The 144,179-nt window shown below is 42.6% G+C and overlaps 2 protein-coding genes across 5 annotated transcripts; one reads left to right on the top strand and one right to left on the bottom strand.

Moving 5' to 3' along the window:
- The first annotated feature begins 49,395 nt into the window (after window positions 1-49,395).
- Window positions 49,396-72,832, top strand: SLC5A9 (solute carrier family 5 member 9). Its single transcript, XM_049807753.1, has 14 exons — window positions 49,396-49,539; window positions 50,971-51,042; window positions 53,531-53,635; window positions 55,468-55,632; window positions 58,238-58,343; window positions 58,918-58,998; window positions 59,781-59,986; window positions 60,779-60,914; window positions 61,820-61,927; window positions 62,113-62,263; window positions 63,479-63,647; window positions 64,290-64,505; window positions 70,477-70,624; window positions 72,624-72,832. Exons 1-14 carry the CDS (start codon window positions 49,411-49,413, stop codon window positions 72,830-72,832), a joined length of 2,001 nt encoding a protein of 666 aa, XP_049663710.1. The 5' UTR covers window positions 49,396-49,410.
- A 3,725-nt stretch (window positions 72,833-76,557) lies between these two features.
- SPATA6 (spermatogenesis associated 6) lies at window positions 76,558-127,696 on the bottom strand. 4 transcript variants are annotated; one of them, XM_049808413.1, is made up of 14 exons: window positions 127,632-127,696; window positions 121,789-121,926; window positions 120,186-120,234; window positions 119,274-119,315; window positions 117,795-117,919; window positions 113,146-113,226; window positions 110,249-110,527; window positions 108,541-108,628; window positions 106,752-106,792; window positions 104,898-105,073; window positions 95,551-95,650; window positions 91,677-91,765; window positions 87,816-87,856; window positions 76,558-76,988 (listed from the first exon to the last, which is right to left on the bottom strand). In XM_049808413.1, exons 1-14 carry the CDS (start codon window positions 127,677-127,679, stop codon window positions 76,831-76,833), a joined length of 1,455 nt encoding a protein of 484 aa, XP_049664370.1. In that variant the 5' UTR covers window positions 127,680-127,696; the 3' UTR covers window positions 76,558-76,830. The 4 variants fall into 4 exon arrangements, 3 of the variants coding, with proteins under 3 accessions (XP_049664370.1, XP_049664371.1, XP_049664372.1); XM_049808414.1 differs by lacking the exon at window positions 113,146-113,226; XR_007507036.1 differs by lacking the exons at window positions 76,558-76,988; window positions 95,551-95,650 and having other exon boundaries at window positions 87,735-87,856.
- Between the last annotated feature and the right edge of the window lie 16,483 nt (window positions 127,697-144,179).

Here is a 144,179-nt window from a genome sequence, read left to right as displayed (position 1 = left end):
TTTATCATTGCGGTTTCCAGTTACATCTAGAAATGAAAGGAACTGATATTTCAGTCGACCTGCAGCTCAGATTACCTCAGGACAGGAGGTTTTGATGCAACAGGTACAGTGCACAAGGCTGCCAGATGAAAAGGGATATTCCCAGGGAGTATTGCTATTGATGCGATGAAACGGAACACAACATCCATGTCGTGGTTTAATCACAGCCAGCAACTAAGCACCACGCAGCCGCTCACTCACTCCCTGCCCACCCAGTGGGATGGGGGAGAAAATCAGGAAAAGAAGTAAAACTTCTTTTGGGTTGAGATAAGAACAGTTTAATAGAACAGAAAAGAAGAAACTAATAGTGATAATGATAACACTAATAAAATCACAACAGCAATAATGACAGGATTGGAATGTACAAATGATGCGCAGGGCAATTGCTCACCACCCGCCGACCGACACCCAGCCAGGCCCTGAGCGGCGATTCCCCCCGCCCCCACTCCCCCCAGTTCCTATACTAGATGTGACATCCCATGGTATGGAATACCCTGTTGGCCACTTTGGGTCAGCTGCCCTGGCTGTGTCCTGTGTCAACTTCTTGTGCCCCTCCAGCTTTCTCACTGGCTGGGCATGAGAAGCTGAAAAATCCTTGACTTAAAACTAATCACAACTTAGCAACAACTGAAAACATCAGTGTTATCAACATTCTTCGCATACTGAACTCAAAACATAACACCCTACAAGCTACTAGGAAGACAATTAACTCTATCCCAGCTGAAACCAGGACAATCCATGAGGCAGGACAGGATTCTTCAGAAAAAAAATTTAAGGGGCTGGGTTGGTTTGTTTGTTTTTTTCCCAAGGCCTGAGATGCTCTTTTTCAAGAGGATTTTTTTTAGTACAAACATGGAAGACTTCTGTTTATGAGAGTCATACCCAGAAAAGCAAAATGCTTAGCCAAAGGACTGCTTACCCTGTGACTGCCTGGTTTGTGCTTGAGTGCCCAATGCCTGCATGAACACTGCCGCAAAGGGTAGCAACTGCCCATAAGCTCACCGTAGCGTGCCCTGGGTGTACCAGTTGTCTGGCCTTTTTTGAACTACAGTAATTGGTGGAAAATTTGAACGAGTCAAAATTTTAGCTTTATTAAAAAATAAACAAAGGGCAGAATCTCCTTTGCTGTCAGCATGCCCTGCAGGGGGGTAGAGGGGCAAGAAAATGCAGAGATTGCCACAGTGACCCTTCTGTGCATGATCTCCTACACAACAAGGACAGAGACTTAAATCAAGTTTCTTCTGGATGGACCCCAGTCACTTGGGTTTGACTAAACCAGGTCCACTGGGATACTTTGCCCATAAGTCCATGTGTGCCCTTTTAATACACAGTGGCTCAATTTTGTTTTCTATTGCATTTCCTATTTCTGATCAGGGCCAGCAAGAGAGAGCGCTGGAGGAATAATCATCTGAAACGCTGCTGTTCTAATTTCAGTGCAAGGAAAAGCAGAAAAAAATTAGCTATAGAAGCTTTTTGTCAGGACACTTCTAGCTCAACTTTGCAAACTGAAGACCTTTCGGGGAGAGCCAGATAAGTCTCTGAAGCATGTATACCTTATCTGAAATAAAAGCGCACTCTGAACCTATCTGAGATGTGCCTGTGACTAGCTTTCAGAGGGGAATTTACAAGTCTGGAACAGTTTATAGCCAAGACAGCTTTCCAAGAAATAAATGTAGGAATAAATATTTACCTCCTTTCTCCAAATCTCCATACTAAGACTTGTGCTGAAATAATTATCTTCCCTTTTAAGTTGTATTTATTCAGAGATCTATATGGCATGAAAAAGCAGCCCAGATTTATATAATAGACACCTTGTGTTGTTGTGTACAGAGGAACACCATAAATGTTAGTCACCCCTGGCGTGTTAGGCCTGTCCCTTCATGGTGATTCTGGGGAGTATATTTAGGAATATAACAGATGTGGTAAAGTTTGTTGCTTATGATACTAGATCAGAGTAGTTTGGAGTTTTCTATTGCTGAAATGTTTGCTAATGACCCAGATGGAAATATTTTCATATAGTTAGGCACACTTGCCAGGCATCGTTTTTTTTCTCGACAATTTCAGATTTTCAAACAGTTGATTTTAATAAAATAAAAATCACTATTTTAACCTGACAAGTAAACTATGCCCCCCAATATTTTTCAAAGGCAACCAACTTCCTGAGAAGTTTCCTACATCCCAGTGATGTTTTGCTTATAGACCTCATTCTAACATTTTTTCATTAGAATTCTTCTTTGAAAATAGAAGAAAAATAAGAAAACAAAAAACAACAAAGAGGAGAGGAGAGGAGAGGAGAGGAGAGGAGAGGAGAGGAGAGGAGAGGAGAGGAGAGGAGAGGAGAGAGAGGAGAGGAGAGGAGAGGGGAAAGGAAAAGGGGGAAAGGGAAGGGAAGGGAAGGGAAGGGAAGGGAAGGGAAGGGAAGGGAAGGGAAGGGAAGGGAAGGGAAGGGAAGGGAAGGGAAGGGAAGGAAGGGAAGGGAAGGGAAGGGAAGGGAAGGGAAGGGAAGGGAAGGGAAGGGAAGGGAAGGGAAGGGAAGGGAAGGGAAGGGAAGGGAAGGGAAGGGAAGGGAAGGGAAGGGAAGGGAAGGGAAGGGAAGGGAAGGGAAGGGAAGGGAAGGGAAGGGAAGGGAAGGGAAGAAAGAAAAAAGAAAAGCCTTTCATGCCAATGATCAGCTTGAGCTGACTATTCTTACTTAATCTCTCCATATTTCAATGTAGAGCCCTGATGTCTATGGTTGGGTTGATGTTATGTCAGTAACTTCTGGTGGTCTGGTTCATGGCATGCTGTTGTTATTTACTAGGGCTATAACAGCAATGCCATACCACAAGTTTGAATTGTGCCAGCTGGTACATGTGCACCTGGAGAAAAATCATTCCAGCTACAAAGACAAAACCAAGAAGGTTGCAGAAAGAAGACAATGTGGTGGCGGCTACGTAAAAGAGAATCCAGTGGAAAATGACAAAGATGATGAGAAGGACTGAAAATAGAACTTCTGTGGAAAAGATTGACAGAACTTGGATTGTTTAGTCTAGAAAAAAAGACAATTGTGAGACAGTTGTGATAACAGTCTTCAAATATGTTAAAGACTGCCACAAAGAGGGAGGTAATGAACTCTTCTCGATATCCACTAGGGATAAGGCAAGAAGTAATGTGCTTAAATTGCAGTAGTGGTGGTTTGGGTTAGACAGCAGGAAAAGCTTTTTATGGGGAAGAAAAAAACCCACAGGGATAGATTGCCTGGGAAGGGTTTGGAATCTCTGCCACTGAAGGTCTTTAAAAGCAGGATGAGGGAAGATACGGTTGGTAATGTCTCTCAAGGTCTTTAGCTCTATAGCAGGCTTTATGATTTTCCCAGTTGAGAACTTAAGCACAGAAAATGGAAGCGACTTGCTGACAGCACAATGGGTAACCTAGAGCAAGAGTAGAAATCAAATATCCTGAGTTTATCAGCTTACTGAGCAAAAAGTAACAGTGCCAGGGAATAATACTAAGAATAAATAATTACCCAACTGTGTGATATCAAATAAAAGACAAATGGATATTGATCCAAATGTTTAAATTTTGAAGATTTAGGAAGTTTGCTCATGTGTGCTTTTAATGAAAATTGGCCAAACCCCCAAAATTTCCAGTCTGCAAAGAATTCCAATATTTTGAAATGTCTTTATTGAGAATCAACTTCAAGATAAAATGTTCCATTCCATGCTGAAACTTAATTTTAAGTATGAAAGGATGCACACATTAATGTACTGTAATAACTGATGTGTACTATATGTTCAAACAGCAAATCAGAACATTATCACTAACACATAACATTTTAGCATTTAAAGAACAAAAGGAAAGAAGTCAAAATGATTAGTTGTTATTCCTCTCATGCCAAAAATGTAGTTGTTAGTATCAGAATGCTTTGCTGAGCCAAGCTGGATTCAAATTTGCCTATTTCTAACATGAAAGTATGCAGTGATGTTTTTTGAGCAGCTCTGTTCATGTATTTTCCATTATTCCCATTTTCTTTCTCTGCTAGAACAAAATCAGAAGGGCCAGAAAAAAAACACAGGGAAAAGCTGCTCTAACTGGAAGCTGAGTTACCTGATATAACCCCAAAGGACCTGCTCCCTTCACATTTCCAATCAGCAAAATTACTGAGTTGTCATCTGTTTATTTTTGTATCAACATGTTCAACACAACGAAGTCAGCTCACCCCTCTGAAAAGGCAAAGAACTGTGCTGGTATCCACTAAACATTCACTTTTTAAAATGCATGCAGGAAACATGATAATATGAGCAGAAACATCTGCATGTGGATGGCTTGCTTATGTTTATCTGGGGGGGTTTCTTGTTGTCCAAGTCTGTAGTATCTTGTCCTTCACAGACCATCACAGAAAGCCTAATGCACTATAGGAGTAACATTTTATCTTAATGTCTTTTATCTGTCTGTCCACTTCAACCAGATGAGAGAGTAGGCCATTAAAAGCCTGATTTAAGAGCGATGCTTTGAGTCATGTACCAAGGAATGATAAATGCTGGGGTTAGTAAAAAAGATCCAGAGGTTCCCAATGTGTGTAGGGCCAAGCAGTCTAGTGCAGAGGGTAAGAGCAGGAGAGCCTGGGGACCAAAACTAGAGGTGTCCTGCCTGGATAGTGCCTGGAGAAATCCTTCACTGACTTTGCTCATGCAGTAGCTATTTTGCAAACGAATTGCATTGCTCAACCGGCACCTTCCCTAGCCATTAAATCCACTTCAGAATGGTTTCATTGTAAGTCATGTACCCCATGTGTGGCACAAAATGTACAACATGCACAAGTCTATGTTGCTATTATCACTTCAAGGGTCTGACTGGCATATTGTCAAACATTTTACAATGCAAAAGTTGCAAAATACCTTCTAATTAAACAAACTGTTCCTTCCATAATGCCAAAGAATTAAACAGGTTTTTAATCTAACATTGCATCTGGTTTAAAGGTCTGTTTTAAATATCAGTCTTCTGATCATCCCGTGGCAGCTGACAGCTGATGATGGGGCATTTCACCCATCTATACCACAGTGTCTGAAGAATTAATTTTTTTTCTACTTTTTTCTTGCCTCAGTGTATTCAAGAGAAGTTGTGCACAAAATCTTTTATCACCATGGCTAGGTTTGGGGAATCATCTCTGATACCAAAGATAGATTAAGGTTCCTCATTATTTCTGCAGAGCTTCCCCCAGGGATTAAGTCTGGGAGCAGGATTTGTTGAGTCATCCACTTGAACAAGGGCAGGCACCCATGACCATTTTAAGGACCAGATCAGGAAGTCCGAATATGAGCCTAGCAACTAGGCTAGGCTGGAAAAAAGCTGTCTGTGTCCAAGGTCATCCATTTCAATGTCCAAGGTGATCCATCTGAATTCCTAGGCCCTATCACATCACTGCTTGCAACATCTGGGCCAGACACCATCAGAGGGAAAGAGAAGAGTCACTGAAGCTCTCTGAAGAGCTGAGTGCCTCAAAAGTGATCCTGGATGAAAGCTGATTATGGCTTGTACCTGAACTATGAACAGAGCTGTTCAGCCAGGGCTCAGATGCATAGTGGTCAGTAAAATCTGAAGTCTGTTGACACTGGGACCACTTATGGCAAATTTCACAATAGCCAGTGGAGGAACTGAAACAAGTTGATGGAAACCAAAGGGTCAGGTTCAGCAGCATATTTATGCAGTGAAACTTCTCTTTGCTGTACTAAAGAGCTCCAGCAATGTCTTTGCAGTATATTGTTACTTTCTATTGTTACTTGTCTGTGTTTTCACAAGGATAATCACTCAGGTAGAGGTTTAAATCAATGTGGAAGGCAAGCCAGCACACCAAACCATAAAGGAAACAAGGGTTGGTATAACAGCTGGGCATGTAACTGGAAGAGACAATGCCTCTACAACCAGCCAGGCCCAGCTCTATTTATGCAGGTGTAAAAGGGCTCTTGCCATTGGAAATAGCATGCACTCATTGTATTACACGTTCTTTCCTCTGTCGGCATCCTGTTTAAACAGGCTGAGTGCAAAGGGGTGTCTGCTATTCATTTGCGGATGCCTTGTGATGATATGAAACATAATTGTATAATTTATGCCGAATAAACCAAGAAATGGCTGCTGTTCAAGGGAACTAGCAAGGCCCCAAAGTACTTGAAATATTGGAGCAGGCAGAAAAGATAACAAAGCCTGATCTTTTTGCTGCTCCTTTCGTTAGGGTTGCTCTTGTACTGGGGGAGAGGAAATGGTTAGCAAAAGAATGTGATTCAGATGTGCTTGAATATTGCTGGAAGTGAGAGAAGCACAATGGCCCTGCAAAAATATTGAGTAACTCCACCAAAGTCAATGTACTTGCCCTGGGAATGAATATTGGCCCCTGGACTCTTCTTTCTGTGCAGTGCAGCTCTTCAGATGTTTGTCAAATTGAATGTGCAATTGTTTGTTTGTTTAGAGCCAACAAAGCCAGGCTGCACATTATGGGCCTGCTGTGTTTGGCTTGTTCATGACTTCTCTGCCTGAAATAATTTTGTTTTTATTTAGCTGGAGGAGGGGGGAGGATTTTGGGGACTTTGTTTTATCTTGTAACGCATGATTCAAGCCTTGAATGTTAAATTTGGGGCTTGGCTCTGAGGCAGGTCAAAAGAGAATGACTTGGAATGAACTGCTGATGTGGAGCCTTGCTTTCTACGTAATGGCAGGATGTTTTCATGCTATGAAGCTATGAACAAGTCCTCTAGAATGACTACAGTTTTACCTTCCAAAGAGATTTTCTGGCTTAAAGTTAAGGCCTCCTGATTTTCACTTCCTGAGCAGAAATGCTATCACTACATCGAGGTAATAAACTCACAGGCTTCTGATGTCAGTATTCTGATTCAGTTTACAAGAAATTTTCAGCTGTGAGAAAATAGTCAGAAATGAACATGTGGAAAGCAATGTGTTTCAAACCGCACTTGATATGCCACAGTTCTCTCACTCTGGCTCAGTTCTTGTGAGACAAAACTTACTTTTTCTTATTGTTCAGCAGCTTCCTTTAGAAAACCTGGCTCATTCAGTGGTTTCCCATTAATCGATTTCAACATAGTCAGTGTTCAGTTTGTGTAACAACACAATGTTTGTTCAAGATGCAACTCTGAATTGAGCAGAACATAAGGTGTTTAAGAGAGGTGCACCCAGCATCTGCATTAGTGAAGGGCAAAGACAGATGTGTGAAAGTGCACCCAAAACCACTGTTTGCTAAGCTGGTTCACTAAGGTTCCAGTCTGGTCCCATTCTTCTGCTTGAAGTTGGGTTTGTTCAATATCTTCTGTGTGCGAAAGAGATTCTGAAGATATTCACTGGGTCAAAGTGAAACTTTAGTTTGCTGTCCTGAAATTCATGGGTTTTTTTCAGACAAAGATAAATGGCTGCTTTTTAAAGAGCTTCTTTGGTACTTTCTAGGAAATCTAAACCTCAGGCCCTTGTCCCAGTCAGTCTCCCTTTTCCTGAATGTGCAGCTCTGTAGCTGTGCACTGTAGGATTTTTCTGATTTACAAAGAAAAAAGTAACTTTTTTTTAGTATTTACATCCTGTAAGAGTTTAGATTTGGGGTTTTTTTTGTTTTGTTTTGTTTTGTTTTCTTTTTTTCTTTTTTTCTTTTTTTTTCTTTTCTCTCTTTGACCCTAGTGGAGGCTGAAATCCAAATGTCAAAATAATGGCATTTACCACAGGGACAGAGATGGCCTTTTCCAATCAGCTGTATTAATGAACCTCAGCAAAATGTGGTGTTACTTGGCAAAATAAAACCCCATGTCCTTGATCTGAGAAATATATACATATTGAGGCATAATCAAAAGCTGACATTTTCAGAACACCATAAAAAAGGCATTTGGACTGTTTAGCAATCATGAGAAATACTGACACTAAAAATGCCCCAAGTTTTTATTATGGAAATATGGTCACCCTAAATAATAATGTTCTTTTGGCCATTGTCTCAAAGGGACCTCAAAACAGTCATTGCTAAACCTCTCAACATCCCAAGGACGTGGAAAATTGTCTTGCTAGGGTGAAATCTGTTGCATTAGTGGCATTCCCAGACGTGCCCACAGTCACACAGTGTATTGAGGAAGGAGTCAGAGACCAGCATGAACACTATGGGTCTTTCTGTCCTGACTGGTGATATTGCGATCTAAACATTGTTTCTCTTCTTAAATTGGACAGTTCAGCTAAACTTAGGCTGAGTGACTGACCTTTGCAGGTTTGATCAGAACAGAGAACAAGACAGATCAGAATGACGTATTTCTTCAATTGCCATAGTGTAATTTAGGTCGGAAAGGAACTCTGGAGCTTCTGGCCCAAAACCCCTTTCAAAGGTTGCTCAGGGTGCTGTTGAAACAGGTGTTGAACAGCTCCAAGAATGGAGATTTCGAAGGCTCTTTGGCCCTTTTTCATTCTTTGTCTACTCTCATCATTACTTTTTCCTAATTCTTATCATACTAGAACTTCCCTTCTTGCAGCTTGTGCCAATTGCCTCTTGTCCTGTTGTTGTGCACCTCTGAAAAGACTCTGTCTCTTTCTTCCCTCTAGATCAACCATTAGGTAGTTGAAGACAGGAGAAAGATCCCCCAATAGCTTACTCTTCCTAAGATTGCACCAATCAAAATTCTTTTTTTTTTTTTTTTTTTTTTCTGGGAAAATATCACTAAACCCTTGCCCTGGTTTTATTTCTTTTCCCAGAAACCTAATGTCAGGTCTGCTGGGGAATGAATTCCAGCCTACGTGGACTGTTGGCCTTACCCACTATTGCATTCACGTATCCTTAGGAAGGACACGCATACTCTGACTCAAATCCTTGAATTTTTTTCTGCGAGCCACAAGGTTCCGATTGCAAGCAAGCAAGTACATTTACCTTCTAGTGGTTGTTTTAGATGTTCAAAATTTCCTAGTGTGTGAAAGCCAGTGCAATGCAGATGCTTTTAGGATCAGGTTCCTTGCAGATTAAATTGCTCTGACATCTGCAAAGTGATTCGCCTCTCAGTGTCTGTTTCAATTCCAATAAAATTTACAGTAGCCATATCTGACCACAAAGTGCTCCTATCAACTGTTGTGCAGTCCTCAAGCAAAACCCACATTTCCATATTTTTATTTTCACACAAAAGTATTCAGCACATGACAGAAGGTTATGGAACGGTATTATAAGATGTCAGAAAACAAATGCAACAGAAAGAGAGAGAAAACTCATGGCATGCTTTTTCTGTTACCAACGTCTTTCACTCTGCTGGTGAGATAAGCATTGTAAAGAGGTCTTCATTATAGCAGGTCTGTAGATATTCTGCCCTTTTCCATTTGTCTTTGTTACTCTCCAGCAGACTTAAGCACACAGGATTGGACTTGTGGAGCAGCTACGGGACAAGAAATCTGCCTGGGTGTCAGAACAGAAATTACTGACAACAGAGAGTTGGTATAAAGTGGGTGACTGGGCCCTTCACCCCTGAGAAACCTGGTCAAATGGACTGAAGCAAGGCACTGGAAAAGGGGGTGCATCTCAGGAGGGACCTTGATTATTGCTAGAGAAAGATGTCCAGGAATGTCGACTGAAGCTGGACAGCTGATCTCCAGCTCCTGATCCCCACTTACAGTACCAGCTTGCTCAGCTTATGTCTGCATTACCGTTCACATGACTTCTTGTGAGTGGAAGGGAAGAAGTTCTTGCTGTGGAGCTGGGCTTGTGAGTGAGCAGGACACCTGCATGCCATTCAGTTCAGGTTAGTATTAACCATGGAACTACACTAGCCATGACAATGCAGGAGGCGGGTGAAATTCTATGTACTTTGACACATGAAGCAGCAGACCACTTCCCATTTTTGACTCTGAAAATCTCTCAACTGAGGTGAACCCCGTCGGTCTTCTTCCTGCTACCTATCAACAGAGCGATGCTGTGGGACATGAAAGCCACCTTCCATCCTTGCTAAAAGTAGTCAATCTTAAATTGTCTGTGCTTCATGATAACTGAGACAAGGGAAAACCACCTCCCAAGCATTCAACTGCATATGGGCTGGGTCACTGATGGATGGGAGGCGTTTCCAAGGAAGGTCATGGTTAGTACAAGAGCAGGAGGTTGATCTGAGAGCAAAGTGGCAGAACAGCCCCAGGAGCTCTCAGAGCAGATGACAGAAGTGCCAGAGACAGCCGGGGAGAGTTAGTAGCATCATCCTGGGGAAGAAAAAGCAGAGGCTTTGCAGGCAGAAAGGGGCTCAGAGCCATGTGCAAAGAACCATCTCCCACTGCTTGTTTTCATCTGCTTGTTTTCATCTGTGCTTGGGAAAAGACAGCAATATGGTCATTCTTCATAAATAAATATACCTAGCACCCACTTCTTCGCCGGTGAAAATAACCCTGCAGACATTTTGCTACCTAGTCAGGTTTGAAAGGAACAGAAATATCACTGCTGAATTAAGCTCAGAAAGAAGTGGAGGGAAACCCAAATTATCCAAGTCTGGTCCAACTCTGTCTAGCACTTTTTTCTAAAGAAAAAAGATTTAATGCAAGTTTCTCTATTCTGCACCACCAAGAAAGTCAGGTGAGCATTTTGCTTCTTTAAATAATGCAAACCATAAAGCAGGCAAACACTTTTTCGCAAATACCTGCATCAGGCAATTAGCTGGTCCTTTCATTAAGCCATGACAAGGATGATGGTATGCTGTTGCCTCCCGCACTTTGACTTAGGATGAGAAAGCCCAGCGGCACCTTGTAAATCCCAACACTGCTGACAGCCAAAATCAGCACCAGCTCATTCCCCTGGGAAAAAGATTTGTGAGAAAGGTGCTGAGCTCTCCTTACCCATATGCTTTCTGTTCTCACTACATCTATTCCATCACCTGCTTTCTGTTCGTCTCTGTCACAAAATTCATGTGTGAGAGCCCAGAGCTGAGAAGGATTTTCTTTTTCCCTTCCCCGCTTCCCCCTCCCCCAAGAGAAGACACTTTTAAGTGTTTGAGCATTTCCTTAAAAAGGGCTTTTCTCCAAGTCCTGGCCTTCCCTTGCTGTCTATCCCTTTTGTTCTGTATGAATTATATAATGTCAAGTGTCCTCAGCAGCCATCCCTGCTCCAGTCCACCATTGCAATGTGCAAAGAGATGCACAGCAGAGAGAGAAAAGTGCAGAAAGAGAGAGAAAAGGTATTACCTGACATTAAAAGTTGCTGACCCTCTACAATTATTAATGCTGAGAGCAGATTTTTTTTTTTTTCATGTGGGAGGGCTGGGCAATTTTCACAAAATTACTGGGCTGTTTGGTGATCAGGCAGAAATTCAACTGCAATAACATGTTGCCCAGTTTCCTGCCCAATTACCGAGAGGTTTGGAGGTGAAGCCACAAAGTTTGACACCTTTGATCAAACCTTTCCTGCTATTTGCAGGAGTTTTCACCCTGAGCGTGATATGCCTCGTTATGGAGGTAACAACAATAACTTTCCTCCTCCAGTTTCAGGGCTGATGCCACAGAAAGCACCTGCTTATTGTTACTGGTGTTATGGAGAAATGCTGCACAGCAACACCCTCTCCCCAGGCTTAGTGGGATCAGTCATCAATGGAAATTATTTGGGACATTTGCCCTTTTTCTATTTTACCTGGTGCTATCATTTCTTATTTCTAGTTGGTAATTGCAAAGAAAATCCGGGTCTTTTTTTACAGAGGGGGGAAAAGAAGGACAGGGAAAGGCAGGGGCTTGCCCAGCACTACCCAGTAAACCAGTGACATATAGCCAGATCTCTTGAGACCTGGTTCAGTGGCACAGCTCAGAGGAAATGCTACCTGACAATAAATGTTTCATAAGCATGCATACATATATACGTGGATAACAAGGTAAAAGCTGCACATGATATTTCATAACAGTGCTGCAAATTGCTTCATGTATTTGCCAAAATATTTTCCAGAAGCAGCTCTGACTTTTGCTGTCCAATGGGCAACATGATCAAGCAACTCATACCCTTGTAACCATCTCCCTCTTGCTCTCCTTCTTCCTGCCACCTAAGTGGTCTTATCTCATCATTGAATGCTAAAAGTCAAATCCCAAATCTGAAGAGTTTTCATAGTGTTTCATGACAAGAGGTTTGTGGAGACTAGCATGCCTGAAACTAGTTCAACTCTACAAAATAAGGCTGAAATGCTGTGGAATATACTACAAAAATACAACCTTTTTACAGGTACTTCTGTTTGTTTAATCAGTGTAGCCTGGCCAGAATCTTCTATTCAAGGTGAAGGGGAAGGGAAAGGGGAAAGGGAAAGGGAAAGGGAAAGGGGAAATGGAAATGGAAAGGGAAAGGGAAAGGGAAGGGGAAGGGGAAGGGAAAGAGGAAAGGAAGGGAAGAAGGGAAGGGAAGGGAAGGGAAGGGAAGGGAAGGGAAGGGAAGGGAAGGGAAGGGAAGGGAAGGGAAGGGAAGGGAAGGGAAGGGAAGGGAAGGGAAGGGAAGGGAAGGGAAGGGAAGGGAAGGGAAGGGAAGGGAAGGGAAGGGAAGGGAAGGGAAGGGAAGGGAAGGGAAGGGAAGGGAAGAACGCTTGGCTGGTTGAAGTGGAGAAGTGCCGTGCTCCTGTTTAATCCATTAAACACTCAGACGTCTTGCAGGACTCGTGTTTCAGTTTTTTAGGTAAAGTTTACTGTTGCACTGAGACATCAGTGACAGAAGGCATCAGAGAGGGTGGGCTGCAAGGAAAGACAAAGTAGTTCAAAGTGCTCTGAGATGCTGAGGTGCCATGGAGAGGGGAGAGTAAGAGTTGACACACCAGACTCAGGCAACAGAAAGGCTGTAAATTGTTTTGAGTGCATTGGAGCAGAAATGATGTGCCAGTTGTTTTCAGTTTCCCAGATGTGAGAGGCTTCATGAATTAATTCAGCGAATGAGTGTGCTCTTGTGCTCTTGACCAAGTCATGCCCCTTCTCTGTTCCTGCCTTTGTTCAGCTACATCCTGAGCTTGTTGGGCTGGGGCTGCTTTTCAGTGTGTGCACATCCTCCACTTCACACACCAGGATCTTCCACAGAGTCCTGGTGAGAGAAAAAACAGCTTGTGTTAACAGGAAAATGGTCTGGGGAACAGCTGGGGTACAGCCCCAGGGGTAGCTGTGATGTCTAGTGAGGGATGCAACAACACACACCAACTCTTCCACTGCCTTCATTTCCTTGAAAAGGAGAGGAAAAAAAAGCGCCCCAAAATCTATGAGGCACAAACGTGTTATTTTTCCTTTTTGGAAAACAAACAGTCTTTTCAATTAGACTGATTTGTCCCTGAGACAATCAATCTGAGGTTTATAAAAGCAAACACTAGAGTAATTAGTTCTATCCAGGAAGAATATTAACTCTGTTTATCTTTGTGTAATTAATCACTGACCCTGCCAGCTCTACAAAATCTCCTTTGCACAGATGGGGCAGTGAAGGAGGTGAGCAGAGGGCAGGAGCGAGGAGACTAACATGTGATACACAACATGAGTGTGTCAGGATGCTGTAACATACATCTTCCCCCCACGCACCTAAACAAGTGGCCACGTAAATTCTGTGAAAGCGTATTCCAGCCACAGAGCCATGGGGCTGTGAAGGGCTGCTACTTGAAGAAACGATAAATAACATTTTTTAATATAATTATTTATATTAACCTTTTAGCTGTGGGGACATTCAGCTCTTCACTGTGGTTCATTTCCCTAATTGATAAAGCAGTTGCAGTGTTTTCCATGCAGCACTGCTATAACCAGGGCCCCAGCAGCCAGCAGGTGAACTGGCACTCAAATGCCTTCAGCCAGAGGAATCGCAGCATCTGGTCTGGCTGGATTGAACATTGCAAAGTGCCACCCCAGAGCTGGCTGTGTGTCAGTGGCTGGTGTTACAAGCTAGCTGTGGTTTACTCTGATCTCGAGTCTACAGGAATGAAGCAATGTTGAGTCTCTTCCTCTATCCCTGACCTCCAGTTTAACTTTGAAGAAATGTTTGGATTTATTCAACTGTTTTTCAACAGCATGAAACAAGATGAAGGTCTGTTTCCTTCTTCTCTTACACCTGGTATGATTGCACAGACCATCTCTCCTACGCTGCTGCAGTAAGATTTTTTTTTATTGATTCCACAGTAGCAGCTGAAAACACTAGAATGAGATAAAAGGTGACAAATATGAAATACGGTGTAAACATGTAACTAAGAGAAGTCAGGCAGAATGCAGCAGGTGTATGCAGCAGGCAGTTGGGAAGATTAGCAATAAGATGAACAGAACTGATGGGCATCTTGTCTTGTCAGGTTAAAGAAGACCAGTCTCAATTCCTGCCCACAGTGCCTTAGCACTTCTGTGTGTTCTGGATATAAAATCAGAAGAGGAGATGCAGGTCTCCGGACTCTTGACAGAGCCCAGGGTGATAGGGGACTTGCTTTGTCTGCCAAGATCTTGGTGATACTGCTCATGGCCGCTGGCTGACCCCATGCGTGTAAAATAGAGGTGCAAGGCTGGCTGGTGGGAGTGGGTGGGTCTTACTCCTCTACACCTCCAAAATGGTCTTACACAGGTTGGCTTGTACTGGCTTCGTTCACTATCCTTCGGATATCCTTTGGATTTACCAAAGGGCAGAAAGAGCTCATCCAAGAGGGCTAATTTCAAAAGAAATTTAGTCTGCTGGGCAAAACACAGTGTTAGCCACTGTTCCCATGAACGTGAAACATGTTTCAGCCTGTTTTCATGTCTATGAGGTCCTAGAGTTTGTCTTATCGGCCCTAGCAGAGGGGACTGCGTGTGTGTTCATGTGTGTCTCTCTGCATGCCCATGTGTGTGGAAGCAGGGGACATTTTTGGACTGATCCCAGTGCTTCTTCTGGTAAGATTTTGCTGTGACATGCGAAACACACTGTTTTGCATGCAGATCGTTGCTGCTGCTGGCAGCTTGCGAACAGCCCCAGGCCAAGCTTTTCCATTAAGGAAGAAAAAAGGTTCCCCCCCTTTTCTCACCCCCTTTACTGAGCTACCCTGCTATCTCAGCCACTCTTGGTTGCATCCAAAGAAGTTGAACTCCAGGTCAGAGGAAATCTGATCATCCTCTCCCACCTCCTACCCTGAGTTGCTGTTCATTAAGGTGAGGTATAGCTTTACCTTCACGGGACACTCCTTTTGCTCTTTATCAGCCCTGCTGAACACTAAGCAGGTCACATATGGCCTCTGTCAGCTACACTGCAAATCTTTTGTACCCTTTAATGAAAACATTGCCGGTGTTTTCCTTCTGTCGCTCTTGGAACCCAGCCGCATCTCGGTGATAAATGGTGCCTATTGATGAAGGAATGCTTCAGCCAGACCCATGATCTGCAAGGACACTGTGCCGATCTGAAACTCCAGCCAGGCGTTGTCTCCACCAGGGCAACAGGGGCTTCAGCCCCTCCCTGCAGGTGGGGCAATAAAACCCCCTCTGCCACTTCTTTTTCCACCAGGCATCGGGAAGGCTGAATTTCTATATTATCTTACATTGTTGTGATTGATAGCTACTAAATTATGAGATTGTCTATCATCAACTTCAAAACACAAGCTGAACATTATTTTTTTTCCAAAAATCTTCTAGAGGGCTTGTTTCAGTTTGAGAATGGGCTGTACTTCAAAGACTCAGTGAAAGAGTGAGAGTTTATGGAAATGCAGTGAAAGGCACTGCATCCATGTTATATACAATCAAAGACCGACAGGTGAAAGCAAGGGATGAGAAAGACTTAAGAACCAAGGGGCCAGTTTCTGTGCCTTCTTTCACATGAACCAACTGTTGTTCTGAGGAGACAAACCTGAGCTCCTCCTGCTGCTCCTTCTGAGCTCCTCCCTGGGTCAGACAGGTGGGGTATGAGTGCTATTCCTTGGTTTGGTAGTTTCTGTACAGTGTAGATACTGACCTGATCTGAGCTCACAGCTCTTCAGTGCTTTCCCATGGTCCATCCCTTGGGCCCATGAGGAGACATTGGTTCTCCCACAGTTCACCAGGACCTTGCTAGTGCCAGAGCGAGCATTTACTCCTGTGTCCTTCTTGTAGTGATATTCATGGTTGTGGAAGACTCAGACCTCTTGTTTGATCCAGCTTACAACCACCCTAACAAGGAGACATTTGCAATATATTTTTTTTCTTTTTTAGCCAGATCACCAAACAGATTTGACTCCCCATGCAGCTATGTGATCGCTGATAGCAAAACAAAAGGGGAAGCAGGTCTGTATGGCCAGGAGCTGGAGAAAGGCGAGTGCTCGTGGCTTTCTTCGATGATCTTAGATCACTTTAAAGCAGCCATTAATCCTCTCCCTTTAAAGAGCCATGATTTCAGTGTTGGATAATCTCAGGTCAAGCCTAAGTGGCTGTCAAGATGGGTGGTCATCACAATAAAATATAGGATATCAGGATGCAACTCAATTTAGCAAGTAATCTGCCAAAGTCAATGACCCTGTAATTAATGTCTTAAGAGAAGGAAAAGAAAATCTTTTCTTACAGGAAGGGAAAGACATTTTAATGTCTTCAGGGGGTTACACAACTGCGAAGTGTTGTCTAACAATGATAGCTGGGGAAAGGAATCTCTCTCAATTTCTGATTTCAATACTTCACTCACAGATGCACGAGATTTGAGAAGTCAGTAAGTGTTTCCTCCAAGTCAGCCTAACTATCATGTGTTCAAGCATATTTTTTCTATTCATTCTGAATGGGCTTCTCTGACCCTTACTGAGAATTTATCACAAGAGATCGGATAGAGATACATCATCAGCCCTTGGGTGGTTTTTTTTCTGTTTCCTTCTTTTGTTTCAAAAATACGATGACTTTTCCACAGCCACTGTGGCTGTAAATCGAAATTCCACTCGGACACTGCCTTAGACACCCAGCACTTCAGCGCTTGTGTCTGCAGCCTTCGATGTAAAGGGTTTCTAGGAGACTCAGGAAAAATGGTGAAATAATGCACCTGTGTTTCTCTTCAAAGCAAGGCAGCTGGATAGGGGTCATATTAACCTGATAGTCACATTTCTACCTTTGGTTTAAAACAGCTCTTGCGCTGCTAGAGGCACACTCAGCAGACTTTCTGCCTGGGCCATCCTCCATGTAATTTGAAAGCATTCACTGGTAGGGAAAAGCAGTTTCCTTAGCTTGAATGTGTCCTGCACAACTGGCTCCAGGCTCTTCCACGAAAGAGGCAGAGCTGCGTTGCAGTAGTCTGTGGATGACTACCAGGCCCAAGGGAAGGAGAGGAGGTGACAGGAGCAGGATGAGAGGGTGAGCAGGACACAGAAGCAGAGTGAAGTCCCTGGGGCTGTGAGTTGCTGCTCCTGCTGCCAAAAGGGGATTGAGAGGATGGAAAGAGGAAACAAGGATGAGCAAGGTGCTTGTCTTCTCCATGAACCTCCACTCCAGGGCAGCAGACCATTTCCATAGGAGCATCTGGTTATTCCCTCCTCAGCTGCAATTAGAGTTTCCTTGTACCTGATGCCACTGATGGGGCAGAGCACACACAAGGAGTTCGTACAACATACTCATTTCTCCCTTATGTCCCTTAGGTGGAAAACACCAGTTTTGGAGACACCTTCTTTTTTTTTAAGGTTCTTCACAAGACTGGGGAGGAACTTCCATGGTTCTTTGACCTCTCCTGCACACAACTGACACAGGGCTAGGTATGATTTGTTCACCAGTCCTTGAAACTTAGGTGCAGAAGTACAGTAGAGGTCTCCTTCAGGTGTCCCAGTTAGCTGATTACCAGCCTTATCACCTGCCCAGCATGTAAGCTCCGTAAATTATGGCAAGACTTACCAGCACTTTGGCAGTCCTGGCAATACACAACTGCAATAGTAGAAAATGTCCAGGAGCAGAGCTGGATATTTATTCAGTGCTGGCCTTTGAGTCCACAATGACACTGTGCAAAATGACGAGCTATTTCTCTTTGCTAGTGAAATTTGGAAGGTGAATAAAAAGGGGATTTATCAAGTGGTTTAAGGAGATTGGGAGTCCACATGAGGGGGAGGGAGCACACGCTTATGTGAGGAGCCATGGCTGTTCCCACAGAACAAAGAGATGAGAAAACCACTTCTTCCCCCAACCTGCTGTCCCATCACCCGTCTGCCTGTGCTTGAACTGCTGTGTGATTGAAATGAATCTGACCTTCAGAAAGAAGAAGCAAAATGTTACTTTTTTTTCCACACACAGCCTTTGGATAAATGCCTTGGTGGTCTGATACACCGGCACAAAGGAGCCATTAATGGCACGGGGAGTCCCAAGGAAGCGGTGATGCCACCTAGGAAGGCACTGTGGTCGTAACTCTCCCAGAGGCTTTTTGCTTTCTTTCCCACCTGCCCCAGATCAAAGGCCTCAAGGAAAATGGATTTTAGGAGGTGGCAGGGTTAGCTGTTGTGAGCGTATGCTTGTGTGTTTTACTGCCATATCCCAGCGGTTGTGCAGCTTCAGTGAAAACTGGAGCTCTATTATTAATTCTCTTGTATCAGTAGAAGGAAGCAGGGCAGTGGGGTCAAGTGAACTGAAAGAGGCCTTGCAAAGCAAGCAAAAGAAAGCATTGAGGGGAAAGTAGCACTATCAACTCTTGTGATGTGATAGCAACTTTCACCATCCTTGACCTCTTTCTGAAAAACTGTGCTTATCAGAGATAAATGACTGTGCTGGGAAAGCTGAGAAATTGGATTGGACAGCAATTCAAAAGGGTTTTTTAAAGCAGCGGGGGAAAAAGAGTAACTACATGTTTTATATGAAAAGTGCAGGTAGATTATAATGGCAGTTATATTTTTGAAACAAGAAATTAGACCTATGGTCATTAAAGATACTAAAATGAAATTATACAAAGTGATCACAGACTGAAATCGAACAGTCTAAGGATTCACAAAATAATCAGAGGTGATTGTGTATGTACGCTATCATAAGATATTATATATTATTTATATTAACTATTGTCTGTAGAATTATTTAGGTTTTGTCTTAGATATAACAAAGTGTGTTATCTAAGCTGAAGCGTACTCTTTTGTAGAACACATTGTTTAAGGCCATGTCCCTGACCATGAGACAGACAGATGAGTTCTGACAGGGACTGAAGCACACAGGTGGTGGCCAGTAATGCTCTGCTGCCTGTGGTGTGAAGCACATGGACCAATAGAGCTTCTGAGACACACCACCTTGTTTTCACCTTTAAATGCTAAAGAAAGGAGATGATGACTCAAAGTCATGATTGCAGTGGAGAAGAAGAAAGAAGTGCATCGTGACTTCAAACATGCCCAGAGCAGCCTTGCCTGGGGCCACCACCCCTTGCAGTGTAAGGAACATACATGCCTGTGGAAAGCAGCAAGGTGCTGTTTATTTTCTTTTCTGTTTTCCTACAAAAAAAGCCAAATACAGAGCTAGCACAGTTTGGATGCTGGTTTATATCCAATGAGATTCCCATCCCCTGGTCTTACTTGTGCAGTCATTTGAGCAAACGCTGAAATCTTCATTACAGAAGGTCACCTGTGCAAGTATTTTCCAACTGTGAAATGCTTCGTTCCCTACACAGGCTCTTAGGATTACTGTTAGACTCGCTGCTTTCTCTGGGGGAGGAAGGCAGAGAGGAAGCTATCTGTTTATCCAGGTTTCTGTGAAATTGCTATTAACCTGTGACACGATGCAAGGCTTGCTGGCTCTACCTGCTGGCTAGAGGGGAAACCACACTCCCCTCGCTAGGATGTCCTTAAAGCATTAACAAACCATTTCATGAGACAGTGGATTAGAGATAATGGAAGAAATCAAAAAGCAGCTGCTACCTGATCATTTTCGAGCTGTCAGGTATGCCAGCAGAGCAAGACTGATGGTCCAGAGCAGAGGGAATTGATAACATTTCTCTGCTTCCTGTCAGGCTCTCAATAACTGAGCAATGAGAAACATCAGTCCCATTGCAACAGTTTCATCTGTGTGAAGATTAAAGCTCAGACCATCATACGTCCCGCTGCAGTTTGGAGAATTGGGGATTGACTCCATTTCACCTCAATCTCATTCTGGTCTAGGGCACTGCAAAGCCAGGGGCTGCAAGGAAGGTTTTCATTACTGAATTTTAGCTCGATAGTCTGAGCTCTGATGGAAAAAATGAACAGCTACAAAAGCAAAAAGGGGCTTGTCTGTGGTTTAGCTGATCCTTTTTTATTTGGCGTATCGGCAGGAATGAAGTGAATGGCCTCTTCTCTCAGCTTTTTCTCCAAATAACGATTGCCTCCAAACAGTGACTCTTACGCAACCGGTATTACAATCTTGACATTGTAATCCTTTCCTGAACACATTTTCAAAGTCGACAGTAAAGAATAGGGTGTTTTTCCCTTCCTAACTGCCATCCCAGCCTGGCTCTTCATGTCAGCTTGAGCTCTCGTGCTCATATCTTGTCACAGACAATCCAAGGTATGACTCTCCAGGAGCCTTAGGGAGCTTGCATGCCAAACCCAGAGATGAAAATCAGTGGGTTTCCTGTGGAAAAAATGCTCAGAAATCTTATCAGCCCAATAATGTTCATTTCCAGACATGTCTAATCCTGAGGGACTTGCCACTGGATTTACATCTGGATTGTATAAGTTTCACTGAAACACCTGCATTAGGCTCCCTCTCCAGTCAGCGGAAAAGATCAGCAGGGTTGACAGAGTCCTCTTGGAGGTACTCTGCTGTGCCGGAGGCTATGGCAGGAGCACAGGGTGATGAGTCTCCTACCTTGGACACCACAACAAAGGACAGAAAATGACAAGGATACACTGGAGTCATAGCTAATAACTCTGAGTTATCAGACTGGAACCCAGCTCCAGTCTTTCCGGAGCAAACCCGCATAGTCTGGTTTTATCCCTCAGAGGAGTAACTGAGCATCACCGTGTGAAAGGCTTGTGTCTCTGGAGAAAGAAGAGGTCATTTTTAAAGCAGAACCACTCAGCAAGGGAAGAATTTTCCGCAACCCCTGCCCCGTATTTGCCAAACTTTGCTCCCACTGGGGTCAGGACTCAACAGTTAGATCACCCTAGGCAGCCTTTGAAAACTTCTGCTATTCAGGAGATGTACCTATGGGATTTGCCTAGCGCAGATCACAAAGTTTTTCTTTTTCTCTCTTACTTAATACATTAAACTTTTGTCCCATGCACACTGACAGCGACTTGGAGAGCTGATGTCCTCCCTGAGAGACGTGCTCTTCTCTCATAAGCAAGAAACTAAAGTGGGAGTGTTCAGCTGCGTGTTTATGGTTCCCTCTGGGTACAAACTGGATAGAGATATTGCAGCTATGCTGTCAAACTACAAAGAGTTTGGATCCCAAATTGCTTGCCCAAAATTTACTACCACCACCAAGCACAAGATGTACATCAAAACCTTACAGATTCAGAATGATCTGTCCACTGTTCTGGTGGAGCTAAACCATGACATGGTCCTTTTGTTGTTATGTAGGGTGAATTCTGAGCAATTTTCTACTGGGAGATAAAATCTTTCTGTGGATTTTCTAAAAGATGCTCCGAAGCTTGGCTTTTCGGCTTTGTGAAAGAGCAACGGAGATGACTAGGAATAGTTGTTGCCTCTTTAATACATGCCTGCCATACTGATTGCATGCTGCGTGGCCAGAAAAGTGGCAAAACACCCCTAGAATCTCTGAAAAATCTGATTATATGCATGAGGAAAAAAAATACCTTCCAAAAGCTGCTTTGGACAAAGTGATGTCAAAACACCCTAAATAAATACTATGTTCACAATAGTTCTATTAAAACAAGGATCCCATTGTGCCCGGTACTGTCACGACACAACACAAGCTAAGATTACCCTTACCCCAAAGAATTTATGTTATTAAGCTGAGAAAATAGGAAAATTCATTTTCTTCACTTTACAGGTGGAAAAGAGTAAGTGATTTGCCCAAGGTCACACAGGAAGTCTATAAAAGAGGCAGAAACATGACCCCGTTTTGCTGAGCTGTATTCTGGAGCCGTAACCACAAGGCCATTTCTCCTCTCCCAAAGCAGAAATTGGTTCTGGCTGCAACAATTTCTCAATGAGGGGATTTAACCATCGTTTGGGTCTCCGTCATGGGTGGGCGGAGCTGAGACAAACCTCACCATTAAGCTCATGATGGTATTCATAGAATTGACTGTGTAGATGTCCCCAATGCCCAGAAGAAATTCATTATGCAAATGACCTTCAAAATCAGCCCATCATTTCAAGTTGCTAATGCAAAACAACTTTCCTTAAACTGCATATCCAAAACATTTCCTCCAAGCAGCAGGCTTTAAAATATATATATGCACATATATATTTTTTATTTAATCAGTATTGTATTTCTCTGACAGATTGGTCCAGAATGCAGAGGGAAGGGAGAAGCCACTGGAATGTGTTCTAAATTAATAGTGAATTGTGACACAATCCAGAGCACTCATAATAATCAAGTTAGTATGTTTTACATTTTCTCTCAATGTGTTTTGCATTTTTGCTGCATTGGGAAGGAGGCTTTAGATATTGAAACAACATAATGTTAAACTTAAAAAATGACAATTCAAACACCGGGTGCTTTAAATAGCACATACCTTGATAGTCTAATTCTCTGTGCAATGTACACATGGCTTTGTTAGGGACCTCTCTAATAAATATAGATTATTTATGGTTAATGGATGAGTGCTATTATAGATTGAAAAAACTTCTGACTCCTGCCTGGCTAACCACTCAGCAATGTTTTTTTCACACATGGGCAGTAACAAAATTGTAGTAATGAAATGAATGAGCGTTTGCTTTTATTGTTCCTGACCTTTACCTGGGAATTCTCCCAAGGCATGGAGGATGTGTCTCCATGTTCCCTGCAATCGTGTTTAGTGGTACCAGAGAGATATTGTTTCTGCCTTTCCCAGCACCACATCCTGCTTCCTTCTGTTTTCTCTTCCCATCTATGTTAAACATTACCCTACATTCACCTTATGACCTCGAGGAAAGGCTGTTGCGAGGTTTTAGGCAGCAGGGTTATTCAGTGGGTCTGGTTTAAGAGTCAGGTTATTTGGCTTTCAATTCTTCAGTGAAAGGGTGAAATTTGTTTTCTGTTACTTCAGTCTTTTAAACAACAGGTACCTCATTTAAGGTCATTGCATATCTCTTCCATTCATCTCATCTATCTTGGACATGATAGATGAATCACAATTGAAGATGCCAGTTTCTCTCCATTCCTGCAATGGGATTCTCCATAAATGGTGTAGTCGAGGAAGCAAACTTCGAAATGACTACAATTAGGTTAGAGGAATCCTGTCATGAACTGTCCCATAATGAGAGAGAGACACACATCTTAGGCGTCATGGCTAGCATAACTGTGAAACTCAGCTCAACAACAGGCAATTTGGGCTGACTGAGGTAGGACACAGCCCAACCCAGGGTCCTTGGGCAGGAAACGGAGAGCAGTAGCCACGGTCTTAAGAGTAACAACCACAGTGTAGGGTTAGCACATGACTTTAGGTCACTTCTCCGCTTTGGTTTGAAAATTCCTGGTATTTGTCATCTTTCATGTATTCAGTTTGGAAGTTCTCCATGGCAGCAGGATCCTCCTTCTCGGGGTTTGTATGGTTACTTGGACCACAGAGTCACTTGGACTTTAGTAAGGGTGGATTCTCCTGTAAGAAAGTTCATGTCTTCTTTAGTCCACATTCATATATCCACAAGCGGGCAAGTGTAGCATAGGAGACAGAACAGTTTGCTTTCTAGTCTGATTATGCATCAAGAGGTACATAGTGTCTAATCAAGTCAGTCTGACTGTTGATTGACCTAAACAAGTCTTGTGAAGCTAATACCTACTTTCCCTCTCTTCTTTTGTACAGGTAAAACAGCATTGTACCTCACAACAACAGTGTCTTGAGAGCAACATGGCAAGTACATAAATTTTTATTTTATTTAGGCAAAACAACATTTAAAAGACTTCTAAGAGAGTTCCATCTTCTGTGCCATTCTGTAATATATATTTCACTTTCTAGGACTGATAAATAACAAGTGATTCCTGTTGGGCTGATGATTAATTGTACATTTTAATGGTAATACCAAAAGGCACTTTTTAGTTTTCTTCTTTGTATGTGTGTTGCTGGCTGGCTAATCAGGTTAGACGTGTCTAATCATTGGCAATAGGTATATTAATTATGTCTCCTATTATATTGATTTCTAAGTCAGAATTCAAGATCACCTTGATTGTCTAAATGACAGATGACTTAAGTCAATAAATGGTTCTTGGAGAAAGGAAGAAAATTGAAATAAATTGACACAGAAAAATGCCTCAATATGTGCATGACTTGGATTAAAAGAATTAAAAATCAGCTCATGTATGTCATCTTTACTTAATTTTTGAAAGACTATTTACATCCTGTGGTGATGGCTTTGATGCCTAAATGAGATTCTCAGAATGAGACTGACACAGTTAAGCTGGTCCATTATGTGCAATAAACAGTCTTTTTGTAAATTTGGGGTTTTTTTACTAGAACTGTGTAGTTTGAGGCTCCCCATCCCCATGCTGAGTGCTAGCCATGTCTACAGCCAGACGCAAACCTCAGTGCCAAAGAACTTCAAGCTAAACAGGGCAAGCTGGAAGGGCAAGAAGACTTGCCCAACGTCCTGTAGCAAGTCTCTGAAGGAGTAGAGAATCGAGCAGTTGAAGGTGGGTACCCATCTGATGATGGCCAACTAGTCAAACCAACACCCAAACAGGTTCACACCCTAATTAACATGCAACTCAAAGAGACTTGGAAGAGTATTTGAGACAACCCTATTTGTCAATGATGTGCCTTGTTAGATTAGCTCAAATAATTCAACACATTAACCGGGGGCGGGGAGTGAAAAATACAAGGTGATACAAGTTCTGACCACAATTCCCACCATCTTCTCTAGAGTGCTAAAAAAAAGAAAGAAAAAAAAAAGACTGATGCCACTACTTTCTTGTAGAAGAAAGAAGTCATTGTCTAAAGATCTTCCAGTCAAAGACTGGAACATTTGGGAGCCTCTTTTCCTAGGAACATCCTGAAATCAGTTTTCCTAATAAAGAAAGAAGAGTATGTCATTTATTCATCTAACCCACTGACCTGGGTTTTCCTAGACTCACTGTTCCTCTGCTCTTCACAAATCATCTTTCTTAGCAATTGACCAGCACCTCTGCTTAATGTGAAGGATAGCGTTGGTCTACCACAAATTAACCAAAGAGGACATAATACAGGGATTGTTATAAACATTCCATGTTTGTAACTCAAACTACTGCACACCTTCCAGATGCAGCTTTATCTGTGATGCACATCAAACAAACTCAACCTTCTTGAGTTGCAGTAAGCTGTTTTACGATCTGGATTTACTTAATCCTTTTTGGTTTGATTTTTTAAGAAGTCCAGCATATACAAAAAGCTCACATATCCATAGCCTAGTAGCAGGTTATTACCAAGAACAAAAAGTGGGTTATTGTGATGGGGAGAGAATTTTAAAAAGACACATATCCATAAAGAGCATCTTCATTAGCTTTGCCACTCACAGAAATGCTTGTTTGTTATTGAATACTCCCACAAATTCATTTCTTACTTGTATCTAGTCACCAGATGTTAATTTTTAAAAGTATCTGTTACCTTCAATCTGCTCATACCAACTATTCACTGATCTTTGCATGACTGGTTATTTATTTTGCACAGTATCCCTGTCTGTTTTCTTATTCCATTCCTAACGCTTTCTGACTTCATAATGGCATAATATGACTCATAAGAAGCAAATAATGAAGAGCAATTAACTATTGAAGTCCTAGCAACACAGTCATTACTTATGGTCTGGGCTTCATCGTCCATCAGTAAGTCTCCAGACACTTTCAGCAACCAAGTAATGTGATGCCACTCCTCAGAACAAATACATTTGCCACTTGTATTCACAAAATACTGTCTCCAAACCAAAATATTATGGTAGAATATTTTGGAACCTTTTTTTCAGCACTAACAGTGCTAGTGAAGTTGCAGGCGAATGAATGTGTTAGCAAAAGAGATAGCTGCAGATTTGTAAGTAGAAAGTGTGTGCCGCTGATACTGATGCTAGTCTAGGATATGTAGCATTGTAAGACTGATCCAAACTGTTTGATGTGACAAATGGTTTCTCTTGTTTGGTATGAACCACTGAAGGTTGAGAGAAGATACTATTGACTGATGTGAACCAAAATGATAACATTTTTGTCTGACGGAAGTGGAACACAAATCATGCAAGTTCTGCATCATGCCATATTATGGGTGTTATGTACTTTGTGGTCTAAGACCTCGTGAAGACCCAAGCTAGAAACATATCCAGTGATAACTACGTGTGGGAGAGAAAAACTATTTAAACCAGAGGACAATGTTGACATAGGAAAGAGGACATGAAGAATGGGATAAAATCTGGCTGTCAATATAAACTGTCCATGAATATGTTCAGGCTAAAAACTGGGAAGAAGGGAAATGCAGTCTTGTAACACTCTATAATAAGAAGAGGGAGCACAAAAAGCAAACATCAGAAAAAAAGACCTGTGGTAAGTTTTGATGGAACTTGATGAAGTTGTGTTTTATATGTACATCTAGGAGGCCCTTCGAGACCTATGTCATCTCTCAAAGGAGTACTCCACCAACATGAAAAAGAAGTTAATAATGTGATACTAACCTTTACTTAGAGAAATTTGGGGAACAGAGAAAGCCAATCCCAGTTTATGGTGCTGTGCTTTTGGTATCTGTCATTGTTACATTAAAATCATGGTCTACTTTCTGTTAGAGCATATGTATTAAAGCTATCTTGATGCAAAAACAGTCCCAGCAGCAGATCTGGACAGTGGCAAGTTACTCCTGTGTATGTAAAATGTGGCTGGAAAAATGTATGTACACTTTGTTACATGTCATGGAAGTTTATTTCTTTTCTTTCTTCTTTAAATCAATCATTTGACTGCCCTCAAATATCAGCCTTTAGACGCAGGAGGCATTTATGCAAGCAGGCTATTACTGTATCCACCCAGACCTCCACGCTGATTGTGCAGATTATATAAACCTTTTGGTTACATTAGCACCTGAATATGATTTATGAGGGCAGACGGGAGATGGTGATTGACCCACTTTCATGAAAGCAGCCGGTTTGCTGTGAAACAGCTTCCGGCATAAATCATTTTAGACATGCTTTTACACCAGGACTAAATAAACACTCACTTACCCCTGGTACCTGCTAATATGTTAACAAGTAATGTCCTCAAACAGCCTCATTATTTGATTACATCCGAGATTGGGGACTTTGTGCTGTTGCTTTCTCTGCCTGCCAGGATCTCACGAGCCCAAACACATTAGCTCACTTGAATGCAGAGAGAAAGTGGGAGTTTATCAGCCTCCATTATCAACCCAGCATAACAAAATAAAGCATAAGGGCATTTATGATCTCATGACTGAGGCATTATAACACAAATGTCTTAATCCCTGCAGTTCTCAACAGTGCTGTTGCCATGTCTTTGGGTCAGTAACATGGTGCAGGATTAATTAAGAAAGACAAATACAGTGGAAACAAGGGAAGCTGGAGGGGTGCCTGCATCCCATTCCTGCCTGCACTTGTGACCAGTGTGCTCTTGGCCTGTGGAATATATGCTCTGTTGCTGCAATGTGCACAACGTGCCCCTCTTCAGCGACAGTTACCGAAGTGGACCATGGCTGTGGGTGATCCTTCATCCCTGAAGAGAGGAAGGTAATCACCCAACATGAAGGAGAAGCAGACACGCACACACAGACAAAAGACAACTTTTATCTCAGGTGCAGACTGCAGTTACTAGCTTTGCTGCGGAAGTAATGCTGACCACCAGCTCAAGATGAACTTACCCAAACCACTGCATATCTGCAGGTAACCATCCCTGTGTGCAAGCAAATACAAAGTCAGACAATGAAGCTGGGCCTGCACAAACCACAGTTATCCTAAGTTATATCACTTTTCTCTTTTCATGGCTCAAGAGTGTCAACATCGACAGCTGGACTCACTTATTCTATATAATATCATTATTTTGATATGACTCTGACATGTTAACAGGCCTCGTGAGCCACTTTGAGACCAGACCTTTTGTTAGCATGAGGCTCTTTCCAGCACCAGTGTTTCTAGTTGTTTTTCTAGGCACTGAAGGATGTTGTAGAAAGTGCAGGAACTCGGCTTAGATAGAGCAGAAGGAGAGAAAAAAAGATCCATGAAATAAGAGAGGGAAACAGCACTCTGGGAGGTACATAAGCTTTATGTCCAAAATATGGTGGCAACCACTTGTTGTTAGCATCAGCCACCAGACGCACCTTCAGTGATTTCAACAATAAATGACTCCCTCCCAAGATACTTTGTCAGCTCACCGCCACAGCAGCTGTGACCTTACAAGGAGATATTCACTACTGCTTCAGGGAAATCAATATGTTTTTTGTAGTCCATTAGACTGCACTTCTGTTATCTTGGGCAAGTGAGAATGCAGGCCTCCAGATGACACATTTGAGAGCCACCAGTGGAGGGGAGAGGGTGATCGAGTGGGTGCCTCCATAGTATTCAGGAGTGCAAGTGAGGACCTAGGTTTCACCTGGAAGCTGTATCTCCTACTAATATGGACCTGAAGCTAACCCCATGTAGAAATGTCCCACCTCCAGGCTTTGGGGACATCCTTGTACCACAGAACCTGCTTTCTTAAAACACAGGGCAGAATCCCTCTTGACATTAATATCTGAGCAGGTATCAATGAAAGTTAACTCAAGCTGATAGACATGCAAGGCTGTGGGGTTGCTACAAGACGAAAATCAGGCCTGTAATGCCAGGAAATTGTCCCCATTTTCAACATACTTATCTGAGCTCAGAAGTTTAAGAAATCCATTTAAGTCATCAATAACCAAAACCTTTACATTTTTATTTCCTCAACTGTGATGGAGCCATGCCATACTTTACAACAATAGGCGGTTATCCCTTGTGAAACCTAGAGCAGATTTAACAGACTTCAGACCCCAATTCGGGAAAGCTCCCCATCATAGGAAAGTGTCAGAAGTGCATATGAGTCCCATTGTAGTGAGAGGGACATAAACACATCCTGGAAGTCAAACACAGGTTTGGATATTTTACTGAATCAGGCCCTAAATGCAAGCTTCATGAATACTTTGAACTCTGTGTACTCCTTTACTTAGGACTACATTTTTCCCCCATCTTTGCTAAGAAAGGTTAGCAAAACTGATAAAGGTGAACACTGAACAGAGACCATTTTTATTTTATTAGATTTATTTTGCACCTCACATTTATCGTGGCTGTCCTAGCAGTGATGCTGTCCTAGCCATGATGTAATCTGCAATTAACTAGTCTCCTTTTGTCAGCCTGCATCATCAAAGCCGGTTTTTATGGAGTGTTAAGTCTAATATTTACAGTGTTAAATACTTGGACAATATTTAAATTGGTTTCATCACATACTATATTTAGTTGGACTGATATTGTCTGGTTAACAGCAATGAAAACAATTCTGTTCTTCTGGGTTTTATATTTTGAGTGGGTATTAGGTAACTGGAAAATATGGTCATTATATTTGTCTAACATTTCTACAAGTTGTAACATGGCATTTCAATTTGGGCTTTAACTCATGAATTATCCATACGCAAAACTTTTGAGAAGTTTCCAGGTTCAACATCCAAACAAGCGCAGAGTTCACTGGCGTGTCTGAAAGGAAGGCAGTTTAATATTTATACACATATATAGAAAAGTATGAAGACATTTTTCAGGACCTTTTCTTTCCAGCAATGCTGCTGTTACACAAAGCCTCCTCCAAAGGTATTTTTAATGTCAAACAAAAATCACAATTAATGTGTGATCTAATCCCAATCTCACAGAGACAGACATCGCTACATTTCTGGGTATTGCTTCTTGGAGTTTATATTTGTCCATGTGATTCATGTTTGCCTCCACTTGTAGCTTATGTGGCCAATCTTGCCCATACTTTCCTGAGTAATTTTGCCCTTTGAACCAAAGGCCTGTAGGACATTGCAGCTGTGCTGACTTCTCATGTCCATCAGCAAAGAACTCCTTCTTCAAATGACGACGATGTCTCTCTTCTTCAAAGTAGAGATGTTTTCTAGAGGTTTTTGCTAATGTTTATGCATTAGAGCAACTGTTGGAAGAACCTTTTTTTTCAACTGCAGGGAAAACCTTTTACCTTCTTTTATGTCTTAGCTTTTCTTTCTTTTCCTAGTGTTGGTATTAAGACATCTTCCCATCTCAGCTGTGTGATTTCTGGCTATCCCACTGAGTTAGTCATTCCTCTCCTGGATGATCACAGCCATGGTCTCTGGGCCAGAACAATACCTGTGCCATATGTTGGCTCTTGTCCACCAGAAATTTCTGCTCCAGAATTGTCTATAGTTCTATGCAAGAGTCAGAACCATGAAGGAGCACAGCACGGAGAAGGATTTTCTCCCGACTCAGAAAGGACTCTGCTCACAAAACCATGACTCTGACTCAGCTTTGTTGAGCTAGGTCTGTACGCAGAGGATCGCACTAACAAGAAAGAGCTGTAATCCCTTCAGACAGCCCTTTGAACTGACCAGGAACTCTTTGACAAAGCCTGATACAACTTCTGAAACACTGGAAACTTTTAGTCATCCATTTTATTTATTTTTAGCAGATAGAAATTACAGATGCTGCAGAAATCTGCAGGCAGGCTACAGGAAACTAAGCACAAACCAAGTAATTTTGTTAGTTATTGTATGAAATGAAAATTCATGTGTTTCTTTTTTGATAAGTCATAGGCTTTCGAGACTTGAAATCTGCCTGGTTTTAGACTTTTTAAAGAAACCCACTAAAGTTCGTTTCTCTCTGTGGACTGCAGTTTCTCCTTAGCACTGCAATGTGAGTTTGTTTCATTGGACTTAAATTTGTAGTATGAAAGCAGTTCTACTTCCCCTTCTGCTAAACTTGTACCAACGCCTTCACAGATGTCACAAAATTGATGCTTGCACATAGCTGGCTAGAAGAGGGGTCAGTTTGAGGAAGGAAGATCCCATCTATGTGTGATACTGCCATGACTTGGTGACCAAAGTCCCCCGTGTGTCTTTTTAAAAGTAGCTTGGGTGTCACTCACTGAAGCTCCAGCTTTCAGAGTGTCTAACTGAAAGGAAAGCTTACTCATTCTATAAATAAATGAGTAAAGCCATCAATAATCAAATAAAATATGCTGAATTCACCATCCCTGGTAGATCACTTGGGTAAGGCTGCAGTCTACCCTTGGCTCCTTCCCATTCTCTTACTAGCTAAGTATTCCTGAAGGCAGCTCGTCAAACAAGAAATCTTTGCTTTGGCTTCAATGACAATGTCAAATTATCCAGGGCTAATAGAGCAACCTGGGTACCATCAGAGCCCCTGAACAGTCACTAACAGAATGTGGAAAGCCTTGACAGTATTTATCTGTTTTCTTTTCTATATGCTTATGAACCATCCACTCTTACAGAGGGGGACACCTCTGTAAGACGTTTCCTTTTCTACAGAGGAAATAATGTGCTGAACACTTCTTCCACAAACACTGATCTTGTCATTCAAAACACGGTTGAGACTTTTAGAAAGGGTTTGAGTGGCCAAAGTTGAAATTTTTTATTGCTTTTCATTCTGTCCTCGCTTTTGCAGGTTGGACCTCAGTATTCAGTGCCTAGCAAATATGCTCTTCAGTTGTGTTTTGGAAATCCCTGGTGAAAAAGTCACAGAAAGCTGAGGGGTGGGAAGGATAAAGACCGGGGAACCAATGTTTTTGCATGTTATTTGCTATTTTCCACATGGTCCCATGTAATTTTTGTATAAATTGTTTTATATAAATTACATAAAATACAGCATTTTGCAACTTTCACTTAGTAAGACAGTCTTTTGCATATTTTTTTAGGGAAAACCTCCTTCCCCAACAATCTTCAGGACAATTTGTGAAACTTGCAAAATATTGTTGTTTGTACAAAAAGAGTTTATTTCAGGCTTTTCTAAAGCATTGGGCTGGTTTGGGAAATGGGAAAGGCTTAGTCATATTCCTTAATGAACCTGTGTTTTAATTTAAAGATGTCACAAATTTTATGACAGTCTTTATTTACTTTCACTTAGCCCCCCCAAAACAAGTATGACTTCCAGATTTGCTACAAAGTGAGTAAAAAAGCATGAAATATAAACCAAACTTTGATTAAGAGCCTGATTCTGCTGATTAAAATCAGTGGCCAAACATTTTCATGACTCCAGAGATCAGACTTGAACCTTTACTGCGCTGGACCTGCTCCAAAACCCACTAAAGTCAATCGGAGTTTTTCTTTTGAGCCCAGTCACCGGGTGTCTGTCTGCCTTTTTCTCTCTTAAATTATAAATCACCAGGAGAAGTTTAATCTTGCAGTTTTCAGTGCCAGTGTGACATTTATTTTAACTTCAGCTGTTGACAAAGCACCCCGCATCCTGCATTTCCCTGCTGGCAATCACATGTCTATTCTAACTCACATGTTACTTTCTGTCAGGGATTTTATTTTATTTGTTCTCTACTTACTGCCATCCCCTTCTCCAACCCTCCCTTTTCATCTGTCCATCGCATTTGGCAGCAAGAAAAATGGATCTATTTTGCAATACCAATTTCAGTGCCACTTGCCAGTCCAAATAAGAGTTGTGTATCTAACACACCATACAGGGTCTCAGTTTCTGGATTTTGTCACAAGAGCTGTATTTTCTCAGCAGCTTATTAACAGCGTGTGTTTGGGGTGAAAATTAAGCAAATGGAAAAAGGATGTCACAGCAAGGAGCTGTGTTGCAACACTTAGGTTATTATATTGCATTAAGTTAAACAAAGACTGTTTAGCCATGTTATGACTATGATTCTCATTCATTCCAGTCCCTTAAGAAAATGTATTTGAAAAGAGGCAACTTTGCTCAGTCAATTTCCCTCTGGTCAAAATGCTCCCAGGTGCCACTCTTGTGAATTTGACAGGGAAAAAAAAATAATTGTTAAGGGGGAGTAGAGCTCGGGGAGGGGGGCAGGGTGAAGATTGCCATAACTCTGCTGATGCCAAGAATAAGAAGAATAATGGGAACTGCTACAGATCGGAAACTTTCTTTTGGTCATTTATCAAGCCTATATTATTTTCTCATCTTTCACTGTCTTTGGAGCGCGTGTGTCAGCTGAACAAAAAAAGTTACAAGAAATCTTGAATTGCACTCCACTTTTTGCCAGAAAAATGTGCTGACCATCTATCGTGTGCCTGAGGTCAACCATGCAGCTGTTAAACGGGCTCTGCATCCATAAATAGCCCTTGGACAAGGTGAATAAGGGAAAAGCAACTGATGTATCTACCTGGACTTGTGCAAAGCATTTGACACAACATCCTTGTCTCTAAAGTGGAGAGGCACGGATTTGATGGATGGACCACTTGGTGGATAAGGAATTGACTGGATGATCGCACTCAAAGACTTGTGCAGGCAACAGCTTGATGTCCAAGTGGACACCAGTGACGAGTGGTCTTCCTCAGGGGTCAGTATTGGGACCAGCGCTGTTTAACGTCTTTGTCGGTGACATGGACAGCGGGATTGAATGCACCCTCAGTAGGTTTGCTGATGACATGAAGCCGTGCGGTGCAGTTGACACACTGAAGAGGGAAGGGTTGCCATCCAGAGGGACCTTGACAGGCTTGAGAGGTGGACCCGTGCAAACCTCAAGAAGTGCAACAAAGCCAAGTGCGAGGTCCTGCACATGGGTCGGGGCAATCCCAAGAACAAATATAGGCTGGGCAACGAGTGGATTGAGAGCAGCTCTGAGGAGAAGGACTTGGGGGTGTTGGTTGACGAGAAGCTCAACATGACCCAGCAGCATGTGCTTGCAGCTCAGAAATCCAACCGCCTCCTGGGCTGCATCGAAAGAAGCGTGACCAGGAGGTCGAGGGAGGTGATTCTCTCCCTCTACTCTACTCTCATGAGACCCCACCTGGAGTACTGTGTTCAGCTCTGGGGCCCCCAACGTAAGAATGACACAGACCTGTTGGAGTGAGTCCAGAGGAGGGCCACAAGCATGATCAGAGGGCTGGAGCACCTCTCCTATGAAGACAGGCTGAGAGAGCTGGGGTTGTTCAGCCTGGAGAAGAGAAGGCTCCGGGGAGACCTTATAGCAGCCTTACAGTACCTAAAGGGGGCCTACAGAAAGGCTGGAGAGGGACTTTCCACAAGGGCATGTACTGATAGGACAAGGGGTAATGGCTTTAAACTGAAAGAGGGTAGATTTAGATTAGATGTAAGGAGGAAGTTCTTCCCTGTGAGGGTGGTGAGGCGCTGGACCAGGTTGCCCAGAGAGGCTGTGCATGCCCCATCCCTGGCAGTGTCCAAGGCCAGGTTGGATGGGGCTTGGAGCAACCTGGTCTAGTGGAAGGTGTCCCTGCCCATGGCAGGGGGGTTGGAACTAGATAATCTTTAAGGTCCCTTGCAACCCAAATCTTTCTATGATTTTATGATTCTATGTGACCTATTAACAACCACGCAGGTGGGGAGCTGTGGCTTGGCTTCTAAAACACACCCTGCTTGTGGCCTACTGATAATTGCACATCTCATCACAACAGCCACGTTGTTTCAGACTCCATCCACCCATCCATCCATTTCTCATGTGTGAGGTGAACCCAGGGCTGATCTTGAGTGGCATCCAACAGAGAAAACTCACCCAGCTTCAGGTTATGAAAAAATGGACAGCACTAAACAATACGTGTTGTTAAGCTGTGAAACTGCTTGCCACAGGAAACTGTGGATACAAAGAGATTTGGAATTAGCTGGATAAATTCCTGGAAGCAAAATTCACTGGGGGCTATTAAATACAAAAACACTATGTCTGGCTCCGGAAGTCCCAGCACCACAAATCACTGGCCCTGAGCCATGATCTGCATGCCCTGTTCTGATATCCTCCCTTAAGTACCTACTACGGCTGGCTACCCATTGGGCTGGATAGACCTTTGGTCCTAACCAGTTTGGCCATTCCTGTGTTTTTGTACTAATAGATGAGCTGGGACTGAATATCACATTCGGCACTAATGTCTCTGCATTCACCCAGCAGCATTTCTATCACCAGCACTCTCCAAGCTGCTTCTGCCACGACATCTGGACATCACGTAGCACCTGAAGCACATTAAGCTTTTTCAGCAGGTAATAAACCCCTGGATAGTGTACGGCAGGCGAGCCCCAGTCTCTAAATACCCACCACGGACATTGCTTTCTCCAGCAATTGCCGAAGCCTGGTTTAGATTAAACTACTTCAGACCAGCCACTGCAGAAGGGCAAGGCTGGAAAAGGAAGTCTCTCTTGTTTTGTTTGAGCTCTTTTTTCCCTGCTGATTGGTTGTTTTGGGCTTGTTTGTTTTTTGGCAAGTTATTTAAAGGACAAATATAAGGCTAGACAGCTGAATGCATCAAGAAGGTCAGCCAATTTCTCAGGCTACTGTCTTTTTCCAGCTGTTCCAGATGAGAAAAAGGATCAGGCAGGGCTGTATCTCCCTGGTTGCTTTCCACAACGTAAAGTAGACTTCTTTGATATAAAGCAAGGGGTTAGAGAGGTTAGAGGATGCTGGGGTGGCGATGCTATATAGGACACCAGCAAGACCCCTCTCCCTGTTGGGCAACTGCTGTTTTCAGAGCCATTCCCACTGTCATATATCCAGGACCACTGTCTGTCAGAGTCCTGAAACAGAGCTGTGCTGTTCATCTCTGGGTCTGGGAATTATATGGGCCTGGAGCCTTCCTTCAGCATCTGGCTTCCCAAACTCCATGTACTATAGGGAAGTCTGGGCCACAGCAGTGGAAAGCTCCTTGTGACACATGAGTTGTGGCAGACTGTCCCCTGCAGCCTTCTCTCTGGAGGGTACTATGCACAGTTTGCCCAGCCCCACCAGTGTACAACCCAGTATATGAGCACAAACGTGCCAGATCACCATGAACAGGGGCAGGTGAAGCACAGCATCCTTTTTGCACGTCAGATTTGGGGGACAGGATTGGCCTCAGAGGAAGGCGACACTGCTACTTCAGCTGGGTCTCCCAGGGATCCCCTGGGAATTTTTCCCCTTTTGTCCTGGTTCTTGTCCATAAGTGGGGTAGCTTAGCCTGGAAAGGGTTGCATCAAGCAAGCTGATATATGAAGGGAGGAAGGGAAGTGAGAAAGGAAGGAATGAAGGCAGAAAGAAAGAAAGAAAGAAGGAGAAAGAAAGAAAAAATGTAGGAGAAAAAAGAGAAAGAAAAAGAAAAAGAAAAAGAAAAAGAAAAAGAAAAAGAAAAAGAAAAAAAAAGAAAAAGAAAAAGAAAGAGAAAAAGAAAGAGAAAGAGAAAAAAGAAAACGAAGAAAAAGAAAGAGAAAAAGGAAAAGAAAAAGAAAGAGAAAGATAAAAAGAAGAAAAAGAAAGAGAAAAAGGAAAAGAAAAAGAAAGAGAAAGATAAAAAGAAAAAGAAAGAAAAAGGAAAAGAAAAATAAGAAAAAGAAAAAGAAAAAAGAAAATGAAAGAGAAGAAGAAAGAAGAAGAAAAAGAAAGAGAAAAAGAAAAGGAAAAAGAAGGAAAAAAGAAAAAGGGACACCCCCCAAGCAAGTATGGATTTCTGATGACAGCTGCACAAACGTGCCTTATTGCAGCAGATCTCTCAATTAAAATCAAGCCACCCTAATTTAAGGGGAAAATAAACACAGGCCTGATGTTATGCGCTTTGCTTTCAAAAGGAATCAGCCTGAGGAGAGGCAGCAGGGCCCTTAGGTCGGGAGGGCTGGTTGGAAGGGAGAGGCAGATCTTGCTGCATCAGCTGCCACCCCCTGATGCTGAGACGGAGCCGAGCGGCACTTTGCACCCCTGCAGCAGTGGGGGGGGCTGGGGCAGAGGAGCCCCCACCCTGCAGTGGCTCTGGGGATGAGGGGAAATGGCTGGTCTCAGATAGGTCTGAACCACTGAAAACTGGAGCGGAAAGTTCAGTGCAGTGACTCACTGCTCCTTTTTTGGCTGAGTCCGTATCAACCAGAGGCTACAAGGGAGAGCTTTGGACAGTCTCTGCCCTGACACTGTCCCTTATGGTGAAGAGCTAGGAAGTTCAAGGCACAACCATGTTTTCTCATGTTTTCCTTCTCCCACATTTTTAATTAAACATGAGGGCACTTTCTTTGCACATAGCTATTCTAAAACTACTAGTGAACAACATGAGGGGCTGCTTTTTGAGCAAGCAAGCTAAGAGTACCATTCACATGGAATCCATACAGCGCAGTGCTCTGGCTCTCTTGTAGTGCTCCTGCACTCTCCAGGATGGGAAAGACGAGTGCTCCCATAACTGTTCGATGGCTACATCCCTACCTGGGTATAGCAAAACTTTCTTGAAAGCTCCTGTTCATCCTTCTGCTGTTGCCTTTTTTCCTCTTCTCACTGTACTCATGGTGAAATAAAGAATCACCATCCACCTTTGGATAAGAAAATACTGAAATCAAATGAGTTAGCTCACAGACTGCGGTCCCGCTGTGTCTCCCATGTTTGTCCAATGAAACTATTCCTAGAACAGTAGACACTCTCTGTGCCACTTAGGGACCAGATAACATGGCATAGGCAAAGCTCTATGATTAATCCTGGGGCTCTTGCAGATCTTAGCCTGCACAATGGGAACCGCTACTGTATAGTGACGGAAGAAACCAAAAAACCAGCAGCACAGGGTTGCGAAGATCCAAGGGTCTGGGGAACCGTAAAAAGCTCACTTGCCAAGGCTGGACATCTAAAATGCCCATTTGCTGCACAAAAAGAATCTGCCTGAAGTTTCAGGGGAGAAAAAAAAGAAAGAATTTTAAGAGTGTAACAACAGGAAAAACATGTGAACTCTTCAGCATAAGCTATCATGGATTCGTCTCTGGATTACAGACGGAGGTTCAAGAGATCAAAGCAGTAGCAACCAGAAGGGACAAACCAGAGACAGCAGAGAGATAAAAGAAGAGATGAAAGCCAAAGAAAGCTTGGATAGGAGACTGACGTTGGTAAATGAGGAACTGGGGTTGGATTAAACTGGTAGTTCTTGATGTGTTGTCTAGTCCCCTTTTTGGCTCCATCAGTTTCTGCAGGACTGAAGTGTTGGGGGTGGAGGGAGGTGGGGGAGGAAAAACGGTATTTCCAGTTTTTTGTCCTTGCCAAGAAAAGCTGCTGCGTGTGAGTCCTCTCTGTGCTGCCCATGGAAGGCTGCAAGGAGCCAGGACAGAAAGTATCGCCCTGGGGGTAAAACACTGCTCAGGGGGACAGTGGACCCAGGTTCAGCTGTGCTGCAGGCTCCCCAGAAGTCACCCCGGTGGGACATACCACCTACTCTTTGTCTTACGTGCTTGTGCAGGGGCCCAGTTGATGCACATTGCTTCCTTACGCCCTGGGATCAGGTGTGGATCTGGCCCTCAGGCAACAGGGGACTTTTTTAAGCTGATGGGGTATCTCTGGGAATTTTATATATTTTAATATGGAGCATTCCTATTGCCTGGCCTGAGAGCATAATGCAAGTAGTTGCATTAGCAGAGCCCATCATGGCCTCTTGACAGAGGATCAAGAATAATCAATAATTATTCAGTCAACCCATCAGGGAATGGGTGGATCCTCTCACTTCTCCTCAAAGACGACTCCTCAGGGTGAGCAGGTGGGGTTGACTACTTCTCACAGCTGCCCTGTGTGAGCTGGGATTTGTACTTCTCCCTTCTGTGAGACAGCTCACCCAGGCTATCAGCTGGGAGGAGAAGGAGGAGAAAGAAGATGGAAGAGAAGGAAAAGAACAAGGATGTCTCAGAAGAGGATGTGGAGCTGGAGCAGGGCTCGTGGCATGGCCCAGTGAGATGCTTCTGTTGCAGGTCTGACTGGGATGGAGGGAGGGACCTTTCTGAGCAGCGGAGCCCGAAAACAAAAGGAGCAAGTGATAATAACAGGCTAATGTTCGCTTCTGAGCCTGGTGCTGTGGAGAACTGCTGCAGCCCAGCAGTGCGATGTGTTGTGGGTGAGGCTTTGGTGCAGAAGGGGAGCAGGGATTGCTCCTGTACTCTGAGTTACTCTGCCCAAAATGCATTTGGGGACTGGCTGAGACCTGCATGAGCACGTCTGAGGTGGGATCAGATTAGAAAATGAGATCTAAATGGCTCTGTGGTTTGAGAGGTTGAGCTTGGGGTGGAGGGAGGAGAGATGTGGCCTATGAATTAGTTGATTTCTTTTTTTTTTTTTCTCTCCCCCCCTTTCCTATGCATGGCAAGATAAGCACTGTGCCCTTCCCAGCCTCTTCTCTCTGTCCTTGCTGGGGGTCCTAATGCATTCACCCCCTACTCGGGATGAAAAGCGGGAAGGTCACATCCCTGCTCGGTGGTGAGACCATGCCTGTGCCAAGGTCACCCAGTATTTGCAAGCTACACTCGTAAGGCCAGAGAAAACCCAAATTTCTGTCCGTGCCGCTGTGGAGCGGCACCTCAGCGATCTCCAGCTGCCATCTGCTGGTAAATGCGCCGTGCCGGAGCTGGACAGCCAACCCTTCTCTCCTGGCCCTTGCCCTGGCTGGTGCAAAGGCTGGGAATCCTTGGGGGGGGGACCAGGGATGTAGAGCAGGAGCTGCCGGCTGCCCACGCCAGTCAGGACAAAGCAGTGCGTGAGAGATGGCAGAAAGCTACCTGAGCGAAAGAAACCTTGTTTCAAGGTGCGCGTGGGTGAATCGATCCCGTTATGGCAGAGCACTGAAGGACAAGCAGGGTTTAAGCGCTGCAGTAAACTTGATTTCTATTGGAGACTAATTTTTTTCCTGGAGAGATATGAAACCCACCTTGGGGAAGCAGGGAAGAGGTGGGAAACAATCTGTTAAAATATGTTTTTGCTGCTTTCTGGTCACTTAGGCACAGAAAAGCAAGTTAACAAAAAGTGAAGTGGAAATTGACAGCTTGGGTCTTTGACTAGTGGGTTTGGTTTTTTTGTTTGTTTGCCTTTAATTGAATTGTGCAACTTCAGGGCTGTTCTGCTGCATATTTGCCAAAGAAGATACGAGTCAGACGGGTCCCAGGTCGAGTGCGTGAATACTAACTGTCCCTCGCAGTGTCAACAGTAGGTTCATGGTGCTGTTTGCACCCCTGGCTGAGCTGGAAAACCCTTTCCTTTCCCTGCTCACAGCCCTGCACTGCAACTGCCCCTCTTATCTCGGACCTTGTCAGGTATGTCACGTAACACAGTGGCCAGGCATGGCCTGCTGTGTGACCTGCCAGCAGGCATCCGTCCCCTTTGCATGCAGCCCAACACATCACCCCTTCTGCTTTGGGTTATAGTATAAAGCTAATAGCTATGCAAATGTCCCAGACAGCGCCAGGCCCTGTGACACCGTTCTTGCCTTCCCTGCATGCAGGACTGTTGTAGGTGGGAGGCGAAAAGCCACAGATACTGCCAGAAGTGGTCTGAGGAATTTATTTCCCCACATTTGGAAGGGGAATTTCCTGGGGTGATCACAGGGGGGAGGTGGCAAGGTTCCATTGGTCCTTGTGAGCATCACATCCTAGTGGATGCAATGGTTAACACCAACTAAACGTGGTAGAGAACTAATAGTTTTGAATATGTGAAGTCCTTACAATGTTCATGAAAATAAATTATGGAGCAGAGGAGAAAGACCCTATCAGTCCTGCCAGCAAAGCAAAAATTAAACTGTGAGCTTTAACCCTCGTTAGTCAGGAGACAATCCACGGCAGTCGAGTGCTCTGACCACTAGAATGGATGTGCGAGACCTCACACCTCACTCTGACCGGAGCCACCTATCCTAGGACATACATCCAAAAGAAAGCAGATTTCATTAGTTTAATTGCTCACAGAAGAGCTTGTTTCTTGGGGTCTTCTTGGAGACCTGCCCGTGGAGCTGCAGCTTAGAAGGCTGCACGTTGAAGAGCAGAGCCTGTGCTAGGAGAGTGGGGGGAGTGTAAAAGCAGGGCCTCCGCTGAGCACCAACGTTGGCAATTCTGTGGAACTCGTGAGGTTTATTGTTCTCCCTAAAGTCCCAGTTTCAGGAGTCATGGGATTGCAGTAAGCATCCCAAATTTCATGCAAATATGAGACTTGCTGCTAGAACTCCTTGTGGTGGAGAAAAGAATAAAAATGCACCTTCTGGGAACAGAAACCAGAAGGAACAAAAAAGCTTCGCTGTTAAAAAAAGAAAAAAAAAAAATTCTCATGATATCTAAGCCAATATTGTTCAGCTGTGGCCCCCAACTCAACAATTTTTAAGGCTTAGAGTTGGCAGTAAGGAAACTCCACTCATGCTTTGGCCAAAAATAAGGGCATTATTTCTCGTGTCCTGGCCAGTGTCCCGAACTGGATGATTCCCTTTCCATCTACGCAAAACCATCCCCTGGAAATCCAGCTCTGCATGGGCCTCTTTATCACTTTTTGTCCTCAGCTTCTCTGGGGCATCTCAAAACAGCAGCATCCTCCCACGCTAAGTCTCATCACACTGTGCAAGTTGATGGCAGTAGTTTATCACGTCTGATGTATTCCTGAGGATACAAGCTGCTTGACTAAGGTATAGGAGTCATATAAGTTATTATTATTATTATCATGGTGAAGATTAGCATTGGGGGTGTTGCTGGAGAATGTCATAGTCTTTCTATCTCATTCTAATTTATTTATTTTTTTTTTTTTTTTTGTAGTGCAGCTAGCTTTGAAACTGGACCAAAGAGACTTTTTATTTTTATTTTAGTTTTGTTTTAAGAAATCTCAGCCCTGGAGGGAGCTGTCATTTTGGGATGCTGATTAGCTTTTGCAAGTTGACAGGGAGCAAGGCGGCTTTCTCTGTAGCGATCCCAAGTTCTTTCGCCTAATCAAGCTAACACTGCATGCTCTGTGTGGAGGAAGTGTAACCCTATCTCACTGCCTGACAACTCCTTCAGTTCCAGGCTTTGTTTCCTCAGTCCCCACAAACTGTAACAAACCATTAAGTTTGATTCCTCCCCCCTCCCCGCCTTTGTTCTTTCAGCAACCATTTTGGCTCAGCCTTCCTTTCTGGTTCTTTTCCTTAAAGATAGCAGCTCTGAAGACTGTACTCAGTTCATATATATCCTTCATCCTTAGAGCTTTTTGACATCTATTTTATCAACTAGTCAAAGGAAATGCAGCATCCTTCAAAAATTCCCCTTTCTACAAAAAAAAAAAAAAAGTTGTATCTTATCTGTCCGGTTTGTTTTGAAAAATGTTCCAACTAGAAATGCATCAACAGGCTTTGTAGAAAGCTCTTGCTGAAGCTAAGAGGGTCTTGCAGCTGTAGGGTTTGACTCAAAAGACATGGATTTCATTTCCAGTTCCGTGAGTCTGTAACATAGTGACTACAGGGAAGTGACAATGAAATACGGTTGTCTTTCACTGAGCTTGGATGTGAAAAGAAATTAGGCATGTTCATAGACCGCTCACTGGAGCAAGAGGAGCTGCTGTCCTAGACTCTCAAGGCTGCATTCAAGGGACGGTCAGCAGCCAAATCATCTTGGCAGAGATGCTTTCCATGGGGCTCTGATGCAGTCAGGGGGATCAGACACTGAGTGAGGGAGCTGCATATGAGGGAGGGAAAGAAGGAGCACAGAAGATCATGCACAAGGCCTTGTAACTTTAATAAAAGCCCTGCAGAGCTCTGGAGCAAAGTGCTAGCTGGGAAGAAACCTTTCCTTGATTCCTTCTGTTGGACTTCAATATTACTAAACAAGCAAGTTTGTACCAGACTTCACCTCCCGTTGAGAACAAACGCCAAACCCCCAAACATTGACTAATCTGTCACAAGGGAGAATGTCCTTATCCTGCCTCCTAACTCTAAAATGAAGGATCTAATTCTTCCTTGCCATTTTTCCCCTGACGTGAAGAAGGAGGTTTTTCTAAATAGTCGCCAAGCAGAGATGGATCAAGCTGCTGATACCTCTCTGAACCTACAGTTCCAAAAGATCCAGGCTGTTCACATCTGTGGTTTTGTCGTGGGGCATTGTCTCTTGAAATAGGCCACACAGTGAAAAATTAAATGCATTGGATCACTTTTTAGTTGTGTGCAGGGAGTGCCTTTTTTTTTTTTTTACAGAGCACATACCAAAATCACACAGCAAAGGCTGTTTTCTTCCCTACTTTGTGATCTGTAAAAGGGTTGTGCGAGGTCATACCGTGAAACAGAGACAGGTATCCTATTCCGTGCCCCACAGGAGCTTTCCAGGTGATCGTGCACCGCTTCCAGTTTTACCAGTCTTGGTCTAAGTTCCTCGTGATTTTCAGACAATGGATTGCAGGAGAACATCAAAGGAAACTGGTTGTTCCTGTAGTACCTATCAAACATGCCCTTTGTAGTGGCTGTGAAGCGTTACCTTACCTGCTTTACTGTGGAGCATTGCTGTCCCAGGCAGCATGACTTGCCTCCTCCTGCCCTCCCCCTTGGCTGGCTGTCCTCTTCTGAGGCGCCTGGAGAGGATAAAACGAGGTGGATATGTTCGTACCGCAACTCCTCTATCTCTTTTGCTTGTTGATTTATTGTTACTGAATCTTCATCTTGCTGGTGGTAACTAATGGTCACAGCTCACGACAGCCTTGTTGTGGAGCATCACCATGAAGGCACTAATTCACAGCTCAGATCGTAGAGCTTATATGGCTTTCACTTCCTTGGTGTTTCTCGGACCATCATTTCATTTGTACTCCAAACCTAAGCCACCTTTCCAGAAAAGCAATACCCAGAGTCCTAATACAAACTACAAGCAGATCTCTTCATGTCTTAAATTCATTAAAAATGTTCTTATAAAAAGATTTATTCCCAGGGCTTTTACCCAGACTTCTGCATGGAGTTGGCAAAGGCATCGTGTAATAACTAAATCTTCATTAGTTATATCTGTTTGCTTTGTGCCTTCGTGACAATGATGAAAGCTGTAAATAAGTATATTGTCCCATCTTAACAAGGATAGCGTATCCATCAATAAGGACACTTACTCTGCTGAGATCTTTGCAAGGCTGTACAGGGGAGTAAATTAAAGGGAGAACAACATCCTTCATCTAAAGTGTCCTTGTTCTGTCACTTAATGTTTTACCCTTGCTAATATCTTTCAAAGTCTGGCTGTTAGTCAGAAAAGTCACTCAGTAAATGTGACATATTTTATCCAGCCTAAATCTACTTGGTCCTAGAATGATTTTTCTAGGCAGTCACGGCTGGAAGTGCAACTTTAAACTCCTCCTGTGGCTTCTCACCTTAGTTTCCTAGTTGGGTGCATGAGGATGGAAGGGGCGACCAGAGGAGCTGTAGCAGCTCAGCTGAACGGGGAGGCGCAAACCCTTGTTTGGGGTGGCAGAGGAGTCGTCTGGAGAAAAGCAGATGGCATGAGACTCCACTCTCAGTAGCGTTCACTTCAGCCTAGACTGACTGGTTGGTAACACCATGCTTAGTGCAAGGCATCTCCCTTCACTTAACTCACGGAACTGTCCCAACTAAGTGCAGCAAAAGCTATATGCTAACTTAAACGTCCCTGTATGTCAAGGCTATCCTTAATCTACACGCAGATGACGGGGTCACGGGTCCACAGTGCTCAGGCAGGAGCTACAGATGATCTTCAGGACAGACTGAGGAAGGGGTAAGTGTGGTCAGTGCTGCTTGCTGGGAGAGGTCCGTGCTTGCAGCTCCCTGCGGAGAGGAAAGCCCAAACGAAGCACACCCCATGCGAGCCCACCTGCCTCTGCGCCAGCATTGCACGCCTGCAACTGAGCAAACGCATCCGCCGCGGACCTCTCTCCCTCCCCAGGAGCGGACAGGAGTAGTCTCCAGTGCACGGAGCTGGGAGCTTTCCCCCCGGTGCGATGGGTGCACGCAGGAGCCTGCCGAGGTCCCGAGGTTCCCACCGAAACCAGCACCTTCCCCGGCTCTTCTGCACAGCGCTTATACCGCTATCTTCAGCACAGGTATGTATCCCTGACTCACCCCGGGTTAAACAAACAAACAAAATCATGCAAGGAGACTTGAAGCGATGGACTTGCTCCAGGTTTATGGGACAGTCCAGGAGTGAAAATCAGAGTGTGGCCTGCAGAGGGAAGAAAAGAGCCGTGGTAGCACTGCTGTGGCTTCCCGGGTGTCTGCTGCTTCCCGCTGCCACTGCCTGCTTCCCACCACGCTGTTCCTCTGGAGCAGGCTCTGAGCTGAATAGCTTGCCTTTAAACATTAAATACATTTAAAGCCCATTCATATCAAACCAAAATTAAACTGCTGAATTTCATTCAAGAGTCGTTCCCCCCGAGAAAGGGCTGAGAAGAATAGAACGGTTAGCTGAATACCTCACCCATCCAGCACGCAGCAAAAAATCCCCCCAGGAGGTAAGGTGAGAAGTGAGGCTTGGCTATCGCCTTGCCTCATTGCATTGTTATCTGTATATAAGCCAATTTCTCAATCCATTTAGAAATTCACTAATTGTCATTGGAGCTGTTTGCTGGTGACTGTGAAGTAGCTTCATAATGAAGAGGAAGTCCATTTATTCGTTAACATTTGCGAAAATAATTGCCTGTCACTTAACTGAACATCCCTTGCCCCAGAAACACTTGCTCTTCAGCACTTTTTCTATTTTTATTTTTTTTTTGAGCTGCACACTTTGAAACGCCACTTATAATTTCCAGTCCCTGAAGGGCTCATTCTCAGCTGCTGTGACATGAGTGAGGGAGCACACTCCACGAGAGGACACTAAACGTCCTGTCACTTTTGCTGCAAGGAGAGGAGAGCGTATTAACTGTGCTGCAGGAGGCCTCGGGCAGGCGGGTTGCAGCTCTGAGATACTGCTTAAACTCTGCGGTTTTACAGGGCTGCTGCTCCTCTGCAGCCTGCCCCGCACCTCTGCCGGGCAGCCCGGCAGGGCTGGGAGAGACCGTGGCTGCAGGGCTCAGTGCCAGTGGGCCCATCTCTGGCCAAGGAGTTGGGACACGTGAAGTAGCCCCAGCCCCACCAGCTGAGCTCCAGAGGCTGTCTTCTGCCCCCCATTTGCTAGCCCTGCTCTCAGCCCTCACGAAGAGGAAAGAAAGACTGCGGGAAGCCAGGCATGCACCAAGGAGTGAGTCCTGGAGGGAGGAGGAAAGGTGTTTGGGGAGGTAGAGGAGCAGTGTCTCAGGAGGGGAGTGAGGAGAGGATGGAGATCTGTATTCCTCAGCCCTCTGTGCCCATTACCCCCATGAGTACAGCCAACACCTCCACCAGCCCCTGTTCGTGCCACGGGTGACACCCCACAACAGCTTTGTCCCCCGTGCTCATCACCTTACCCCTCCCCACCATGCCCAGCACTTCCTCGGCCACCACCACCTCTCCCTCCAACACAGGCAGTGTAAGCCAACCTGTCCCTTAGCTTTGGGGAAGCAAAATTTAGCTTTGCCTACGTGACCCAGAGGCTTTGAGGTGCTCTGCCTGCTGGGGAAGATGGGTTTGCTGTAGCACTTAAGCAGAGCATTCGAGGTGCCTTGCCAGGTCCCCTGGAGATAAACGGGAGCAAAGGAGCGTGCCTCCCCCAGAATCAACAGAGATCTGCCTGCTTGCACCTGCTGCGCTTATGTTGCTGCAATACCTTTCACTCCAATGGCTGTTTGCTTGTTTGACGGCTGTGTTGAATTTTATTGTTTCCCGGGCACGTGAATTCCCCCATCCGTTCCCAGGGCAAGGAGTGCCACGTCTCCTGGGGGTGGATAGCCGCCAACGTTGACTTAAGAGTGCGTGGAGCAGGAGATAAGCGCTGCCCCGCTGCCGGGGCCTGGCGGAGCCGTGCACCTCGCACCGTACACCGTGCTTCTCGCCGGGGGCTCCTGCCGTGGGGCCAGGAGTCAGGGCGAGCGTCACGCACCACCGGCATGCGTCATCCCCTCGGCTGTGGGCAGGGACGGCGGCCACGTCCCGGGGGGAGCGCGGGAGGAGCACACCTCTGCGGCCGGCCCCGAGGAGCGGTGAGGAGAGCAACTCCTGCTGAACGGGACCCAGGGCAGGAGGGCCACGAGAACGCCAAGCAGCTAAGAAGGGGACTGCTGGGGACGCGCTCGAGGTATCATCTGCATTCAAGGTGCAGCTGCTGCAATCCTTCCCGACTGCAGCAGCGACGGGGTTGGCCGCTGCGCCTTGGGATGATCTAGTCGGTGTAACAACATTTGACAGGGTCCTGCCACCGTAAGCCAATATCTTTCTAGTGGGTCCAACGGACTCGTGATAGCTCACAGCTGCTGGGAATGGCTTATTAGATGTATTTACTTTTCAGGGGCGCAAGCTTTCAAGTATTTGCAAGTGTTAATTTGCTGCTGGTACAGCGTCTTGGGAAAGTGGGGTGAAGGGCTGGGCTGGGCAAGCGCTTCAGATTGGGCTCCCCATGGGGAGCAGGATTCCTGGTCTAGGAAGCCTGGAGATACTGGCTCTGTTTGCTTCTTGGGCAGGAATTGAATGCATTTCAAGATTAGGCGACTGTCTCTTTTGCTTTCGGGTGCTGCAGCGTTAAGAAGGAAAAGTGTGCATGTGAGTGAAAATCAGCTCTGCGCAGGGAGAGCTGCCTGTTTACACCAGGGGATTTAGGCTTCCAGGTATTTAATTTCTGGTAACTGTACTTCAGCTTGTTGAAACCTTTCAGTCTTGAAAAGCCCCTTGTGGATAATGAGACTACGGGGAGGTGCTGCTCCCAGAGAGCCTCAGATGAGGGAGTAGGGGTGGTTGGGGGCCTTGCTTTAGCGGTGCAATTAATGAGCAAGTAGGTAGCCAGCATTTGCAAGAAAATGCTTGGGGAAGAGGGGGATAAAACAAAATGAGCGAGAGGTTTTGTTGCCTCCCTTGAAACCAAGAACAAGCAAAGCTCACCCAAGTTTAAAATGTCCCACCTGGTATGTCATGGGGTGAGGGACCACGGATGGCGGAGGGTGGGGGAGGTAGGAGATGGTTGTGCTTCGAGGACCGGGGAACTGCAAGTGTTCTTTTTCTTTTAGCATCCAGCTAGAGCCCTTTATGACTTCTTTTCTCACAGGACTCAGGGTAAGCCCCGCTGAGCCCGCCAGGGTGGCAGCCCCAAACCAAAACTCTCCCAAGGACATCCATCGTAGCCCCTGCCTTTTTGCCTGCTAGCCCAAGCCACTGCCCTGTCTTCTCCTACAGCAGCATCCCCTCCATGGGAGCACTCAGGAAACGCCTCCAGCGTGCTTGTGATTCCCCTGGTGCTGCTGCGGGTGGGGAAAGTGAGGCAGGGGAAAGTGACACTGTCTTGGAGGGGCATTCACTGCACCGTGGGCACTCAGCAGAAAGCAGAAAAGTAGCTCTTCTTCAGCCACTGGAGAGAGAGGAGAGATATGTCCGGAGGGTGACTTAGGCCAGCCATGGTCTGGAGATGTTTGTATTTATTTAAGGAGGAAATGGATGCCACAAGCCCTCATGGCTTTGAGGGTAGCGTCAGGAGCCAAAACCTGTGGGAGGCAAATGTCTATTAGCATCATTGGGAACCACACTGAGAAGCCAGGCCCGTGCCCATCTGCCTGTCTCAGGCTCTTGGGTTATGACCATCAACTGAAGCACCCGCAGGGACCATCCTGGACTCCTGCCAGCACCTCTGAGCAGGGCCCTGGTACAGCGGGAGGTGGAGGGTTAGGTCCTGCCTGGCCCCAGCATTAAGAGGTGGAGATGAGCGAGACATCCCAGGCAGCTGAGAAATGACTCTGCTGTACCCTGCAGCGGGAGGGATGAGGAGGAGGACCTGCGACTCGCAGTTTGCTGCTGTGGTAGGGGACAGCGCCCTCCTACCTGCCCATGCCCCAGGACAGCTACTGCTCCTGCTGCCACTGCAGCTTTCCCAACTCATGTAGGTGACCTGGCATTGGCTCTGCTTGTCACGCAAGCAGCTTAACTACTTCGCTGCTGGCCACATGCATGCTGGAGAGCCTGCCAAGAAAACTGAGCTGTCTCCTCCCTGCGCTTCCCCCTGTTGCTGTCTGCAAAGTGAATGTGCAGTGTAACACGTGCTCCCTTGTCTGCTGACCATCCGCCGGGGCTGTGGGTCTCTCTGCAGCACCCATCCTGCACAGATCAGTATCCTTACCACCCGCACCGGGAAGAAAGACCAACTGCCCTCTACGGCAGCTCCTCTAAGGGGGAACTTTCCCCTATAGGATGCTGCAGAGAAAGTGATGTGAAAGAGGGGCAGGGGACAAGACAATGTGACACTTAATCCATTTGCCATCCCAGTGGCTGACACCAATGGGTAAATGAGCAGGAGAGGGGACTGCTGGTAAAAGGACACAGGAGTGTCTGGGAAGGATGCTCACACCACAGAGCTATGGGAAGGTCCTCACTGATGAACCATGGAGCCAAAGCTCCTGCTGGGAAAATATTAGATGCAGTCCTGCCTGGCTCCCACTCACACCTTCTCCACCCTGTTAATTATTACAAGGGAAGCGATGAAGGCCAACGTGCACCAAAGTCCAGTGTGAGAGAGAAAATCAGCAGTTCGCTCGCAGCCATGATCCAGCCAACCCCAGCTTCCTCGGAGCCACCCGCGCTGCCGGGGGACACGAGAGTGGCCTTTGAGGTGGCAGACATAATCGTCGTGGTTTTTTACTTCGCCTTTGTCCTTGCCGTCGGGATATGGGTGAGTCCCTGAGGTGACTGGGTTTAGGTCCGCCTGAGGCGGACACCCTTTGATCCTCCCTGGACCCTTCATGGGTACAAAGGTGTTTGCCTGCAAAGGGCATCCTCTGCGCACACCGTTATCCCAGGGTCTATTGAGGGGTGACAGTGACCTTCCAGTGAGCCCTCACCCCCACATGGGGATAACCAAGGGGTCGTTCCCTGGAGGTTGTTCTGGGGATGATGCGTACCTCCCATATTGCAAAGTAGTCTCGCACCAGGGTGTGGGCAGGCGGGGGGGGGGGGGGGGGACAAAAAAAAAAGCCAGGGTTGGGGTGGAGAAGACTGAAAGGGGACTTTAAAAAAAGCTTTGGAAAGATTGTTGCTAATTATTTGTCCATGTTGCTTTGCGAAGGCCTCTTTCACAGAGGCCTGTAGTGTTCTGGCTGGCTGAAGCGTTTTTTTTTCTTTCCCAATTGGTACATTCAAGGAGAAGTCATTAAAGGTACAAGCAGCTTCTTTCCAAAGCTGGACTATCAGAAACCTGCACAAAGAGAGGCAGAAGCAATGGGTGAACACTGGCATACTTGACAGATACACGATAATAATTTTGGAGCTGCTGCTGAGACCAGGCATTCAGGCTCCTCCTGGCTTGGTGGCAGTGCTGCTCACCAGTCTGGATGCTGCCATGTGCACAGGTGTTTTGCAGGAAACCATTTTACTATGGTGCCCGACTGCAAGTTCCTGGTTGCTGCAAACAGCAAGCACAGTCAGCCTCAGTCACATTGGAGGGACTTGCTGGCCTATGGACATCCTATTGCTCTTGAAATCCCTGCAGTTCTCATGCAGTTCCTAGACGGAGCTGCATGATTTGGCCGTGCAAGTGTGGGGCTGCTGGAAACCCTGAATCCACAGCAGTGGGAAGAAGCAAGGCAGCAGGAGCTGCAGCGGGACATTGCTAACCATCCTGGAGTGCATGTCATGCCCAAATGCAGTCCTTGATGGCATCCCACGGGATACAAGGTTGTCCTCTGATTCTCACCCTTGCCACATGCTCCCTTATTTGGCTCTGAAGACGTTTGCTAGGGGTGCTGGCCAGTGAGGAGGGAAATGCTTCCTCTTAATGCATACCATTGTCAGAAGGTGGGCAGCCTTTCTTGGAGCTCCAAACACATATCTTCACATGTCTGAGTGCTGACAAACCTCTTGATTTCTCAAAATTAGATGCCTTTCACAGGGGCCCTGCTTCAGCCTGCATCGGAGCCACGCGCTACCTGTCTGTGCTGCTTTGAGTAGGGTGAGCCAGTTAACTGCAGTGACACCCAAGGAAGCAGGACTAGGGTGGTGCAAGAGATTGCTGATGGGATGTATCAAGGCTACTGGGATGGGCATTGGGTCTGACTTGAGGGTGGGTGAATGGAGGAAAACGCTTTTCTTTTTCCTGTGCTTCCAGTCATCAATACGAGCAAGCCGGGGGACCATTGGAGGCTATTTCCTAGCTGGACGATCCATGACTTGGTGGCCTGTGAGTGAAATGCATCCCTCTCTTCCTCATGGTTCAAAAGCAATTCCCGATGTAAGGACAGCAAGTCTAGTGAGGGGACCCAGTCCATATGTGTTTTGACTGTAGTCTTGAGATGAAGAGGATCCGCCAGGAATCATCCCATGCAGCTTTGCTAATGGGCTACAGCATGGAGCTCCCAGGCCAAAAGGATAGCTCAGCATCTTCAGGTTTTTTTCAACTCTGAATTCCTCTGCTAAACTCAGTGATAAAAATGTTCACATCGATGGAAGTGAGGGAGCGCTGACTGCCTAGCTGGGTTTGAAAATCTTTGGCCCCAGCTCACCAAAGATACCTTTGTCCCCAAGCTAAGAGAGCATTAGGTGATCTAGGAATGTGCTATCCAGTAAAATAGCATTTAGAGACTGAAGAAAAAATAATCCCAGAGCCCAGGACTTTCTGAGCCCTTGCTATTTAGAGTAAAGTTGAGATTATTGACTAACGATGTAAAGGATATAAACTTCAAAACACCAAAGTATAAATCTTCACTATGAAGAAAAAAATCTATTGAAGGCGCCTTTTCTTGGGAGTGAAAGGTACATATAAAGATAATTTAAAGTTTGAAAGGAATAAAACCGCCACAGGAATAAAGATCCTTCTCAGCCAATGCCAGACTCTAGCACCATATATCTCTCCAGTGAGTCGTGGGTAACGAAATGCACTTCTCAACCTAAACACTGTATTTTTTTTTCTATTTTTCCTTTGGATTTACATTGCCCATAAATTCACTAGGCTAGATTTTCAACCTCTTCCATCAGAGACACATACACCTCTCTAAAATCTGTTATTTCTTAAATGTTCTTTATACTTCTGTCTCGGCCAAGTGACATTTAATGGAAAAGCTTAGCTTGATGGTTTTCTCTAATTAGGAGGGGGAAAATGAAAAGATACTAAAATGGAACATTTTTCCCCATCATCATTCTTTTTTTCTTAAAAAAAAAACCCCAACAAACCACCAAACAACCGAAACCCCAAAGCATTCTCATTGCTTTGGCTCCAGCCACAGGTGGCCAGTGTCTGTTGGGTACAGGTTGGCTCTTGGCTCTCCTAGTTTATAGGTTCAAAGCAACCTATAATGCTGTTTGCTTTTCAGTTTTGTTTGTCAGAGAGCTGATTCCACCTCTGCAGCATTCCTGCAGGCTCAGCTCCTTGTGGCCTTCACCTTGAATACAAGACTGGCTTGCATGTATTTGTTTTTTTTTTTTTTTTTTTACGGGTGTGACAGATTTCTGCTGCGTGTCAGGCAGCCTCAACTAAACCCTGATATTACATTGCTGCTCCTGTGCTATGTATCTTCTGTATTTCTGTATCTGATATAGATATCAGGAAAACTGTTTACATTTCTTGAGAGCATCCCCACCTCAGTTGCAAATTCATGTTGCAGCAGCCAGCTCTCTAATCAAGAGTTTTCTTAGACAGACAAGCAGGCAGAGCTCTTGGCAGGAATCAGTGTGGGTGTTGATGACATATTAATGTTTTACCTTGCTCAAAGGTGAGAAGCAGATCAAATTCCATCATTCCTTGTTTCACATGTAGCAGTACTATGGAGAGAAAAAACTCCTCCTAGGCAACGTAGCTAAAAGCAAACTTTCTCTAGAGACAAAAGGGTTAGACTTGTCCTTTGGGTAACTTCTCATTTGACCCCGAGAGAGATTTGATGTTGACGTACAGAAAGGAGGTCTTTGCCCTGTTTAAAGCACCTTGGAGCTTGCATTCTTCCAATTAGGGCGTCAATGAGCCATGGTAGGGACAGCCTACCGTGCCCACAGCTACAGTTTAAGTTAACCTGAGGCATTAGCATTTTCCAGGCTACGGCAGAGCTGAGTATCTCTGAACCTAAGTGTAGACATTAAACACAAAAGGCCTGCACGTTTCTCATATCGTCCCTGCTACGGTTCAGGAATCTCCTCCCTTAGGAGGAGCTCCAAGAGAGCACTCCTGTCACCGTGGCTCTGTAACCCACCACGTGCATGTTCAGCGCAAGACTTGAAAGAGGCTGGGCTGTCAGCAAGACGTGGAGAGGTAGAGCAAGGGTCAGCAAGGTTGGAGAAGGCACGTTGCTGGGTGAGTAACAAGGGAATGGAGAAATCTATCATGTTTCATGGACACTGAGGTATCTGTTACTGCCACCAGACTTCCCTTACCATGCTGTACTCCCCATAACAGATGTATATCTCAGGAGAACCATTGACGAAGTGAAGCCCGATTCTGAGATTAAGCTTTGCATTGGAGTCAGGGCAGTGGAAGGGAGTAGACACACCCACTTTAAGATATAAAAATGTAGTTTTCTTTAAAAGGAGAGTGAAAACACATCTCTCCATTAGCACCCAGCTACCTACCTACAAGGAGATGGGGCCCTGGGGAAAGAGAGTGCCTGGGGAAAATGCTTGGGCTTATACAGAAGTTCCTCAAGGTGACTCTCTGGGGTTTATGCCTGTGCTATGTGTTTCAGATTGGAGCATCCCTGATGTCAAGCAATGTGGGCAGTGGCTTATTCATCGGCCTGGCGGGCACTGGAGCAGCTGGGGGCCTCGCTGTTGGGGGCTTTGAGTGGAATGTAAGCGTCACTTATGTTGTCAACTAAGCTGTCACTGTTTACAAAGGCATTGGGGGTTTGTCTCCAAAATCAGGTGCTAACAGTATCGGCAACTACAAGTTCTCCAGCCTCAGGAAAGAAGCCTCCAGACATTCAGACAGCCTTAAAAACATGAGATCTTTATTTTAGTTTAAGTGGAATCCACTAAAATTATTAGCTCTTTGACCTTCCCAGAAGCACATGGCCGTATTTTTAAGCTTTATTCTGCACTCATGAAGATTAAAAGATAATGAATGCTGAAAAGGTACTTGGATAATCACAGGATTCTGGGTACAGGGAGTTTGAAAAAACCAGCATGTGCTCCTAAATTCAATGTAAAACCATGAGAATCGGCAACACTTCATTCACCTGTCAGTGACGTCTCTGGGGTGAACACCTGGGTGTGAAAGCAGGTCTCATTCTGCCCTATTGAAGTGGCCTGGAAAATTGCCACTGACACCACACAGAGCATGAAAACCAGGCCCTTGGTGTGTGATACTAATGAAATTTCTCAGCTGCAGTGATGAGGAATGAGATTAGTGCCAGCCTCACAATAAACATCACTCACCTAACTTTAAATCTCTTGTCTATATCAGCAGAGACTGCTGATAGTGCCGGATACTTGCCAAGCACAGGCAGGGCCCACCAAGAGCTCTTTCCTGGTATATCTATTCACTGCACTGGTTTTTTTTCTAAACCAATAAAGATCACTTTTAAGTCCCTTGTGAAGAAACCAGAGCCTGTGTTCAGCCTGGTGCATGTAGGACATACCAATATCGCTGTACTTTAAGTAAATCTATTCAAGTCATTTTAGAAACCCATGAAGACGAGATTGTATGTCAGGGCAAATCTAACTTCATGAGTTTAGATTCATTTCTTTCAGATTGGAAAGGGACCTTAGATATGCCCTTATTCTCTCCCTTTGTCATGGGACATCAACTCAGCTGCAGGGATTGTATGAGCATCTTACCTAAGCCAGTCTCTGCCACTGCAGGGGCCATGGCTCTTCTCCTTGATCACTCACAATCTCTGCTTACAGGGATTGGTTTAATTTCTGATAACTTAAATAATTGATCAAAGTAAAATCTGGACTACTGTAAGGTACTTGGATGAAAGGTAATGGCCTGAGACAACCAGGAGGTGAAGTTTGATGATCCAATGGCTGTCATGTTCAAGATCTCCTGTTCAGGCTTTTGCTGGGTTTCAGAGAAGAAATACATGATGCCTTTACACCTTCCAAAGGACCCTTCACCTGTGGCAAAGCAATTGAACTGCTCCTTTATCTACCAGCGACAGAAGCACATCTGCGTCAGCCTGCAAGGAGAACATCGCAGCAGACTCTTGCTGTTGCTTATTTTTATGCTCCGCAGGGACAGTCTGCTGCCTCAGCCTCATCACTTGCTAATCAAGCAACAAACAGATGCTCCCATCCTTCTCTGAATCACTTAACCCTTCACTGACACAGCATCAGTGGTTTCAAAGGCCACCAAATACAACACCATCTTTCAGAGATCCAGAGCAACAGAATACACTATCTTGCCCGAAAGACTAGGAGATGGAACAGGACGTGCCACTTGTGACAGAGAGACACAGAGCTTAGAAGGATAACTTCAAAATCTTCTAGCTGTATTGTAATAATTCCTTCATTTGTCATCTCAACTTCTGAGCAGGGAGAAAAAGTCAGACTGCTTCCCAGATCTATTGCATGGTACTGTACCTTTCTGTTTTCTTAGGATGTTCACTGAAAGAACAGAGGACAAGGACATTTCCATGTGTTGAATTGTGTGCCTTTATTTTCCCTGTCTCCTTAACAGGCTACCTGGGCACTTCTAGCTCTCGGCTGGATCTTTGTGCCTGTTTACATCGCAGCAGGGGTGGTCACCATGCCTGAGTACCTGCAGAAGAGATTTGGAGGGCAGAGGATACAAATCTACATGTCCGTACTGTCCCTTATTCTCTACATATTCACCAAGATATCCGTATGTATCCCGCTGAACACAACCCTTGTGTCTAGAGCAGGGGTAGGTCATCCTGGTACAATGCAGAACTGCTCAGAGATAACTCAGATGTCCTTGAAAGGACCAGCTCAGCTACCAGAAACAGCAGCAGTCTGTTAGTGTGCTGCTTTGCTCAAGTAAATACCTGCCTCTGTATTGATCATGGAGACTTATCCTAAAAGAGAGAGCCCTCATTAAACAGCAATGCACAGCGAGAACTTTACAGGGATATGGCAGCTAATTACTAAACTGTGTAAGTACCATAAGCTGTCTGCCTGCTTTTTCTCTTCTATCAGATCAAACCTTAGCTAATATAGACAGGGGAACTGCAGCATTACCCCATCTGAGGATCTGGCTGGCTGCATCTTGTAGATGTGAAATTCTCTTAAATTATCATAAATCTGCTGTTGTTCTTGTAACTGAGATTTCAGCATTAGGTATGTTTATTCCTCTCTCTTTCTGTCACTTTTGTTATATAAAAAGGGTATGGTGAAAGGGGGGTAGGTTCTGGCTTAAGACAAATCTCAGCATCTTTCCTGGATGCTTGTAGGACAGTATCCTGCCGATAGCCAAAAAATAATGTAAGCTACTGGGTATTTTCCTTCATTTAAATGCCATTAATAAAGAGGCAGAACTTGGGCTCAGGGATTTGCTAAGAACCACCTGTGCCCTTGGAGGGAAAGGACTGTATTTCAGAGTCCATTACAAGGACTGAAAACATCAGTCCTTTGTCTCCAGCTGATTGTCCCATGGCCAGTACAAGTCAGTTTTCACTAGACCCTACTGAAGCATTTAGATGTCAAATTGCCTTGGAAGACATTAACTGGAGATGAGGCACACATGTGCCTTTTGCAGCTGGCTTCAGGGTCCTTCCCCAAGCTTATTATGTCTCAGGTCCTGGGAGGTGCATTACGAGGAGTGCCAGGCTGGGAGTATGGGATAGATTTCCTCCTCTAATGGCCAGCTCTTGGTCATGTCACCCATCGCTGTCACCGCTGCCTCCAGGAGCTTTGCTCTGTGGGACTTAAGCATTGCAAGATGGGGTCTTGCAAAGAGGCATTTGAAGCCTCTTTACCCATGAGGGGTAAATGGAAGATCTCTCCTGCAACAGCACCACAATGTGCACAGCTACACAATCAATATATGTGATGAAAACAGACCAGTCTTCCGAAATGACCTTCAGCAGAACAGTATTTTCCAATGCCTTTCAGAGCAGGACCCTGGCTTCAGTCATTGCTGTTTCATCTCAGTGGTTTCTCCTCTGTGCAGCTAATTCACGCGTGGCTGACGAATGTGGCTGGTGGAGTTTATGGGCATGACAGGTTCTTTCTATTAAGCAGTGCTATTGTTTGTAGAGAGCTCATTTAGCGGCTGGCTGGACAGCAGGCAGTTGGTTACAAGAAGGATTTTTCTCCCTATGCTTTTTGCCCAAACATAGGTTAGCAACTAGGGCATTGCAGAGTCTTCCCTGCTTGCAGAGAAAATCAGAGATCTCAATAAACAGTGTTGTCAAAGGACTGATCCTGCATGGCTACAGAGGTGTTTCTATTTCCTGCTGGGAATTGAAAAACCAGAAGACACAGTGGCTCCTGTGGTGTCCTGACAGTGGTTGTCCTGTCTCAGGGTTGCAGAGGTCAGGAGTTGCACTGAGTGCTTGCTTTTAAGGTGCTTATTTCAGGCAGAGCAAATATAAATCTTGCCTCATCCCTTCTGTCTCCTTTGGCAAGTGTCTTCATCTGTATCTCAACCCATACCAGATTTGCAGGTGTCCTTCAGACTGATTTCCCAACATACGCATCTCCCATATTACCTTCTGCATCTGAACGATGTTATCTGTATAATTCCAGGTTTCACCCAGTTTCTGGTTTCACCCTCTCTGCCAGTAGGTCCAAACAAAACAAAGCCGATGGGGGTTTCTGTATTTCTGGTGAGGTCCTCAGCAGGTATAACCCGTTTTTCGGGAGTCATTCTAGTATGCTGAACTGCATGGATAGAAAAGCAAGCTGTCGCCCTTTTCAGCTAAATAAATCATGGCACAAGACATCAGTGATTCTTTAGGGGTCTCTCAAGCTAGTGTCTCTCCTGGCCATGATGCCACCAAGATGTAGTCTTGGGTAGAACCTGGCCTCTGCTATTTGCCCCCCCCCCCCTTCCCTCCTGTGTCTGCCTGTGCATTCATGGGCTCCTGCTTCCCACAGATGTCTTCACAGTCAGCAAAAGGAGTGGAGTGGCAGTTTCCACCAATACCTGTTTGTGCCAGTCAGGATTACCTGCCATGAATGCTGCCTGTAAGACAGACTTTTGACTGCTTTGTAGTGCCTTGGCGTGGGACCTTGATTTTCATCCTTCTGCTGCCCCAGCTCCCAGATGCTGAGAGCTCTGACCTGGAGGAAAGATTTTCCTTACATTGAGAACACGAAGGTTCACAGCCAACAGCCCCATGCTCTCTCCTCCTCTTCCACTTCACCTTCGTGGTGTCCTCCCTCGTCAATGCTTTCAGCCGCAGAGGGCTGCAGGCTGCTTTATTAGATTTCACTTGCACGGAGCACTACTAACACCAGACTGCCCTTGTTTTTTTTTATTCTAGACAGACATTTTTTCTGGAGCGTTGTTCATCCAAATCTCTTTGGGCTGGAACCTCTACTTGTCCACTGTGGTCTTGCTAGCAGTGACTGCTGTCTACACCATAGCTGGTAAAAATCGGATTTTAAAAGAAACATTTTGAAGTGAAGCCTAGGATATAAGTTTCCCCTTTCCTATATAGGGGAAAGTATTCAGGTCCTGGTCTGAGCGAGAGATTTCCCCCAGTTGCTTCATACCTGCCCTGTCACTCCCAGCTGTTGGAGACCTCTGGCTATTCCCCTCTCCCCTCCTGGCCCAGGGGAAACTGGTATGGGGGGAACATCACTGTTTTCTAGAGAATTTTCTAACACTACAGAAGGCTCCTGGCTCCCTCTCTGCAAAGAGCTACCACTGCCCACATTTGCTCTTTTTTTCTCTTTTTGTAACATTAACATCTTTAGATATTAAGATGCTGAACTGCCTCCAAGTCCTCTCATGAGTGTGGACAAGCCCTTCAGGCCATTCCTCATGGAAGGGCTTGTGATGACTATAGGCTCCTGGGGATCAGCTCAGTGCCAGCTTCTCCCAGGGGGTCTGTCCTGAAATCACAGGGCTGGGGCCAAAGAAAACCTTTTTCCGGGTGACGTACTTGTTTCATTGTACATGGTGATGCATTCTGCCTATTCTCTCTGGTTGTCCTGACAGGTGGTTTAACGGCTGTGATATACACAGACGCGCTGCAGACTCTGATCATGGTGCTGGGAGCTTTGGTCCTCATGTTCATAGGTAAGGGGAACCTGCAGTGGCATCATACACTAGTTTAATGGTCCCAAGGTCATTAGACCTTAGCAGGGTACCTCACCTTTTTAGGTATGGTGCAGAAATGAGTTTTAAGCACTCACAGAAGTGGTGCCAGCACAACTGTCATTCACCAAGCCGTCAGACTTGCTTCAACCTTTGCACTAACTGTATGGAGGTGAGGTTCTGGATAACATCACCTCACCAGTTTGGGTTTACTGGGAGTTGCCAAAGAGCTTGCAACACTGCATTCCCAGAGCCACATTCAACTCTCACTATGCTTATGTAAATGCAGAGTAATTCTGGTGACTTTGCCTGTTGCCTTTTGGAGTTACTGTGCGTTCATCTGGGTGTAACTGAGCATTATAAAAAAATAAAAAAGCAACAAGGAACTGACCACCATTAGTTTTTGCTTTAAGCCTCCTTGGCAAACAGAAATGTAGGTATATCTTGTTTCATGTCATACCATCCTGCTCCAGCTCTTCGAGGGTGTGTGAACAAAGACTAGATGCTGAGGACATTGTGGGGATTAGGATCATGGAGATTTTCCTGCATTGATCCCCTTCCAGGGTGCACTGTTGAAACCATAAGGACTCTGGGCAAAATCCAACTGACTCCTGTAAAAATCTTGGATGCCAAAAGCAAGGGTGGAATGAAAAGAAAGGAGATGAGAGGAAGACAGGAGAAAAGAAAAGTAATCATGAGACTCAGATAAAGAAATAACTTTGAAGGGAGCACCAGACCTTAAATCACTGACATTTTCTTTTCAGGATTTGAAAAAGTTGGCTGGTATGAAGGACTTCAGGAGAAGTACAGCACAGCAATACCGAAGATCATAGTCCCAAACACGACCTGTCACCTCCCACGTGCAGATGCCTTTCACTTGTTCAGGGATCCAGTCACAGGAGACATTCCTTGGCCTGGCCTTATATTTGGCCTCTCTGTGCTGGCTCTTTGGTGCTGGTGCACTGACCAGGTAAAGAAAGTCTTTCCCTCTCAAGGCAAACCACCACTCGCTTTGTAGATCTGTGAGCTGAAAACTGACTGGGTCTCACTATGCAGGAGTTACTACCGTTTTACTGGTCTAGACCAGAATATTTCACTCCTTCCACCCTCTTGGCAAGCTGCTAATTTTGTGCACTTCTTAGTGCAGAGCGAGCAGGTTATTTTCTTCCCTTTAACCCACTGTGGACTGGTTAGTACTGGCTGTCTTCATTCAGTTAGTGTGACAAGGATATGAAAATGTGGATCTGGAGCTGGCTTTGCAGTGACCTTGTGTAGACCTCCAGAGAAGCCATTCATATGCCCAGACTTCTCACGTTTCTTATTCCTTTCAAAGTTAGAAAGAAGGAAAACTGTATTTTTTTCTCAAGACATGGTGCTTCTGTGCTTTAAGATGGGACAATTACGAAAACACACCACTGAACTTATACGAAAACACCTACAGTCTGCTTCATTCCCTGTCTCTTGCTGCTGTACAGCTGCTGTCTCCAGTCCTCAAGGTGGCTTCATTTCAGTCAAGGGCGAAATGATTCCTGTAAAGGAAATTTCCACGCTGCCCTCTCCTATAGCCTGTGCACTGAGCTCTGAGCAGTGGCAGCAGGCTGCAGTCAACTGAGATGGGAAAGTTGCCATTGGCATGCAAAACGCTCTGGGATCCTGCTGGATGAAAGTCATCCATGAGAATGAGAGACAGAGAGAGGATGGATCCTGCTATCTCTGTAGTGCTTCTGTTTTACTCTCTGCTCCATTTCTGCACTGATTGCAGGTGATAGTCCAGAGGTCTCTCTCTGCCAAGAACCTCTCCCATGCCAAAGGTGGATCCGTGCTGGGAGGATATCTGAAAATCTTCCCTATGTTTTTCATTGTCATGCCAGGAATGATCAGCAGAGCTCTTTACCCAGGTAAGCCTTCCCATGTTCCTTGCCACAGGGCTTTATACCTGCCATGACCACTAATCCCACACAGGTCTGCCAGCACTTTTACACCTCAGAAACTGCTGTCCTGCAGGCATACTCATATAGATTCCTGTTGTGCAATGGTGTTCCCATGCCCTTCCTTCACCTCCAGTGCTTCCACAGTGGCAGAAGTCACTGGCAGTGTCCATATGGGGCATATTTTGCCATTGCGGGCATATAGCTCCATGCTGTGGACATTGCATGCATCTGTCTATCTGGAGGAAGTCAGTGAGATGAAGTACATGGGGCACTGAGGTTGTTCTTCAGATCCTATGGCTTTCATTAGATATTTGGTGACAGTTCTAGCAATCTACCACACAGATTCAATCAGTTCCTGGTAGATTATGCAAAACAGCCTTCTTTTGTGAAAGAGCAAGCATTCCCCTCCTGTTGTGTCCCAAGGAGCTCTCGTTGCTGGTTTCTCCAAGTGCATGCCACTTCCTGGGAAGAAAACCCTGGTTTGGAGGACCACTTCTGGAGGAAAGTGCCTCTCTCCCAGATTTCCTCAAATTGGACTAAGTCAGCCTGCAACATCCTTGGTAACCCAGCTGACAGGTTCATGGAAACAGTCCAGTTCCCACAAACAACGAATTGTCAAGGATTACAATTACGCAACATCCAGGAGAGTTATATCTGTACCCTGAACAGAATTGCAAAATGTCATCTTGAAGTTTCACCTTTATTTTACGATGTAAAATGTTCTTCAACTCCACTCATTCTAGCTGTATTCCAGCTGCATCTCTGAATTTATATGAAAACACACAAGGCATCAAGATTTGTTCCCTTGAATTAAACAACCATAGTTCAACAGGGTTTACACTGACTTCTTGTTATTTTCCTGTCTTCTACAGATGAAGTGGGCTGCGTGGACCCAGACATCTGTAGAAGGGTCTGTGGAGCCGCAGTGGGTTGTTCCAACATTGCCTACCCCAAACTCGTGATAGAGCTCATGCCCAATGGTGAGAAACCTTTACAGTTGTGTAGGCGGCCTTGAGCCATGCTCTGCACCGGGGGGATCAGACTGCCCTTATCCATCCTGAGGATGAGGAAATCTTAGTGCTGTTACCAGACATTGGGATGAAAAAACAGTACTGAGAGGCCAAAGGTCTACTCCTGATTTTTCTTCCCTATTTTGCTTCCCCAGGGCTCCGGGGTTTGATGATTGCTGTGATGATGGCAGCCTTGATGAGTTCCCTCACCTCCATTTTCAACAGCAGCAGCACTCTCTTCGTTATAGACATCTGGCAGCGGATCCGCAGACAGGCTTCAGAGCAGGAGCTGATGATTGTGGGCAGGTCCTTACATCTCTTTATTTCTTGTAGCTCTCATCATCCGTTTTGAGTACAGCATTTACATTCTTCAGTCTGGACTCACTGAGAAAAAATCTGGTGCCTAAAATATAGAGCAGGAACGCAGCCTGGGAAAGAGCATTGCATTTTACAGCTTCATCTCAGATAGACCTGGTCAAAGAGAAACACTGAGTGTACCATTGAGCTAGGTAGATCATTGCCTCTCTCTTCTCTAAACTTAACATAAATAGTGCCTTAAATGTAACTTTTAGAAAAGCCAAAGATGCTCCGGAGTCACTGTCACCGGAGGTCTTTAAGAACATGTTATTTTTGCATCAGGCAGGAGTGATACATTGCAATTACTCCTTTTTTTCAGGGAAAAGTGCAGAGAGCTGGGCCTCCCAGCTCTCTATCTCTGTGATAAGTTATAGTACCCTTTGCGAGCAAGCTTTAGTACTGCATTATATCAGGGGCATATAAAATTCTTCTCCTGATAGCAGAATTTAAGCTGATTTCTGCATGTTTGTGGTGCTTTTCCTCTCCAGTCATGAGCATTAAGTTCTAAACTTTGCTGCGGGGTGGTTGAAAGCTGCAGACAATCTCATACTCCACCACTGTAGAGTAGTGAGAGGGGAAGTACCTCTTGCTCAGCAATATGGAGAAACCTCTATAACATACAGTGCAAAGATGAAGGAGGGTTATGGTATGCACCTGAGACCTCAGAAGCAATTTTAATAAGCAGCAAATGAGTTGGAATTTGGCAAAGGCACCAGACTGAGCATGTTATCTGCTTGGAAACGTGGCAGGAAGATTGCTTCCACCAACTTCCAGCTCCCTCTCTCTGTCACATCCAAGAGCTAGTCCTTCAAAGAACATGTCATTCTCTAGGACACACCAGGTTGAAGGGCTTGCACTGATCCAGCTCATGGTGGGAGCCACCATGCCCTTGTGGATCTCTCATGTGTGTTGACTGGCAAGTTCTAGCCGAGCTTACTCTGAAATCTGTGAAGTTAGCCTTGGGAGTTGGTTGAATTGACGTTCTAGAAGAGAACAATTTTCTCTTTTCCTGTGTGCACAGGGAAAGGTTCTTCTTGAGAGTCATCTGTAGATTTTTCTTAGGAAATTCTGAGAGCAACTGGAAGTGTGTTTTGCTACAAAACTTCATTTTCAGGTGGACTCCACCACCTGCAGAACTAATACAATTTTATCCTCATCTTCCAGGGTCTTCATCCTCATCCTTGTAGTCATCAGTATTCTCTGGATCCCGATCATTCAATCAGCCAACAGTGGCAAGCTCTTTGACTACATTCAGTCCATAACCAGCTATCTAGCCCCACCGATCACAGCTCTCTTCATCTTGGCAATCTTCTGCAAGAGGATTAATGAGTCTGTAAGTGGAGCGTCAACAACCAATTGATATACATATTTAATTTGGTGCAATACATAAATAACTCTCCCCTCAGTACCTAGCCTTTGAGGCTCTTTAAACTCAAAAGCCGGTCCAGCTAAAGTGTGACAATTAGACAGCCTTTCCCTGGCATACATTAGTGGATCTCAGCCCAGTCTCTAGTGTACGTGTGTTTGCTTCCAAGAAGGCACTGCAAGTGGTCCTCCTTGGCAGTCCCATTTGAAAGCATGAAAGGCAAAAAGTTGTTCCGCACTTTAGGGATGATGTATCAAAGTCTAGTTGGAGGCATGTTGTTAGAAGGAGACTCTTGCATTGTATGTGCTCTGTCTGTTCCATGTTCAAGGGCAGAAAAAGAAAATGAGGATTTTTAACTGAAAACATCCTCCTTTGATGCATGTCAGTGTGGGTTTCCATCAGGCATAAAAGGTCTTGGTCTAAGAAAGGGCAGAAAAAAGAGCAGAAAAGAGTAGAAAAGAGAAGAGCAGAAAAGAGTAGAAAAGAGAAGAGCAGAAAAGAGTAGAAAAGAGAAAAGAAGAGAAGAGAAAAGAAAAGAAAAGAGAAAAGAGAAACCTTTAACCAAAGGTAACATGCAGTGACCTTTTCTTTATGCTTGCCTTTTCTCAGGGTGCTTTCTGGGGCCTCATGGTTGGGCTAGCTGTTGGTCTTGTTCGGATGATCATCGAGTTTATTTATAGCACACCGTCTTGCGGTGAGGAGGACAGAAGACCAGCTGTGCTAAAGGACTTGCACTACCTCTACTTTGCCCTCATCCTCTGTGTCCTCACTGCAATTGTCATTGTCCTTATTAGTCTCTGCACCCCACCGATCCCTGAAGAAAAGGTAAGTAAGTGACTTGCAGTGGCACCCTTTTCTTAGAGTGCCCGTTTGGTTTCCAAAAATCTCTGAAATCTGTCCTTTTCTTTTCCTCCCATGGCTAAGAGATGGTGTGTAATGCATATGCTGCAAAGAAGCCCTCGCTCCTCAGCTTTCTATTCCCCAGGTCGCATAGTGTTAATGCTTCCTGAGGCACTGAGTGCTTCAAATTGAGTGTGAGTTCCCATGCTGTGCCTGGAGTTGGGCAGACACCACAGCCCATCATAACTGGAATAGAAAGAAAAGAAGAGGGGGAAGGAGATTAAATCATATTACAGAGCACTGCTGAGGAGGAATTAAATATATCTAATTGTAGCATCTACCCTGTTTCAGCAGAGCCAGCATCAATCTTGCAGGCAAACAAGATTAATATCTTTTGCAACATGGGCATTTAGGAAAATAACATTTTGTCCCAATGTGATCTCAATTACATTTAATAACTTTGAGTCAGGCACAACTTTCTTTTACTTAACACATTAAAATGGTGCAGAGTTGGGAGGCTTTATATAATAAAACCTTAAAAAAACTCTTCCCAGAGTTTTAAGGCAGCTGTCAATATAACAAAACTGCCATCTACCTCCAAACAAAGGTTACTGGATAGATTTAAAAGACCTATTTTTTTCCTGTCTAACTGCATGAGGAAATGAGGGTGATGCCATCACAGCATTTTCTATCTGTTGCTTCCTCATAACTTGTAAAGCATTAACCAGTTCCATCAATGTTTGATTGAATGTTAGTGGTGTCAAAGATACCCAGCTCCTAAAGATTACATGAAAGCAAGTGCTTAGATAGAGGAGAGGGGGAGAGAGACACCGTCTTTGTGTCTGCTTTGAGATAAAGTCTCAGCTTTTATTAGCTATCAGAGGATCCACATGGGAGAGAGAAATACTGGCAAGGAGGCACCATTAGTTCTGCTGCTTACGTTGTTCACTACTGCTCAGGGGTGGCCAGATGGTTGCCAGCAATTAATTACTGTGGTTTAATGAGTTCCCACTCATCATCTGACCTGTGATAACTAAACATGTGCAGTGCTCCCTGCCCACAGCAATAGCAAGATAAGATGCATTAACATGGCACTGGCAAATAGTGAACATCATACCAACAGTCCAGGAAATGAAGAAACTGGCCATAGCGCCTACAGGCTTTTTAGTCTGGCCTCGCAGGTATAAAAACATTTAAAGCATGTTTTGAGAGGTGGGGTTCAGGTTGGAGACCTACTATAATAGCATCAGGGAAAGAGAAGTTATGATCATAAGAGACTCCTTAAAGGAGATTTTCAGTAGAAATAGGGGATTCTATAGGTGCTAGACTTAAGGGACCTTATTTGACATATTCTTCGAAGAGCCAATGCTCAGAAAAGGTGGATTCGGACTGGAAGTGGGCCAGGGAGGAAAGCCAATGGGATGTTCAGGGAGGATAGGATTTTGTGTGAAACAGCTGTGTGCAGTTATTCCAGAGGAACAAAGGACAAGGGGGTGGTGGCTGGGCCCCCAGGTACACCTGGAGAGCCAAGGAGGGAGGAGAGCTTGGTAAAGGGCAGTGCTGGCCATGAACAAATATAGGCTGGGCTTTTCTGTGGAAGTGTTCTAAAGAGGGATGTTTAGAATAACCTTTTGGTAGGCTATGGACCCCACATAGTGCTGAGCTCAGTGCTTGACCTCTGTGTAAGAGATTCTGTTGAAGAAAATTAATAAGAATTAATGATATTGTCTGTGGTAGTGAGAGGCTGGACACAGAGACCCAGATCAATCATCTGATGACGGTAATGACCATCCATGTCCCACGTGCCCTTTCCCCCCTGACTCCACCAGTTTCTTCCCACCACAAGGAAAATAAGACAGGCTGCCAGGCAATTTGTGCCACTAAGTGGTAGCTAATTCCCTCTTTCCATAGCTCAGTAGGAATGGGAGATCCTGCCCCTACTTGATTTTAGTCTGATTTTCATTCACTTTCTACTATATATCCCCAATTTCAACAGGAAAGGTCTGCCCTTGTTCCTCAGAGAACAGCCAAAGTGAAGGCATGGGTTTTAAGCCAAGGTGGGTGCCAACACTGCTGGGTTGCTGCCTGTCTGGCACGAATCTTAGTGGGCAGCATTAAACCCAACATTTTTCATTTTCTCTCATTCAGACTGAGCCCAGCTTTTGTCCTAGACATGAGGGCAGGTGTAGGTTTGGACCGATACTCCTGGTGGCATGGTTTCTCATGGTGTCCTGCAAGCAGGGCTTGTCTCCTCATCTCAAGTTAGTCTGTGGCTGTGCTAAGATGCCTCAAGGATAGAAGGGCTTTGGGAAGGAAGGACAGGAGGTAGAAATCAGGATGGACATGTCAGGCTCTAACCCTCGGGGTAGAAACTGGCACCTGAACTTTGTGTTTGGCCATTAGCGACCTCATGTTGCTGGGGTTTGGCATGCAAGTGGGCAAACCTGTGGTGAATGTCTCCATGGTAGTGGCTGAGAGTGGGAGGCTGGGTGTCCTGGCTGAGGATATCTGAAGCTCTGGTGCTTCCCAGCCCCATGTGTTGGTCAGTTCACTTTATGAGCCTCAGATACTTCCCCCATAAAAATCGCATGGGGCTAGTTCTGCTAGCATTTGAGATATAATGATGAAAGACACCATATAAGAGCTAGGAATTACACCATTTATTTTGTCAAGCAAAAGGAAAAGAAAAACAAGCCACCAAAGAAACAGCTAAGGAAATATAGTGATAGATCATACTTCAGCAGATGTAAATCAGCATAGCTCCATTGCCTTCAAAGACCAGGAACAGCTGTTGAGCACAGTTATGCCGGTTTACACCACCTGAGGATCTACACTGGACAACTTTAAATATTGAATCTCAATGCTTTTGAGATAGTAAATAGGCAAAAGGAGAAAAGAGATTTGTATCTCATGTTAAGAGTGTTACAGCTAATGTGCCTGGCTTTAAATGAATTACAGTCCAAGAACTGCAAGCTGTAGCATTTTCTCCTGCTGTTTTGGACACTCTCCCATCCCTGTGGTGATTGATGCTGTGCTGGAAAACAAGTATGCAAGGAATTTGTTTGGTATGCTCCAGAGTTCATATGTCTTCATTGTAGGTAGTCCATATTGTGTCACGCCGTCCTTGAAAACCCTGCAAAAGAGCTTACAATTAAATTTGAGACTGTGAAGCTGAAACACAACTGTCAGGTGCCAGATGGCATTTTGGAACAGAAGGATTTATTCTAGTTTACAAACAACAAAAGAAAAACTTTGCTGAGTTCTTGCAAACTCCCTTGTCCAAGGAGAATATGAGGGTGAAAAGGGAGAGGAACAGCCCACAAAGCATGAACGCTACACAAGCCGGTCACCTCCCTGGGGGTCAGGGCTCACCCAGACAGGCTGATGGATTGGCAATTCCACCTGATGTGCTCTGGGGTCAGGGATGTTTTCCCTGCATCTTGAGGTCTGGCTTGAGTGGCTCCTTTAGGTGCAGAGCCTAGGAGGAGCACCAAGCTCGTTTTGGCTGGCCCGAGCCCACCCTGTGCACTCCGAGGTGCTGCAACTGAAGCTCCCACAGCATCATTTAGTGCCACTGAGAGCAAAGCACGCTCAGCTCCTGTGGGAACCAGGCACTCATGGAGAAGCAAGCTAAGGGGGGGACACAGGCTCCCTGAGCAGTGCCCACGCATGGTTCTGCAGTGGGGAGCTGAGACACAGGGCTCCCCAGGACCCGCCAAGTGGCTACCCTCCACTCCTCTGCCCTTGGGCATGGTGGCCTCGGGCAGCAGTTCCAAGGTCCGAGTTGATTATGCTAATGCAGCTCCCCTGTCAGCAATTCCTCTTATTGATGTATTTGCTTGCTTTCTCCAGGCATGCCAACCACGTGCCATCATCTACCTCCCCATCCCCATCCTTTCGTGAGTCTGTGCCAGCCAGCCCCGTGGTGGCCTCCATGGTCACACGGTGCTGCCGGTCTGCCCCGGCATGTGTCCTCCTGGCGATGGCAAAGAGGAGAAAGGAATTCCTCAAGGAATTCAGCCAGCCAAAACTTCTGCAGGGGAGCTTGAAGCTGGAGCGTTGGTGTGATGCTTTACTGAGGAGCCCCCTAGAGCGGTGGTTTGCTTTATTTGGCCATGGCCAAAGCACCAGCTCCTGGGTGGGTCGGTGGGATGATATGCGATGAGGTAACCTGCGTGTCTATGCTGCTTTCAATTGGGAATCGCTTCCATCTGGCAGAGTCTGAGCCCCAGGTAAACTCTAGCCCTTGCAGATTTTGCTGCAATGTGAAGAGACAGTCATTCAGTGACACGTGGGAAGAGGAGGGAAAAGAAAAAAAGTTTTGGAAATCCTTTAGTACCCTGAAACTTTGCTATGTTCCAGTGACATTTCCTAAGTGATTAAAAAAAAAAAAAAAAAAAAAAAAAGAAAGAATCCCTGAGAAAGATGAGGATCATCAAATCAAAGCAATTTAGCACATCGTGACAAGAAAGATTAGCCCTGCCCAATGCTCATCTTGGTTGAAAATGATTTAAATAAAGCTATAAATCTTCTGGAAATTATGCAACATTTTGTGTCAGCTGGAAACTCCTGCCTAGATTTGTGTGTGTAAAATTCACAAATTAAACTCACGTTACTTTGTAAGTGACCCATTTGAGACGTTCATTTCCATATGGGCAGAGCAGGGAGGCAGCCGCTCGTCAGGCAAATGTGTGACTTTGCCCGACCTGCTGTCACCACTGCAGCTTCGCTGCCCGGGTCCCATCCTGCGGCTCCTCCGCAAAGCAGCCGACAGGCTGGGGCGGGAGGACAGCCCATGGACTTGGGCACCCGCATTTGAGTGGGATTGATGAGCATGGCCCTTGCTGCCTGGCTGATCATCTTTCATGGCTTTCAGTGGTTTGTTCACTGAAAGACTGCAGAGAGAGGTAATGTTTTCTATTGGCCCGATAGAGAAAACCGGAATTTAAAAAAAAAAAAAAAAAACAACAAAGAAAAAAAAGCCAAACCAACAAACAAGCAAAAAAAAAAAAAAAAAAAAAAAAAAAGGCATTTGGACAGGCAAGTCTTACAGTGTATGCCCAGAGCTCATTTTTTCCTACTTAGAAGTACACCTGTTGGTCTAATGTATGGTACAATCCTCCCTGCAAATTCTGACTTGATATTCGCTGTCACAGCTCTGTCTGCCCACATAGTTGCATTTCTTGAACACATACTTGCACTTGCAGAGACATGATACTGCTACTTTTCCCACTATGAGCCTTCAGATAAGCTCATTTGGAAGTGCAGGTTGCTCCTTTGATGTGAGCTTGTCCCAACTGTGGGGTTTAGTGTTCACATTGGGTTTTCTTTTCTCGTAAAATGACAACTGAGATGAGACAGAAGATCCTCCAGTGCCTCCCCCATGTCCCAGAGAACGAGCTGCTCAAATACCAGTGTTCCCATGGCCATATATCTGCGTCATGCCCTTATGGCCATATATCTGCATGCCAACACCCGACTGATCTTTCTCTGCTCAGGGTACAATTGCTGTCTGTGATTGACTGTATCCAGAGAGGGTTATCTTGGCTCTTTTTTTTTTTTTTTAATTTACTTTATTACCCTTCCCTGTTTGAGGTCTGCCATTCTGGATGCAGATTATCATTATTTCATGTCAATCAAGTGAGCCTAGCAAAAAGGAAGCTGCTTCTTCAATGTCTGCTAAAAGGTTACTCCTGGTAGAGACAGGGATGGAACAGGTTAATGATTAAAAATAGAAGGAAAGAAACTAGATTAATTCACACTTTTTTTTCAGCTTCAACTGGAGGGTGTGGGCACCTATGCAGAAGGGAGGTGAAAGTGGAAGAACAGCCATTGCCCCAGAACAGGTCTCTCAGCACTGTCTTGGATCTGTGTCCCCCCAAAAGAGGGAGATGACTGGCATGCCAGTCTGGGACTGACAGGCAATAACCTGTTTGTTCTCTGTCCCGCTTTGCAGCTCGCTTGCCTGACGTGGTGGACAAGACACAGAAAAACACCTGCCATTGACCTGAAAAATTATAAGAGCGAAGCAGCACAGATCAATCCAGCCAACGGAGAGAATGACTTGGTCGAAAGTGCAGATTCAGACAATAAGGAGCAGGCAGGTAGGATGGCTGTTTGTGAACAAGCATGCTCATGTGCATGTGAGTGCACAGTCCAGATCTCATGCGAGTCCCTCTAAAGCTCGTGAGAGGTCATTGGTTGCATTCACTGGAGTTGGGGCTTGTATTTAAGGGTATACCAGTTAGAATGATGTGACAAATGAAAGTGTTGTGGTTCTTCGTCCTCCCAACATATCTTCTAGCATTTACTTTCATGTCACAGTCCTCTGAATGGCTCAGAAGAGTTGCCATTCCTGAAAAAAAAGAAAACCCATCATTCAGTAAAATGTTTTTTCTTTCTCCTCCCTAGAACAAGTTATTTACCCATGCAAACTACCCCAGCCCAGTTCTGCCCAAGTCACAGTGTTATTCCAGCATTTCAGGTGTGGGCACTTAATGGTGTGCTGGACTGCTTAGATGGGAGTCAATGGCCACTTACGAACATCCCTTGGGAGGATGGAGGTCTGTGCTGCTGGGACACTGCTCCTTGCCCCATTGACATTGGGGCTTTGTGCCATGACACTGCATCTATTTGTCTGTCTCACCAAGATGCTCTTAGAAGCTCCACAGCACTACTGCAGGCATAACCAAAGCAGCAGCTACCACTAGTGCTATGAAAGTCATGGCAGGCTTTTTAATTTCAACTTTCAGCACATAAAAGTGGCATCCTTTCCTGTCCTCATCATTGCTAGGAGCTAAACCCCTTGTGTATGTGCTAGAAATGCCTCCTCCTTACCCCTGTGTGGGCTCTGCTGGCCAAACTCACCCAGTGATGCTGTAACATACTGTATCAAAATAGCATCATGGTCTGACGGGACCATGAGACCCTGGAGGCAGACATGTGCACTTCATGGATGTCCTAGGATAAATCCACAAGCCTCAGTTTTCTCATTTATGTTATGCCAATAGTATTTTTCATCTTCCCTTATATCCTATATAAGCCATAGTTAAAACTCAGACCCAAATTGCTTAAATAGCTGCATGTCCTACTAAGGGCATTTAATAAGAAGGAAGGAGAAGAATCAAATGAAGTTAAAAAGTTGTCAGGAGACAGAACAGTAGCAGAAGATAGGCAAGTTCTTTTCAGAGCAGACAGAGGTTTATTCTGCAAATCCATTTAAAAAATGCAGCTTTCTGGTTTTGAGCTCAACCTTCCAAGGTTACAGAGCAGAACTCAGAAGAAAGGCACATACACAAGATTTCTTCACTCCTTCCTGTTCCTGGTCAGTCCAAAGGACACTGGTAGCAATTACAGCCAAGCTAAACTGAAGTGAACAACTAAAGAAATCTCTTAATATTTTTTTTTTCCCCAATAGAGTAAGTTTGGGTTTAAGTTGAATGCAGCCATTCAGCATGTTTTATTCTTTCTTATCAATTTCTAGTTCACTTAACTAGCTCAGAATTTTATAAACAAATGTCTTGGTATTTTGGTAATTAGTAATGATGGGAAAGGAAATGCGAAACACAGCAGTTGACAGTTTAATGAGGTTTTTTTTTTCCAGGTAACACCTTTTTCAAGGCCTTATGACATTCTGCATTTCAATAAAAGGTTATATTTGGAAAGAACAGCCAGCAAAATACACATGGCACAGGGCTGACAATTAAAACACATGCTTCATCCGGCACGTCACGTGTAATAAATAAGCTAGGCTATCTCTAAATGGACCATCATGCTGTCAGGAATTTGTGAAAGTGGATGGAAGCTGGGTCAGGGAGGAGGGGGAAAAGGTCTGTTAATTAACTAATTAACTACTGGTGTTGCAATCAACCAACTGTAATCAGGCTGTGCTGTACATGGTTGAGGCAGAGCTTTCTCTTTTCCCTTCCCTTCCCTTCCCTTCCCTTCCCTTCCCTTCCCTTCATTATCTTGCATATCCCACCCAAGGTGCATCTCGAGCCCCACTCCGGATTGCTCAATGCACCTCCAAACCAGCGGAAGGAGGGAGGGAAGAGTCCCACCTAGATGATAACACCCTTTTTTTTTTTGGTCCGTCTCTCACAGCAGCCAAGCCTCCCTGCTGGAAAATGCTGTACTTGTGGTTCTGCGGTCTGTCCACCGGCCCCACGCGCACCCTGTCCCAGGAGGAGAGAGCAGCCCTGGAGAGGAGACTCACCAGCATCGAGGAAAAGCCCCTGTGGAAGACTGTTTGCAATGTTAATGCTATTCTCCTGCTGACCATTAATGTCTTTCTGTGGGCATATTTTGGCTGAGGTGGGGTCAGGCAGCATGTGGCCTTGGTTTCTCTCAGCGGTCCTCATGTTCGTGTCTAAACTGGAAGCATCAGGTGACAGAGACCCTCGTGATGGTCCCCGGAGGTGCCGGCACACGTTGGCGCAGCCCTTCCCTGGAGGCACTGCTTGCTGGAAATGGCTGCGGGGCACAGTTTCTCCATAAGATAAGGTGTGACCAAGCTTCGACACTGGTCACATCCAGGACACAGGGGATGTGGACATCATGTGGATCAAGTCAGGAGACCTGGGGTCAATTTTAAAGGTGCAGAGCTCAGCCCAGCAAGGAGCAAAGGCTTTGGAAAGCTGGGTCCTTGCTCTCCTCATGCTTGGGGCTAACTTCACACTGCTGCTCTTAGCAGAAGGACTTCTGGTTTACACTGGTGTGGGGGAGGAGACTTAAGCACTACCTGAAGATTTTCTATATGGCCCAAATTCAGATGGGGTTAGTGTAGGACCACTGGATTAGCTCAGCAGTGACAGCCTTGGCTCCCACAGCCACCCCAGGACCTGTGTTGGATCCCCTCCACCCCCTCCGTTGGCATTGGAAGTGGGGACAGGGACTTCCCTGCCTTCCCCGAGCCCCCCCCCCAGCTGCATGATGGTGGTGCTTATAACCGCCTGAGCCTGTTTACTCCTTGGGCCAATCCTGCCCCTTAACAGCATTACCAGCAATAAAGGTGCCTTAGTAACAAAGCCAATTCTGACTTTGGGTTATTGTGTTTATATATCCTGCACTGACGCACAAAGGTCTCCCTGGGACCATGGTGACCTGGCTGTGGTAGGGAAAATAATAAATATCCCTCCCTGGGCCAGGTCCAAGGCTGGACCTTGCTTTCTTGGGCAAGTCTGTGCTCGTCTGGCCCATCGTGGTACCATCATATGATGTGGCATGGCCATAACCTTTTAAAGCACCTCCAGAGGAAGAGACAGCAGTACCCACTGTTAGTACCTTTGTCTGGTGGTTAGGATGCTCATCTGGAAGAAAGCTAAAAATGCCCACGGGGATGTGACCTTCCACTCCAGCATCCGAGGGGCACGTTCAAGCCAGCAGGCGTGGGCTGTGCAGAGAGGTGAGGGCATGCGGCGAAGGCCAATGCCATGAAGGTGAAGAAGATGAGTCAGGATCCAGCAAGGAGCAGGGAAACAAGGTTTTGTGCCCGCCTGGCACAGGGAGCCCAGGTCGTGGTTCCCCTGCTCATCCTCAGTTTGGATGGAGACTGAATTGGCCATGCAGGATGCGGTCGGTGCTCTGCTCATGCAGGTCAATTCAAGCATTTGCTTTTTCTAAGAGGAAAAAGTAGATTTCCTTTGAATAAGGGAGACGGCAGCCCCATCAGTCGCCCATCCAGCCACCCCCATGGGAAGAGGCATACGACGCAGAGCTTGCCTTGCCTTTCCACTATTCAATTTCAAGCAGGTGGTGCCCAGATCAGAGGGTGCCTCAAAACATTTAGAGGAAATCAAGTTACCAGCTGTGATTAATAGCTGTTAAATGTCTAATAATAACGAACACCTTTCTAATGCTTTCAGAAATAGCAGGGCTCTCGCCTCCTCGCCTAAAGCAGCGAGGTGCTGAGTGCTCCTGAGCCACAGAGCCCCTCAGCAGCACTTAGCTCAATGGCTTTATTGGCTTATTTTGACTACACATCTGCTAAAGCCAGGGGGAAAGCAAGATGGAGCAGGATGAGGAATACTGGGGCAGTTTGTGAAATGTTTGAAATTATTCTTTTCTGCTAAGAAAATTTCAGTTTTGCAGAGAGTAAAGTGAAATTTTCTAAGCCTCTTTTTTTTTTTTTTTTTTTTTTTTTTAAAAATGAACAAATAGTTTTGATCTTTGGCTATATGATGCTGCCCTCTTCCCCTCCCCATCTCACCCCATGGACCCTGGAAGATGGTGTTTCCTTTAAAAGGATGATGTCTATGTCGGTTAAACAAAAAGTAATGAGCTTTGAGAGATGTGAGTGAATCTCTGAGCTTGGCCCACAGAAGGAATGGAGACATCCGCACTGCCAGATGCAGCCAGCTGTGCGCCCCGCAGGAGGAACACATTTCAATGGTAAATTTATTTGACTTGCTACTTACTTTGAACCACTAAAGCGAAACAAAAGAAAAAAATAATCATTGGGGAGGGGGAATCTGAAACGTTTTATTGGAATAAACCAAAGTAATCTCAAAACATCTTGACCTTTCCTTGTATTTTTCTAAGAAAATACATATTTAGCTGAAAAAAATTAAAACCAAACCAAAAAGAGATTATATTTTTCCTCCTCATTGGAGATTGGGGATGGGGGGGAAGTTTCCGTTTCATGTTATTCCCCATTTCAGTCCCTCTGCTCCTTCCTTCTCATCTCCCACACCCATTCCCTCTGCCTACACCCACGTGCAGCTCTTCCCCCCTACATCTCCCAGCCCCCTTCCTAGCCTTGATAATTTCCATTTTATGCTACATCTCCCCATGGGTTGCACTTGAACACGTGCAGTCCCTCCAGCCCCAGCTCCCACTCCCTCCCTGCAGCAAGTGGGACCCTGCTCACCCCAGCAGCTCCCCCTCAGCCTCACCCCTGCGTGCCAAGGAGCCATGGGGATGGGGATAGGGACAAGGAGGGGGATGGGATGGGATGGGATGGGATGGGATGGGATGGGATGATTCTCAGCTCCCTGCCACTGCAGGGGTGATGCTGTGGCAGAGATTGCCGCTATGAGCATGCAGCTCTTTGCACCATCTTAGATATGCTCTGGGGCTGTTAAGAGGGAAAGCCCAACAGAGGCTCTGCAGGTGTTACAAGCCCAAAATAAAATGCTCTTTTCCTAACAGGGGTGATCAAGGCTGAGAAACCAAAGCCCATGACAGTCACATGCAGCACCTGTGAAGAGCTTTATCTCCTAACGTGTTGTGCATCCAGTGAAGCGGGGGTACTTTCCAAAGCTGTGTCAGTTGAAGACACACAAGCACTTGAACGCCTGTGGCAGGCTCTGGAGGTACCTTTTTAGAGCTACATGAGGTGGGAATGAGCACAGACCCTCAGTGAAAGCGTATCTCAAACCCCAGGTGCTGCAGCCCAAGCTGCTCCGTGCCAGGAGCAGCTTCTGCACCAACATTGCTCAGCCCACGCCATGAGGGCAGAGCTCCCTGGGGAACAAGGCTTATCCGCGCACCCAGCCAGCCAGAGCCCCAAAAGCAAGGAACGGGCAAATTCATGGGGTCCGGAAGAGTTTTTAGCAGTGACATGGGGAGACGCACGTGGGAAGTGAGAGCCCAGCAGAACTGGGGCTTCGGCGATGACAGGCTCAGCCGACGGCGGCTGCGGCATGGCCTTGGCGTTGGGCTCCTCGCAAGCCTTTCCTGAGGAGTAGCTTGTCATCGCCCCAGCAGCACTATACAGCCTCGCTCCTCGCAGCACGTGATGAATTGCAATATCCTAACAAGAACGCATCGCTTTCAGAGCTGCAACCAATATACAAGTCCATTGGCAGCAGATGTTATTAATGATGCCAATACATATTTTCTTATTAATCTTCCATACTAGGCTTGTGTCTATCTGCAAATGATTATCATTCATTTTCCTGACAAATCTATCAAGATCATTTATTACTGTTCGGCAAAGGATCTTCTTTTAAACAAAGATTAATAACATTGCATTTTATCTGGCTGGCTGAGCCAAAGGAAATGAAATTAACAATGAACCCTACAAACATGTCATCACTTTAATTTACCGGAAAATATTTTAAAATGTTATTTAAAAGAATATACGCTATGGTGGGCAGAGTTTATTACAAAGGAAAGAAATGAAACCGCATGCATTTTAGCAGGGTGGAGAGTAAGTTAGCAAACAGGGCACCATGTTTTCTCTGGTTCCTTGCGCTCATTTTCCGGGACAAGGAGCGAGCAGCACTCACAGCCTTCTCGGTGTGCACAGACGGGCACCTGCCCAGGTGAATCGTAGCTGGAAGTCACTGTTTCTGGGTTAAAGCAGATCCTACCCGGGATCACAAGGTCTCACCCCTGCAGGGAGAACTGCCCTCCCTGCATTCCTATAGAGGGAAACCTCACCGGGGTAAAGCTCGTGGAGATCTGAGGGAGAGAAGGGCACGTGTGGGCTGGCAGAGTCCCGGCACCTTTCTGCACTTTTCGTCCCTGTGAGGAAAAGAAACAAACTCAGTAAATTCACATGGTTTAGTTTCCTTTCTTCTGCACTCTCTTCTTACTTTCCCTTCCCTTCATTTGAGTAACATAAAAATAATCAATAAATAGACATCAAAGACCATATTAGAACCCCCCTCTTCCTGCAAACAGTAATGCAAAAACTTAATACCAGCTTTGCTTTTGCATTACTTCTTTGTTTATACCCATGGACTTTTATTTTTTGAGCCCTGTTTTTGTGTAGGTGCTCACCACTGTCTCTCTGCAGGACTATTCCCATGTCCCTGGCTCTGGGCTGTGACATCTCCAGCAATGGGAAGCCCACCTCCCCTCCACAGCCTTGGGCCTGCCTGGAAGGTGTTTCCCCCCCTCCCCAATACTTCAGCTCACTTATCTATTTCTCAGCACCCAGTGCTTCCAACACCAGCAAATTACTCCCTTGCCGGGGGGGGCGGAGAGGAGAAGGTTGCTTAAAACAATTTTGAATTATGTAGTCAAGAAGTGTCTCTCCTACAGATAATAAAGTCAACTTCTTACCTTCAGTGGATTCATCTTATCTTAGCCAGATACCAGGTTGGGAGCAATGTTTTAAACCCCAGACAAAAGAAAAATAACCTGGCTAACCTCAAGCTGTAGCAGTTTCAAAATGCTGACATATTGGCAAGAGGATTTCCAAGTGTGCATTTGTGTATCTCTATGGAGCAGCAAAAGCACACTTGCTAAATTGGCTGGTATTTAACTCTACATTTTACTGCTACATAACAAAGTCTTCTGGATTTTTATTTTTTTTAATTAAAAAGTCATCAACATAGCATAGGTCTTGAAAAATGTATAACAAATAAGAAAAGCCTCAATATATCCCAAAGCAGGGTTTGGCTCGTCTGCAGATTAAAAGGCAATGAGTTAATGAGACGCAAGTTGGCCCTCTGTTTAAGCTGGAGCTGTCCCTCCAGTTACTTTGGGGACACTCTGTAGTTTGATAAAGTGGCAAGAGCTCAGGCTGCACATGTCCAGGCCATACATACTGAAGTAGGACCAGACTCCAAGCTTCTAAAAGGTCTAATCTGCTACAGTGACCTAGCATTTACTGGTAGAATTTGTGATCTTTGACTCAGCAATAACCACAATGCCTATGGCAGAACATCCCTGCCTATTTCTTTATCAAACTGCCAGCTTAGCCATGTTTATTTTAGCATAATTGTCAATCCTGGCATAAAGACTGCAAGCTAAGAAACCAGTTTCTGGCTAAGGTGGTCTAAAAGCTACATCATTATTACAAAAAAAAAGAAAAAAAAAGAGCTGCACCTTATTTCTAGAGTGACTGCATCTCGCTCCAGCTTTCAACTGCTGGATTTCATCAAGCCTCTTCTGTTATATTAAGCAGTTGTCTGTTATGAACTTACACCACATAAATAAAAATCATAGATAGCACATGCAGAGAAAGAGGGCTTTGTAACCATGGAAAGGCAAAAAAAGGGATAAAGCTAAAAGGAATTGGCAAAGGACAAAACGTAGTGGATGAAAAAAAACCAAATTCCAGCCTCTCATCTCTCAGTCCTGTATATACATTTAATGGGGTACGTTTATTTGCCCCATTTCAGACTAATGCTAGCATAATGTGGGAGGTGTCATCCAACCTCGGTGATTCCCCAAAGACAGGTATGAACAGTTTTTAGCTTGCTTGCCTTCGGCAGTAAGAGAGATATACAGTGTTGTGAATGCAACATAAGGAGCAATAGATAAAAGTGATTTTTTTTTTAGCATAGGTAAAGTGTTGGTGTCACAATTTGAGATTTTTGTACAACCTCCTCTGAAGCAGGTGAACGTGAGTGAAGAAGCCAATTGCTAAGCTGCCGCCCCAACACAGTGTTGCTGCAACGGCGATGAAGGCTCCCTTCTAGGCTGCAAAAGGTTGCAAGGAAAAGTCACTGCCTTTTCTTTGGAGAAATGAAAGACAATGGCTTCCGCCTCATCACCCAAACGTAACCTTCTCCCCAGTGGAGACAGCAAATCCACTGAGAACACCAAAATTTCTCCTTGTTGGAGAAATGCTCAAGAAGGAGTCTTTGTTGGTGTTGCCCATCATTGCCCCACTGCGCACAACGCTCTATTTTCCCAAGTGTACCCCGATCCTCAGTCATGCCTTTTCCCACCTTTCTGTGACCCAATGAGTCTTAAAACTCCGACAGGAGAGCCCGAGAATGCTTCTGCCCCAGAACTGCCCAGGCTGCCTCACGCCAGGAACTGGCCACTCTTCAGAGTCTGTTATAGGTTTAAAGCCCTTCAAGGGGAGCAGAGAAGTCTGTGGACATCCAATGGCACTTTAATTCCTGACCTGAGATCCCATATAACACCACCTGAAGCCATCTTCATGCCTGCCTTCCCCTTGCCTCCAATGCAATTTCCAACACCTCTGTGTATCCATCTCCGTCACAGTACACGGGGGGCTATTACTTAAGCAGGTACCATCTGGTCAAAGGCTGGCATCAAGGTATCGGTGTGCCATTCAAGCACAGCCCAAGATTTCATAAGCAAAAACTGAAATATCATGCAGTGCAGTATTACAGATAAGCTGTCCAAGCAAGACCAGATGGCACCACCATGCCAAGGACAACAAATAGATATTAAGTTGTCAGAGTGCGAACCAAAGTCAGCCTGAGCCGTTGAGTTCACGCCATTTCTGTGCACGATTCCCAGGAACGAGAAACAAGCTGTCCCAAACGATACCGCAGAAACGCTCCTGGAGAGGGCACTTGAACAATGTTCTGCGAGGCACGGGGTGTCCCTCGGGGAGCGCGAGTGTCACACAAGCGGGAGCGTGCGTAAGAGTGCCTAACAGCACACACCTCTACGCAAAACGTGAGAGCAACTGCACTCGCGACGCTCGGTTACTGCTCTGCGGTGTGGTTTCTCTACCAGACTACTGTCGGATTGGGTTGGCAGCACTCCAGATTCCGTACTGGGATGCAGAGCATCGGGGACAATTCCTCTGTCCACTTTCTGGTTTAGACTAACACAGCAAGCTTTATTTCTGTGTGGGTGGGGGGGTGTGGGGGGGGAAGGACCAGGGTGACCATTTTAAGAAACCCCTAATTCTTGTTGCATTTATTCAAAACAGGAACGTTGTTCAAAACCTTCAGCTGTGACTTGCTCCTGTAGCTTCTACAAAAGCAGCATTCAATTTAATATGTGAGACTCATAACCAACTCACGCAGTGCAATAGTTCACATCAGTTTGAAGAAAAAAAATTCTGCTGGAAGCACAGGCAAGTAGCAGTGTCAATTTTTCATTAACCTACAGCCACTGTCTCTGTAGACTTACAGCTCTAAGTAAGATTACTGTTATAATTTCTTCTGGTCCCTAAGGGGAAGGAAAAAAAACTTCTCAAAACTTTTAAGGTCATTAAAAAACCCCACCTTTAAATTGGAGGTAGTTTCAGTTTACTTTCATATTTCAAAATCAAATCTTAGCTTCAGCCTCACACCAAAGCAGAAATGTCAGTTGCTTTGTTTCTACATCTTCTGTGAAAGAAGTTCCAGCTTATACATGGGCTGAATGCCAAGTAAATAGGTTTTCCTGGGGAACAAAGGCAGCTTTTTTTGTTTGTTTTAAACATATGTAAATAGAGACCCAGGAGCTGAGCTGCCTGTCACTTCAACCAGGTTTACACTCATGTCACTCCAGCTGGTTATTTCTGACCGACCTTAGGTCAGAACTGCCAAAGTTTCCCTCCCCACTCCTTCATGCACTTGTATCAAGCAGCCACTCAAGCCCTTTCCCTCCAGCCTCATTCCTCAGCAAAGGGCAAACAGTTTAATATGTATTCCTTTTTCACTAGTTTCTTATTCCTTCTTTTCTTTTTTTTTTTTTTCTTTTCTTTCTAAGCTTTAGTTACAGAACCACAGAATTACTTTGGTTCTCTGTCACAGCCACCGAGACGGTTCTGAAAAGGTTTCGGCAGATAAGATCAGTATCTGACAATATATGGCTACTATCAATAAACAGCCAGGGCTGTGTTCCTACATACTAGCAGTATATTAAAGACTGATAGCACCTACTGGTTCATGGTCAAGATTATGGGGGGCAGGGAAGAAACGGGAATGAATTGGTAAGAAAAATGACTTTTTTTTTTTTTTTTTTTTTCTAAACAGGAGGGCACCATCAGTCTTCAGATTTCTCTTTTCAGTACCAGGCATTTAAACAGCAGAGAGTTATTTTCCACAAAGCCAGAAGATGACAACAAAGAGGAGTACAATCCCTTCACATGCCCATCTTCTATTACTTTTTTTTTTTTTTTAATTTAAAACAGCAGATCAATGCAAAATTAAAAGCAGTTAATGCTTGTCATTTCCAAATGGCTTGGGTTATATCTCAATCTTCAGCACTCATTTTGGGTGTAATACCAGGTAGCACTGAGGGATGCATCACTTTATAGGCTATGCATAAGCCACAATTAAGGAAAATCCTCAAGTACACGAGAAACCTCAGTTTTGATTGGCCGAGTTACCATAACTCACTGATAATTCAAATCACGAGTATTATTCAGTGTGTTCTTCTCCCCGCTTTTTTCATCTCTTGACAAGTTTACAAAGAAAAGAATGGAGCAGAGCTTAGCTGCATTACATCCAATATGCTGCCTACACAAACGCCAGAGAAGCTAAATGAACCCCAGAACATATGGCACTCTGCTGACAGAGCTCAGAAACTGGTTCTGCATGAGCAACAAGGAACATCTTGAAACGCAGAAGACATATGTGTTTTAGGAAGAAGATTGAAGTGTTTCATAATAAAACAGGACAAAGTGAAATACAAGTGCTGTATAAAATTTTAATTAAAAACTGGTTTTACCCCTCAACGTGAATATACAATATGTTTCCCAGATGGATTTCATATTTAAGTATTATCCAAACCAAAAACGTAAATGAGACAAATAAAGCCTTCAAAAATGGCACAGAGGCTAAAATGTATGTAAACACTAGATGACTGTGGTGAAAACAAGGCAGGCAGGGAAAGCAACCTCTTAGCAAATGTTTACTACTGGAGTACTGAATGAAACAGTTCATACAACTATAGTCCTAGTAACAACACAATTAGCTAAACATTCAAAAATTCAAGTCAGTGTAACAATACAAATATAAGCACTAGAATTGACTACCGTTCAGCGACGTAAATGGTGCTTTTGTTAAAAGTTTCACTGGTTATTTTATACACTGATAATTCATGGGATACAAACACACAATCCATGGCACGCCATGCATCAAACCACTCTCAGAGTCTGCCCCTGCTTTCAGCCTCCCACCCCGTGAAGTTCTGTTCATTCAATGGCACCAGCTCTACAAGGTTACGCAAATACCTGACCACAGAAGAAAAATTTTTGTGCTGTACCCTCAGGATCAGTAAATTCTTATGAACGAAGAGGGATGTTGTTTTGCAACAGCAAACTCCTTTCCCTGAAGGGGCGAGAAGGCAGCTCAGATCACCACTTCTCAGAGAAGTTGCTGAGAGTTCTTTGCTAGGTCAGAAGAAATCACCCAGAATTTCTTGGAAATGGAATGGAAATACATATGAAGAAAAAGCACAATCTCTACATTGATCAAGCAAAAAGAAAGATTACAGTTCCTTTATGTTGCCATCCAGACAAATTATCACTGCACCTCAGAGAATTTCTCACTGAAGACAAACAGGGAACAAACTGCATGTCTTTGGCAAGCCAACACTGATAACAAAAGGAGCTACAGCCTCATCTTTTAAGGGCTTTGGTTGATGTTGTTTTGAATTCCACGGAGAAAGCAGTAGAAACCAATGCAATCAATGGGGCTCGTGTTTAATGTTTCACTGTGTAACAGAAACAGGAATATTAGGTGTTCTTGATCACTTCCCACAACACTGGTTTATTTGTTGAAACCGAAAGGAACCGGGCAAAGAGTGGTTCTCTGCTGCTACCAGAGACCATCACTTAAACCAGACACCATTTCTGTCAGTGAGGCAGCTCATTAAGATCACCCACAGAAGTGCTGATCTCTCTTAGCTTCAGTTGTTTTCACTGGAACCAGGAAGCTAAGTTTCATTGATTTGAAAGTTTCCCCAAACTCCTTGACTGCTAAACAAATCTCTTGAGATACTCTCAGCATCCCGATAATGATCAGTCCATAACCATTGAAGTTATCAACACCATGGCAGGCTTTCCTATGACCCAGAGATTCCACAACAAGATTTATACAGTTATGTGACCACTGCTAAAAGGCTAAGAATTTTGTTGCATAGTTCAGTGCTTTGGAAAACACTTTCAAGCTTAAAAATTAGGAAAAGCAGAATTATGGAATAAGCTATTCCTTGCAGACAGACTGAAAAGGCAGAGATTCCTTCTAACTTTCTTTCTCTGACAAACCTATGGCACACCACAAAAACTCTTCACCGTCAAGTTGCACACACCATTGCACCCCTTGCTCCTGGGGAGAAGTGAGAACAAATGATGTGATAGACGTTAATCGTGCTGATTAGTACACATAGCAGACAGCACTAAGACATCAGGATGACAAAAAAGTAATTTGTATTAAAAAAAAAAATAATATCATGAGAGCAATCAGTATGACTATGATGAACCCAGATCATGCAGGAGACAGAAACTAAGTAGGATACCAACTGTAAAGATTAGGTCCTAAAAGCACATGTAGTAAAGCAGTTCATTATCTTTTTCAGCCGTCTCTTAGATTTAATAGATTTCTATCTTGGTAAGATTAAGACTTGCTTAATAATTGTCTGATTAAAACATAATAAACCTGGGAAAATTAAAATAAAGCCTTTTTAGTAACTGGAGAGATGGGACTTTCCAGCCAGGCTTCCACAAAATAATTTCTGTAACATTCACCTCAGGATCCCAAAGCACTTCACAGTCATTTAATTAAGCTTCAGCAGAGCACAAACTCCCCATTTTACAGCCGAGGTATCAATGAGGAGGAGTTTGGAAAAGACTATTTAATACTGACCAGAGCTAAATGTTCTGTTATTTTACCCAAAAAACAGACTCCCAACACCTATAGGTAGATTTCTTTCTCCCCTCACTGTTTTAGTTGTCTCTGAAGCAATAATAAGATTCAAACATGTGACGCACAATCTACAGAACAGCCCTCATCATCTTCCAAGCTGCTCAGATTTGCAGTATAAACACTGCTGCCCATCTATCTTACAAAGCTGCTCCTACCTGTTCCCATTACTCTAGCCATCCCTATGCCTCTTGTCCCCAGTGGACCAATTTAAGCTTCCCTTCTAGTTGAAAACTTAGATAAGGCAAATCATTAAAGAGTCTGACATTTTTGCCTTTAATCCACAACAGGTCAATGACTGATTTCCAAAGCAACTACTACTCAGCAAAGGATTTGCATTTCTACTGAACACAGGCAGGTAGTTGGTCTAAAGCCACCCCAAGATTCTAAACGATACCAAGTTATTTGTAGGAAAGAGGGAAGGGAGCAAGTAGGAAGCAGACTCTGACTTATTAAAATGAAAGTGATTAAAATACTGATTGCATACTGCAAGCAACACTGCATGCTGAATAGCATTTGGTGAGAATACTCATAGGTTATAATAACTTGGGGAGGGCAAGAGAAAGAGACAGACTCTGCAGAAAAAACACTAATTCGTTCTTAATCTAGCCCATTATTTCTAGATTTCCTTTAGAAGGTAAAATGATGGGGGTCAAATTATGCCATCCCACTGTCACTAACAGACCACTTTGTGGATGGCAAAAGATAAGGAATGAGCATAGAAAACGCTATTTAAAGCTCCACTCAGGAACCTAGAAATTTGCATTTGATAGAAGGGATTTAAATTGTATTAGAAGGCAAGGTGCACTAAACAATTACAGTTTATTACTATGTTGGTTCACTGCCTGAACCTATACTTATCACATCCTGCAGTAGCAAAGGAGCAGCAGTGCTCAGTGCACTTGAGCTGTATGCATATTAATAGGAGGGTTAGCTGAGCAAACAGGGAAGGGGCCAAATGCTTTTGAAAACAAAGTGGCTTGCAGATTTTATGGACGGATCGGAGTAATTTGGGTCTTAAGTCACATTTCAGAGAAAAGTTTTCCATTAACCAGACCGGATTTCCAGCCCAGTGCTTGAAAGAGAACACTCTTTGCTGTATCACAGCATATAAGCTGTGGAACGACGCTGACCCATGAGAGAAACACATATCCTGCAGCAGCTGATTCAGAAAGACATAATACACACCATCTCCCCTCAGAGCTGGAGCAGGGCCAAAGACACTCATCGTCTATCTGCTTCACTTGTTCTTACGCTGCATACGAAAGCTACAGTGAGAATATTCATACCAGTCAAAATTCAATATATGACTTTTTTTTTTCCTCCCATGTAGTTTTCACCTTTGATGAAAAATTTTTCATCTTTGATGAAAAACTGAAGGTTGCCATATCACCATATGCTTCCTTTCTTTAGCTAGGGTAATTAAACAGATATACCCCAGCCATTCCTCTGGACCCCTTGCAAACATTACCCTGTTTTTTCACAGCGGCCTCTAACCTCCCTCATCCCCTCCTTGTGTCTTGAATTCATGGCAACTTGTGTCCTTACTCATACATACAAAAAACCCAAAGCCTCAGGATTCAGGCCTTCTTACACATTGAACAAACAGGGACTAGAATCTGCTGGACAGCTGGGGAGGGAGAAATCGAACAGTACTTCTGTGTCACAGAACCAGATTAGGCCAAGGGGGAGCAGCCAATCTTCAGAAGACTGTAACTTTTACTAAGCTATGACACTGGGGAGGGAAAACACACAGAATATTGAATGAAAACTGTGGGATACCATGAGAACACTAAATCTTATGGCTCAAACACCTACAGGAAACTGCAGCAACCTTCAGATTTCAGTAGATTTATTTTAAACCAAAAGCTTGGAAAGTATCTCTCCGAATGTGCCCTGCCTATCTAGGATGCATTTGAATACACCTACTTTCCTGAACAGCAAGGAGAAAGAAACTATCCCTTTATGGACTAATATGGGGTCACAGGAACAGGCTAATGAATGAATACCAGGTAACAGTAGCACAATACTCCACGGCCACCATGCCTTCAGTGGCACAACTCAGGCAAGTTTTACTTTTCACTTCTGCAAAAAAAAAAATGTACCACTACTTCATAGAGTGACTCAACACTTACCCACAGCATTAGACTGTGCAAGTAATGCCCTTTGAAAGTACTAATATGCTAAATGGCATCAAGGACAGGAAATTATCAGTGTTAATCCACTTCAACTGGTTTAACAGTTACAAGGGATAGAAATGTCTATATGCAAGACACTTCCTCTGAGAGTCCCCTTTCCTGAAACAGAAGCACACAGCCTTTCAGCGTGCTTTCCCACTAGCATAATTGCTCACCAACTGCTTTCTCAAATCAATTATGTTGTCTCAGCATTAAAGGATGGAAGGCAGAGTAGACCAACTTTTTGTTTATCTAGGCATGCTGGCAGGTTACAGTCGTATGTTCAGCCATCTGTACTGCTAGCTTTATCCTTTATCCAATCATAGCAGGTAAAATGGCATTGGTGTAACTGAATCTGTTCATTCAGTCAGGGAAGGAGCCAGAACAGGCATTTGTTTTTTCCCCCATTCTGAAAGGAAGCAGGAGATGGACACTCTTGCCCTTTTAAAACATTCTGCTTTTCAATAGATGGGCAATTTGCCCCGGTCTGCTAATGTGGGATCTGTTCAATGCAAGGCTGAAAAGGTTCCATCCCCAGGGAAAGCATCGAACTGCTGACGAACATTTGGTGGCCTTTAGCAAAAACGATATGATTTCTGCCAACAGGATCCCAGCAGACTGGGAAGGACAGGCTCCAAATTAGGTGGGATTGTGATGCAGGAACTTCGGAAGGCCCGTACAGGATATATGAAGAGCTTGCTGACTAGCTCCAGTCTTTTTTTTAAAATTACAAATATATTGGCAAATGTCATGGTTGCATTCAAGAGAACCTGGAAATTTTCAAATGCACAGGGTGCGCAAAGATAACCTTTCTTCTGATATAGAGGCTGCTGGGATGGGTGGGTTTCTTTTAAAATTAGAAAATTTGTGACTGAAGGTGCTTGAAACCACTTTGAAAGCATGTCTACAGGTCAGTATCAGAGTTTCTGCCTGTCTCAAAAATAAACAATCCAAGGCAATTTTCTAGAAAACAATTCCCTTTGACCCTGATGGGACACTTTTAAATCAACATTCACATTCACCTTCCTCTTTAGACCCCCTCTCTGAACACTAGGACATACTGCTTCTTCAACCAATTCTGTTTATGTTACTAAATAGCTTTAATTATTTAATGAAAATTGGCTGCAGCTGAAACCTGAGTTGGTGTCAGACACGAATGTCCAGCAGACCTATTAGTCCTCAAATGACTATCTTTTCGTAGTCTCAAAGGAGCAACACCATCTTGCTTACTTGTGAAGTTGCTGGGTTTTTTTGGTTTGGTTTTTTTTTGGGGGTGGGGTGGGGAGAGCAGTGGGATATTAATAGTTTCCTTTTGGCAAGGCAGGCCAAAACCCCATTTCTCCAAAACCCTGCCTAACCATAATTACACCTTAAAAATAGAGTACAAATATTTGTTACATAAAAATAGGTTTCATTACAAATATGAACACTGTGTACTGTGCATTTCCAGGTGAATTGCTATCAGGAGTGTGTTTTTTGGTCTGAAACAGTGCCAGAAGCTTTTTGATACATGTTTCTATATATTTTCTCGAGACTCTCTTCAAAGATTGCTCTGTGAGGCTTCCCTTTGTACACAGCTGCACGACTAGACCAGTATTTACCATTATCCAAGTGAACGGTAGTGTTCTGCTGCACTGGTGAACTGTCAACAGAAAAAAAGATAAGAAATAATTATTAAATCAAGATAAGGAAGAGGAATCAGAACCACAAAACCAGCAGAAATCCAAAGGTAGAGCTGCTAATCACAGATTACCTTTCACAAATTGATAAAAAAACTGCACCACAGCTCCTTCTAAGAAATGGGAGCCCCACGTTATTCATTCAGACAAATGCTCCCCCACTTATCTGAGTGCACTTGATAATACCTCCCACATAGAAAGAGAATTAATTTTCAAAGAGCATGCAGTAATTTTGCTGTATTTTGATAGGCAGTGTGACTAGGCACTAAGCCTATGCAAGAGCAACACAGTAGGATTTTTCTGTCCTTTGAAGGTCAAAACGTAACCACAAGCAGCTATTTCAATATGAAGACAATCTATCAGAGGTATATTAAATTACTGTGTTGCAGCTGTAAAGTGCTCTATCAGAAGCATCTTGGATTAAGTATTCTACCAAATACATTATGATATAGTGGCAATCGAGTGTTCCTTCCCCACCCCATCTTCTGTGTCACTGTTTTAATACTAAACACAAATACCGTCTCATATTTCAGTTGCTTTGAGAAATTATTTCCTAGATCTATGAAGTGAAATTTATTCTCTGAAAATGATTACAAAACACTGACAAATCTGAAGTATGTATATCTAAACTTCATGACTATTTGCCTTCTCTTGAAACTCTGAAAACAAAGGCTTGTGTCATATAATGAAATGAGCCATTTTCCTGTAATAAAGCATGAAACAAGTAGCTCGAAAATCGTAAGAAAAAATTACTATTGCGGTGACATTTTTCACATCTGCTCAGAGATTTAGGCACTTAAGATGCTTAAAAATTAGGACTGAGTTATCTTCAGCCTTTCGTGAATGTTCTCAGTCTGGGAAATGAAACTGGAAATGTGAAGCTTACAATGACCATCTTCACTTAGGAAATGGATTACATTTCACAGGGAAGGTTTACATTTTCTTATATACATATCATTTATTAATCTACGGCCAAATCAGTACTTAAAACTTTGTCCTCAAGTTAGTATCAGTAAACACCTGTGACAAAACTGAACAAAACATTATGTCAAAGGACTCACAAATATACTTCTAGCTAGCTGCATCAAAACACAAGGTTTTCACTTTAAGAAAGGAAAATGGTGAGGGAAGAAGAGGAAGGTGTAGGATTAGCTTTCTAAATTCACATTTCTAAGCTTCCACTGTCCCACGGAAAACAAAAGAAGGAATAGCTTTTGCTTTTAGATTTCTTACATTCAAATATTAGGGTGACGCCAACCTATTCCACATAAAAAAACCCAAGAAGATCTCTACGTGGCTCCAATATTAAAAAGGGAGGAAGGCCAGTGACACTTTTTCAAAAAAGCTCCAACATTTAAAGTCAGTCGGCAGCATGAAGCAAATTTAAACCTGTTTATCATCCTGGAGAGGGAGGACTGTGCTTCACAGTTTGGACACAAAGAAACCAACCTACCAAACAGCAGAATCAATAGAAAAGTCGTACAGGCCTGTGTTAAATGTAGACAAGTCAATACCCTGGGGACCCATCAACAACTGAAGTTTTACCTCCTTTCTGCAGTTTGTTTTACCTCACTTCTGATGGAGCATTCTCAGGCCAACAAATAAGCACAGCACCAGGAGCAGCACTTGTAATGATACAACAAACAGCTCTGCCACTCTTTTCCTTGGAATCCATCTCCTGCAGTCAGCCTTGTGCTTGCCTTTTCTTCTACTAAAAGCTTAATCTACATAGAGACACTCAAAACCAACCACTTAACTGCAGTAAAGGAAAGACTCAAAAAACAATAGTAACATTCACAAGTTCCTTATTCTAGTACTGACAAAGACTTAAAAAAAGACATAAGCTTCATTTTCCCTTCTCTTTTTGGAGGGGGGGTGTGTGTCTATGTATTTCCACTAGCCAATCCTTGCTCATGAGATACTTAGCACTGGTGTGGACAAAGATACAGCCAAGCTAGGGAAGAGTCCCTCTCCTGTCTCAACTGGAAACCAGCTGACAACCTGAGCTAAGCAATCTGGGAATTACACTCACAAATCATATTAACAGCAGGATTTCTGCACGCAACTCCCTGCTCTGAAATACCTGTCATATGCTTTTGTTCCCTCATACATCTCCTTTAAGAGTCCCAGAAGTTCTTTTCTGAGTGAATCATATACTAAATATTTCACAAAACACAGACCTTTTCCTTACTCCCAGTGGTTTTCAATCATCTATCTACTTTACTGCCAACATTTGGTTGACAGTACCATGTCCTTCTATGAACTCTGTCTCTGTCCTTGTATCCTGTTTATGAGCACTGTGGCAAACACTCAGCAATCAGACTGTCCTCGAGCCCTTTTATGTCTCACCCTTCAGTGAATGGGACTAGTACTGCCGGCCTCTAAATCCAAGGAGCGGTCCTCTCCCACCTTGAGTGCCGCATTTCATATCCCATCACTTCATGATTCTGTAGTATTAGGGTTTGTTTTTTCTTTTTTTCATGGTCTGCAGTTTCAGCATCAATCTCAAAGTCCCAAAGCTGCCTCAAAACAAAAACTTGCACTTTCTCTCTCACAAACACATCCCACACAATTTAATTGCAGCAGCTGTCAGGACAAAGGATAAGGGAGCAAAAAGGCTACATGCAGAATACAAGAGTGAGCACAGGTATAGAAATATTAACGACTTTAGAGTAGCAACTTCACATACATGTGAAAATCTGACTAACTAGAACCCTTGCACAGAGGCGACTACAAATTACAGGAATTTTTTTAAAAAGCCAACAAATCATAAATTTTAGAACTTTTCAGAGCTTACTAATTGCAAGTAGAATTTCACTATGATACCTATACTGAATTACCCTTCTTTCAGTGGTATACAGTGGTGACTCGGGAAGCCTTTGTTACAAAATATAGCATCACATTTAATTACTAAAATAAAAACTTTTTTTTTCCTAATGTCAAGACCTCTCAAATTTAGCACCACAGTTCTAGGACTTCTCTCTTAATATAAAGAAAACCAGAAAAGCTGTACAACCCAAAAAACTTTTTACATTACTTGGTATCTTTCCTCCAACAAGTACCCAAAACGTTGTACAAAATACTGTGCACATACACAGAGAATATCAGTATTGATAACTTCTACTACAGAAGTTGTCAAAATCAATTCAATTGGTGTCTTTTAAGTAAAATATTCAAATGAAGCTCTAGTCATATATGTGAGGAATACACAGAATAATTAAGCTACATAAACCAGGTTTTCAAGATGTCAGGTTTTCAAGATGTCTTCTGAAATACAGCATGCTGAATCACTAAACCATAGTCTATACATTTGCTTTGTTTTTTTGAAGATGCTTCTCTTTTCCAAATATGTGTTTTGGAAAACAAAGAACAAAACAGAAGAGCCACAAACCATATTACTAAATAAACTTCAATTTATTTTTGCACTCCCATAGTTTTAAGAAAAAATAACCAATTGGTTATTTTTAATGTGACGTTTGTTCTCTGGTTGATGAAATCCAAAAACTGCTGCCCAAGGATCATTTTCATGACCAGGTCCAGTTTCAAAATCAGTGTTTTATGAAGACTATACTGACACAGTGCCAAATAGCACGGAAGGCATAATTATAGTTAACTGTATTTTGCTTTTAGGTGAAAAACCTTGGTAGGACTAAGTCCTACAGAAGCCTTTTCCCATTGTAATATATTATGTAGCTTAAAATAGGAAGAGAATTTTTTAGCTAAATTTAAAGGGCAATATCACGAGTTTGACTGTTCTGTCTTGGTCAGAGAAAAACTCCATACCTGCTCTGCAGTTCACTCATGGATAAGAGCGATCTATGCGAAGATTCTCTTGTCTTAGTCAAGTCTCCTTTTGATGAGTTACTCTCATCCTAAAAAAACAGAAATCAGATTCTCATTACCTTGGTTTCTGATTACAATGATCTCATTTCAAAAATACATTCTTTGCATTTAGTAGAAGACTATTAAAGTGCTTACATGTCTTGGGGGAGAAAGGGACAAAGTGTAATGAGCCAAATGCCATTTATGAACACTTTTAATTAAGTTCAGTACAATTCAGCTAATAATTTTCAGGTAATAAACTGGAAAGAATTTCTAGACAGTGTAGATCTACAGAACTATACAGACAGCACAAGCTTCAATAATCCCCAGCAAACACGTTGGTGAAACACTATGAAACCTACTGATCACTGCCTTATTTTTGTTTCTTGCAGAAGAAGGGAAAAGAACCTAAATCTTATTATTTATTAGTTTTTATAATGAGCTATTGTTATCCATTTAATGCATTTTGCCAGACAGAAGCATTCTACACATCTGAATACTTTGATTCCATATACAGGGCTGAGAACATGCTTACCCAACTTTAATATATATCTATGATAGACTTAATGACCCTTCAGTGGTATTCTTAAGAGTTGCTAGAAAGCAGTCTTACCTTCCAAATGCCACCTAGACATTAATTAACCCATATTTGCCCTCTTAGCTAAGTAAGAAACAAAACATCTCATACGAAGGGAGCCAGTTGCTCACCTGAGACAGGATGCTAGGAATTCCACCACACACAATCACGTTCACCCTACTCTGAAGAGCAAAGACACTACTTAAGAGGTGATACTAAGTGATCTTTCAGCAGAAGCCAATTGTTGTAAGGATTAGTAAACAAAATCATCTTTCATGCCATGGAAGTAGTAACTGGAAAAAAAAGACTGCACAGTAAAAATAATCATCACACTTGCTGGGAACACAAAACTGGGAGACAAGACAATAAATATAGTGGTAGATGGAAATAAGATGCAGAGCAAGCTGAACTGTAGGCATATGGATGAGGAAAAACCCAACACAATCTATTGTGGTGAAACAGAAGGTAATAAGTGTGTTTGTAAACAGGAAAACTCTCTTCCTTCAGCAGTCACAGACTACAAAGCACTGAAGAGGAAATGGGGTACAGTGGTAAATAAAACTCTGCAGCATTTGCCAGAGGCAAATTATGTTCTGGAAAGCCAAAAAAGATGGAAACATTATGATACTGTCAGAATGTCTCAGCAGAAAGCTACAGTGGACACCCTAAGGAATCTGCAGGAGAGCTCCAGTCACACTACTTTTACAGAGCACTATGGAAACAAAATTCTGGAAAACACAGCTGGATGCTTCTGGGAATGGTTATTTACCATTAGGCTCTTTGGAATGAAACCGAATAAGAGATGCTTTTTAACCTTTCAAAGTTTGGAAGAGGATCCAGACTGGACCCAAAACTACTCACCACATTGCCAGTGCACTTGCTCTACTATTCCCTCACTTTCAGGATGACCCATTTACCTCATCCATCCACTGCATAACAACACAGCCTAGATTTGGGGCCATCTGGGGAACCACAACCAATCCTGGTGTATTTTACAGTACTAAGTGCAAGTAGACCTGATGATTTTTTAATTTTTTTTTTAAGCAGGTCAGCTGCTGTTAGCACAGCTTTCACAGGTTCACTGTACACAATTACCAAACCACGAGACTTCTCTGTACCATCCTCCCATTCCTTTTGCTCAGTGGAAGAAAATGGAGTGAGAAGAATAGTCCTTTTCCAGCATTGTTCTGACCAGGTTGGTAATTAAAGACTCAAAAATCTTACCCAATACCCTGATAGCTAGACTTTTTAGGGCAGAAACATGAGGTTTTCCAACAGGAGAGCAAAGATTAAAGCATCATCTCTGATGATTAATCCCCTGTGAGTATTCAGCAAGTGTTTGATACTGGAAGCGGCAAGGCGTGCTAACAGAAAGCCAACGGAAAGTACCATGCTTCAAGAATCTAACACCATGCTTGCAAATTCATGGGCATCTGTGCAACATTGCAGTTACAGGTGAATACTAGCATGTGTGTAAGTCATTCTAGAGTAGAATGTTTTAAAGTATGTAAGTAAAATAAGTAAATAGGAAGAAAATTATCAAATTCTCCTTTACCCATTATTATATTTAATAGTCTTTATGACTGTATGGAGACATCATGTAACCCAGCCATCCAGCTCTCCTAACAAACTAGTATGTCTTTTATTGTAAAGTCATGGTCTACTGTTCAAGGAAAGTAGTCAAGGACCACTGGAGATAGTTCAGGATGTGCAAACTTTCATTATACGTAGGTGCTGGACCATCATGAAATCCAGTTTGTTATTTTAAGTTCATTGTAACATCAGAGAGGTATTTGACATGATTTGTACCTATTTTGGAGTGGCTGAAACACAGAAAAATGCGATGGGCATCTTCTATTTGAAAGGCAGCAGTTCACAAGATCATAATGTTTGTATACAAACTCAGGGAGGTACAGCATGAACTAGATCAAACAGTCTTAGTATGCACAAGAAAAGGTTTTTCAGAGTTTAAAATAAAAAGCACCACAACTAAGCCAAAAATGAAGTTTAAACAGAAATGCGAAAATAATCAGATTAAGAGAGCATGCAGGCAACACAAGGAGTTGCCCAGGATGGCTAAATTTGGGAAGATAAATAAATAAATAAATCAAGACTTCAGAGCTAAGACAGATGTTCTTCAGTACATCTTGCAGCAGTGGATTGAGACAACAACCTTCACTTCTGCCCCAGCCCTCTGCCATGGGTTTACTGTAGTTAGTGGAGTCACCACATCCCAGCCAGCACAGCTCACATACCAGCATACTAGTGTTACGCTTGCCGTTCCCGTGCTGAAGTACGAGGTGGGGAGGCCAGGGGTCTCACACTCGTTATCACACTTTCCACTGATACAGTAAATTACATCAGAGGGGAAAGGTGGACGGTTGGGGACAGTAGTAACTTAAAATTGCAGCAACATTCAAAAGCAGATTTCTGTCAACACTCCTTTTTCTAAGGGAAGAAACTGAAGGAAAAATGACGTCTTTCTGCATTTTGAGGGACTCATGTCTCTTCCAGCCAATGACATTTGTGTATTAGATTGTCAGAAAAAATAATAATTTCATCAGAGCTCCTAATCTTAATCTTACCTACCTTTCATCCTTATATCCTTTTATCTTACCTTTCTTTTACCTCACCTCACACTTAAGACCCTAAGTTCTTTCCAGATGAAGAACCTTGTTATTCAGTCTGTACAATGCTTTGGCCAGGGAGATCCTGTGCCACAACTGGGTTTCTGAAAATCGCAATAGGAAAAATTTTTATCTGTCTAAAACCATACTTCAAAATTCCATCAGACTCAAGAACAAAATATTCTGATCCTGGGCATAATCTCATTAAAGGGCTCTGTTCATTGAAAGCCAGGTAATTAAGGGAAAAGAACACACATCTGAAGAATAATATTAGCTCAACAAACAGCTGGACACAAGCAGCTGCTGATGTGCAGCTGCACATGTTAAGCCTTGATGTTGTACAGATCTGTAACATATTTTTTGCCCAAATTGGAAATGGAGAACCAGATATAAAAAAACCTTGAATTGTCCTCAATAACCCATGAGACGGTTACCTATACCAGGTAAAGGCTACACATATGGAGGCTACTGAAATCAGTGTGAAACAGTTCAGCTTATATACTGAATCCATATTTCTACAATAAGGGTTGCCTCAAAGGACAACATTATAATAAATCCAAGACTGTAGGCACAGTTCTCTTCCTCAGCCATCTTGGAGAAAAGAAAGGATTTAGTTTGCCATCAAACTTACAAACATTAGACGCTGTCTAGCACTGTGTGTCCTTAAAATATTTTTCACTCTTTTATGGATCTCATCTCCATTTGCTGGTGAAGGCCAACCAGAGCTAAATCTGAAAGAGGAAGAAGAAAAAAAAACAGAAGAAATATTTTCTTATTGAAAAGCTCAAACATGTTTTTGACTCTTTTTTTTTTTTTTTTTTTTAATTATAAAGCATGCATTACTTCCTTCTATTTGGAACATACACAGTGTTTAGATTTTATTCTTTCTCTCCTCTGGGGTACAAGTAAAGAAACATTCCAAAGCAGCACGTTAACGATATGCATCCATGATACCAACAGAAGATGCAAAACATAGAAAATGTTGGATGATTTTGTAGCTTGAGTAATATTTCTGTAATGTTTGTATTGTCCCTACAGAATAGAAAAACTATACAGTCATTCTACTCCCAGTGATCAGGTAATATTTTGCTCTTTATAAAGGAAGTATTACACACATGAAATTCTTTTCACTGGAATAAATCAACAGGAGGATAACCCCAATGTGTGCAAATTGGAAAGCCCATGGAGTTAAAAACCGGCAAATTCACAATCTTTATTTCACAAGATGGCACTGCATTTTAAGTTGCTTTTTCACATTAAAAACTAGGTAGCTTGCTTGATATGAGTGACTTAAACCCAACAGCTACTTTTGGATTTTACCCTTCTATGTTTTGCAGCACTTTTTTTTCCACTGGGGAGACAAAAAACCCCCACTCCTCATCCTTCTCAGCAAGATCAGAAGCTGACAGAAATTTCATATTAATAGTTATTCTTAGACTGTTAAAGGAAGCAACTAAGATTTTAAGAATAGGATCATTTACACACCAACCTCCACATGTTAGTACACTCAAAAATGTATTATTTAGAAAAAATAAATCAACATAAGGAAACAATTATTGGGGGAAAGTTATGAAATGTTTACTGACACAATCTCATCACAGTGGATAGGAACACGGCACCAAGTCAAGACTGTGCATCTTCATTTCAATGTTTCCTAACTCTGAGAGCCTGACTTTGCACCAAGAGAATAAAAACCTCATGATGCGGTATCATCCTAATATTATATGGGTCACCAGGCAAGCTGCGAGCTGGCAAGCCATACCACTGCAATTTGAGCTAATGGAACAACAGCCAACAGCAGTACTAGGAGTCCGTATTCTGGGTGGATTAGGAGCACAAGAAACAGTGACATGCTTTGATAGTTGGCTTTGCAAATTTGATGCGGCAGAGAAACATCATGACTCTGAATCCTGAGATTCCACAGTTGGCTCTGGATGGGTTTGTGGGACTATGACTGCAAGCCCTTCTTGCCCTCTTCTCCCCAATTTATCATGTTCCCTGCATTATCCAGTCTACCACTGAAATCCTCAATCGTTATCATGCCTGGATTAGTTTACCTGCACCAAACTTCCAGAAATTTCAATACAGCTAAAGAACTGTGCAGCTCCTTCCAAAAAGAACAAAACAAGTACACATGGAAAGCTTCAGTCCAAAACAAGTAGCTTGACAATGTTAAAATTAATGGAAGCAGGATCCTGAAACTGGGAAGTGCCAGGCTGCCTTGAAGGTTACAGGCAGGGCTGGGAGCACTTTGCAATCTTTTGGATCTACTACCAGAGAGAGAAATACAAGTAGAAAGTGACCAGCTCTCTGCTTTTGAGTAACTTCCTTCTCTTTTCTTGTATCTAATCAACTTATTTGGACTTGCTTATTATTGCTTACCTTTCCAAAATATCTCTCTCTGTTCTAAGCATCCCCAATATTTTCAGCCTATTTATGAATTTCCTTAAATCAAACCATCATATTTCTGAATGCTGCTATTTTTCTTCAAGAAAGGGTGCCAAGAAATGACACAATATTAGAAGGATGAATCATATAATCTACAGGGGGATGTATTTTCCATATTTCTAATGACATTTAGCATTGTTTATCTTTGGATCATTACAAGCAAGAATTTTCACAAAGCTGGCTATAACATTCGTATTAGCATCCTGAACATTCACAATTAATTTCAAACCCAACAGCATACACAGCAAATCCATACTGTTCAATTCTTTTGCATACTAGAATCTAACGATCTGTTGCACTAAAAGTTCTCACATAACTTCTTCTAAAAGAAAGCAAAATGGTTTGTGAATTTTGTCAGGGGAGGAAAGCTTTGCCTTTAAAGGAATAGAAGTCTAAGTCCCTTAAGCAGGTAGAAACATTCATTTCCCTAACAGTCAAATCCCATTTGATGTTCTGTATTACAATGCATGTGCTCTATCACTAGCAGTGTTTTGGAAAAAAAAAAAAAAAAAAAAAATTTTTGTTTTGTTTTGTTTTGTGTTTTTTTTTAAAGAAGAGAGGTAAAGGAAAGGGGCTGGAGTGGTACTATCATCTAGCATTTACAAAAATTTAGTAATATTAAAGAACCTCCAAAATGCATGTTTAAAAATCTGCATCCTAGATGCAGTAAGAGTGAGTCATTTCCCATTTGACAAATAAAAGATAGACCCATGAAGTCATGGCATTTTCTCTTATTTATACAGCAGCTGCTGTTCTTCCAACATCCAGGTTGCTGGCACTGAGAAGAGAAGTTGGAATAGATTGCCTTTGGGAAATAAATTTTATGAAATTCGTATGTAAGATTTCAGATCATTGTTATTAATCTTAAATTTACAAATATCCTTGGAGATAAATGTATTTGCTTTTGGTAAAAAGAAAACCCAGCTTGCTATTGTATTCATTTAGAAAATACGTGGCTATGTCTGCAAGAAGAAGAAGAAGATTTAAGTACCTAATTCAAGAACTATTAAATTTCTTTCTTCAGGTGATTTTATTGATAAATCCACTAGTGTGCGCTGTGGTATAAGAAACGTTAGCCACTCACACATACCCCAAACTTAATTTACCAAAAAAAAATATATCTTAAGTATGATTAAAAACAGTATCAGCTTCTTTTTAATTAGCTTTTCTAGTATTGTTATTGTCTAATTTTAGTACTAACTATAGAGTCTAATCCACATTTAAAGTCATAATGTTAATATTTACATCAACCAAAACTCAAAATAAAATCATGCCTGAAATGTGACAACCATAATCTGAAGTGAAACCTTTTTATAATATTCTAACTCTCCTATTGGAAATGTTTTATAATACTGGCTTTATAGCACAGCTTCTTAGAGTATAAATAAAGGGATTCCATTTGCCCAAAATCACCAATAACGAGTTTTTAAAATGACTAGCTACTTATTTATGTGATTAAGGTGTCACTATCATATTGCAATGTTGAAAGGAAAGTCATTTCATTTCAATGACTGTTTGTCCTGATAAATGAAATAAACTTCTACAGCTGTATTCTTTGTCATACTTCCAATTTTCCCTGGGACTTGCAAACATTCTGCAGTTACATCAGTTTAAATTGTTTATTGATTCCAATAGATTGTATAAACACTTTGGAAATATAGCTCAGTGACCTAGAAAAAGCCAGATCAATCAGAGAACTTCTCAAGATTAATTTCAAAGATGTTGTGTCGAGTCCGATCAAGGAAACAGAACCATTTTCCCTTGTAATGTGACTAAAGGCATTTATTTTCTTTTATGAGATAAGGATTTTTTTAAGGTCATACAGACAATATCTACCTTGATATAAAAAAAAAAAAAAAAAAAAAAAAAAAGGGCAGCCAAGCAGGCAGTCTAGATCTCATGCTAAAGACTGAAGTTATTTTCATGTATAATTTTATCTATTAGGATGAAATACTCCATTAGAAATACAAACAGGATACATCCACCCATGTACTCTAGTCAAACAGCAGCTTGCAAACTTGAGAGCTGTAATAAATAGGAATTTTCAAATGTCAGACAATCCAATCATCTACTTGCACATAGCAAAAATGTTAATATCCCATTTCAGCAGGAGATACTAATACATTTCATATCAGTAGAATTAATGCAAAAGCCTACTGCAGGTTATTTGCAATGCCTATCATGACCCCTTCCCCCACCATCACACCTCCTAGCCTTGTGAACAACTCGGTGCATGTGGCCTCCATGAAGAATTCATCAGCTTCAAAGACACAGACTTCATGCTGAGCAAAACCACACACAAGGACAAACTATCAGAGGACAGAAATCAATGAAGTCCTGTACTACCAGATTCACAATTGGAGAGAACGCTACTGTAATTGGGAGAAGAGGGAGGAAGAACTCTTAAAGCTAAGTATAACCTGAAAAAACCACAATCTGCAAGAACTTATACATGGAACGAGAGATTTTCAAGAAAAACAAATACATTTCATTCTGAAATAGAAAAAAATCTCACAGATTTTATATCCAAGTAGGCATTAATGCAGCATTCACAGTAAGTGGAGAAGTTGCTTTATTCTCATGTAAGAGGACATGAATGGTAATTCAGTACGATGAACTTGGTTCTCAGTGCATACTGGTCTGTATGGAGGCACAATAGAAAGGCTAGGCTACGCTTCAGAGTTTTACTGGTCTACTTAGTAAAGGATACAATTTTGGTTTGCTTTTTCTCAAAATGACTGATGGCTATGAACCTTAGTGTAGGTGCTGTGCAAAAGTGTTCTAGAGACTATGTTGGTACATACCAGTTGCTAACTTGTCACGAAAATACACCAACATAAAAATTCTTACATTCTCACAATATTTGAAATGGAGGAAGCAGGCTGCTTTCACAATGCCAGGATACTACTATGAAGCAGAAACAATTACACACAGAAAAGGCCTTAAATCAAAGCACAGAAGCCTAAATATTTGGAAGCAGAAGCTGACAGCTTAGCTGTGTAGCCATTTGCTCTCCCTCCTCAGTAAGAAATGAAAAAAAAAGTAAAAATATTTCATCCTTTCTACATAGTTTTCTCTTACTTTCAAAAGCCCTGTTTACAGTTAGGCCTTGAAGCACTAGAGATACATTCAGTGCTGAGTTTTTAAGTTAGTAAATGCTTTCTTTTCCCTCCTAAGTTTCATATCTAGCCCTTAAAACTGTGGCAAGATGCATCATCCTCATGTAAAAAGTGAAACTTAAGCAGCAGACAGCTTCTGAGATTTCAAGGAAGGCCAATACTCTAGCTGAGCAGTTGCCTCCAAAGGGTTGAAGTCATTCTGGTACTAAATAATTAGTATTTCATAAACGGGCTGCACCTCCTTATTCTCTTTGGAAGCTTTTCCATTACCTACTATCCTCTCTGAATTTATCAATTTATACACAAAACAGCTTTGACAGCAATCCATTTCAAAGTCACTTACCGCTGCAGCAAAATCAACCAATGAAGATAGCAAATAGCACGGATGTTGGTCAAAAACATGAAACAAGGCTTAGGTACTGCTCAGTTTTGCAGAATATAGTATGAAATAACTGATCTTCAAGAGCAATTCCAGAAGTTAACTTAAAGAATGCAAAATAAGTAAACTTCCCCAAGAAGTGAGACTGATAAACCCAAAAGATTCAAGAACAACCTTACTACCAAACTAAATTCCAAAAAATCAGCAATAATGACTTTTAAATGGCTAGAAATAGACAGGAAACCTAGTTGCAGCCTCTCCCTAGAGCAAGCATTTTTTCTAAAAAGTCTGCTAAATTTTTCAGTGTTCCACTTTGTAGTAGAAAGTTCTCAGAACTTAAACATGCCCTCTCACAGAAGTAAACCCTGTCTTCAGATGCATGCCACTCTCCAAAATACTAGGTGAACTACCTGTGTCTGGATTTGGCTATGCAACAAAACTCATACCCAAGATCCTGGGAAAACACATTTCAAGATCACTGAAGACAAAGCTTCTGGTAACTGGAATTTTCAAGGACTTCATGTAGGATCTCGTATTCCATTAATATCTAACTACTAGTATCTGTCATTGTATCGATCATTAGTAATATAATGCTGGTATTTCCCTAGTACTTGGAAAAAGTTAATATAAAAAGATGGTAGTAAACCAATAGAGGTATATTACAGAAGGCCATCTGATCCAGACAGTTCACCTCTGCCTTACTTCAAACACAACTTCATTTTTTGTTAAATTTTATAGTAGGGAAGATCACATATCAGCAGTATAACTAGGAGAACATAAAAAAAAGACATCGAGTTGCACTTCACTCTGGAAACAAAAGCAAAAGCCTACCATTTCCAGAGTAGGAAGAATAATTCTTTGATCCCAAATGCATGAGAAGTAGCTTTGCCTCTCAACATAACAGAAATGGTCAAATACTCCTACGATTGCTGTAGTCTCTTGAGAAAAGGATTTCTCTTGTGCCAGCACATAGCTCCATTCAGAGGACTTCCGCCATTACCTTACAGAATTCATCTCACTATTTCTCCTTTTCTTTATGAAAGGTACTTTGCCACAGGTTTCAGCGCTGCAAGGAAGGCTTAGTTTGTAAGTCCCCAAGAAAAACACCATCTTCTAGAGGTACATGAGGATGTATATGCATCATGAAAGCAAGGACTGGACTTGAATTTTGCTTTCCTGCAGCATCATTGAGAGAATATAGTGCTAATGCTCTTTCACGAAGCACACAGGATGCTTATCTACGCACAAAAGGATACTTATCTATGCACAAAAACCAGACTGTGGGGGCAAGTCAACTGCATTGACACACTGCTGGCCACACATCATAGGCAGGAACTAAAGAGTGTGTATGTACCATTGGTCTGCACAGGAGCTAGAATCAAAATGGGAAGTGGAGTTGCATGGCCATGTCACTCTGCTTTGCAACACCAGCAAATGCTTTCCTTGGGTGACCTGAATAATGAGAAATGTAAAAATAAAGTATGAAAAATAAATATTCAAAACTTTGCTGCCTTGTTCAACAGTAAATCTATTTACAGTTCTGCTTCTGGCTCAAACCCATTGGAAAAGGGGAGAGGATTGATTTGCAGTCTCTCTAGCAGGCTTACAGAAAGGGACTGGAAACTGCTAGAAAGGATACAAAAGGGCTCAGAGGACCTTATGCAAGACCCCAATTTCTGTATTACTGAAAAGTATTGCAGTGGCTTAACAACTATTCAGCAGGGCTCTAGGAAGTACTCCCAAGAAGGCAGACATTCACTTTACATTAATTTTTTTATTTTTTTATTTTTTTTTTAAAAAGGGAAAAAAGGAAACTAAAGGTTGAAGTGGGGAGTCAAGTTTCATATTGACTGTGGATAGACTAGCATTAAAAAAACAGCCTGGATATGCTAAGCTCTTTGTCTTTGTAATTCAAAATAAAATTGAGGAAATAAACACCAAATACTGCGAGATAAGACTCTATATTCTTGTAAATACACTAACACTGATATACTTTCAGTAGTACTGATTTTCTCTGTATTTCTATGATCTGAACAGCAGCGTTTGCATGCATTTCCAAACATTGACCTCTGATCCATGTTTGTCATTCCAAGTATAACTCAGTCTACAGTCAGCTAAAACCATTGTTATCTCAGCAGCATGAAACAGAGATCAAATTTTTCAGACTATGCCCTTTACCTTCTCATTTTGAATTTTTTCTGATGACAAAAGTAAATGCTTACATCTTTAACATAAAGAGATGTAACATCTCTAAAAAGCTGAGAACATTTGTTCTAATAAGAAGAAAAAACATAATTTCACAAGATCACAAATCTCTTCTGCAGAGGGGCTCATAAAGAGAAAAAGCAAGAACATTCAGACAAGCTCAAGATTAACTGGCAGATGACTAAATTACTATGCATGTAACAGCAGCTCACAACATACAAGACTTTCCTGCTATCAATACAAGGGACACTGTCAGCTTTAAATATAAGGCATTTTAAAATTTACCCCCTCCTCCCCAAAAGGAATCCAGCTGAAAAAAGAAGATTAAAAAGCCACCATTACAATAGCTCTTCCCCAGACATGGGTAATTAATGCACAAACATTGTCAGAAGAAAGTAAGAGAGTAGGGAGGTAGAGAAGATGACAAAGAAACACCCTCCAAACCCCAGATACATCTTCATGTCTGTGTGACAGTTCTCAAGAAATATTATTATACAGACCAACAAACAAGCAAGTTTTCAAGCAAAGGAAGATGTTAAAACACCAATTTGATCTTTATGAGTATTAAAAATCCAATCCCCACCCACCATCTGCCAATTTTCTTTTTAAAGGGAAAAACTGAGACAATTTTTCTATTTTGAAAAAAAGCATTACGCTGTGTGTAGGCTGTAAAATGCACCCTGTGAGCACTGACCAACTGAGGTACCAATGGTAACAAGGATGAAACAGCCTGGAACAAGTCTGAACTAGCCTCCAAAGTACACCTCCAAGCAGGGCCTCAGTAAACACGCCAGCATTTAGGACAGGACATCAGTTTGATTCTCAGCTTCTCCCAATTATTTAATGTTATTTGCTTATTCAGGCTCAGCTTTGTATATTGTTTTTCTGCTCCCAGAAAGCCATCTAGTAACTTACTAAACGGAATGTACAGTAGAAGCATTGCGCACCAAGTACATGTTGTACTCAGCAGGAGGTAGGGAATGCTCTCCTTGAAGGACTGGAAAACTTAAGCATGAAAAATATCTGCTGCTTTTTGACACTTCTTCCATCCCACCCTCAGGAGACAGCCAAGCTGTGGGGTTTGCCCAAAACATTAACCCAGGGATTGAAATCTACTGAATGAAGGGATATTAGAAACTGTCTCCACCCCAACCCCATCGTGGTCAGTGGAGACTACTAAGAAAACTAACTTAAATACATCAAGTAATATACTCACAATTGCTGCAGAGGCCCACACTTCAACTCAAACACAACAAAATCTCAGGATGTCAATAAAGCAGAAAGACTGGAAAATAATACACTGACTAGATTAAAGCTAGCCCAAGCATGTTACGCACACTAGTCTCACATGGGACTACACCACAGTGACAAGTATGTGCTTACAAATATGAGTCGAGTCAGAAGGAATAAAGGTTTCCAGGTACCTGCCATAAAGCCTTCTTGACATGTATCCATATTTACGTTCCTGAGATTCTAATCGCCTCTGAAACAGTGATTATTTATTTATTTATTTATTTAAGTATTCTCTGTTTCAGATGGACATTGGCAGCCTGAAATCTGGGGCTTCATTGTTTTAGAGAAGGTTAGCAACAAAGATGTCAAAGATCCTTTTCATTGCTGTATTGTTAGGATTGTATTCATTAAGCAAAGAGGTTATGGCAAACACAGCACCTGAGGAAAAGTCAGATGACAACATAGTTGTTGGGGAAAGATTTTTCAGTCTCTTCAACCTGCATACCTCCAAACATGCAAACTATAGTCATGCAAGTACTGTTAGCATCTGCTCATGTTAATTCCAGAATTTCACAAACAAAACCAAGTCATTACCTTTCCCTTAGAGAAGATCGATTTAGCACAGAACTTAGAGAATGCTTCTGAAATGCGGGAGGTGCTGAATGCTCTAACGAAGCAGCAGAATGGGACTGTCTGTTGAGTGGATCTGAGATGCCATCCTCATTGCAAACATCAGAACTGTCAAAGTCTTTTCCATGAGTAGATTTTGCCTGTAAAAAAACCCCAACAAACCTTGCTAAATTTTATTATGAATATCAAGATGTACAGTTTTCATGTTTTTATTTTTCAAACCAGAAGGTTAAAGGTTGCACATACATGCAGGAGTACCTGCCTGCTGCGGAAAGAACAAGGACCCTCATTTCATAGAAAGAGCCCTGGTCTAAATTAAATCAAGTGTGAGAGGACTGTGTTGGTATCTAACACATTACCTTATGGCAAAGTCTACTGTAACAGTCCTTTTATCACCTTTTCTGACTGCACAACTTAAAGGCTCACCCTTCCCAGGAATCTCACAGATTCAGAATGATGCCTGAGTCTAAACAACACGAACCGTAGACATTCTTTCATCATGATTTGTTGTTCCTCAAGGAAAAACTCAGGCCCATCTACTCATCTTCTGCTCACTCTTCACTATACCGGTTACTCCTTCCGTAGTTCCTATTAACCTGAAGCTTACCACTAAAACATCTCCACAGGTTACCCACTTTCAGCTGGCATGGGGATTGTTACGGGAGCTGTTTCTCAAAGCTGAGGAAAAAAACCAAAACCCACAACAAAACCAGACCAACAATAATCAGGTTGCAGGGTTTTTTCCTCAGCTTTGGGAAACAGCTCCTCTTAAACAAAGCTATATAATATTTCTGGCAAGAAAAAGATACATTCTCTTCAGCCCTGATTTTGTGAGAATCACAAGTGATTAATGTCATCAAGAACACGATGAATTAACCTGTAGCTCAGCTATCTGCATTCTCCAATGACTGCTCCTAAAATCTACTTTCCCGTTGGGGGTGGGCAGAGGGATGGGGGAGATGACACGACCTTAAAATAGCCATCATTCAAAAAAAAAACCACAACAAAAAAAGACATATTTAGCATACTTAGCAGAAATTCTCTATTTTCTTTTCAGTTTCTCATTTAAAGCCATGGAACAAACCCGAAGTGGCACAATATGTTAAACTTACATGGTACGCAAAACTGCAATCCTTGGTAACAAAAGTTTAGACTCTGACAAAAGTGTGCTTAACATATATCAAGGTTTATCCTTATAATTCCCCTTCTTTCCTCCTCCCTGTTATCATCACTTTTCCTAGCCGTTAGGAAATCTAAGAGGGCATACATAATTAAATGCTTAAACCCACAATTTCTACAGTACTTCAGGCAAAAACAACTAAATGAGGATGGAAAGAATAAAACCACCAAAACCCAAAGGAACCCCGACATTAATCTTCAGATCCATTTACTACACAAAGCAGCTAAAATCTGAAAAAGGAAGGATGCGAAATAACAGAACAGCAGCTTGCCAGTTGTACCAGTACTACCTTTCGGTACAATTCCAGAATGAAATGTGCTCTAAGAATAACTGGGAAGGCAAATGCAAACTGCCTTTAAAGGCTCTTCTACAGCCTTGTCACAAGCATTAATGCTAAGGAGAAGCAAGTTCTGTACCTACAGGCATGAATATCTTAATAGAGTGTTAAGTTTCACATTTCTATTTGTAAATAATCTGTCAGCAGGCCTAAACTGGGTTAGATCAGATTTAAAACATCCCTTTTCTTGCTTTTGATGCTACAGTAGATAAAATTTATAAAATACCTATGCACGACAATCCTTCTCAATCAGACCTTCCCAAAAAACAATGTGTAAACAACAGCACTTCAGAGTACTCACTTTGGCTTTCTTGGGTCTGTAGCTACCGAGAAGAGAAGGATCTGGAGAAAGAAAACCAGGTGAATCCCAAAAGAAATTCAAAAGAAGATCCAAATATCCTAAATTATATGTAATCTTTTACAAAACAGCTTACTGCTCCTCCCAAATAGTACTAAAGCAATTTATTACTATTATCATTATACATTGTGAAATTCTAAGCAGTCTCCTCAGTATATTTCAGGAAATCACTTTCTTTTGCTGAAAACAATGGCTTCACATTTAACGGAATACAATGTTTATAATAATGAATTAGCATACGCACCATCTTCTGCATAGACAAAAGTGGCACATTTTCTTAAGCTATTCATTGCCTAAATCAGTATAAAATCAAGCTGTACCACTCCCCAAAATTCTCATGTACATTACACTACTTTGTTCATCTTCTCTGAACAAGCTTCCCTATGACCACCTCTCCCTCCTCCTGTCACCTCTTCATTCCTTCCTTCACCACTGACCCACAAACACGAGTATGAAGCACATGGAAACATACGTGGGGAAACTATTAGGTCCATATGGGGTTCGGATATTTCACCAATGTCAATACACACCTCATCTCTGAGGGACTGACATTAAATTATGTCTGCCTTCTTGATCAGTTATATTAGTCTGTACTGAACAACCCACACACTGTGACCCCAAGCCCAAAGAGGTACTTCTATGCTGTACAGCAATGTCAAGACACCCCTCTATTAGCTACCTGCACGAAAACAAGAAAGGACTAAACTGTACTGTCAGTATTAAGATTTCTAATCCTAGGAATCTGGGGTTTTTTCAGAAGTTACAGTTAAGCCTCAAGATACAGGCAAGTGCCCATTGAATCCTCTGGATATTAATAGTGAGGTAGGTTTCGGTCTCCTAACCACTGGCCAGAAACCACCAACTCATTTCAGAAGTATGCAATGGTATCAGGTGATAATAGGTCTGTTACATTATCCAGCTACTACAGATTGGTAAGTATGAACACAAAGGGAATGTGAAACATTTAAAATCCTGCACCCAGTGCTACTACAAAGAACAAATGTAAAATAACAAGTTCATAACAATTTGCTATATAACAGTTTATAATTGGTGAGGAGGCACAATAAAAATGAGACAGAGCACACATAACAAACTAATACTGATGAGGCTTATTAAAATCTTCATATTGCCAGACGCATGCAATATAATCAAGTTCTAGGGTACTTCCTTAAACTTCTGGTCCCACGCCTTTTATTAAACCCTCACTTACTGACACCAATGAATGCTGAAGCAGGTATCGGAGCACATCCTGGATGCTCATTAATAATGGTAAGTCACTGATCCACTACTCACAAATACTGCTGAAATAAACATTATTCAGCAACAGAGCCCTTGAACTTCAAAATGATCAATACTCCAAGCCTGACCAACACACCCACAGACTGTGGTGTAGATCTGCTCCACTATCCAACTCATCAAAACAAATGGAGTGAAACAGAGTACTTGCTTTGACTTTGGTATTTTCTACTCCTACTTTCATATCATGTAGAACTATTGTTCCAAGTTCCATGAGGTGAAGAACTATTCAAAACCACCTTTTGCAGCAGTAGCTTATTCAGTATTCTTCCTATTCTTAGGAAGAAAGAACAGCTTTTTCTCCATTATAGACTGACAGTTTTATAATAAATAAAAAAAAAACCAAAAAATCCCCAAAAACCCCAAACAAAATGACCTCACTAAACTACTGCAGAAAACAAAAGCATTAATGAGAAATATAGCAGAAAATACTGACCATGGTCTACCTTGGTCCAGGCTTCCACTGCGCTTTCTTGGGTAGGACACCAGGTATGAAGTTTAATACCAGGACTTGTTTGTTCAACCTGAAGCAAAAATACGTTAAAATGTTCAGTATCAGATGTATCAATTCCTGGTTTTATCTGTTTTCGTTCATAAGATTACATCTAGTCCTTTCTGAAATATTTTATTCTTATTTAAATGCTATTTAAAACTATTTTCACACCACTTTGCTCATGTGTATTATTAGCATTACTGTGCATAAACAAAAACAGTGCTAGAAGGGTCTAGAAAACTCTGAATATCATACTGTCTAAAAAAAAAAAATGCTGATAGTTTCTCCTTCATCTATAATGTCTGCAGTCTTTTCCAACAATTCTTGCTATCTCATATTTATTCCAGATAGTTCAGATCTTACTAAGAGATCTGAATCTCTTCCTGATTAAAAAAGTTACATTTAGCATAACTAATTTTAATCTTCATGTAATGCAAAATCTCCAGGCCAAAAGAGTCCTCAACAGTAAAGATGACCTAAAAGGAGCATTCTCAATATACAAAAGCCATGAGTCAGGATATGGTACACTAAGAGACAAGCTTTTTTTCTTTTTTTGTACAAACATAACCAAGCAATCAAAATCAATATAATTAAACTGTGAACTTCACTTATAGATCAAAAAACAGAAGAATTGATTAAAAGGAGTTAAAAGAAAAATATCTGAGAGAGAGATAAACAGTAGGTTGCTGAATGATTAATGGATTATTAAGGCTAATCTGAATCTCTAAAAGGTACCTATATGTACAATAAAACTTGGAAACAATTCTAAAATTTGACAAGTTATCATTAATTCATTTGTACATAAACTAGAAAAAAATTAAAGTGAGAAGCAAACTAATTAAACACTAAATTATCTCAATGACTGTGCCAAGTGTCCAGAATTGTAGACAGATCATAATGTCATAGCACAGAATCAGAACAATCCCTTTTCTGCCCCTACACATTCAAAGTAGTTTTCTAAATATAAAGGATTGTTGCAACCAGAAGAAAAATGAAGAGGAAAAAAAAGTAATATGAGAATATAATCCCCCAAGAGGCTGGGAAATGTGGCCCCTTCGTATTCGAGCATTTAAACACAGTTTCTTTAAATAAGTACCTAATTTCATAACAATTTTTCACATACAGTTAGCAAAAAGTCCTTATGTGGGTGCTAAGGTGCTAAAGTCAGGTTGGTTATGAACTCTAAGTCAAAGCATTAGAGATGTAGCTCTGAGCAAAGGAAGTGTTTCAAAGATCACAGGATGCCAACATAAAAAAAGTTGAAAGAGAGGAAGTGTAAGTGTTCGTAATGTGACTAGACACTCTTTCTTTAAAGTCTTATTCAGGAATTTTTAATACTAATATCAATTACTTCCAAGCTGAATTTATACACCTATTATCCTGTCTAGTGCACTGGAAGAAAAGAAATGGGGCCTCAGAGAATTTAACCAAGATATTCATGAAAGAATTTGATCTTTGTCTGTTACTAATGCGGATAAAAGAAATTTTATTTTAGTTAATTTTACATTTAAATCACTATGTGACAGACTGTTAAGGAGAGAAAAATTATTCATCTAAACTAAGAGCTGAATGAATTTCTGGAGCAGTATTTAGTGAAAGAACAATATTTGATCTGAGCTTAAGCTGGAAGCACTTTGGAAAGAATACAAACCCGTCTAACTACAAATGGAGGTTTATCGGTTTCTCTTCTGAATTCATAAGGACCAAGGTTTAAATGGGCCAGTCGTTGCCTGGCTTCTTCTGATAGCTCACACATTCGTCTTTTTGTGTATGGAGATGGAGAACGTGATTTAGAAGCTATTGTAGGCTGCTCGTAGTTCCTTGTTGCTATGTTGTGCCTGCTTTTCTCAGGTGAAACAGTATTTTTCTTTGGTAACTGTGTTTGCAATTTTCCATTTGGGGTTGAGTGATGTACCCAATTCAAATCACCCTAAAGTGAAAAAAAGACGTTATCTGGTTTGACAGCATGCAGAACAAAGATCACTGAAAATAATGCAAACAGGGAACTAATAATTTAAACAGAAATAGACGCCATGTCAGCTGAAGCTCCCCTCACAAAACTATAATCAAACAGCAATTTAAAAAACAACAATGGATTTACCATTTTCTCTGAAAACAGAACAAGGTTAAAACACACCTTACTACATGTTAGATGTTAAGTATCTAATACTTACCCAATTAGTTTTTTCACACAGTTAGTGTACAGAGACTGTAAAAAAAATTAAACTGAATTTTGTCACAAGTTCATTTAACACAAACTTTACCTGGATTGGACATACAGAGATTTGAAGCATTTTTTCATCTGTTTAAAGTTTTTTTTTAACCTTTAAATTTCTTACCCTTCAAAGTAAAATACATAGATTAAAATAGAAGCCTATTTAATAGTTTCAATTATATACATTTAGAGTTGCCTAAAGCCCCACAAGAAGCATAATTACATTCTCTGAAATGCGTATTTTCTTGGATCATGGTGAATTTAAAGGGGTCTTTAAAGAGTTATAATCAAGAAGCTATGTTTAGCAAAAAACCCCAACACTTCCCCCCCAAAAAAACCTTTAAAGACCATCTTCAAAAGATCCTCTCAAATCATGAATACTTTTGCAAAGAAGGAGGCAAAGCAGCTGTTTATTTGTACAACTGGCACTCGACATCCAAAATATGGATTTTTGTAGCTAAAATTTATAAAAATCCCACCATTATCAAATATTGCCTTAAAAGTCTATGTCTGAGTTGACACAGCTTTTAAAATACCTACAGACAGCAGAATAAAGGAAAGTGGAGGAACAACCAACCTCACCACCTCCCTTCCCACCACATAGGATGGGGATGGTGCTGTTGTAGTTTTTGTTGTTGTCGTTACCAGCAAAGGCTACCTAACAATCAGGACTGACACCACCTCCAAGTAATCATTAACATCTTCAGTGACCAATTTCAAATTCTGGGAAACTGCTTGCAGCATCGAAGTTCTGTTTGAAATACATTATCACTCCTTTGTAATTCCTGGCATTAAATGAGCATTCAATTACTCTACAAACTTTATAGGTCAAGGCACTCTACATTATACAACTCTTATCAGGCTACTTAGTCAGCAGCATGTTTTAACTTTGAATACTGCAGTATGAATAATTAGGGGTTTTGGTCAAATTTGGCCCCAAAATGACAGGTTATAAAAGATACAAAATAATGGTATAGCAAGACTTTTCTTCCTGTTAGAAATTCTTTTTCAAGCTTGAGGAAGTTGACTTTAGTGTTAAATCTGAATGTTGCACGCACTACTTAGTTGAGGAACCCAAAAATAAAATGTCCAGCTTGCCTTTGAGCCTTTCCCTCTACACCCAACAATGAAGGAGGCTGAGGTTGTGTGTTTGTTTTGCATCAACATAGTTTGAACCTGGCATCACACAGACTATTCATGCCACTGTCTTTCTCATGCCTGTACTAGCACTTGTGCAGCTGGTAGTGAGCTAGAGTATGGAACTGGACTAAACAAAACCAGACCTAACTCTCTAAGATTAATTTCAGTTTCAACAGAAATGTGAATTCTGGCTTACACCAATCGTGAAACTAGACCTTCACTGCAACATAGGCAAATTTGATATGCCATTCATAACACATTAAATACTTTTAAGGACATTTTAAATTTTAAATCAAACTGCCCTTATTGAAGTCACCTTCAGTGAAGTTAGTTTTCTGACAATGACAATTTTCACTGTTTTTTTTTATTTTAGCAGACAATACATTTTGTCTGCTAAAATTGCAAGAAACTTCTCAGTGAACTAATTAGCAATGCCACAAACAGGTCAAAGTCACGTAACCGTCTTTGCACGCAAACCTTCCTGACAACCGTTCCATTTTAATGAACCTGCACCATTTTTCAATAACATAGCAAAAAAAGGAGGACGTAAGAGTAACTTTATGTGACAGCTTGTGCCAGGAATCCCAACAAAAATTCCAATCCGTGAGACCAGAGAAGCGTGCTACCAAATGAACAAACACATCAGAGAGGTGGTTTTTTTTTTTCTTTCCCCGGTCTCTTCAGCTACTTCACCTTTAACTTTGCTCATTGCAGAAGCAGCATTTCCAGATTAATATTGGTGACAGCCTTTGCAACACAAATCTTCATTACTGTTACTGATATCATTATGGAAAACAATTAAATTAATTGGTTTGTTTTTGATAATGTACCTTCTCTTGACTTCACCTAGCTTTCATTGTCCTTAATTTTAAGTGTCAGTAAAAAATGGTGAGAAGGCATCTTCCCACCTACAAATACACCAGGGATTGACACTTCAGCTGATCACAGAACACAGCAGCTGATAATTGTTTCAGATTCAAGGAACTCTCAGCATTTACTGTCATGCACCAAACCCACTCTTTACTCATACTTGATTAAAAATTTAATCAAGTTGTCAAGCACCCATGATAACTGCTTTAACCACAACAAAAGAATGAGAAAAGTTTGAAGTGAGCAGCACATGTAAAAATTGGAACCAAGGCTATCAATATTAAATCTAGAAATTAAATTGCAAACAATTAAATTATGCTAACCTGTATATGACTCCTTCCTGAGCTTAACAGACTTTCTGTAATAAGGGAGCTTGTAGAAAATCTCAATTTTGGTGCAATTCCCTAGAAGAGAGACAATAATTGAACATCAAGCTCCAACTCAAGATAAAGGGTATCAAAGAAGTAAATGTCACCTAATGTAACAAACCATTCCTAATTTTCAACCATTTCCTTTGTTAATTTCAGCCTTTAATAAAGATAATTAGAAAAGACAGAACAGCAACGGTAAATGTCAAGATGCTAACATTTGCATTTCTGACAATTCAATTACAGATTATTATATTGCTTTTGTACAACAATTAAGGTCTGACTTTTATTTCAATACATTTCTTTGTCAAAAGTACTTTTTAAAGATTTTTTCATGCCATGCTATATAGCATCAATAAGAATTCCAGTCATGTTCTAGAGCGCTAGAGTTAATGCCTAAGTTTCATTAATGCTAACTTTGGAAACTTATTTATAAGTAGTCTCAATTGTACAATCTTTTTTGTAAAAACATTTTGAAAATTAGTCAATTGCACTGCAAATAACTACTCATTTGTAACAGTATGGTTAAGAATACCCTTTATTCTATAACTATTAGAGCAAAGTCTGATTTCTATCGATTGTCTCCCATATTCTATAATCATATTCCACTCCCTCTCAATCCCCCCTTACACATGTGGATGGCAAAAGGCAGCCCTAGGTTGACCAATTTGGAACCAGTGGCGTCCAGCTGGGCCTCCTGGTCAACCAGTACACAGGTACTAATGGCTGGCAGGTCCTTCTGTCTTTACAGGGCTAATAGTTTCTGTTCAACTCATCTTCTTTTACTGCAGCCATGTCTAGAAACATAATAACTCTCAGAGCTCTATTTCCTGTTAGATTTAGCTAGAATTGGCCAATGTATACGAAATTTCCTGGGTGCAAATGGCAGAGATTATGACACACAAGTGTTATTTCCCAAAACAGCAACATTAAAACAGGCATAAAAGAACTAAAGGCCACATACACTATAAACAAGTGGGAATCATCTATGTGCATCTTAAACAGCTCTGCAGAAGCACAGAGGGAATCAAGGGTCCCTAGAACTGTCGACCCTCTTCTTTCAACACAGACAGAGTTTGCTGCCCCAAGGCATCTGTGTGCATGGGCATTTGTGCACATGAACACACAAAATCGCTGAGAAACGAAAAGAAGCTGGTCTGTTTGTGACTCTACCCCACATTCTTAAGAATTATCAGGAAATTCATGAGTGAAAGTTTACTGCTAACCAAACTATTCTCTACCACCTGCCTAAGCACATACTGATTTCCCATAAGGGAATATGATCTGGCACCAGGTTAGATTATGGAAATGAAATGACAAAAATGCCAAGAAAGCTCAGTCATAGCAATTAACAGAGTCCAGGATTCAATCAAGTCAGGTTATGGCATATAAAACAGATTTTAAAGCTGACCATCTTTAATCAACTCATTTTTATTACTAATGAATTGTCAAGTGCTATCAACAATTTAAAAAAGGACACATCAGAATCAGTAAGTCTTCTATAAAAAGCAACAACAGAGCACCTACTGCTCTTACAGAGACTGGGAATGATTACCGAATTGTTAAAAGCTCATAGCCAAAAAAATCACACAAAACCATGGTTTCTTTAGAGAAATAGTTTGTGGAGAGGGAATACAGGATGACACTCAGATACATAGGCATGGATATGTCAAAAGTAACTTATAGGCCAAAAGCAATCAGAGTTCTGCTATCTTCTGCAGTTCCCAAACTAGGGATTGCTGCAGGATATTCAATATAGTATTATGTAAAGACTGCCATATAGCCCCAAACATAACTGTAAATGAAAATCCAGCCAGAAAGTTTTTGGGATCTATTCTTCTGCCTCCCACTTAGTGGTATCTGCAGCCCTGACCAGGCTTGTCAGTCCTTCTGTACCAGTCATTAAACTGAAGTGACATGGGCATAATATTAATTTGATCATAGAAAAACTGTAAAGGTGGTTCATATTTATAAGAACACAAGTTAGAAAACAAGTCTCATATGTGGTTTTGACTGTAAGGAGCATGTGTACAAGTCTGTAGCTTAAAAAAGTATATATAAATATAATAGAAGGTCTTGTATTGGTATGCTAACGAAAGGCAGCATAACTAAAAAGAAACTGTTTTAAGTAACATGGCAAATACTGCATGAGAGTGGGGAATTGAGATAAGAATGTCTGTAAGAAGTCACCACCAGTCAACGCTTAAACATATTCTGAAAGGCAAGGGTTGCAGAGAAATACAGAAGAGCCAGCAAAAGCCTCAGCTGGGCAACACTGGACCAGGAGAGATAACTTGAGGCACATCTTGTATGCGTATTGTGTTTGTAAGCCTCATAAGACATTTAGCCAGAGACATTATCAGCCAAGTGCCAGATTTCTGGAGGAGTTCTGATCCTCTCAACTTGGGATTTCTTCCAACTGGCAGATTAGCAGTGTTAATCAGACACTGCTTGTCACTGCCTATCTGAACTCCACAACCGTAACCTTGCTGTTGCTACCTTTATTTTTTTTAATAAAAGACAAATTTATTGTGAATCAAAGTGCCAGTGAAGCACAGCTGTCAGTCAATACTCAACATCTCAGCTAGCTATAAATAACTTTTCATGTGGGACGAACATGGCTTGACTAGCATGGGAATAATGTAAGGGTTCTCACAACCTTTTTTAACACTTTCCTTTTTGCTTAGCATTCACATTCAGTGCTTGGTGCTGACAGAGTTAGCAGGAGATACTTGCCAGTAAAGCTTAGAGACCACTAGGACATGGAGGCGTTTGAGACCGTGTTTCTACTGGAGGTAAAAATCCTCTCACAGGTATCCCATTTGGCAAGCAAGGAGAGGAACCTCAAGTTCTTCTTGGGAGAATCTCCCCAATTCCATCAAATACAGCTTCTTTATTATTCCTGAAATCGGGGTCAGTGTGCCAAAATCCTTTCTTAAACTGTTCTTTCTGCGAAGGAGATGGAACGGAGCAACAGATGCTTCTGCAGTCCTCGTTCCAGGGCAGAGATGGATTTAATTTACACTGCTCCCAAGGACATGGAAGTATATTTCTGTCTTATATCAGCCAACTTTTTAAAGCTACTACAGTGTCATCATTCAGCTACACATCCAAATGACTCTGATCACATCTTCTCACAGCTCACAAATTATGGCACCTTCTCTTTACTAGAAAATACAAAATTTTTGTATGAAAGAACTCAGTCCAACAAACTTCTCTAGTGGCTCTGCTGCTACAAAGATTCATTAAATTGCATTTATAAAAAATCTGAAACCAGTTTGCTAAATGAGGTGGTATTATTACTACCTCCCTATCTATTCTTTCTCAACACCAGGAAAGTACTATTCTATAAGTAATATGGAAGCAATACAGTCCTACCCCCTCCCTTGAACCACCACTAACATGCATAGGATAAGTCATATCAAAGAGATGCTATGGCCAAAAAATAATGGTTATTTTTGCAGGAACAGTTTAAGCTGCCGCAGAACTATACATTTTGTACCACAAAATCACAGCTTTAATTCATTCAAATGTAACACAGCATTAGACATCAGATTAGCACTTCTAATTTCAAATGACCGGGCAATTTCCAGGTTGCCCTTGCAGGGAAAGATTATACCAGCTAAAAGATATCAATGACCTTTAACCAGCATTTCCCTCCTGCCACGTGTTTTTAATCCAATCACAATGGACAGGGCAACTGAGTCCCTATCTTCCCAATCCAAATGTCCTGCCAATCTGCTAGTAAAACATAACTAAAATAAGACAAACAAAACAAACCCCAAACACACATCTCCCACATCATCACCATAGTCTTCAAAGTGCCTTCCTGAGTTATTCCATTGACACCCAAGACTCAACAGCCAAACTCTACGAAAGGGCAGTGTGAGATGAATTCATTTTCATTTACTAAGTATTTGAGTCCCTATGTCCAGAAAATTAACGTTAATTCATTGCACTCATTCTGCCAATTAGTTGTCATTTATGACAGCTTTTTTGAAACTGTAGAAAAAGCAAGTTACTGAATGAGTGTGAATGGCCTGAACAGACCTTAAGAAACAGGCTTTGGAACTGAAAAACAATCATGCAGCACTAAGCTATATTTCAGTTACTTACTATTTTAGTGGTGATCTTGCACCACAGGGAGGCCCACAAGTCAGATGGCATAGCACTATAAGCTTGTACTGGCTGTCACTGTCCTAACCAGTACAAAAAAGTAGTCTGAAACAAAATGCTACGAAGACAGACTGAGAAGGGACAGTTACATGGTTTATCTGTTGAGAACCCTGAAGTTGATAGGACATCTCCCTCTTCTCTTGCATCCCTTCAACTACCAACTGTACCACAGATTAAACTGAAGAGAAGACATGTCACGGTGCCACACTGCAAACCAAGTGCAAACTGACTTTTTCACATTAAATAATTTCTTGAAGCATTTTGAAAAAAGATTATACCTTCACCAAAGTTCAACTGTAGATTTGTACATTCAACACCTGAAATGGCAAAATCTGTCAGAAGTAATCACTTTTCATTTGAAGTAGTTCAAGGGGTTTCTTCAGTGAAACACACTGTATCATAAATACAATCCACAGATATTCACTCACTGTAAAAGAAGAAGACCTCTTCATTAAAATCTCACGATCTAAACCACGGTGCCCGTGGGTAAGCTTAGGGTCAGGGAAGAGGAAATCTCTTGTATTTTCTTCATACGTAGCTAGAATTTTTCCTACTAAAAAGAAAATATATGCTTTGATTGGAAAACAGATAAAGCCATAGAGTACAGACACCACACACAAGACCATATTGAAACGAAGATAAATTTTGTTCTTTACAAATTAACAACATGGCTCTAAAACTTGTATCACACTTGGAAATAACCTCATCAGGTTAAATCATCAGCAGAAATGGGCAGAGTCTACTCTGAAAGTATGTTTTACTGTTATTGTAAAAAAATTATAGAACAGTTAATACAATCTTCTTTAAGAGACATATAAGAATTTTTCTCTAGGCAATTCCTCAGTAGTTCTCCTCTTTCTTTCCCTTCCATGCCACAGAAGAAACTAGTATCTTTTTTAATGGCAGCCCATCCCTTATGAAAAAATTTATCATTCCATATTACAGTAGTAGTAATAGTAGGCATAGTAGTAAAAAAGAAACGCAAGCAACACCAAAATCATTATTTCAAGATTTTCTCACTATGCTTGTTTGCTACTTTTTAAAAAACGTATTTTCTTTAGGGGAAAACCTTGAATGTATATTATAAAAAAATTTAAATTGTGCTATTGCAGTCATCATGTAAGCTTACGTTGGGCTGTATCACACCTATCTCTGACCCCTGAAAATTAAATTCCTTACCCAAGATCTTTTACCCTCCCACAACAAAAATCCACATTCAGTACGTTTCTTCAAGTAAACAGTCTGGTAAGTTACCTGAGAGAAGCAATCGTTTCCTTGAAAGTACTAAGGACAAGTGACAGAGACTGCTTTTAATACCACAGTTTCCAAATGAGTCCTCTTTAAAACTTGACTTTATTTCCAATAAAATGCAGATTTACATTATTCATGGGAACACTTGAATTTCATTAAAATAGATTTTTATAATCACACAAACCAATAACAGAAGTATGACAAATCGCTATTTATTATCTTCACATATCCCAAGAGACCTATAATACTTATAGTGAGGATAAGAGTTTTCCCAATGGTCACCATTAAAATGGAAGGAAAAAAGTGTCATTCTGAGAACAAGATTATGCACTCTGAAATTTCACAGACAGCCACTTTGCAAGTGAATTGTGATGCAGTTAATAAGTGTGCACTGGATGATTTCAGTTTATTTTCCATTTTTAAAATATTATCACTTTCCTAAGCCTGAGTATGATACATTTCAATATTCAGTTATTATTCTCTTTCAAGAATGAGATCCTCTTGATCTATTAACATTTTATATTCAGAGGACTATTTGTTGAAGAGCTTTCTATGTTGTTTGTGAGTTGGAAAAAGTGATTGTGCTGTAATGGGCAATGTCCTCATGGAAATTCACCTATTAAACTGCATAATTTATGAAGAGACTGATACAATACCTGGAGGAACAAGCTGTATTAGTTCAAGTACTGCTGTGTCAACTAGAAAGGAAAAAGTTTTTTCATGAGTTAAAAAAAACTGAAGTGGAAAGTAATTCTCATAGTCAAGAAAATGGCTCACTGATTTAAGCTTCATAGCACTATACATAGCTGCACTATTTCCACTACACCAACAATAAGAAAAAATTAAGAACAGCTTGCATAAATACCACAGAGGAACACAATGGCATTAGCAGTGTACAAATGACAACTCTAAATTTGACTTAGAACTTGGTAAGTTCTATCTGCTGCCAAGTTTGTCCTTCTTTTAAAGAAGAAAATGCAAGCTTTGCCACTTTTTCAGGTAACTAACTCCCAGTATGAGTTGCTGGAGTTTGAGTTCAGGATCAGTGTTGTCTCACTACAATTCATCATGCTCCACACGTGGCAAGACATGTAATTCTCTTAAAAAATAAAAAGAATAATTATACAAAAATCAAAAGTTTATGCTTCTATTATTTGAAAATTAATGAAATAAATGATCAGGTAAAGGATCCATTACCTATCTGGATAACCACATGGATTTTCCATTAATTATGACTTTTTTACCCTTTTCCTGTTCTAAAGCATGTGGCATACACTTCTAGAGACATTTTGTTAGCTAACAGTATTTTCGGTACGTTACTAGTAACCAAAGATAGCAAAAAACCTCTGCCTGCACTGACAACAAATCTTCTATTCTGAAAACCCACTAGTGCTAGGGTCCCACTTACTTAGTACATGATATACTACATTGGTTACCCACTAGCTTTTCAGAGAACAGGCTCTTGATAAAAAATTATCACATACTTTAAAACTCCAAAAAGTCTTTAGAGCCCATACATGCATGACATTAATGCATACAACATAGTATTCATAAAAAGCAGAACCTACTTTCCAGTAACTCCACAAGGTCTCCAGGATCAACTACATCAGCAAATGCCTGGAAAATAAATTAATAAATAATAATAACAGCACAGTTGAAGTAATCAGATGGACCTCTGGGGAAAGAGAAGGGGAAGAAAAAAAAAAAAAAAAAGAAAAAAAAATCAATATTCTTCCTTGCTTCAGATGGTTGCCAAGAGTCCTATTCCTACTGGAAAAATAAAGGAAACTGAAATTATCATTTGGCGCATGATCAAATTTATTGAAAGCTAGCAGTTCTTACCATATGCTTTCTAGCCATTCAGGGTTACTTCTCCATATTTAAATTAGGAGGTATTGTGAAGAGTTGAACACATAGAGGTAAGTATTGTCTGAGAAAATTTCAAGAGACAAAGATAAATTTCTGAATATACTAGAATTCTGATAGATGAAGAATATGTTCTTTAACATATTAGTAATGCTTTAAGCTTCATTTTCATGGAATTGACTATTCAAGTACAGAGTACTGTTCAGGGTTTTTTTAACCTGAATCCCATGTGAATAGATGGCAAGGAATAGGGGAGGATGTTGCAGTGGTCAGAGGCTAATAGGCTTCCCCCTAACTCTGTACAAAAGTCTTAGCAGAGTGGTATAGATCACTTTGCTGTTCAAGGTACCAAACACTAAAAACCACCAAATACTGGTGCTCCACAAATATCTACACCTATTCAATAGCTATTTGTAAGAAGACAGATATTATTCTCAGCTTTCTTGTTCACCTCTTTTGTAAGCAGATAGATCCTGGTGTCTTGGAGTTCCCCTAAATTACAATGAAAACAGTATTCAGTACATTTCCCTTATGTAGTTTGTGGTATGTTTGCCTTTAAAGAACTATGGTCTTTTTTAGTCTTCAGTAGCTGGTGAAATTATCACTGTTTGTATCTTACTCACATCACCAGAGCATCACTGATGTTTACTCAGTCTGGTTTTCAAAGTGCTGGGGGATGCTTAAAGGAAAAGAACTAGAAAGGGCAAAGTATTATTATTCATAGGTAGTCAAGAAGCCAGATCATATCTGTAAGATACTGTGTTTCATTATCCCTGTGGTACTAATAATGAAGCTAGTAGGGACTCAGAATATGTGATAAACAACCATAAATTATAAGGCCAGAGTACCAACCCGGGAATTCTGGTGACAAACCATGAAAAAAGCATCTCAAAGGGAAAAAGATGTCACCAAAAAGGCTTGAGCTGCTATTCTATCTTTCTACTAAATTAAGTTGACTCTCCTATATCGCACAGTCTTTGTTTTTCACCTTGCCATAATTCTTAGAACAACAACATTCCGTTCCTTCCAAGCCAGGAAAACAGACACAGAAAAAGGACAGTTCACAAAAGAATGAACAAACACCTAAAAAGTCTCATCATACATTATAATCTTCAGTATGCATAATTCTTGAGTCACCGTGTGGATAATATAGGCACACACCTCCTCTGTGCTGAAGAGAAGCAGGAGTTAAAATACTATGCCATCCTTAGTGGGATTACTTGTGCTCAGGGGCTTTGCAGTGAGTTTTTGTGGAGTTTGGGATGGGTTTTATTTGGCTTGTATTAGCTCTTGACATTATCTTACCTTTTCAAACACTAGTTTTTCTTGAAATAAGAGTGGAAATGCTGCAGGGACGCATTGAGTTTTTTTGTACTGCCCAAGTACAGACACACTGAGATAAAGTTCCTCTTTGTCTTTCAGCAGCACTCCGGGGCAAGTTATCTGTAAGAGTAACAAACACATTCATTAAACAAACTCAACTTCAGTTATAGAAGTAATGTCTGGTTTCAAGATAAAAGTGAAATGGTCAAGACTGAAATGGTTGATTTCTGAGAGTCAGGTTGTAACAGACTAGATAGAGCAAAAAAAATTCTTTTCTAAAGCAATTCTGTTGGTACAGACTGACCAGGAAAAATAGTCACCATTTTAAAATAATCAGGACCAAATTCTTCTTACTGTAAGTAAAGATAATCTATTGCCTTCAACAAAAACTGAACCCTGGTATCCCAATCCCAGGTTAATACAGTTAAAAGGCATGCATTGACTATATAAGTTAATCATCACGGGTCACATCAGGTTCTATATAAGAGTCATGTAGAATGAAGTCTACGTGATGCCAAGACACAAAAACCCATCCAAATTTTAGCCTAGCCACAGAGAGAATGATGCCGGGAAACGTATGTGCTTAGATACCCATAGTCTGTCCAGCCACCAAAAAGGGCAAGTTTATTTACAAATATTACACTAACTTTGCCTTCTAATATGTAAATGAGAAAAAGCAACTGTTGTTCCGTTACTGTCAGACACACAGCACACAAAGTTTTATCTGAGAAATTTGGCCACCTTGGAGGGTACTCAAGGCAGGGAAGGCTCCTCATTAGCCTGCCAGATACTGCCACTAATCTCTCAACCTTCTCTGGACAACTCTTATTCTTTAAGTAAGAAGAAGTTGGTATGTTTTTAAAGCTCTGGTGAACATCAGACATTCTTACTTGTGTTTTCACTGCAAGGATGTACACAACTCATTGCAAAACTATTTGCTATTTTCTCCAAGCCACGTGGTTTTATTCTGTTACCCAGCCAGAGAATAGTCACCTTTCACTTCAGTTCTACTGCTCACTTTTTATCGCAGTATAATAAATATGAGGTTGTCTCTTCCAACATAAGGTTGCTGGAGAAAGTGTTCAGACTTTCAATTGCCAGGTAGAAAGACAAAGGAGAGTGACAGGAATTAAAATAAGTGGTTTGGTTACAGTCTCCTACTCCCAAATGAATGTTTTACTTGAGAAATCCTAACTGGATTTAAAAGAAAACTATATAAACAGCAGAAAAACAGCCTCAGGTGAAAGAAATAAGAGAAACCAATGTGTAATAGATTATTACAGATACAGTATAAGCTAAAAAAATAGCTTCTATTCATAAATATCTGAGAAGGGAAAAAAAAAGGGGGGTTCCTCTCCATGTAAACAAGGGTTTCAAATCTGCAAGAAAAGTGCCAGAATAATAGATATCCCAATTGAAACAGACTGTCAAGCATTAAACAGCTTGGATGACACTCATGCAGTTGCAAGTGTGAATAGGAGTGAGTGAAAGAGACAGTTTTCATTCATACAAGGCAAGATCCCCCAAACTACATACAAGTCATATTAGCTTAGTTCTCGCTTTTCTTCTTGACATTTTTGTAGAATTTACAGTAATTTTTAGCTGGGGTTTCGTGCCTTTTGCCTTAAAGAAGGCAACAAATATTTGCCTATTGATTGAGATGACATGTGAGAGTTTTGAAGACATCGGAGAGGGCAAAACTGCAAACAACAGGTGCTATTTATTCTGGCTAACCTGTAAAAGAAAATACATTCTTACAAATCAGCATGTGAGGCAAGACAGCACATGTGGAAACTTGTGCTTCTACTAACCTTAAGATAAACTGCACAACTCATTGCCTGGGCTGGAACACCAAGTATACATGTTCATGTAACTTTAAACCAGCTCCAAAAATGAATCACACATGTATATCCACAGTTCATGAAATCTGTGTTGTACTACGTGATGCATGGAGCTTTGTAACACTGAGGAGACAAACTGAAGCTCCTATCTGACTACACACTGTTCAGGCAGGATGAGGGACCATTTTATAAACCGTAATAGTGTTATCTACAGATCAGCTAAGGCAGAGGGATAGCAATGTTGCAATTAACTGATCTTACAACCGATCAGGAGAACTATGATAAACGTCTAGGACAGTGTTACCCTGGACTTCTCTGCTGCAGTTCCCAGGAGGATGGAAAATGTGTACCAGCCCCATTGCTGGGACATCACAAATAGCCATAAAGAAATCACTGAGTTCTTCTCGTGGGAAGGAACAGAACTCTACTAATCCACAACCCCCAATGGCATTTGGTACACACAGTCCTAAAACTGTAGCTGCATAGGTAACCGATGAAAAAGGCAGGCCTTGAAAAATCCCTTTAATTGTCCATTACCATCAAAACAAGAAGAGTTCCCAATGAAGGGCAATGGACAGTATTAACTTGTGCTGAGCTCAAGCTTCCAGATAGAATAGCATTTTGGACTTAGAGTTGCAAAAATAATCTTCTCAATGTGAAGAGATGCCATTTTAGTCTCCTTACCTAGCAGTAATCCACAATGCTATTAATTCATCTTAGTGCTTATAAAGCTCTACCTACCTTCCCTGCCGCATTTGTGAATCCTCCATGTAGCAATGACGTGAAGAATAATGTGAATTTCATTCTATTGCTACATGAGCAATCTAAATGCCAGCAGCAGAGGTAGGCAACAAAATTAGTCTCAAAAAAACAAGTGACAATGAAATCTCAGTCTGAGCAATCATGAATTATTCCATTTCAATTAATAGCAGGATAAACCAAGTAAGGTCTTTAACTAAAATCTTCCATTTTAGAAGAGCAGCCTTTCAGAAATGAAGAAAACTAGCAGTGAGATAAACCAAAGAGCTGGTGGACTCAGATCGGAAAAGATCTTAGAATTTCATTAAGTCAAAAGGAGCAAAACCCATCTGTATCCTGAAGCACGGGAAAAACAAAGATGACAGGACTTCTGACACAAGGGGGTAGGTTTCAACAAGGGTTGAGAAATACACAGAGCATTGTAAAAGAACAGGAAAAGGAATCAGAAATTTGGACAAGACTTTAGTCACAAAACAATCAAGGAGAAAACAAGCGGACACAAATATACACCAACCAAGATGTGAAAACTAGCACATCTACGTCCCAAACGCAAATGAATATTTTGCCTTGGTTTTAACGATACAGGAGCAAAAAAACAACTTAAAAGAATGAAATGATGGAAGCCGAAGTTACCCAGTATGCAGTAGGCCACAGGGAGGCTGAATCATATTCAGCCCAGGTTCTAAAAGTATGTGATTTTTCTTGCTGGACCTACATGTAATCAAAACCCATGCTATGAAAACAAGGATAGAACCATCTGCTGAAAAATAACAAATGCAAGGCCTATGTGAGTCTGAAAAAGAGATATGAAAAATTATAACCCCATCAATCAGAATATTTAGATACACAAAAGTAAAGAATAAAGATATGGAGGAAAACATGACTAGAAAAAAGCCCAGCAGCGCATGTTTCATAAAAATAAATGAATCAAGCAAAACATTACATTTTCTTGAAAACCTGTTGTCTGGACAAAGGCTATCATAGGGTGCCACATGAGAAATTATTACTTATGATGCAGAAGATGGGAGTTAGTATGGAAGTCCTAAGGTGGTACAGAAGTAGCCAAAGGACAGCATCAATAATGTGTAAAACTGGGAGGCATCAAGCTGAGGGTTACTATTAAAACCATTCCTCTCTATATCCTGGGATCCATGCTTTTTAATATTTTTAATGAGCCTGACACAAGAAGTCAGAGTGTTCTCATGAAATTTTTCCAACTAAAATTCAGAAATCGTCAGAGATCAACAAAAAGATACAAAAAAAACCTGTTTGCGGGACCACAGTAATAGAGATGAGATGCACCTACTGTGTATTAACAACAGTTTTTGCTTTCACTGGAGGGGCTAACCTTCAAAGCTGGCTGAGAGGAAGATGATGAGTGTGTTAATAAATGACGGCATAACTGCAGTGCAGCTGTGAAGAGACTAATATTAAGACATATAGGATGAATGTTAGACCTTTTTTCCTTGACATCACCTAAGGCAACAGTGAGACTCCATCTGGGATGCTGAAATCAATTCCAATCCTGATCAATGCAAATTCAAAGTGGAAAAGTAGCGCCCATCCCTAAGATGATCAGAAGACTGGTGAGCCTATCACACAAAATACTACCAAATGAACCAGGTCTCTTTAGCTGACAATGATCAATTGTGAAACGACAGAATTACTGCCCAAAAAAATACATCAAGAGAGCAAACACCAAGCAAGGAAAAAAAATATTTAAGTGAAAGGCCCGTGCTGACATTTGTGTAAGAGTAGGGCATCAACTAGCCAGAAGGAAATTTATGCTGGAAAGTTTTCAAACTGCCACAAGACTGAAATGCTGAAGTAGGCTCTAGTGGGGAAAAAGGGCAAACCGAGTGTTCAAAACCAGACTAAATACACTTATTAAATGGGTTATCTGAGAGAAATTATATAGCATAGCAGGGATATAACTGAATGACCCACATGTGCTGAAAGAGGCACTCATATCTGTGTTGTAGATTTCCTGTTCTGCCCCTTTCCACTATTATTTGTAGTCTTAAGAGCAGAGTGAATAACAAATACCCCACAACTGAAAAAGCATGACCCCGGAGGAACGCCTTCCCTGTACTCTCTCCTGAAACACGAATAGCTCACAGCAGTAGGAACAGGGAAAAAAAGCACATCCGCTCCTTTCATGGAACCAAGCAGGCCTTTGCATTATGAAGACAAACACTAGCTGTTGAGACATCAGAGCAACACCATTAGGGTGATACCCTCACCATCTATGTGTAGAAATTCACAGCTCTGTTTTAGAGCAGCCACAGAAGTTTGGGAACAAAAGTGGCTAAGCAGTCAGGAATACTGGGTCCATTTCCCAGTATATACTTTCTGGATCTGCACTGGAATGGTTTGGATGGCGCCTCAGGTTTTCCTTTCTGGCAGCACTTGCACCGTGAGGAGGCCCTAACCCCTGGATCACAGCGACCGGGGCATATGAAGCCAACAACTCCGGAGTAACAGAGCACCATCTAAGTCAACTACTTCTTGAAAGCCATCAGGAGACCGATACAGACTCTCACTTTACTCCCACCTTGTAGATAAGCAGAAAACCTTGCGAGGTGCACAAGGAACAGTCTTGACATGATTAATGTAAAAACTTGGCCCTTCCACACCTACTGACCTCAACCCCCGCCCCGGCCACGTACCACCCAGGTACTCCAGAGCCGCATCCTGCCCCTCACAGGGACCCCATGGCCCACAGGGGTGCCTACGCCACGTACGAGCTGCTGTTTCCTGGGATTTCTTTTGCTCTGTTCTTGGTTTTGTTTGTTTTTTTCCAAGACCGCTTTTCCCACACCACGAAGCTTCCCAAGAATCAGCGTCTCTTAAAAACGACCTTTTCCACAGGAAAGCGAGAACTGTGAAGCAGCGCGGCTGCTGCTAAGACCCACGGGGAGGGGGGGGGGGGGGGGGGACGGACACAGGGCCAGCTGCTGGAGGATGCGCACACAGAAGGGGCAGAGGTTGCCCAGGAGCCAGAGCTGAGCCGCACTTCCAGCCGGACGGCGGCCCCCCGCTCGGCAACAGGGCCCGGGCCAGCCTCCCAGAAGAACGCCCGGGGCCGGGAGTAGCGGGGCGGCGGCTGAGAGAGGGAAGCGGGGCGGGAAGCGGCGCCGGAAAGGCAAACCGCGGCTTCTCCTCCAGCCTGCGGCCCGCCGCGCCCCGACTGAGGGCGGCGGGGTCCGCGGCCCGGGCACTCACCGAGCGGACGTCCAGCTGCAGGACGCAGAGCAGCGCTTTCCGCGGCATGGGCTGGGCCGGGCCGGGCCGGGCCGGGGACCCGGCGGCTGCCGGCCCGCTCCGGCTCAGCCGCGCCGCGGGGCCGACGCCGTCGTCACGGCAACCGGGGCGCTTCCGGCCCCCGCCGCGCTGCGCATGCGCACCATCGCTGGCGGGCCGCGGCGGGGCCGGTGCGGTGCGGGCTCGCCTCCCGGGGGCTGCCGGCCACCTCCCGCCTCCGGCGCCGCTCCTCCTCCTTCCCACAATGCCCTGCGCTCTCCGGCGGGCTGGCCGTCGCCGGCGCTCCCGGAACGCCCTGCGCGGCCGCGCCTGCCCCTTCCCACAGTGCACTGCGCCAACGGCCGCCGCCCGCTCCCGCCATGGCGGGCGGTTGCCTGTGGCCCTTCCCTTCCCCGGCCTGTGCGGCCCCTCAGCCCTCGCTCTGCCCTCCCCAGGGCCCCCTGCCCTCGTCCTTCCTCTCCCACACAGCCTGCCCGGGTGCCCCTTTCCCACCCCTCACAGGCTGGCTGGTGCTGAGGGGGAGCTCCCGGGGTGTGTGAGAAGGCTGGCTGGTGCTGGCCCTTCCCTCAGGCGTCTGCGGTGCTGAGGGGGAGCTCCCGGGGTGTGCGAGAAGTGGAATGATTTCCACCCCCTCCTCGGCGTTCCAAAGGACTGACGGTGCCAAGATGGCGGCTGCGTTGAGAGATGGATTGCTGGTGCAAAAGCTAAAGCGTCCAGCACAGGGCAGGGAAGGAGGCAGGCCGCACGTCAGCGGAGCGCTGCCGTAGGGCATCCGAAAGGAGCTCGAAGCTCGGGGTGCGTCTGTATCCCTCTGGGTTCTTGGGCCTCCTGTGGAAAGGTGCCAAGAGAGCCTTCCCTTCAGAGGAGGGGGACACCAGCCAAGTTTGACACAGCTCCAGCGCTGAATAGCTAAAAAGCAGTGACTTTCCATACTTGGTGGGGGTTGTGGGTTTTTTTCTTTCAATGCATGCTGGAATTTTACCTACTTCCTGTTTTAGGCACCTGGGCCCCTTTGACTCTTCAGAATCCTGTTTTAGGACTCTTCAGGATCTCTGTGAGTGAGACACAGAGTGGACGTGGTATATTCGGACTGGTCCCGTCTTCAGAGACTCGTCTCCACGCTCATATCTGAAACTGTCTTTTCAGGCCTACCTTTCTGCTTTCATTACTAGACATTCAAATACACACCACTGATCTTCATTGCCATTATGATCACACCAAGGGTATTCCCCAATGTCTTTGCTGCTAAGTTGTTCTCAGTGTATTTACAGTCATGTATAACACCAAAATAGTCTGACTTTCAGTTTTGGCAACTGCAATTCATTTCAGCCGATTCAGACTGAGGAGGTTTAAGCCTTTAAATATTCTTTCCAAATTCACAAGTATAGCTGTAGAGAGAGGAGGAAGCTCAGTGGACAATTTTAATTGCCTCCAAAAGAGAGCAGTGGCTCAAATGCATCCCATGGCTTGCTTTATTTTAATTTTACAACTTCAAAGAAAAATCATGCTGAGTGATCTAGCAAGCTAGTGCTAAGTGATCTGGAAAGAAACGGCATTCTCAAAGTATTTGTTTGTTTGTTTAAAAGGAAACTATGCAAAGAACATAATATGTCACTGCAGACAAAAGTGAAATCTATAGCTGGATTAAATATCACTACTAATACTTGATACCAATCTTTTAAAATAAATAAATGACTGGAAATGCAGGCTTTATTTTCATTAGTGTGACTTCTGTAACAGCTCTACGTCTTTTTTTTTTTTTTTTTTTTTTTTTTTTTTTTGTCTGAGCAAAGGACAGGAATCTGTATTTAGGGCCTGGAAAAGACTCATTTTTGAATTGCAGACCTCTAATACATATATTAAGGAGGGGTTGACACTTGGATGAAACCATTTTCTGTGCATTATCAGTCTCAAGATTATGAATAGCATTCCAGAGTTAATGAGAAGAAAATTCTCAAAGATCCATAACCTGAGAAGGCAACAGTATTAAAATGGTTTATTGCTTATTTTCAGGTATCTTTCATATACATGCTTTTTGAAGGGATAAATAATGTGTTAAAGATTGTGAAGTATGAGATATTATGGTAAGTGTGGCCATATAAGAACAGAAGATAGATAAATGCTGAAATCAAAAACGGCATCATGTTTGTGATGAAAATTTAATATCCATGTGCACTGCCCTGGAACAGAAGTACTTTATAACCTTTGAAAAAGGAGCACAAGGCAGGACAGAAAGCTTCTCCGAAGCGATAAGGCAAAAATGAATTTCAGTGTTTTTTCCCCTGGTAAACCAGGGAAAATCTGGGGTAGACTGGAGGGATGTGCACTCGGCACAGAGATGCTTCTCCATCCCTCTGGTCTGCAGAGTTTCTGCCACTTCGCCCCGCTGGGCCTTGGAAAGAAAGGCTGCTGCTGCTGCAGTGTTTTTCCTGTCCAGCCCTTTCTGCAGCAGTGTGAGATCTACCTGGACCTTCTCGTTATGGTGAAATGCATGATTTAGTCTTACATTTGCACTGCAGGAACAATGATGCAGGAATCTGGGGGACAACAAGGGGATACCCTGACTTTCAGCACAAATGCATTGGCTAATAAGCAAAACTGATAAGCAAAAACCACAAGAAGTGCATGCTACTTTAATAGACCTGAGGTCTTAACTGCTGTAAAGTTTCCCTGCTGTGAAAGCACATGAATTCCTTTGCTTTTACAAAAGTAAATCTTCTTAAAACGCTACTTATACTTAGTTCCATGTAATAAAAGAGCCTGGATGACAGCTCTGCATTATGTTAAGGTTTTTGCAACCTCCTCCATTTAAAAGCCTCATCTTTTTCTGTCTTCCAGGCCCTCCGACGTGCCTGCTATGAAAGAACCCTGATGTCATCAAAATATTCAATTCTCCTCTTATTTCTATCATTGCAAACCAGGAGTAACTGTCAAAAGAGTGAGGTTGCACTGGTTTAAGATAATTAATCTTAAGATTTATACCATATTGTTGCAATGCTCGTGATGGTCAGGCCTCGGGAGTTTCAATGTGTTGGAACATGCTACAAAATAGGTAAAGTGGGAAAAATGGGAAGAGTCAGGTTTGCAAACAGTGGATATTCTAAAGTTCAGAATTTAAAAGATACTGTGGATTAGATAGAATTAGATCAGATAAGACTAGAGATCAGATTGCAAGTCTAACATCACTGAGTTTGTCAGAGATTCACTTTTGGCAAAGAAGCCAAGAACGGCTTTTTCCTTAAACTTAGGAAGTATTACTCTGGGTGCAAAGTGGCGCTGCACAGTCATTCTGGCAATAAGAATGAAGGAAATAAAGGAGCTTTCCACGTTTTTCCACCGGCTACTGCAGTTCTTATGAGTGTTGTCAGACAGCCATTTCTGCCTACTTTAAGCCCCTGATGTTGACAGAGCAGCCAGAAGAGACGTCTGTCTTACTGCACATCAAGCCCTTTATATTTAGATATCATCACCAAGTACGATTGTCTCGTCATTAATAACTGTGGAGAATTCCAGGAAGACATGTGCTCAAATAACAGCAACAAATTATGAGATAGGGAAAGATTTCCATATTAGAAAAGGCAAACAAACAAGACTGTTTTACTTTGGAGAGGAGAAAAATAAGATGTAATACAAAAGAGGTACATAAGGGATTGAATAATATGTAGAAATGTGTGCTTCTATTTACCCATGCCTATTTATCCTTTCAAAGGACACATGCAATGAAATTAAAAGACAACACAATCAAAACTGATAGAAGAAAGTACTTTAGATAGTGGAACTCATTATCACAAGATACATTCAACAGTGTTCAAAGCAGAATCAGAGCGCTTTTGGGACCCCATAGGACAATACCCACATGCATTACTTATTTTGATCTTCTCACTCACTGCTAGGTTAAATGTGCAGTTCACAAAAGTCAATTCCTGTGCAAAGAATTGTAGTTGAGGAACACAGCCAGCAGAAGTTAAGACTAAACAATCCCAGTACGCTGTAGAGCAGAGCTGGAAGAATTTTGTAATGTGAGAGATTCTAATAGGATCTAAGGGGACCAAAGTGAATTGCATTACTGCAGACAGTAATGTAACGGGCAAGGTAGACTGTTAGATTATTGATGAGGACAGAGGATGGAGATTACCTGAGGGTGTCAGCACGCTCTTCGCAAAATACATTTTCATCTAATCTTCCTACTTTAAAGCAGGAAAAAAGTTGCCCAGAAGTTAGCATTCATTAATATCTATTGCTTTAGAAAAAGGCCACAATGATTTTGTCGATCCTGTGTTATTGAGCGTCTTGCTCTTTTCTAACGTGCAAGAACACAAATGGGCAGAGCTCTCAGGCTTCCTTGATGAACCTACAAGTTGCTACAGGCAAAAGGTCACCTGGTCGTGTTGTTATGTAGGCAAAGCAGCGACCTTTCTTCCCTGTGCCCTCCCAGTCTCACTAGAGCCTATTGAAGAGCATTTTTCGCTACACACCTGGAGAAACTCAACGCCTCTCTAACATTTCACTGTGGCTCAGCCATGACGGAGAAATTCCTCTGTGTTGCTGCTAAGCCAATACTTGCTTTGGTGAATGTGACCATTAAATTCACTGATTCTTGATGTATGTCATGCCTGCAACACATACACAAAAAAAAAGGCAAGCTACCTAACGACACTGAAGTTTTCTTAACATGTAGGCTCTTTTCCAGGTCTGCTAAATTCTTTCTCAACTCTCTGCAGCTAAAGAAGAAATCAAATCTGATTTCATTACAGCCGCTAGAGGAATATTCCAGATCTTGAATTCAGTTGTAGTAATTGGAAACTTGCATTGTAAAGGAATGATCTAAATTCATCTAAGAGATAACTTCTATGAATACAGTCTTATGAATTCACAAGCGGTACCGATACCATCAGCCAAGACAGCATTAGCTTTGTACCCCTAGAAAGTTCCTGGGCCCTCCCTTACTCGGTTCCAAAGAGGTAACACTTTCCTTAGTGTTTTACATTTTTTAAAAAAATTGTCTTAGATGGAGATATTGCCCCAGTGAAGTTTTTGCTTGAAACAAAATTCTTCTAACCAAGTTATAAACCCCTGAATATAGGGGTTTATAATGGGACTGCTGATAGACCCTTAACAATAGCATTGTGAACGGCGCTGCTGTAATTAATGATACTTCAGAAAGATTTATGGTCCTTAGACAGAGATAAAACAGAAATATCATTGCTTCTTTGCCTCCCATCATTTTATCCTCTATGAAATTTTATGTGAAATAAGTCAAATGAAAAATGTAAGCTCTTAATCTTTTCCCAGAGTCCTGTCTCTCACTTGATGAACACTTTTGCAGAATATATTAGAGCTTTTTATTCCTCATGTATGTACAGCTTTGTATTTAAAAAGCAAAGAAAAGAACATTGTCGGGTTGGCAAAGCAACTGAAGACAATGGTCATGGAGGAAGCAGAAATTACCACCTATTCTTGTCCATTCTTCTGCTATCCCACAGACGATGACTCTGGTCCTGCAGTAACTCAGAGCAGCTGGCTTGGCAGTGTACAAAAGGGCACCTGTATTCTGTGTTGAAGAACCGCTGCTCACGGAAGGTTAGCTGTGATGGCTCTAGCTGCAGCCGCGATAGCCCAGTAGCCTGAGCAGAAAGCCAAAAGCTACCTTTGTGCTGAAAAATGCAGGCTACTGTAGGGATCTTTAATATAACTGGGAACAGCATAGCAAGAGGCAGTTGCTAGACGCTGAAGCTAGAAAAATTTGAATTAGGTATTAGGCATGATAGCGTAACAGAGAAAGTGAGTAACCACTGGAACAAGCTATCAAAGGGAAAGTGAATTCTCCACTTTCTGATAATACCAAAGGAAACTGAGGAGCTGACTGAAGAAATGCTTTTGTCAAAACAATACATATTTTAGTCAAACAAAAAGAAGAGTGACAACAGTATTTAATGGTCCATGATGTACAAGAGGCTACCCTAACGGTCTAACGGTATGTTCTGTCTGTAAACATTGTGACTCTGTAAAGCATGTTAAAAAAGTAAATGCTAAAGTACTGCTTACTGAGCAGAGAACAGAGGAGAGGGCTCTGAACAATTTGCTTTGGAGCTCATGCATTGCAGCACCTGCATTGCCAAAGGAGGTGCTGGGAGGGCTGCAGGGAGCGCTGGCTTCTGAGGCCCTGAGGGCACAGGCAAAACGTGGCTCCAAGCTTGTCAGAGTTGTCTTAACTGAGCTACTTCTGAGCATGGCTGGGAAGCGAGCGTCAGACACCAGTCTTCGGGGGAAAAGCTTCACCTCTGGGCAGCCAGGCTGAGGCAGCGGCTGAATAGGGAGCTGAGAAATCACGGTTTTGGCGTAGGCTACCTGAAATGGCAGTTAAAGCTTGAAGTCCATCATATCCCATTATAGTCCTAGGCTCTGGCTTCTGTTAGCCTCATCCAGCTCAGATCTAGTCGCTTGTTTTTCAAAAGCCTCTCTGCAGCGTGTCAAGGGCTTTGTCCCTCTGCCCATTGAAGTAGCAGTGTTTGAGCATCCTCCATGTTAATTTGATTGACAAGAGCAAAGTCACTAGACAACCTCAAGGACTTTCTGGCTGGCTTGTTTTCCTGTTATAAATTGTAGCTTGTTGTTGTATTAGAGAAGAAGACTGAAACACTGTCTTTAAATAATAGCTGAAGTTACCCTGTCTAATAGGGAGCTCTGAGATCCATGCTCATATTCCCCATAAATTATAGCATTGCTCCTTTAAAATTTCTCCAATCCATCAGGAACAGAGAGGGATTTTTTTTATTTTTTTTAAAACAAGAACTTTTGGGTTTCAATGGAATTCACTCTGGAAGGCAGAACTTTTTTTTTTTTTTTTTTTTTTTTTTTTCATTGTAAGGAAGATTTGTAAAGGGGCAGGACTGTGGCTATTATTAGAATCCTTCCTAAAGAAAATCATCAAATCCTTTACAGCACTAGGCAGATCTGGGCTAGAAAGTATAACAGGATGGCATAGAGCAGCCCAGATAGCAACAGAGAGAAAATGGAGCAGGAAGAAAGAAAAAAATGGAAACCCAAAAAGAAAAGCAGATGCCAATTAGAGTTCTTGCAGGCTGCAGCAAGGACTGAATATAAGAAGCCACAGGAAAAGAAAGGTAGAGTGGATTAGTGTTAATCACAGACACAGTAAAGTAGGAAAGGTTTTAAATGAGCTTTAAAAAGCAAAAATTGAGTTAGCAGCTTGGAAGAGAATTCCAGATCCATCAAGTATAGGAGCAAAAATAAAATGCAGAATACCAAGAGATACATCTGAGTCTGAAGCAATTAACTTCTGAAGGTAATAAGACATTTTTTTGGAAGTGGAAGCTTCTCTCTCTCTTTCTTTCTCTCTAAAGACAGCACTGTTTTCTTTAAGGGTGCATTTCGTATTAGAAGAAAGTGACTCCCACCTGATTGCTTTTTCACTGTCCTAATGGTGTATACATAGAGCACCCTGTTACAGGAAAATTAAGCACTAAGGAACTAGAACTTTCCCAGCCCCTGGCAGTAAATTTGCCCAGGCACATAGTCCAGATGAACTGCCTTTGGACTTGGGTGAGTTACACCAGGTAAGAATCTAGCACGTTATGGGGCAGTGTTTGCGTCAAAGTCTTGAGTTGTCCGCAGACCTTGGCGTTGAAGATGAGTTCCAAAATCCACTCAAGCTGTTGTTGACTTCAGTAGACATTAGAGCAGGCTGGACTGTGTGAGGGTAGGGGTTCTCCTTACAGCTCTGAGATATGAAACGTCACTTAACATTTCTATGCTGCCAATTTAACTACCTGTCAAATGAGGACAGTAACACTTAGTCACTAAAAGAGGGGGGAGTGGGGGGGAGAAAAAAGATTTAAAAAAGAGAAAAAGGACCCGGGGGGGGGAGGGTGGGGGGGTTGGAGAAAACACCACCGATTATCTGTTCTTAGAAGCTGCACAATACTGTCATTAAAAAATACTATTTCTAGCCTTGGCTTTATCTGCAATGTAAGAAAGTATAGCATGGTGTTTAAGTTTGGGTTTCTTTTACAAATGAATCATCATTAAAGGTTAATGAGGAAACTAACACTATATGAAAAGGTTGTTTTCTCATTAGTTAAACACTTTCTTTTTAAAAGCTCTATATATTCCTAGATTATTATGGATTTATTATTTGCTAAACAGAATCTTAATCAGTCCCTTTTTATTTCCTTACATGACATCATTTTAAGCAAATGCAATCAGTGCCTTAGTTCCAGACATCAGTTCCAGATCTCTGCACCACTGGATCACCAGTAGAACAAACTTCATCCAAACAAAGTGCAGACATGTACATCGAATCGGCCAGAGCTCCTGACACAGAGTTTGCGCCAGCTTAATGCTTTAACATTGGCTTTGCACTGGCTGCCGAAGGACAGATGATGCTGGATCCAGTGTAACATGAGACTAGCACAAGAGAGTCAATGCCTAATGTAGCATAAAACCTGCCAGCACCATGCCAAACCTTCCACGGTTTTTTGAACAAATTTAAACCAGCAGAGTGAGTGTATATGAGATCAGTGTTTTACATCACATTGCCACAGTAGTCTGGATCCAACACTAAGAGCCTTAAAGTCACAGTCTGGTCACACGCAAACCTGCAGTCAATTTTTGCTCTCTAGTTACGAGGAAGGAGCACTGTGATAAAGCGTCACTGAATTCAAACAAATCCTAAAAGACATGTCCGTTTTCTATGCACTGGGGTATGTTATGGTGATGAAAGCAACCGTTCTGGCATGGTAGAAGAAGATGGATCCTACATTACAGCCTCAAACCAAGCCACCGTGCGTGTGGCCGCATGGGGAAAAGATGAGCTCTCAGGAAACAGAAAACCAAAAGTTTGCTCAAGCTTCTTGCTCCGTGTCAGGGGTGCACGTGCCAGCTTTTCCAGTCGGATGCGACTCTCTTTTAATGACCAAAGTTACACAACGCGCCCCCCCCAGAAAACAGGGCTTCGTGACAGAAACGCCTACACAGCTGTAACAGCCACTTCTCAAATGTGCTGCTGCTTATGAACCACAAGAATAATATGGTGAAATGTGCCGACTTTTGCAGTTTTCCCCTCTTTTGTTGAAACTAATGAGTCACGATTAGAGTAATGCTTTTCTGTGACTCTGAAACCATTTTGCGTAATGAGGTACTAAGTCTTTATAATTAGGCCCAGAAGGGAACTGGGACGTGGCCCCATAAGAGCAATAATTATTTAGGTTATTTATGGTAATAAAAAATTGAAAATAGGAATTCTTCCTCAGAATGTGACTATTTATTCTTTTACATATTGCCTAACAGGCAATTACCCTATTAAGGCAACGTTTTGTTGCTAAAGACATTAATTGAAATGTAAATTAAATGTAAATCAGCTAATTAAATTGATATGTAATGAACTTGTCATGCAGGCCTTTGAGATCAGATGCATTTTGCTAATAAACAAGTGTTATAGTGGTGCCATTGCTCACTGGAGTTAAGGTTGTTTAACGTGTTGCGTTGATAACGCTCTGCCTCCTCAAATGCAAAGGTTTGGATTATGTCATTAGAGCCCAGAACGAAGCTGGCACTGGGAGTTTCCAGATTTATTCCAATTATTTCCTGATCAACTTCATTGCAAGGCAAGGCAAGGTGTTCCCCTAATGGTGAGTGCTGCACAGCCCGTCGGGGTGCAGTCTGAGCTCTGTCTATTCCTTCTGCTCCCCAGAAATGATAAAGCACTTTGTAAAAACCCCTGCCCAGACCGATGCTGCTGTGTCAGATGCCTTCCAGAGGGGTTAGTGTTATTTCTTCCTCCGTGCGCTGTGGCCAGTTCAGTAGGGGTAGTGAAACCTCACGGCAGCAGGAGGATAACTAGATATTCCTGAAATACAAAGAAATAAAATGAGAAATGAAGCAATCGGAATTTGCTTGGTGATTATGTTGACAATGTACAAGGTAAACATCAAAGCCCGACATCATCAAGTCAATACAGCAACAGGAGAATGAGCCAGAATAACCTTCTGCGCTGTCCGTAACACACGAATAACCTTAATCATCAAAGTGTGGGCTTGTGTCAAACTGTAAATTAAAGGGAAGGAATATGAAGCTATCAGTTCTCCTACAAAATGATCAGTTTTCCTGCAGCTACGTTTTGAGCCAGACCTACTAAAATTTCTGGCATAAATTCAGGTCCTGTATTGAAGGTAACTTGGAGGATAGAAGTCCCTCCCCTGCCAGATACATGGACAAAACTCACTGCCTACAATTATGCAACAGTAAGGCAAATTTCACATATTTTGCTTTTGAAAAAGCTCAGGTCAGCACTTTGTAAAATCTTCTGCCCACTTCCATTCAAATCGTGCAGACATTTTGTGTGCGCAGTCATAAAGCTCAAGCAAATGTGGCAAAAAGGGACAGAGAATAGAAATGCTGTTTGGAATTGCGGAAATGCTTTTGCAGAAAGTTTTCCTGGATCCATCGTGGTGTAGTTGCACCTGAGCATTCACGCATAATTGTTCTGACTTGAATAAATCTGATGCTGCATTTATAACTTCTTCTACCCAGAGAAGCATCCACCCTGCAGTCCGTTGGGGCCCGGGGGTATTTAATAAACATGTCAACTACCACTCTTCTTTAGCTTGAATGCAGCGTCTTGTTTTTTCCTACTGAAGAACACTCCAGTTTGAAGTTTACAGAGCAATTAAAGACCCTCATGGGGCCCCTGATATGTAGAGATTGTCAGCATATGTAGATTAGTAATTGTCAAGTTTCTCCCTAAGGCCGAAGAGCTCTTAGTCAAATTCCAGAGATCATCAAGTATTCAGATTTCAGTGGGCTTTGTGTCATACACAACATAGTGGCATAATTAAACTACAATGCTTCTTTTCTAATAAACTTTTGGATCTGGCTATGTTTCTATTAATTTCTTTTAATTAGCTATGATCACAAAATAAAAATGAACATCAATCTAAAGCTGCAACTTCGCTGTTTCCAAAAAGACACCCTGGGAATAGCTTTCTCTTCTAAACTGATGGGGTTTGGGGACCACTCTTACTGCCATGACTTGCAAAGGCCTGATGGAGGACAAAAACCAGCAGACTGAAGGCGCAATCCTTCTGACTCCTTTTCAGCTGACACGTGGGCACAGGTGACTGAATGATGCTGCCGTCTTAAACTATGTCTTCATTGACCTGTTGGCTCGGACTCTAGTTCAAATTTTAGTCTATTCTTCATTAGTTTTGGTGTCTTTGAATGTTGATCTAGATGGAAACTGAAAAAAAAAAGAAAAAAAAAAACCAACCAGATTTACTTTAGAGGTCAGGGAAAGAAGTTAGTGTAAGGATCCTCACAACCCAGGCTGATGCTGTAATGGCTGTCTCCAACATCCCCCATTGTTGATCCCTCTGCCCCCCATGTTGGGCAATCAGACACACACCTGAATGTAATATTCATTAGCTTGAAGCGTTGAAGAGGAATTGTGCTGGCTTGCTTTGCATCTTGCACGATCCAAGCCTTGAAGATCAAATCGCTGCTCTAACATGGTATTCCCTGAAGCCAGGGGGTAACGAGCAACTGGATGAAGTTCTCCTGCAGTAAGACTGGCCTGTGCACGCTCTGCCAGCTGGATCCTCTGCTGTGGTTCCCACATGCATTGTATTGTGGTCCCAGGGCTTGGAAGGTACAAAGTGTTGGTCATTGGCCTGCATCCATCCAGCCTTTGAGTCCCACTCCATCGATCTGTGTCTGTTTGTGGACAAAGCCTATGGCAAGGAGTAAGTTGTTAAAATCTCTGTGGTGTTTCTGACCTGCAAACTGAGATTTTTCAAAGCCACATGTGGGATCTGAAAGTTTAATTCCTAATGAAATAAAAAAGAATTGGACATGGAAATTGTGAAGGCAGCTTTAATAATCTTCATTACAGCATGTTCCATAAAAGAGCTAAATTATTACTCATGAGGAGTAGATCTTCATTTCCGTGCTGTTCACACTTTCTAGGTGTAGCAGAGGACAAACTGTCCGTGCTTGGGAATTCACAGAAATCTGTTGTTAACCCCAGACTGCCCATGGACACGCATGTGTGCTCTTGCATGAACACTCAGACATACGTGCCCAAACGAGCAACGTTCTTTTCTTCTCAAACCGGGCTAGTAAGACCCTGAGAAACCTCAAAAGTGTTTGTGCGTCCAGGAGCAAACTATTACCTCCATCACTGCACTTGCACAGCACTTCTTCCTCTTAAATCCCATCTTAGTTATCACAACTTATGCACACCTCCAGTGCTGGAATATTGGCAGCTCTGAAGACTGAGATCTTTCAGTAGCCCCAGAAAAGACAACCAAAGCATCCCCTTCCCAACACAGAGGATAACCTGAAGCCAGCGGGTAATTTCGGAGTGGTTTTCTGCAGTCTCGGGCTGACTTCAAAGCAAAGCTCTATCATTTTGCCTCCAAATCTCTAAAGTCTCCGTGTCCCCAAGCCCCTTTTGTGGGCTAAATCCTCATTTCATGAAAATAACTTAAATTCTTCCCTTCGCTGAGTAAAACCCATTGGTGAAGTGGCTCTTCTCCACTTGGCCTACTGTGTATGGCAGAATATAACGCTGCTTTCTTTCCAGAGGTCCGTTTTTATGCTGGGGTGTGAAAACTGGATCCAAGCAGCACAAACAAAGTTGGGCTTTAAATAGTAGCCCAGGAGGAGAATCTCAAGAGTCCCAATAAAAAGAAGAAAAAAAATTCCTCACATTCTTCATATGATGATACATCTCAAAATTATTAATTTTGCTTGTCCTGTATCATATCTTAGGGCAAGCTGCTTTTCCCGAGTGAATTGCAACGTGGCATTTGGTTCAGTGGGTTTAACTGAAGCGCGGCTATCTGGAAAAGGCAGTGTTATCTGTAATAAAGTAACTCCTTCAAATTTACTTTCTTGATCTTGTACTTTGGTTGGGCTGCCAGAGTCTTAATGCCTGGAAAAGTATCTGTCACCCAGGGCCCTCATTTTAAAGGACTGTAGGTTTTTAGGGGCTGGATGGCGTCATCTCCCTGTATCGATTTTGTCGATGTATTCCTGCGAGCGAGCCAGCCTGAGCTGCGTGCTAATTTCCCATCTCCTCTTCAGTTGACAACAGTCCCTGGCTCAGCGAGATTTCAGTTTTGCTCACTGGACTCTTCTTTCCCAGCCCTCCCTGAGCTATATTTTCTAAGCACCAATTTCACTCCAAAATTAAAGATGAAATTTAAAGATTAGGGACTGCAGGTTTTTTTCCAAAGGCATTTCAATGTCTCATACTCATTGATTGAGTTAGGTATCTAAATCATCCAGAGCAATCTGGCCCCCATCCCAAATTATGTGATGTAAAAGGCCAATTTGACTTTTAAAATGCTCTCCACTTTAATTGCCTGCTGTGCGATTAGTACCATGCGTAATAAACACATTGTGTGCGGCATGCATAGGGCAGGTGTGGGGTGATGTAATGGATCCCACTGACTGCCTTGAATATAAATGCCAGAAATATCAAATACCACGTGCACCAGTCTTAGTCCCAGTCAATTCTAATTACTTTAGTGGTCTGACTCCAAATTCAGATGTACCATGGTGTAACTGAGGTCAGGATACAGTACATGATTCTCATCTTAATACCGCTTTAGTACTGTAAAGGTCAAATGGAGCATCATCCAAGCAGAAGAGGTAAGGGCTCTGTTAATTATTCTTCTCTCCACTCCTTGAACAAAGGGATGAAGATTGTGTCTCTGCTGAAGAGCATTCTGCCTTACTGCATATTTAAGTTAAAAAACAAAGAAGAATGAAGGAGCCATTCCTGCAATAATCCTTAAATGAGCCTTGCTGCTGAGCTCTTCCTGAAATCTTACAGCACTTGCTCTGCCAATCTTTTGAGCTACAACTCTACCAGCGTCAGAGGCCAGGGAGGGCAGCCTTCCCCTCCAGGCAGGGGTAGCTCCCAGTTCTGACCGTTAAGAAAAGCCAGCTTCGTCCACTGAGTAACAAGTTCAGGAGACATTAAAGCCCCATGTTCATTTGTAGACATTCCTGCTGTCGGAGGAATCACTGACTCAGTGGGGCACAAGGCTGGAGCCCCCCTTTTCCGCTTGCGTACGACTGTCCCACTTGAACAGCTGTAAAGCACCTCCAAATAGGAATGTTCCCTGCATGCCAGTGGTAGCATTTTGTTCCCTGTTTTGCATTAGTTCTAATAACTCTATTAGGTAGAGACAGCAGAAGTCTCGGTTCGGAGCTGGTTTTAGTTGAACTTCTCACTGCTCTACTGACCGTTATGTGATGTTATCATTAACTGCACCCATTTCCAAGTTGCCTTCTCAGAAGCCCGCGCTCACGAGACATTATTTTGTTCCTTCTCTGAAGGCGGTAAGCAAAGTCATCGCTAAAACCAGAGTGCGATCCCAATCCGTAGCCATTCTACTCCTTTCATTTTCTGATATCTCGAAAGTGTTAACTGCTGAAAGCAGAAACATGAAAACCCACGATAGTGAGAGCTGATTAAAATTCAGCCCACTGTATCACCCATAAATAGGAAATAAAGAATACGTGGCTGTGATTAATCGTCCATAAATGGCCATTGCCTGCTTCCTCTATTCCATACAAACACAGTCCACGTATTTATTCAGCTCACCAAAAGAGTAACGAGCAGATCATTCCTATTTGTCAGGGTCTGGGATTTAAGCAAGTACTTAACGTGGGGGCTCTGTGCTTGTGTGTCTGTAGACAGGCACCCACATCTGCTCTTCTGTCTGATTTTCAATATTCATGAGAAAAATCAGAATGTTTTTGGTTTTTTAATAAAGGTGTACTTGTCAATAGATCAAAATACATTGAGATGCAAAATCACACCAGTGTGAGCTTTAGTTAAGGAATTTTTATGGTATTACAAACATCAATCTCTAAGGATTGGTAATAGTAGTACTATTAAGAAAGAATGTTTCTGTTGTTATGCGTCGCAACTTGGCCAAATCTGAGACCTGCAGTAGAAGCACTGGAAAAAAAATAAATAGCATGTGATATACAGGAACTAGACCTGTAGTTTGAAGCACTGGTGGGTAAAGACTGTTTTTACCAGTTGTGAATACGCCTTTATTAAAGCACCAGCTTGCCTGTTTGTGGTTCAGCTGAGCTCACCGGAGCAGAGCTGCCTGCGCCATTGTCTCCCTGGCAAAGCACAGAAGCACTTCTCCTTTGCTGTGATTTACAGTCCAAGGGCTGCATCTGTGGATAGAGTGCTGCATCCAGCGCCTTCGGCCTCTGCTGTCACTGGGTGCTAGATACACCAGGCATCTCTCTTGGAATACCACTTGCACAGGCGTTGCAGTTGCAGTGCTGCTCCAGGAACGGGAGGTGACACTCAGGAAATTTGGTCCATCTGCCCCTATCTTCCCGAATGTCTTTAAGCAAATCACTTGTTTTCTGACTGTCCCGGTTCCCCCAGCTGTTAAAAAGGGATGATGAACTACAAACCTCATTAAAGGCACTGCAGACCAAGGCGTAGAAAGTGCTGCAAAAGAGCTAAATTTTTATATTATTACACTGCTTGCTGCAAAATGACCAGTAAAATTGTCAGAAATGGGTAGAAGAAACAGGAGACAGAATCACAGGGTGGATGATGTTGGAAAGGATCTTGAGATCATCTCGTCCGTCCCCTCTGCTCAGGCCGGGTCAGCTAGAGAAGGGTGCCCAGGGCTATGTCCAGCTGGGTTTTGAATATCTGCAGGGATAGAGACTCCACAGCCTCTCTGGGCACCCTGTTCCATTGTTTGACCACCCTCACAGTTAAAAAGTATTTTCTTGTGTTCAGATGGAATTTCATTTATTTGTTCCCATTGCCTCTTGTGCCACGTGTGGTCCCCATACACCCCTGAGCAACCAGTGAGCCCCAGATTGGGACTGCATGTGACCAGATTTGATCTGAATTTGTCCAGTCACCTTTGAAATCCTAGTATTCATTCCCTTTCCCCCAGTTGATCTCTCTCAACGTGAGATTTGGCTACTTTTGCTTGGAGACCAGTATCAGCTTGTTGAACCAATGGGTTAACAGCCTCACATCTCCTGGAGATGCTCTGGCACCATCCTAGGGCCCAACACTCCTAGGAACTTAGCAGAGATTGTCTAGCAATAGGGAGCCTTCCCCGGACCAGCCTGCTGAATTGTAAAACACAGTGATTACCGCCACCATGACCAAAAGACAGCTCTTTCAGTAAAAAAAAAAAAATAAAGCTCATGCCTAAAGATGTTATCATGCATAATTCAGGGAAGAAATCCATACTGCATTTAAAAGATTACATCTTATCATCCAGGGTACTTATTAGCTTGATGAATTAAAAGTACATGGGGATAGAGTCTTTCCTGCTATTCTGCACTGGCATCGGTGCAGTTGCGCTGATGAATGATTAGCCTCGTGGCTTGGTTTGGGACTGAGCTGCTTTTCTGATGCCAAAACTGGCCCAGATGGGATTGGGGTGTACCCGATCCATGGTGAGCAGCCCTGTCCCTGCC

Source organism: Accipiter gentilis, chromosome 8, assembly GCF_929443795.1.
Source record: "Accipiter gentilis chromosome 8, bAccGen1.1, whole genome shotgun sequence".
Lineage (NCBI taxonomy): Eukaryota > Metazoa > Chordata > Aves > Accipitriformes > Accipitridae > Astur > Astur gentilis.
The sequence above is the reverse complement of the archived record's forward strand: the minus strand, read 5'-3'. Positions and strand labels throughout refer to the sequence as shown.

Bases quoted from the DNA above. Each gene is read 5' to 3' on its own strand.
- SLC5A9 (XM_049807753.1), top strand. From the start codon at position 49,411: ATGATCCAGCCAACCCCAGCTTCCTCGGAGCCACCCGCGCTGCCGGGG. The intron at 49,540-50,970 runs GTGAGTCCCTGA...CTGTGCTTCCAG, and splicing joins TCCTTGCCGTCGGGATATGG to TCATCAATACGAGCAAGCCG. The intron at 64,506-70,476 runs GTAAGTAAGTGA...CCCGCTTTGCAG, and splicing joins CACCGATCCCTGAAGAAAAG to CTCGCTTGCCTGACGTGGTG.
- SPATA6 (XM_049808413.1), bottom strand. From the start codon at position 127,679: ATGCCGCGGAAAGCGCTGCTCTGCGTCCTGCAGCTGGACGTCCGCTCG. The intron at 110,528-113,145 runs GTTAGCATAATT...TTTTCACTTTAG, and splicing joins CAGGAAGGAGTCATATACAG to GGTGATTTGAATTGGGTACA. The intron at 108,629-110,248 runs GTTTGTATTCTT...TTTTTGCTTCAG, and splicing joins CTCCATTTGTAGTTAGACGG to GTTGAACAAACAAGTCCTGG.